This window comes from Pecten maximus, chromosome 7 (genome assembly GCF_902652985.1).
Source record: "Pecten maximus chromosome 7, xPecMax1.1, whole genome shotgun sequence".
NCBI lineage: Eukaryota > Metazoa > Mollusca > Bivalvia > Pectinida > Pectinidae > Pecten > Pecten maximus.
In genome coordinates this window covers 2,679,449-2,821,651 of record NC_047021.1, presented here as the reverse complement: position 1 = coordinate 2,821,651, position 142,203 = coordinate 2,679,449, and the positions used below count along the sequence as shown (strand labels likewise).

At 37.0% G+C, this 142,203-nt stretch overlaps 5 protein-coding genes across 7 annotated transcripts; all 5 read right to left on the bottom strand.

The window, feature by feature from the left end:
- Positions 1 to 303: 303 nt before the first annotated feature.
- LOC117331008 lies at positions 304 to 2,444 on the bottom strand. The gene is made up of 4 exons (XM_033889601.1): positions 1,922 to 2,444; positions 1,357 to 1,600; positions 929 to 1,025; positions 304 to 433 (listed from the first exon to the last, which is right to left on the bottom strand). Exons 2-4 carry the CDS (start codon positions 1,598 to 1,600, stop codon positions 304 to 306), a joined length of 471 nt encoding a protein of 156 aa, XP_033745492.1. The 5' UTR covers positions 1,922 to 2,444.
- Positions 2,445 to 4,298: 1,854 nt separating this feature from the next.
- LOC117330784 lies at positions 4,299 to 6,474 on the bottom strand. Its single transcript, XM_033889271.1, has 3 exons — positions 6,332 to 6,474; positions 5,421 to 5,501; positions 4,299 to 5,033 (listed from the first exon to the last, which is right to left on the bottom strand). The coding sequence occupies exons 1-3, from the start codon at positions 6,437 to 6,439 to the stop codon at positions 4,875 to 4,877; spliced, it is 348 nt and encodes a 115-aa protein (XP_033745162.1). The 5' UTR covers positions 6,440 to 6,474; the 3' UTR covers positions 4,299 to 4,874.
- Positions 6,475 to 30,714: 24,240 nt separating this feature from the next.
- Positions 30,715 to 81,054, bottom strand: LOC117331327. Of its 2 annotated transcripts, XM_033889999.1 has the most exons (7): positions 80,704 to 81,054; positions 45,678 to 46,010; positions 41,560 to 41,656; positions 40,958 to 41,135; positions 40,590 to 40,640; positions 33,345 to 33,547; positions 30,715 to 33,182 (listed from the first exon to the last, which is right to left on the bottom strand). In XM_033889999.1, the coding sequence occupies exons 2-7, from the start codon at positions 45,886 to 45,888 to the stop codon at positions 33,179 to 33,181; spliced, it is 744 nt and encodes a 247-aa protein (XP_033745890.1). In that variant the 5' UTR covers positions 45,889 to 46,010; positions 80,704 to 81,054; the 3' UTR covers positions 30,715 to 33,178. The 2 variants fall into 2 exon arrangements, with proteins under 2 accessions (XP_033745890.1, XP_033745889.1); XM_033889998.1 differs by having other exon boundaries at positions 30,715 to 33,547.
- Positions 81,055 to 116,165: 35,111 nt separating this feature from the next.
- Positions 116,166 to 117,605, bottom strand: LOC117331007 (potassium voltage-gated channel subfamily A member 1-like). Its single transcript, XM_033889600.1, has one exon. The coding sequence runs from the start codon at positions 117,603 to 117,605 to the stop codon at positions 116,166 to 116,168; it is 1,440 nt and encodes a 479-aa protein (XP_033745491.1).
- An 8,888-nt stretch (positions 117,606 to 126,493) lies between these two features.
- On the bottom strand, positions 126,494 to 137,818 carry LOC117331326. Of its 2 annotated transcripts, none has more exons than XR_004533468.1 (3): positions 137,577 to 137,818; positions 130,022 to 130,127; positions 126,494 to 127,978 (listed from the first exon to the last, which is right to left on the bottom strand). XR_004533468.1 is itself a non-coding variant. In XM_033889996.1 (3 exons), exons 1-3 carry the CDS (start codon positions 131,217 to 131,219, stop codon positions 127,731 to 127,733), a joined length of 414 nt encoding a protein of 137 aa, XP_033745887.1. In that variant the 5' UTR covers positions 131,220 to 131,566; the 3' UTR covers positions 126,494 to 127,730. The 2 variants fall into 2 exon arrangements, 1 of the variants encoding a protein (XP_033745887.1); XM_033889996.1 differs by lacking the exon at positions 137,577 to 137,818 and adding an exon at positions 131,160 to 131,566.
- Positions 137,819 to 142,203: the final 4,385 nt, after the last annotated feature.

Sequence of the window (142,203 nt, the reverse complement as noted above, 5' to 3'; positions counted from 1 at the left end):
CCACAGCGTAAACAATCAAATCGCAATATTTAGCTTTGCTAAAGATCTTTGTGTTTTGAGGATACTATATATGTTTATGGCATTGCTTTTATCCACTATACTGACATGGTGAATGTTCGCGGGATTGTGAGAGAATGCACTTTATCCAAAGGAGTAGGTCATGCTATTATTCCCCAAGGCTATCCTAAATACCTATAAAGGTAAACTTAATATCTGTTATTATGAAATCATCAAAGAATGCTATTTCAGTCTTCACCTTGGCTCATCAACGTTTAAGTTATAAACTCGACGCATAAAATGTGTTCATACCTTTCGAATTTTTCTGCAGACTTTTCCCTTCAACATGAAGTCACACCAGGTAAACACTGAGTACCATCTCCTATCAGAGTACTGGTATCTACCTCCAACAGCTACCATAGGTCCGGCACAGCAACTGTATCAAAAGACAAGGTACATCTAAATCGAGGTAATATGATATAAAACTGTTTTGTCAAACAGGCTGTTGATTCAACATTCGGTATAAGCTTGTGTGTATGAAGGTAGATCTGTATATGACATATAAAACCATTTCTTTAAAATGTTGTTTTTGCATTCAAGGTTCAAGATTTGGCTTTGGTTGTAAAACTAAATTTCAAGTATGCACGTCCCTTCTATATTTCAATATCTTATTGGGTCCTATATTTTTATTTTTACATTATGTGTTCTATTTGCCCATATGTCGTTAGTAAAATTGTAATATATTAGACGGTGTAGTACAATCAACAGCTTGAAGTCAGTCAAAACAATTAGGCCTTACTAGCGTTTGTCTTCAATTACAACAATTTGGCCTTACTCGCGTTTTTCTTTACAGTACGTTCTTGATACTTGGGAATAGCTGTTGAAATGTCGCTGTGTTAGACTATATCTAGGTTTATTTAAAATTGCTTACCCACATATATGACAGCATGCCAATAGACAGAAAACAACGATGGCAAGAGCTAGGCACCCACCGGACCCCATCACTCCATAAACAAACCAGGTCGACCCTGAAAACCAACAAATCATCATCGTTAAAGGTCAAAGTAAAGAACTTTTATGGTCAGAATTACACATAGTTGGTGAATATATACACAGAAATAGACTATACTGTAAAAATAGGGATATCTGTATACTGAACATACGTTTGTAAATATATAGTTTTATATTTGTGATATTTTACGTCATTATCCTGAGTAATAAAATACGTTGTATACCTAGATCTAATTGTGATAAATTATTTAAAATTTTGCGACTCTAAAAATCTTACAAATAAATTTATACAAATAAATCGAAGACATATTTGGGTTAACTTGGAGATTGGAATGGAACTTTTCTCACATTCTGGTGCTGTATCCCGAGTGGTGTTGGAGTCCGCATGATAATCCATGCCTGAGTTTGAGTAAGGTTCCAAGGAGACCAGGCAGATAGGATAATTAGTCATATTCCACACCCCGTTAGAACATTCTATAAAGGGGTTACCTTGCATAGAGTAACCTGCGTCACATGTGTAGTTTACAAACGTGGAAGTCGATGTTTGTATCGAGCCATAGGCAATTTTGGGAGCTGCCGAGCACGTGGTCATCTGTTGTAAAAAAAAAACCCCAAAAAACCCAAGATATTAAAACAGTTCAATACAAAATAAAAGTTAGACAAAGAAGAGTCAAGGTGAACTGATTTGTATCATATATAGGTGTTTCGCCCTGCTAGGACTATAGAGTAGTCAATAATTAGTATGAAAATCATAAAGGAAAATACTGAATCATTGCCCACTGGAAGAAAAATATTCTAACCTAACAATATATCTCAATGATTAAAACCACAATATCAAATTAATAACATAAATTCACTACTGGTTGTATAACTTCGATTGGAGTTATTGAAATAATAACCGTAAATGTCTTACCTTGAATTATATGTCACAGACCGTAGACTGATGGTTTGACCAGAAGTATCCTTTGTATAGAGATATATTTCCGTTGTAGACAAAACAATACCGTCCAATAGCACTGTTCTTATACGTGTTATTCCATTGTTAAAGCATTGTTAGCTGATTCCATGCAAATCAAGTGGTTTATATATGGTAAGAATATGGTTGTTCAGGATAAAATCAGTTTGTTTAGAAAAAATAGAAAGTAAAACCATCACTCGTTTATAAACGAAACATAATACCGTCTCATTATGCTAATGTTCTCCTAAAATACACAACTATAACCAACACGTATAAGCTCGGTTACAAACCGATATACTAAACACGGGGCGATATCTACTAATAAATCTCATTGTGGTTAATACAATCCACACTGTGGAGGCTATATCCAAATCAGGTGGTAATTTACAGACCGGACTGGCATTAATAATTCTGTTGTACAACTTTGACGAGGCATATTTACCTTCTGTCCTAATGTATCTCTGATATTTGTGGACTCTATATTGCTATATATATTTATGGAGGTTTATCTATATTGCTATATATATTTATGGAGGTTTATCTTTATTGCTATATATATTTATGGAGGTTTATCTTTATTGCTATATATATTTATGGAGGTTTATCTTTATTGCTATATATATTTATATTTTATGGAGGTTTATCTTTATTGCTATATATATTTATGGAGGTTTATCTTTATTGCTATACATATTTATGGAGGTTTATCTATATTGCTAAATATATTTGTGGAAGATTATCTTTGTTGCTATATCTATATTGCTGTATATATGTTGACATTATTGATTATTCGCCCGTTCTTTTCCCATCTTTGTGCCATTCCTGATGGTTTCACTCTTCAGTTAGCTAATTCTCTTGTATTGTTTTTTTTGTTAATGTCTGATTGTGAGATTTCCTCATTCTCTCTGATGTTATTTTCAAATGTCTGACTCCAAGCTTTCCATATTCTCTCTGGATTTATTTTAAATGTTTGATTCCGAGCTTTCCATATTCTCTGGTATTTTATAGAAACTGTAGATGCCTTCTGTCTTTGCTTGTTTTGTCTTATATATTAGTTATTTTGCTGTTTTCACTAAGCTCGCCAATTGAACTTTCGAATTTTTCACTGTGAACGCTAATATCTTGAATAAGATATTTACATAGATACCCTTGAAATAGTACGGGAAGAGAAGCATGCATTGTATTAACATAGACACCCTGGAAATAGAATGGGAAGGGTTAGTTTCGGAAGGTAATGTGTCTTCTTTTTCAACGAGGACACACATCATATCTCGATAAACACATACCTAGATCGCTTCTATCTTTATTAATGTTCTCTAAAAAGAGAAACAGGGCTGTGGCAACAAATTATCTCTCCTGTAGCAGAGATGGTACGAAGACCAGTTTTGATCTTTATGGGTAACAAGTGCAAACAATGATTTCGAAAGCTCACCGGCGGCAGCAATCACGCCATGCACTCATTTTTTATGCATGTATAAAATTTCATTTTGAAATTGTACGTCTCATAATATCACTTTTAGACATCTAATGGATGTATAAACCAAATAAGAAGGGTGTGAACTTACCAACTTTCCAAAATTGACCCTAACATCTTTAAAGTGGGTTTTGGTACCCCAAAATCTTTAAAGTGGGTTTTGGTGCCAAAACAATTCTACAAAATGGTAAAATGCACACAAATCACAATTTATTTCTACAGGATTTTGCCATAACATCACTCCTAGACCTCTAATGAATGTATATACCAAATTAGAAGGGTGTGAGGTATATACAATTGGACTTACAAGTTTTCCAAAAACTTACCCCAAAAACTTTAAAGTTGGGTGGGACGCCGACGCGGACGTCGGGGTACAGCATGAGCTCACGGTTACTCGTAACCAGTGAGCTAAAAATATATCCTTTGAATATTTGTATTTCTAAGTTAGTTTGTGATTATTTAAGAGTTACTACAACCAAACAGATTTTCGTTAAACTAACGTATGCTGTATTTCTCAAAATTACAACATTTAATCCTATACAAGTAACTTGTAGTTGTGGTCATTATCTAATATTAGTTAAAAAAGCTACAAATGATTAAAATAATGTCTGAATCAATATTCATAACTAGTGTATAGGCCTATGTAGTATTTGTTTTAGATGTACATTACTTCGCATGCGTTCTTCGAAGTGTAAGCCATTTTTATTTCTCTCCGAATATTTCATATATTGAGTGGTTTTCTTCAACGTCAGATTTCACACCATGCAACTTCATCATATTTTAACATTATAACTACCCAATGCTAATTAATGATATTTCAACATCATATTTTACCCCATCGCTACTTCATCCTATACATACCTAAATGCTACTTAATCATATTTTAACATTATTGTAAAACAATATTTTTAGTCATTACGTTATTTAGTCATTTACGTTTTAAGTCTTTTATATTCTCACCTTAAACATTGTAAAATTCTTTAAGAAATCGTAAATGTAGAAGCATTAGGTATTATGATCCAGTTAGAGTACGAAAATAAATGCTATATCCTGAATTGTCTATATTCGTCCACTTTAGGCGATCCGTCCGTACATTACCTAATTGTCTATTTTCGTCCACGTTAGGCGATCCGGTCCTTACATTATCTTGAATTGTCTATTTTCGTCCAATGTAGGAGATCCGTCCGTACATGACCTGAATGTGTTGCTATTACGTTAAACTAAAAACAGACAGAAGAACGACCATAAGGCGGTTGTAAATTGGGTTAACGTGACACACTAATTAATAGCTCAAGTCTTTGCCATTGCATCTAAGATGTCGTTATGCTCACAATTCATAAGCCCACAATTACAGTAGAAAATGAGATCAGATTATCCATTTTGAAATAAATATCGGCCGAGCCATCTCCCTTCTTCCTTACTGTTGATTTATGTTCAACGCACATGTGTGACCTTTTTTCCAGCGGTAGGCAGAGAAAACTGATCATCACCAACTCCCTTCTTCTTTACTGTAGATTTGGTTTTGTTCATTTTCTTTGTATTGTTGTTTATTTGTAGAAAACTTGTAAGTGCCATGGTCTGTGCTGTCCTCTTCTGTAACAGACCCGTAAGGGTGTATTTTGCTCATACTTTCTATAAAGACTTGAAAATTATTTTCATTAATGAATTATTAGTAAAATATGTTAACAGTAATTATCATAGACTGATTGAGGTCATTTCAAAAGGATGAAATAGAAAAACAAAATATATTAAAACTGGATAAATCAAAGCTGGCTTCAATTTAAAGCTCTTGTTAAGTGTTAGAAAGCAGAAACTTTTCTTTTAGCAATTCTTTTCACAAGGTATGATACTTTATTCGTAATTCAATTATTCGTAAATGTGGGAGCTGTCTTATTTAGAAAATGAACGTGTAAACGTATGGTTCGACAGTAAATGTCCGGACTGGTGCCGTATTACGTACTAATCTAGGTCTGTACGTACTGTTTTTATTGGTGCTTCCGGAGAGAATAAGTTCTGTTGTGGTTGTGATTTCCATACTTCATCATCGTCAATATCACCCCACTGTTCAAACAGAAATATCTTAAACTAACTTATTGGGCCTTTTTTGTGTACATTTTCTCTTAATTAGATCGTTACCGTACACGTTATAATTATATTCCCTTTCAAACTAATTTTTCACCACACTGATGCCTTCACTATCTATCTCTCGTAAGATGAAGGAAAAAACCAAACGTTTGTTAAATTATCAATTCGTTGAGGTATCTTGGTGAGCCGGAGTGTTGAAGCCATGTTTTGTACTGTTGCTATCGACCATCTGAATACCTCGGGAACGTTTTGTAAATATTCATACTTCCGAAAAATGAAATCACACCGACAATTTCATAGGTGGCGCGTTGATTAGCTGAGATCAAATGTCATGCTGAGATGACCTTCTACGGGACATCGTTATATATCTTATATTGAAGTATATCGTAGAGTATTAAGTCTAAATTCAATTAGATTGCTTTCACAGTAATATCAATTTGGAATTACACAGAACTACACTAATTAAGATTTGATTTCAATAGATTAATACTTTTTTTTATTCTCTTTCTATAGCATCTGAGCTAGACACTTGGTATATAGGTAGAACAGAAAAATCATTTTTAGAACATTGGTACATACATTATTGTATGTTTGCTCACTGGTAAAACTCTTAGACTGTCTGTTCTTATTTGCTGTCTATGTACTGTCATACGCTTTTTTTTTTATCTCGTGCCAGTCAGGTCAATGTAAAATTCAGAACAATGTTTATATATATATACCGTCCTTAAAAGACCATAGCAGTTGATATGACGTTAAAACCACAATGATTAGATATGCGTACAATAACCACTGATAGTAACACCTACCTTGGCCACCTTTCTGTTCACAGATTTATCGTATGTAAGTCGAGGCGCATCGACAACCGTAACGTCATTGTTTCCAAATGGATTGCCCGTTGATTCGACCAAAGCCATAAATTCTGTGGCCGAAGGACTCTCGGTATCCCCTTTCTGCTGCTAAAATAATTAAAAGTGTGAATTTATAAGCAGTAATTATTTTCTGTGTGATATTTAAGAAATTAACACATTCTTATATTGAAAGGTTGCACAGAAGCTTTTTAAATCTTTGATTACATCCAACGTCTATTCTTACTTGAATTAGGCTGTGACAACCTACCTTGTACTCCGATAAGGTTTCGGGCTTTCATCACATCAATCGTTAAAGCAATTATAAAACAGTTCTAACACATTTACAACCAACCTTTTCTTTTCTGCTCTTAGGTGGCTCTGTTTTCTTTTGTTTCTTCTTCTTCTTTGGTGTTATTCGTATGACCATCAATGGCTTCAAGACAGGTTCTTTCTTTTTCTTGTCCTTGTTATTATAATTCAAGGTAATATTTTAATGTGTTGTATTAGCATACAGTATAAACCAAATCATAATCATACATCATACTGTCATACAGTATAAACAAAATCATTATCATACATCATGCTGTCATACAGTATAAACAATAGCATTCTCATACATCATACTGTCATACAGTATAAATCATTACCATGCATCATACTGTCATACAGTATCAACAAAATCATTACCATGCATCATACTGTCATACAGTATAAACCAAATCATAACCATACATCTTACTGTCATACAGTATAAACAATACCATTACCATACATCTTACTGTCATACAGTATAAACCAAATCATTACCTTACATCATACTGTCATACAGTATAAACAATATCATTATCATACATCGTACTGTCATACAGTATAAACAATATCATTACCTTACATCATACTGTCATACAGTATAAACAATATCATAACCATACATCGTACTGTCATACAGTATAAACAAAATCATAATCATACATCATACTGTCATACAGTATAAACTAAATCATTACCTTACATCATACTGTCATACAGTATATACCAAATCATTATCATACATCATACTGTCATACAGTATAAACCAAATCATTATCATACATCATACTGTCATACAGTATAAACCGAATCATTATCATACATCATACTGTCATACAGTATAAACCAAATCATTATCATACATCATACTGTCATACAGTATAAACCGAATCATTATCATACATCATACTGTCATAAAGTATAAACCGAATCAATATCATACATCATACTGTCATACAGTATAAACCGAATCATTATCATACATCATACTGTCATACAGTATAAACCGAATCATTATCATACATCATACTGTCATAAAGTATAAACCAAATCATTATCATACATCATGCTGTCATACAGTATAAACCGAATCATTACCATACATCATACTGTCATACAGTATAAACCAAATCATTATCATACATCATACTGTCATACAGTATAAACCAAATCATTATCATACATCATACTGTCATACAGTATAAACCAAATCATTATCATACATCATACTGTCATACAGTATAAACCAAATCATTATCATACATCATACTGTCATACAGTATAAATCATTACCATACATCATACTGTCATACAGTATAAACAATATCATAACCATACATCATACTGTCATACAGTATAAACCAAATCATTATCATACATCATACTGTCATACAGTATAAACCAAATCATTATCATACATCATACTGTCATACAGTATAAACCAAACCATAACCATACATCATACTGTCATACAGTATAAACAATATCATTACCATGCATCATACTGTCATACAGTATAAACCAAATCATTATCATACATCATACTGTCATACAGTATAAACCAAATCATTATCATACATCATACTGTCGTACAGTATAAACAATATCATTACCTTACATCATACTATCATACAGTATAAACCAAATCATTATCATACATCATACTGTCATACAGTATAAACCAAACCATTATCATACATCATACTGTCATACAGTATAAACCAAATCATTATCATACATCAAACTGTCATACAGTATAAACTAAATCATTACCATGCATCATACTGTCATACAGTATAAACAATATCATTATCATACATCATACTGTCATACAGTATAAACCAAATCATTACTATACATCATACTGTCATACAGTATAAACAATATCATTATCATACATCATACTGTCATACAGTATAAACCAAACCATTATCATACATCGTACTGTCATACAGTATAAACCAAATCATTACCATACATCATACTGTCATACAGTATAAACCAAACCATTATCATACATCGTACTGTCATACAGTATAAATCATTACCATACTTTTAAAGTCTTGACACTAATCTAACGTTACATATAGTAGGAACGTGTATCTGTACGTAAAGTAAAATTGACTAGAAGCAGGGAATTCTAAAAAGGTGACTTGGGTAGGCTTTTTTGAAAACAGTGCCACCAAATCACTTACCTTTTTCGGCTGTGGATTTTGCTCCGTTTTAGGTTTAGGCCACAATGGCTCAGCTTTCATTTTCTGTTGATTTTAAAAATAAATATATAACTAACATTTTATTTCTGCAATGGATCATTGATATTGAATTTGAGATAAGTAATTTGACCATCTCCTTTTAAGAGTTATAATTGATTTCTTGAAGAATTTACTATTGGAGAACTATAATGCAACAAGTTTCTTTTCCGATGTCGAATGCTTCCTTAATATAATCGCAATGAAAAAAAAATTAAGAAAGAATGAAATCTGAATACCAGTTGTCAATGGTGAAGTTGTAACCTTGAAAAAATAGCTGCAGTTATAACGAAGTTACAGTTAAAATAATCACTCCAGATTTGTCTTACAGTGGTATTCACACATTTGGATATTTTCAGATATAACTTTTCGGACCCATTTTGGCGCCAGAACTGTCAGATATTGTAAAATTAGGGTCCATTTTGGAACAAGAACTGTCAGATATTGTAACGTATGACAATAGTACCTTACGTATGACACTAGTACCTTATGAATGATACTAGTAACTTACGTAAGACACAAGTAACGTATATATATATATATTTACGTATGACTCAACAAGTTATAATTAATGGTAATGTGATAATTTTCAATTGCATAAGCAAGCGATAAACCGTCTTAGAAGAAAGGCATAATCTTGCAACTGTATTTCATTTTATTTGGAAGAATGTAATTAAAAACAGTAGGACTAGTTTACATGATTATTCCAACACCATCAATTAACGAATTTCATGACAAAATACCTATTTCTTTCATGCTAACATCTACTTACATGTTAACATTGACTAGTAACTACTTTCATACTGACATCAACAAGTTACTACTTTCATGCTAACAACATCAACCAGTAACTTCTGACACGCAAATTACAATATTCTAAAGGTAAAATTGACTTAAACAGATTTTCGGGATAACATTGAATATTAACATATTTTACGCTATCGAGGACTACTTACTTCTTTCATTTGTACCGGTCCAGGGCTCCGTACCAAGTTTAACTTTGGAATTAAGTGAAGATATCACCTAACCTTACCACATCACCTATATGGATACGTGTTTCTCTATAGTAACGGTATTGTGGTATGTCATAGCGTGTCTCGCTGTACCTACTGGTCCCGATAGGGGCAACCTAACACAACTTACCCCCACACACATAAGTACAAACGTGACTGATGAAACAGATATTACCGTTTGTTTCTATTTAAATATTGTATCTTATATATCTACCCATATTAACACCACGGCACCTTATCACTAATTAGAGACTACCACCGACTCTCGTGCTATTTAAACCCTCTAAACCCTACAAATAAGGTCTACTAAGACTGGTACACACGTGACTATATCAGTGTACAGGTCTACTCAGACTGATACACACGTGACTGTCCTCGGTGTACAGGTCTACTCAGACTGATACACACGTGACTGTCCTCAGTGTACAGGTCTACTCAGACTGATACACACGTGACTGTCCTCAGTGTACAGGTCTACTCAGACTAATACACACGTGACTGTCCTCAGTGTACAGGTCTACTCAGACTGGTACACACGTGACTGTCCTCAGTGTACAGGTCTACTAAGACTGGTACACACGTGACTATATCAGTGTACAGGTCTACTCAGACTGATACACACGTGACTGTCCTCGGTGTACAGGTCTACTAAGACTGATACACACGTGACTGTCCTCAGTGTACAGGTCTACTCAGACTGATACACACGTGACTGTCCTCAGTGTACAGGTCTACTCAGACTGATACACACGTGACTGTCCTCGGTGTACAGGTCTACTCAGACTGGTACACACTTGACTGTATCAGTGTAGAGGTCTACTCAGACTGATACACACGTGACTGTCCTCGGTGTACAGGTCTACTCAGAACTGTTAGAACCATCAGTATCTCATTCTGACATGTTAACGACACCATTGCTTTAGATATCATCATACATAATGTTATTTAATGGTAACCTATATAGGGAAATAATATTGAATTTTAAAAACAAATAAACTTCTCATGTAATGTACCAAAATGTTTGCCCAGACATGCATTTCCACAAAATCATCAAGAATTTGCTGTAGATGCTGACAATTTTTTCCTGTAGTGTTACTTTGTTTTAAGATGTAGCAGAGAATAATGATAAGTCACATAAATGATCTAATCCCGAAAATAACCTTGTTGTAATGTTTACAACTTCTATAACACAAAACAGGGGCATTTATTTGACTGGATTTGGCTTCACGAACGGATCAACACTTATTTTGGTTTTGACTTTTAAATGCAAATGGTGGCTGTGAATAATATTACACAAATATGACATAAAGGGAGGCATTGCAATCAATAAAATGGTAAGAAGGATGTTATCAAAACAAATAGTTAAACGGTGGAGTTTGAGACATTTTGCAGAATTATGCATTTTTTACCCAAACTCGCTTTTTGAATTTTTTTTTACCATCTTGCCATTTTCATGAGTTTTTGATAGTGTCTATTTAGAGCATTTTTATGTTTGAAATGCCTATCTATACGCTATTTTTGTGATATTATTCACAACCGCCATTAGCATTTCTAGGTTAAAATAGTGTTTATACATATGTATATATATATAGAATAAAACTTGTAGATACTTTGTGTATCGATTAAATAGTTTAAAAATATAAATTCAACACGACAACTGTTGTGTTTAAATTCAACACGACAACCTTTGATGATGGCCGTTAGGCCTGAAAACGTTAGCGAAACACAACAGTTGTCGTGTTGAATTTATATTTCTAAACTATATATATATATATATATTATAAATGGTAAAATAAACGCTCCTTTTTCGTGCTATAGACTCTTGTGAGCAAAACTACATGGTTGGGCTAATGACGTCTCCCGAAGCATGCGTTTTTCGCATAGTCTGTTGGAATTTACAAACAGCTTAAAAATATCATGTCAGCAGCAAGGCTCATGGTTATTTCTGGTAAAATTGTACGACAGCAAATATTTAAAGACATTAAAATATCACAGATGTCACTAGATTTGCTATTTAGATGTTTCTTAACTCCGCCTGTCATACTGAATGAGTTTCTCGGTTACCTTCTGACAAATCCTCGGGAATGGAGGACAGCGTTTCCGTCTTCATGTAGTTAGTTTTTATTCCTGTTCCATTTTGTGTAACAGTTCGGCAGAGTACCCACCACTACAGGTAATATTGACATACCCAGACAGGCCAAACTTATCATTACAGGAGTATGTCACGGAGACCCAGACAGGCCAAACTTATCATTACAGGTAACAGTGACATACCCAGACAGGCCAAACTTATCATTACAGGTAATATTGACATACCCAGACAGGCCAAACTTATCATTACAGGAGTATGTCACGGAGACCCAGACAGGCCAAACTTATCATTACAGGTAACAGTGACATACCCAGACAGGCCAAACTTATCATTACAGGTAATATTGACATACCCAGACAGGCAAAACTTATCATTACAGGTAATATTGACATACCCAGACAGGCCAAACTTATCATTACAGGTAACAGTGACATACCCAGACAAGCCAAACTTATCATTACAGGTAACAGTGACATACCCAGACAGGCCAAACTTATCATTACAGGTAACAGTGACATACCCAGACAGGCCAAACTTATCATTACAGGTAACAGTGACATACCCAGACAGGCCAAACTTATCATTACAGGTAATATTGACATACCCAGACAGGCCAAACTCATCATTACAGGTAACAGTGACATACCCAGACAGGCCAAACTTATCATTACAGGTAATATTGACATACCCAGACAGGCCAAACTCATCATTACAGGTAACAGTGACATACCCAGACAGGCCAAACTTATCATTACAGGTAACAGTGACATACCCAGACAGGCCAAACTTATCATTACAGGTAACAGTGACATACCCAGACAGGCAAAACTTATCATTACAGGTAACAGTGACATACCCAGACAGGCCAAACTTATCATTACAGGTAACAGTGACATACCCAGACAGGCCAAACTCATCATTACAGGTAACAGTGACATACCCAGACAGGCCAAACTTATCATTACAGGTAATATTGACATACCCAGACAGGCTAAACTTATCATTACAGGTAATATTGACATACCCAGACAAGCCAAACTTATCATTACAGGTAACAGTGACATACCCAGACAGACCAAACTTATCATAACAGGAGTATGTCACGGAGACCCAGACAGGCCAAACTTATCATTACAGGTAATATTGACATACCCAGACAGGCCAAACTTATCATTACAGGTAACAGTGACATACCCAGACAGGCCAAACTTATCATTACAGGTAATATTGACATACCCAGACAGGCCAAACTCATCATTACAGGTAACAGTGACATACCCAGACAGGCCAAACTTATCATTACAGGTAACAGTGACATACCCAGACAGGCCAAACTTATCATTACAGGTAACAGTGACATACCCAGACAGGCCAAACTTATCATTACAGGTAACAGTGACATACCCAGACAGGCAAAACTTATCATTACAGGTAACAGTGACATACCCAGACAGGCCAAACTTATCATTACAGGTAACAGTGACATACCCAGACAGGCCAAACTCATCATTACAGGTAACAGTGACATACCCAGACAGGCCAAACTTATCATTACAGGTAACAGTGACATACCCAGACAGGCCAAACTTATCATTACAGGTAATATTGACATACCCAGACAAGCCAAACTTATCATTACAGGTAACAGTGACATACCCAGACAGACCAAACTTATCATTACAGGAGTATGTCACGGAGACCCAGACAGGCCAAACTTATCATTACAGGTAACAGTGACATACCCAGACAGGCCAAACTTATCATTACAGGTAACAGTGACATACCCAGACAAGCCAAACTTATCATTACAGGTAACAGTGACATACCCAGACAGGCCAAACTTATCATTACAGGTAACAGTGACATACCCAGACAGGCCAAACTCATCATTACAGGTAACAGTGACATACCCAGACAGGCCAAACTTATCATTACAGGTAACAGTGACATACCCAGACAGGCCAAACATATCATTACAGGTAATATTGACATACCCAGACAGGCCAAACTCATCATTACAGGAGTATGTCACGGAGACCCAGACAGGCCAAACTTATCACTACAGGTAACAGTGACATACCCAGACAGGCCAAACTTATCATTACAGGTAACAGTGACATACCCAGACAGGCAAAACTTATCATTACAGGTAACAGTGACATACCCAGACAGGCCAAACTTATCATTACAGGAGTATGTCACGGAGACCCAGACAGGCCAAACTTATCATTACAGGTAACAGTGACATACCCAGACAGGCCAAACTTATCATTACAGGTAACAGTGACATACCCAGACAAGCCAAACTTATCATTACAGGTAACAGTGACATACCCAGACAGGCCAAACTTATCATTACAGGTAACAGTGACATACCCAGACAGGCCAAACTTATCATTACAGGTAACAGTGACATACCCAGACAGGCCAAACTTATCATTACAGGTAATATTGACATACCCAGACAGGCCAAACTTATCATTACAGGTAACAGTGACATACCCAGACAGGCCAAACTTATCATTACAGGTAATATTGACATACCCAGACAGGCCAAACTCATCATTACAGGTAACAGTGACATACCCAGACAGGCCAAACTTATCATTACAGGTAACAGTGACATACCCAGACAGGCCAAACTAATCATTACAGGTAATATTGACATACCCAGACAGGCCAAACTTATCATTACAGGTAATATTGACATACCCAGACAGGCCAAACTCATCATTACAGGTAACAGTGACATACCAAGACAGGCTAAACTTATCATTACAGGTAATATTGACATACCCAGACAGGCCAAACTTATCATTACAGGTAATATTGACATACCCAGACAGGCCAAACTTATCATTACAGGTAACAGTGACATACCCAGACAAGCCAAACTCATCATTACAGGAGTATGTCACGGAGCTCGCCCTCAGGGAGGAGATGTGACCATTGGCAAAGCTTGGTTGGATAAGGACAAGACATGATGATGTGGAAACAGTACAGACTCTGATATCTGGATAATAAATACATATGTATACAGTTAACAACACACAGAAAAGCGGAAAAAGTAAAAGTAAAAGTAACAAAACGGAAAACAAAAACTCAATACCACTGTAAAAGTACAAAAACAGAAAAACGGAACTAAATAGCTGGGTAAATTCGTAAGTAATCAGAAAACCGGAACTAAATACCGGGTAAATTAGTAACGAAACAGAAAACCACAACTCAATACCGGGTAAATTATTAACAAATAAGAAAACTGGAATTAATTAACGAGGTCAATTATTAACAGAAACTGTAACTCAATAAATACACTGTAAAAGTAATAAAACAGAAAACCTAAACTAAGTACCATGTAAAAGTAATACAACAGTACATGATAAGCAAAATAGATTAAACGGATCCTGGGATTCGTTATTGTATTGTTATCAAAATCTATTATGGAAATCAAAATGTCATCGGATTAAGTTTGTAACCATTATTTTTAGAAATTATTTCTTTATTTAGCCTTATTAACAATTACGTTACCCAGCGGTTAGAGCCCGTTTAACTAGAATATCGGGGACTCATTTTCAGTGTAGGTTATACAAATACTTAACATGTTTAATGTGTTGTACAATGTTTACACATGTAACAATTTACATATGTCTGTCAATGAATTGCTACTTTATATACAAATACGAAATGCGGTCACCCTTTACTATGCGTCAGTTCGATACCATACCAAATGCCTCAAAAATGTTTCCCAATGTTCTTCGACTGAGTGCGGGTCGAAAAAACACTATCATAAGATAGAGGCACGCCCCATCTCTTCATCCTAGAGAAAAGAATGTTTAATGTTCCGGATTCATTTATGTTTCATATCAGCATTTACCAGAGTCTCATTTATATACAATAGGCTTCTGTCGATTACGTCAGATAAGCTGAGTGGTATTACACAAATTAAGGATAAGTTGGCTTTATTAATATATTCACATAGACATCATATTTTGAATAATAATAATAATTATTATTTTGTATTTTTCTCTCAGTACCCAGCGTACTTGCCTAATACACAAATCACGTTGTAAAGACACTAGTAATACGTACCTCGACTTGTTCATATCTTGTCATCCATAGCGTTCAGGTGACTGGTTCAATTGTGTTAATCCGTGAGGACAACACAGCTCTATACGAAATATGGAACATAAATGGAGGTATGGTATGAAATGAAGAAGTTTACCAGGACAGGAGGCAAGCCATCCCTATTGCTATAAAGGTAAGTGAGGGGTATATATATAGTTCATAGGTTCGGACACATGTTTATATACAGACGAGAGGAGGAAACATTTAAAGTTAACCAAAAATATATCACGTTCTCACGGACACATATAATCAATGTTAATGTTCAGATCAAAATGGACAGATGTACTTTTCTAAACGAATATACGTTTTCTCTGATGATAACATATGCAGTCGTCTCTTGTAGGAGCACGAGCGTTTCTCTGACTAAACCCTATACCATGAACTTTGTCTTTACTATTTACATAACCGACTACACCGAAACTGATTTACTATCTACTGATTTACTATCTACTGAAATACTATCTACTGAAATACTATCTACTGTAGTACTATCTAGTGAAATACTATCTACTGAAATACTATCTACTGTAGTACTATCTACTGAAATGCTATCTACTGAAATATTACCTACTGAAATACTATCTACTGAAGTACTATCTACTGAAATATTACCTACTGAAATATTACCTACTGAAATACTATCTACTGAAGTACTAACTACTGAAGTACTATCTACTGAAATATTACCTACTGAAATACTATCTACTGAAGTACTATCTACTGAAATATTACCTACTGAAACAATATATCTACTGAAATACTATCTACTGAAATACTATCTACTGAAATATTACCTACTGAAATACTATCTACTGAAGTACTATCTACTGAAATATTACCTACTGAAATACTATCTACTGAAGTACTATCTACTGAAATATTACCTACTGAAACAATATATCTACTGAAATAATATCTACTGAAATACTATCTACTGAAATATTACCTACTGATTTACTATCTACTGAAATACTATCTACTGAAATATTACCTACTGAAACAATATATCTACTGAAATATTACCTACTGAAATACTATCTACTGAAGTACTATCTACTGAAATATTACCTACTGAAATACTATCTACTGAAGTATTACCTACTGAAATACTATCTACTGAAATATAACCTACTGAAATACTATCTACTGAAGTATTACCTACTGAAATACTATCTACTGAAATATTACCTACTGAAATACTATCTACTGAAATATTACCTACTGAAATACTATCTACTGAAATACTATCTACTGAAATACTATCTACTGAAATATTACCTACTGAAACAATATATCTACTGAAATACTATCTACTGAAATACTATCTACTGATTTACTATCTACTGAAATACTATCTACTGAAATACTACTTACTGAAATACGATCTACTGAAATACTATCTACTGAAATAATATCTACTGAAATACTATCTACTGAAATACTATCTACTGAAATAATATCTACTGAAATACTATCTACTGAAATACTACTTACTGAAATACTACTTACTGAAATACGATCTACTGAAATACTATCTACTGAAATAATATCTACTGAAATAGTATCTACTGAAATATTATCTACTGAAATAATATCTACTGAAATATTACCTACTGAAATACTATCTACTGAGGTACTATCTACTGAAATATTACCTACTGAAACAATATATCTACTGAAATAATATCTACTGAAATACTATCTACTGAAATATTACCTACTGAAATACTATCTACTGAAATACTATCTACTGAAATACTACTTACTGAAATACTATCTACTGAAATACGATCTACTGAAATACTATCTACTGAAATAATATCTTCTGAAATACTATCTACTGAAATAATATCTACTGAAATACTATCTACTGAAATACTATCTACTGAAATACTACTTACTGAAATACTACTTACTGAAATACGATCTACTGAAATACTATCTACTGAAATAATATCTACTGAAATAATATCTACTGAAATATTATCTACTGAAATACTATCTACTGAAATATTACCTACTGAAACAATATATCTACTGAAATACTATCTACTGAAATACGATCTACTGAAATACTATCTACTGAAATACTACTTACTGAAATACTTTCTTCTGAAATACTATCTACTGAAGTACTTTCTACTGAAATACTATCTACTGAAATAATATCTACTGAAATACTATCTACTGAAATACTATCTACTGAAATATTACCTACTGAAACAATATATCTACTGAAATACTATCTACTGAAATATTACCTACTGATTTACTATCTACTGAAATACTATCTACTGAAATACTACTTACTGAAATACTATCTACTGAAATACGATCTACTGAAATACTATCTACTGAAATAATATCTACTGAAATACTATCTACTGAAATACTATCTACTGAAATAATATCTACTGAAATACTATCTACTGAAATACTACTTACTGAAATACTACTTACTGAAATACGATCTACTGAAATACTATCTACTGAAATAATATCTACTGAAGTAATATCTACTGAAATAGTATCTACTGAAATATTACCTACTGAAATAATATCTACTGAAATACTATCTACTGAAATATTACATACTGAAATACTATCTACTTAAATAATATCCACTTAAACAATATATCTACTGAAATACTATCTACTGAAATAATATCTACTGAAATACTATCTACTGAAATACTATCTACTGAAATACTATCTAATGAAATACTACTTACTGAAATACTATCTACTGAAATACTACTTACTGAAATACTACTTACTGAAATACGATCTACTGAAGTACTATCTACTGAAATAATACTTACTGAAATAATATCTACTGAAATACTATCTACTGAAATACGATCTACTGAAGTACTATCTACTGAAATATTATCTATTTAAGTACTATCTACTGTTGTACTATCTACTTAAATAGTATCTATTTAAGTACTATCTACTGTTGTACTATCTACTTAAATAGTATCTACTGAAATACTATCTATTGAAATATTATCTACTTAAATACTTTCTACTGAAGTACTATTTATTATAATAATGATCAATATAATTTAAATTGCAATTATTATTTGTTACTAATTTACATTGGTATGGAAGGGGTTTCATGATTTTACCCGGAATACTGTCTCTCAAGCTTTTGCGTTTTACAAAACGTTTGCTTATCAACATCAATACTTGTAAGACTACACTTTACCTCTCTTACAGTAACTAACACGCGAACAATCTATCTATTTTGAATTTTCAGTCGATGAAAAGATCTGAACTGGAATCCGCGTAGTGTAACTTACTTAATGAATCAAGTTTGATAATGACGACTTTGTGTGGCGATCCTCCGTCGATCCAGGGTGCGAGTGTGCACGCTATTAATGATACTGCTGTTGAGTACAAGTGTGCATGGGGAACTAAAATCCAGGGCTATGACGTAGTGCTCTGTGAATATGGAGAATGGAGTCAAGATTTCCCAGTTTGTATGATAAACTGGCGGACCCAGGCGCTGTCGGGAGAATTGAATTATACCAGCAGTTTCCATAGGCCTGAAGGTACTTATAGATTCCATGACTGTACTCACTTTAGGGAAAATCTTTAAACAGAGATTTAGTTATTGTTACAGTTAAAAGTAAATGACGAATCATGAATGAAGAACTGTACTGTACGTCCTAGGACTAGTCAGTAATGAATATAGTGCTGTACTGTACGTCCTAAGACTAGTCAGTAATGAATATAGTGCTGTACTGTACGTCCTAGGACTAGTCAGTTATGAATATAGTGCTGCACTGTACGTTCTAGGACTCTCGTTAGTAATGAATATATTACTGTACTGTACGTCCTAGGACTAGTAAGTAATGAATATAGTGCTGTACGTCCTAGGACTAGTCAGTAATGAATATAGTGCTGTACTCTACGTCCTAAGACTAGTCAGTAATGAAAATAGTACTGTACTGTACGTCCTAGGACTAGTCAGTATTGAATATAGTGTTGTACTGTACGTCCTAGGACTAGTCAGTAATGAAAATAGTACTGTACTGTACGTCCTAGGACTAGTCAGAAATGAAAATAGTACTGTACTGTACGTCCTAGGACTAGTCAGTATTGAATATAGTGTTGTACTGTACGTCCTAGGACTAATCAGTAATGAAAATAGTACTGTACTGTACGTCCTAGGACTAGTCAGTAATGAAAATAGTACTGTACTGTACGTCCTAGGACTAGTCAGTTATGAATATAGTACTGTACTGTACGTCCTAGGACTAGTCAGTAAGGAATATAGTGCTGTAATGTACGTCCTATGACTAGTCAGTAATGAATACAGTGCTGTACTGTGCGTCCTAGGACTAGTCAGTAATGAATATAGTGATGTACTGTACATCCTAGGACTCTCGTCAGTAATGTATATATTACTGTACTGTACGTCCTAGGACTAGTCAGTAATGAATATAGTACTGTACTGTACGTCCTAGGACTAGTCAGTAATGAATATAGTGCTGTACTGTACATCCTAGGACTAGTCAGTAATGAAAATAGTGCTGTACTGTACGTCCTAGGACTAGTCAGTATTGAATATAGTGTTGTACTGTACGTCCTAGGACTAGTCAGTATTGAAAATAGTACTGTACTGTACGTCCTAGGACTAGTCAGTATTGAATATAGTGTTGTACTGTACGTCCTAGGACTAGTCAGTAATGAAAATAGTACTGTACTGTACGTCCTAGGACTAGTCAGTAATGAAAATAGTACTGTACTGTACGTCCTAGGACTAGTCAGTATTGAATATAGTGTTGTACTGTACGTCCTAGGACTAGTCAGTAATGAAAATAGTACTGTACTGTACGTCCTAGGACTAGTCAGTAATGAAAATAGTACTGTACTGTACGTCCTAGGACTAGTCAGTTATGAATATAGTACTGTACTGTACGTCCTAGGACTAGTCAGTAAGGAATATAGTGCTGTAATGTACGTCCTATGACTAGTCAGTAATGAATACAGTACTGTACTGTACGTCCTAAGACTAGTCAGTAATGAATATAGTGCTGTACTGTACGTCCTAGGACTCTCGTCAGTAATGAATATAGTGCTGTACTGTACGTCCTAGGACTCTCGTCAGTAATGAATATAGTGCTGTATTGTACGTCCTAGGACTAGTCAGTAATGAATATATTACTGTACTGTACGTCCTAGGACTAGTTAGTAATGAATATAGTGTTGTACTGTACGTCCTAGGACTAGTCAGTAATGTATATATTACTTTACTTTACCTCCTAGGACTAGTCAGGAAGGAATATATTACAGTACTGTACGTCCTAGGACTAGTCAGTAAGGAATATATTACTGTACTGTACGTCCTAGGACTAGTCAGTAAGGAATATATTACTGTACTGTACGTCCTAGGACTAGTCAGTAATGAATATAGTGCTGTACTGTACGTCCTAGGACTAGTCAGTAAGGAATATATTACAGTACTGTACGTCCTAGGACTAGTCAGTAAGGAATATATTACTGTACTGTACGTCCTAGGACTCTCGTCAGTAAGGAATATAGTGTTGTACTGTACGTCCTAAGACTAGTCAGTAAGGAATATATTACTGTACTGTACGTCCTAGGACTCTCGTCAGTAAGGAATATAGTGCTGTACTGTACGTCCTAGGACTAGTCAGTAAGGAATATAGTGCTGTAGTGTACGACTGTTTTGTCCAGAGAGCAAAAACAAATATTGAAATATAGAAATGGGATAAATTGATTGTATAATTTATTTAAGGTCTGTTTTGTTTTATGGATATTAGAACATTTAATATTGGATATATTTCTGTATTCCAAACTGGTGTCAATACTAATTAAACATAAAATATGGTATGTAAAATACTGATTAGCTTCGGGAACAGCCCACCAACATAATATAAACACGGTGTTCATTACTGGATATCTAATTAACAGCTCGTCTATATGTTATTTCCAGTTCCCAACTGGCTGCTGACGGTCTGGGGAATATTTACCGGGGTTGTATTTTTATCCTTCACCGCCTGTTTCATCTTACTTTGCATACGACTTTGCTGGTAAGGTACTTATATATATGTCTATATGTCTCCAATTAAAGTTTCTTCATGTGTTTATAACATCTTCAATTAAAGTATAAATAAAAACAAATCTGTATGGCAAACTGACGAATTATCCAACGGTGCTGTTCTAAACAACATCGTGTTATGTATACATGTCTAGTTATGGGGATTTGGCCAAACACTTCGTATTCATCACGGCTAATGTACTCTTTCTATAAGTTTTGTACCGTCGAGGAAGTGTTACCAACATAAACATAAGTGTGTTTATAATGAAGACAGTTAATAACTATTAAGGGCTGTGTTTTATATTGATGACTATACACTACTATTTAGGGCTGTGTTTTATATTGATGACTATAAACTACTTTTTAGGGCTGTGTTTTACATTGAAGAATATCAATTATCATTTAGGTGATGTGCTTTACATAGAAGACTATACATTTTTATTAAGGTGCCGTTTTTTTACATTGAGGACTATACATTATTATTTAGGTGCTGTCGAGGGAAGGCTGTGGCGTTCGGAGGCACTTTTCGGTATTCACAGACCTGGGTGACAAGGAACTTATGCTATTGCTGCAAGTTTGAATACAAACCGGTATGTTATTCTAAATGTAAAATATATTGGATTCATATTAAGTTCACGTTCTAGGCTTATGTACCCATTTGATATCATAATGAGAAAGCTTGCCGCCATTCAACACTTTATACGACAATATTCACAATAATGCTACAAATATTTGGACTTCTTACTCATAGATCTGGTGATATTTATAACATACGTACATTACATGGAAAATCATGTTATGTGATAAATGTTGATACCAAATGTGTTTCATTGCAGGTTCCAAGTAGAAAGAAGATGATGCAAATGATGTTGGAGGAGAGGAAAAAGGAGAAAGAACCAGACACAGTGTCTTTGACTATAGAAGAAAAGGGGTTTAAAGCGGACCAAATAGAAATAGAGATACTCCAGGAACAAGAAAGAAAAGCTGCTGAAGCAGTTGTGAGACAAAATGAACTTGCCCAATTACAGAACGATACTGGTGAAAATGATCCGCCAAATCCTGAAACTACCGCTCCGACCGGCGGTTTGATATAGAGGAGGACAAGCTCATTATATCAGGGCAATGTAGTATTCATTACGTGTCTGTAAACATAGTAAAGTGTTCACATCCTCTATCGAACATCAATCTGAAAAATACACTTTATAATGTTAAACAAAGTGTTCACACCCTAATACTGATTAACACGTGCCTTTAAAACACAAACACCCAGTCCTATACCCATTAACCATTTCCCATTGTCCTGTACCCAATTAACACGTACACCCTGTCCTATACCCATCAACACGTACACCCTGTCCTATACCCATTAACACGTACATCCTGTCCTATACCCATCAACACGTACACCCTGTCCTATACCCATTAACACGTACACCCTGTCCTATACCCATTAACACGTACACCTTGTCCTAAACCCAGTAACACGTACACCCTGTCCTATACCAATCAACACGTACACCCTGTCCTATACCCATTAACACGTACACCTTGTCCTAAACCCAGTAACACGTACACCCTGTCCTGTACCCATTAACACGTACATCCTGTCCTATACCCATTAACACGTACACCCTGTCCTATACCAATTAACATGTACACTCTGTCCTATACCCATTAACACGTACACCCTGTCCTATACCCATTAACACGTACACTCTGTCCTATACCCATTAACACGTACACCTTGTCCTATACCCATTAACACGTACACCCTGTCTTATACCCATTAACACGTTCACCCTGTCCTATACCCATTAACACGTACATCCTGTCCTATACCCATTAGCACGTACACCCTGTCCTATACCCATTAACACGTACACTCTGTCCTATACCCATTAACACGTACACCCTGTCTTATACCCATTAACACGTACACTCTGTCCTATACCCATTAACACGTACATCCTGTCCTATACCCATTAGCACGTACACCCTGTCCTATACCCATTAACACGTACACACTGTCCTATACCCATTAACACGTACACCCTGTCATATACCCATCAACACGTACACCCTGTCCTATACCCATTAACACGTACACCCTGTCCTGTACCCATTAACACGTACATCCTGTCCTATACCAATCAACACGTACACCCTGTCCTATACCCATTAACACGTACACCCTGTCCTATACCCATTAACACGTACACCCTGTCCTATACCCATTAACACGTACACCCTGTCGTATACCCATCAACACGCACACCCTGTCCTATACCGATCAACACGTAGACCCTGTCCTATACCCATCAACACGTAGACCTTGTCCTATACCCATTAACACGTACATCCTGTCCTATACCCATTAACACGTACACCCTGTCCTATACCCATTAACACGTACATCCTGTCCTATACCCATTTACACGTACACCCTTTCATATACCCATTAACACGTACACCCTGTCCTATACCCGTTAACACGTACACCCTGTCCTATACCCATTAACACGTACACCCTGTCCTATACCCATTAACACGTACATCCTGTCCTATACCCATTAACACGTACACCCTGTCATATACCCATTAACACGTACACCCTGTCATATACCCATTAACACGTACATCCTGTCCTATACCCATTAACACGTACACCCTGTCATATACCCATTAACACGTACACCCTGTCTTATACCCGTTAACACGTACACCCTGTCCTATACCCGTTAACACGTACACCCTGTCCTATACCCATCAACACGCACACCCTGTCCTATACCGATCAACACGTACACCCTGTCCTATACCCATCAACACGTAGACCTTGTCCTATACCCATTAACACGTACATCCTGTCCTATACCCATTAACACGTACACCCTGTCCTATACCCATTAACACGTACATCCTGTCCTATACCCATTAACACGTACACCCTGTCATATACCCATTAACACGTACACCCTGTCCTATACCCGTTAACACGTACACCCTGTCCTATACCCATTAACACGTACACCCTGTCCTATACCCATTAACACGTACACCCTGTCCTATACCCATTAACACGTACATCCTGTCCTATACCCATTAACACGTACATCCTGTCCTATACCCATTAACACGTACACCCTGTCCTGTACCCATTAACACGTACACCCTGTCCTATACCAATTAACACGTACACCCTGTCCTATACTCATTAACACGTACACCCTGTCCTATACCCATTAACACGTATACCCTGTCATAAACCCATTAACACGTACACCCTGTCCTATACCAATTAACACGTACACCCTGTCCTATACTCATTAACACGTACACCCTGTCCTATACTCATTAATACGTACACCCTGTCCTATACCCATTTACACGTACATCCTGTCCTATAGCCATCAAAACGTTCATTCTGTCCTATACCCATTAACACGTACACCCTGTATATACAGTAATAGCACCAATAAATAAACTACCAATTAGCCATTGATAAGGATATCGTATATTTACACATATCATGTAAAACGGGAATACGTCATGTATATGTTGGTACCCTCGTGATTGGTTAACATGTCGTACATTGTAAACCATGCTTCAGAAATGATTACTGATACCATCTACCGATAATACAGACAACAATCTCGGAGATATTAACCTGATTTATATGTCTCCAGAAATCAGTCGTCATTAACATTTTTTTCACAACGCAGTCCCAGTATAGTAAGTTACAGATTCTTTGTATGACAATATATATCTTTACACATAACACATAGATACATTGTATGGTATAGTGATCTCGATATATCAACAGAGATATACATTGTATAATATATCATGTAATCGCCATTAGTAAACAGAAAGGTACATTGAATAATACATTATGCAATTACTATACTCTACAGAGAGATACATTACATGATATACAATGTAATCTCCTTAGTGAAAAGAGATATACAAGATATTATATCATGTAATCTCCTTTTTCAACAGAGGTATAAAGTATATGATACACCATGTATTCTCCCTATGTCAACAGACATACTTTGTATTATATACATCTGCTGTATATGCATTCTTCTTAGTCAACGGAACTTTACATATTTTGTAAAATTGCTGGAGTGTTTGCTTCATTTTCATTGGCCAATTTCCTGTTTTCCTCACAAGGCAGAATCACCTGAGGAAATTCCACAGGCATGGTGGACCTGTTCTTGCTATTTTTAGCACGAACATGTCTGCATCTTTTGCCTCCAATCACGCAACGTGTTACTTTGGACAACAGCAACTCAGAAAGCTGGAAACAAACGATGATTCGAAATCACTTTGTTTACAATATGACAGACGAAATACCCCAACAATGTTTCGCTACAATAAACGAAGAGGAATTGCAAGATTTTTTGAAGAAAAAAGACTTGTTGAACAAAACAAAGCTCTTCCGGCAATATTTAAGTGGAAAAGGTCAGTCTGCATGCCAACTTTGAAAGCTTTAGTCAACATGATTTGGACAGGAGCCTTGGGACTTATTTTTCATTTGTTTTAGTTGGCCATATTACAAAACAGTTATTAACTTTTGTTGAGGTGTAAACGAGATTATATGGACCTGGTAAAGATTTTGTTCAACTCGGCCTTCGGCTTCGATGAACAAACTCTTAAACAGGTCTGTATAGTCTCGTGTATACCTCTAGAAAAGTCAATAATTGTTTTATATAAAATCCATATGTCAACAGGGAGATACATTGTATAATAAAGTATGCAGTCTCCATATGTTAATAGAAATATACATTGTATAACATATTCTAAAGTCTCCATATGTCTATATATTGTATGTTGTTGGTCCAATGACCTTTATTGTTTGTTACCATACCATCATGTTAACTCACTGTGCAAAACTAAACTAAAGCTTTAAAGAAATGATATGGTACTGTAGTGTGAACAATAATTCCTACAGATAGGATACAGCTAGGGAAGTCAGGGGTCACCATTGGGTATAAACAAATATACCCTCCCGAATGGATCTATCACGTCATTCTGAATTGGTGCCTATTACATTTTAAATACATACAGCTGTAGATTTACAATAACACAAAACCTAAATTCTTTACAACTGGTGAGCTTTACTTTCGAATTACGAACGAAACAAAAGTTAAAGTATCAGTCTATCTTTTTTTTTAAATTAACCAATATTATCCTTTAGTGGTTTGCCCACCGATCTCGTTCGATCCTCATACCAGTAACTATTATTTTCGTGGATATTTTTGTTTCCAATTAAATGATAAAAGAAGAGAATTGTCTTCATCTAATGCATCAGATAAAATAATAAATATGGCGCGGACGTTCACATTATGTTATTCGTCTGAACATCATATTTTTTAGATAGTATGGTGAACAGTCGTGGCAGATGTACTGTTTTTATATCTATAATGTACCATAAAAGGGGGAAAGTTGAATTTTATTTTGTTTAATTTTTCAAGTTGTTAATAATTATTGTATTTTTGTATGATTGTTATTGATTTAAAATTACAATACATGATAATCTTGAAGTTCCGTTATTTTTGTGCAATACATATTCACCGTGTCTAAGCTCCACATTGGTTTCTCTAAACTGTGAATACGGGTTCGGAAGAACGTAGGTCAGCTAAGGAAAGGTGCTTCTTGTGCTCCAAATGCTGTCTTCGGTTATTTTTGATATAGTGCACGGACGGAATCGATATTTCAATGATCATTTATATCAATGAATGTGGTTGAATACTGCATGGTTATTTCAAACACCTCTGCATAGTTTGGCCAGTTGGAGCAAATGTTCACATTTCACTTAGAAAATCGCCTTTTCTCCTTTACAAAGCAATTTTCCCTATTGCTTTTTACGGCTTCAGAACAGAGACCCCCTGTGTACAGTTTAGAAACCCTGATGTGGAGCTTGGACATGGTGATATCTAAAACGGTCATAAGTTACACAATTCGTTCATGGTTAACACAAGCAATTGTGGGCGTGTTAATGATGGGTTTCCTTCTCGAAAACGATTTCCTTGTGGTGATAAACATGTTTAATGAAGATTCTTATATGAATGAATGCGTTTCATCGAAGTTATAAACGTTGGAACTCTGCTGATCGGCCTGCCTATTTATAGTAAGACATAGAAATGTTCAGTATCGCCTAGGTTTCTTAATGTAGTAATGACCAACCTAAATTTACATTGTGCGTACTTCTAGTAATACTATAACAACTACAGAATAGTATACGACACTCCTAGTGATACAGAGTTTTATGTATGACAACTACATAACAGTATACGACACTCCTAGTGATACAGAGTTTTATGATGACAACTACATAACAGTATACAACACGCCTAGTGATACAGAGTTTTATGATGACAACTACATAACAGTATACGACACTCCTAGTGATACAGAGTTTTATGATGACAACTACAGAACAGTATACGACACTCCTAGTGATACAGAGTTTTATGATACGACAACTACAGAACAGTATACAACACGCCTAGTGATACAGAGTTTTATGATGACAACTACAGAACAGTATACGACACTCCTAGTGATACAGAGTTTTATGATGACAACTACAGAACAGTATACGACACTCCTAGTGATACAGAGTTTTATGATACGACAACTACAGAACAGTGTACGACACTCCTAGTGATACAGAGTTTTATGATACGACAACTACAGAACAGTGTACGACACGCCTAGTGATACAGAGTTTTATGATGACAACTACAGAGTATATACGACACTCCTAGTGATACGGAGTTTTATGATATGACAACTACAGAGCAGTATGCCATGATAAAATCGTCATTAAGGTTTCTTATGGTTGTAAGACTTCCAAAAACAAATACGCGGCAATTTGTGTCAAATAAACAGTTCGTCCTTGACATGCCCTTTGTGGAAACTTGGTTAAAGGGTTAGTTGTCAGCACCAGGATGGGTTAATATCAGATTTACATTCAGATAATCGTATTGATGTTCTTAAAATAATTAGTTCCATCCTTTATAAACAATGGTTGAATGTTTATGAAGACAACATGCACTTATGTTAGATATAATGACCACGTGATATGCCCATGTAACATGCACTTATGTCAGATATAATGACCACGTGATATGCCCATGTAACATGCCGTTGATATGACTGACATTTGATACCGAACATTTATTAAGCTTGACTGACATTTAACTCCTGTAAAGTACAAAACGTCCACACAGTGTGTATAATGATACACAAACATGTAAAACATACCCCGTGTGTGGTCAGTCGTGAATGATATACTGCATGATAACACCGGGTAATGTTAATCTGATCAAATGTCATTCGATATGGTGGTTGTATTGTCCTGCTGATAATGATGTAATTCGAGGTGTATTAATAAACAATAGTTTGATTGAAATTCAAATCATGTCGGTACTTATCAAACCATGTCGGTACTTATCAAACCAGCATATAATGTTGTAACATGTTGGTATATAAACATTCCAAGTTGAAGTTTATATCATAACACGTGTCATTAAAACATAATTGAACTTTTGCTTACCATAAAAAGTCTCATCACATGATTATGGATGGTGGATTCCACCTTTAGAATAGTAATATAGGAACCTAGATACTGTAGGTAAGCCATGGTGCTGTGGAGGGTTCATGACATACGATTATGTCAAAGTTGTGAATCTAAATTCCCAAATACTAAGTTCGACAACAGTTAACTGCTGTGTTTTGTTTGAATAAAAGATAGAAAGATCGACAAAAGTCATACCCTATCGATTACGGTGCTTCTCATAGGTTCGACAATATACAATATGTATCAATGTCAGGAAGATCCATGTAATAAGCCAGATACAAAATAAAACCACAACCAATACATCTTTCTTTGTAACCGCTCATTTTAGAAAAAGACAGGGATATGGGAGGGAACTTTTGTGATAATATCCTCAACTGATGGGAGTGGTGTCCCTTTACTCAATGTCTATATATTTATAACGGCAACGCTGTACCTGAACAATATATACTATATACCAGATAACAATGGTCCTCTCTCGTCCACCCGCTGTCCACCTGTCGTCCACTCCCGTCCACCCTCCGTCCACTCCCGTCCACCCTCCGTCCATTCCCGTCCACCCTCCGTCCACCCTCCGTCGACTCCCGTCCACCCCCGTCCACCCTCCGTCCATTCCCGTCCACCCTCCGTCCACCCTCCGTCCACTCCCGCCCACCCTCCGTCCACCCTCCGTCCAACCTCCGCCCATTCCCGTCCACCCTCCGTCCATTCCCGTCCACCCTCCGTCCACCCTCCGTTCTCTCTCGTCCACCCGCTGTCCACCTGTCGTCCACTCCCGTCCACCCGCTGTCCACCTGTCGTCCACCCGCTGTCCACCTGCCGTCCACCCTCCGTCCACCTGTCGTCCACCCTCCGTCCACTCCCGTCCCCCAATCACAACAATAACCCAGAATCTATAAATACTGTTTATTAAATAGTGGTTCATCTTGGTGCTATTTGTAATCTTTCTCGTATATTGATATTAAAATGATAACTAAAACAACTGTATAATCAGGTTTATATCACAGAGTATTGTCTACACTCCTTATCAACAAGTTATCCTGTAAAATGTATAACATATAAATAACAAGGCATCATTATGATATATACTTAACATGTAAATGAAATTATAGGTAAACTAAAACTAAAGGTATTCGCTACACATTGCTGCTTTATTCCAATAAAATAGAAAATCACAGTGTATTGTTTACACTCCTCCTCAACAAATTGTTCTGTAAACTTTCGACATAAATAACAATGCGTTTTAATGACATATGTTTTACATGTAAATGAAACGTGATAATGAGTAAACGAAAGCTCCAATTATTAGCTACACATACTGGTAAACAGTATAACATATCTGTTGTATTTATTTTCACGGTTTGCCGTTACAGGACACTGTACACATATTCCCCACATATTGAATCACAGTAACGAATGTACACAACTTCTGTTCTGTTGATATAGGCATTCAATAAAAAGTACAACGTGAAGTCTTCAAATAAATAAATAAAATCTTTCTATCAAGATAATTCCTGCAGTAGGGTTTTAGCCTAAACAGAAACGCACTAGAAATGAAACGAATGTTGTCCTGTAAGGAACCGTCCGACAATAAAATATCAGCTAATAGACGAATGATAATTGGCTTCAATCCACAGTAATAATTAACGAAGGTCGTTACTGCTTTCGTTGCCTCGTTCACCCTCCACTGTGTGTCTTCAGGAAGACGTTTGATAACTAGGGCTAAGTATTTGTGACATGAGTACTGTCTACTCTACAGGGGTAAGAGTTAATGGAAATAAAGGCACAGATAAATAGACTAGGATAATTGTACATTAAAACATTATATTAAAATGTATCTCACCACATGTGATGAGAGACACATTGAGACGAAGTCCTAGAGGTTTTCTAAAGGCGGTTATAGGTAGGAAAATATTACGTTCAATTTACATAAATATTAAACATACCAAATACCTGTGTAAAACATATGGTAAAATCCCCTTCCTCCACTGATATACCAAAATATTCATATCAAGTATCGACAGCCCTGAAAACCCGGCTTCCTGAGGCGTCTACCCTAACGAGGTTCCGTTATGCATATAAAGCCTAACAATTTAGTAGTTTTACGATTGAAGAAAAATGTATGAAATAAAATGGTGGTGACCACATAAGACAAAAAATAGTATCATAGGTTATGTATCATATACACCATAATTAACATATGATAGCATGCGCTAACATGAAAACAAATAAATATGATAGTGGCAACGATTTATGAAATATAACAAATAAGAGGTCGCAATACTACGGTCACTATATAACATAACAATAGCTTCTATGTGTTTACGATGGTAAATATTTCTTCATAACAATTGACTAACGCCAAATTCAGATCGCTTCAGGGCGATTTTAGCTACCCTAGTGATTTCCTCAAATCAGATGTTTCCCATCACATTGTCACATTTATAGGAAGGGTTATACATCTATATTTGCTGTTATTAAAATAAGCATGTTCAGACAAATGACTACTCCGGTACACACCTGATTAGTAATTCAATTGATATGTGTTTCTTTTTGAGAAGTCTCCGAACAGTCGAAACATATCTACTGTAAGCAAGCCAAGTGATACCTACATCCTAGGTGTTAGGTGATAACGTAAAACAGCTTCAGATCAATATGACGTACTTTTAAAAAATAACTCAAATAATCGTCCTGTTAATTAGAAGTTTTTGATTGCAATTCCAAACTTCGAATCCGAAAATTGTCTCTGTTATATTATACCACTGTCGTATTGATATTTGCCCTATATAATCGAGATTTTATCAATATGCACATCCGAAAAAGACATTCAAACAAGCTCCCTTTTCATAAATTCATCAACAATGAGAATACAATATCTCAATACGCCACGATCTAGTGATAGTTTACCAAGCAAATGTCGAAAATCATGATAAAAGGTTTGCCAGCTAGATGTACAGGTCAATATATCAGTTCGATACTTTATCAAATAAATGTCCGAAATAAACTTAACTATACGGTGAAAGTATCAGTGTGTCCCGTGTTGTGACAGGTAAGTTAAATTGTAGTGTGGATTCTCACCACCAGGTACCAGTGTTGTGACCAACATTGTGCTGTAGACATTAGGGGTGTTCATTGTCTCGTTATTTGGTACTCGTTTTCGTGTTGTAGACGTTACGAGGAATTTCATTGTCTCGTTATTTGGTACTCGTGTTCGTATTGTAGACGTTACGAGGAATTTCATTGTCTCGTTATTTGGTACTCGTGTTCGTGTTGTGGAAGTTACGGGGAATTTCATTGTCTCGTTATTTGGTACTCGTGTTTGTGTTGTAGTCGTTACGAGGAATTTCATTGTCTCGTTATTTGGTACTCGTGTTTGTGTTGTAGTCGTTACGAGGAATTTCATTGTCTCGTTATTTGGTACTCGTGTTTGTGCTGTAGACGTTACGAGGAATTGCATTGTCTCGTTATTTGGTACTCGTGTTTATGTTGTAGACGTTACGGGGAATTTCATAGTCTCGTTATTTGGTACTCGTGTTAATGCTGCGGACGTTATGAGAATGAGGCATCCACTTCTTGACTTCCTTCGCTGGTTGGGTTCGCTTTTCCCTCAGCATCAGCTCCTGAATGGTCGTAACCTGGCCATTGACTAACGCAGGCGACTCGGTGGTACGGGAGGAATCCATCCCGCTATCTGGTGTAGAGTTCACCTCAGCCACTTGTGTCGTCTGGAATATATAATGGCATTTGTTTCTTAAATCATCTGATAGGGTAAAATGGATCTTTGTATTCAGGATATTTACATTCTTATAACCTTTGTTCTTCTTACAAAATATGCAACGTCTGTTGGACCGAAGTCCTCCAGGAAAGAGGAATGTTGTTTTACACACCACCTTTTTCATTCTTTTTTTTTGCTTGCTTTTAACGTCTATCAGAGTTAACACCCCTAAAGATATACCTTAACTATATACATACATGTATGTAAATATCTTTATATGTTAATCATGACGTTATCATTTGTTAGTCCTCGGATAAAATGTATATATCATGACGTTATAATATATTAGTCCTCGGATAAAATGTATATATCATGACGTTATAATATATTAGTCCTCGGATAAAATGTATATATCATGACGTCATCATATGTTAGTCCTCGGATTAAATGTATATAGCATGACGTCATCATATGTTAGTTCACGGATAAAATGTATATATCATGACGTTATAATATGTTAGTTCACGGATAAAATGTATATATCATGACGTTATCATATGTTGAGTTCTCGGATAAAATGTATATATTATGACGTCATCATATGTTAGTTCACGGATAAAATGTATATATCATGACGTTATCATATGTTAGTCCTCGGATAAAATGTATATATCATGACGTCATCATATGTTAGTTCTCGGATAAAATGTATATATCATGACGTCATCATATGTTAGTTCTCGGATAAAATGTATTTATCATGACGTCATCATATGTTAGTTCTCGGTTAAAGTGTATATATCATGACATTATAATATGTTAGTTCTCGGATAAAATGTATATATCATGACGTCATCATATGTAAGTTCTCGGATAAAATGTATATATCATGACGTTATCATATGTTGAGTTCTCGGATAAAATGTATATATCATGACGTTATATGTTAGTTCTCGGATAAAATGTATATATCATGACGTCATCATATGTTAGTTCTCGGAGAAAATGTATATATCATGGCGTTATCATATGTTGAGTTCTCGGATAAAATGTATATATCATGACGTCATCATATGTAAGTTCTCGGATAAAATGTATATATCATGACGTTATCACATGTAAGTCCTCGGATAAAATGTATATATCATGACGTCATCATATGTAAGTTCTCGGATAAAATGTATATATCATGTCGTTATCATATGTTGAGTTCTCGGATAAAATGTATATATCATGACGTTATAATATGTTAGTTCTCGGATAAAATGTATATATCATGACGTCATCATATGTAAGTTCTCGGATAAAATGTATATATCATGACGTTATCACATGTAAGTTCTCGGATAAAATGTATATATCATGACGTTATCATATGTTAGTTCACGGATAACACGTATATATCATGACGTCATCATATGTTAGTTCTCGGTAAAAGTTTACATATCATGGCTATTTAAAACAATTAGCGCTAGCGTTCGATATTGATGTGGAGAAAACAGAGAATATCCATATCTAAACGAAATTGTATTCCTGTCTCAAAATTGATAAACAGTTAAGGACAACCACGTTTACTGGAATATTGTGTGACCATTTCAATTTTCTGAAAGTTTTTGTACATTATTGGATAAAAGGAGAAGAAGCACATGTGATTATGGGGATTTTTGTTACTTTGAAGGAGATTTCCGTACATTTCTCGAGTTTTAATGAATTTATTTTCACTTTTAATGCTGTTTTTCATGAGTATCAAAAGCAGTATCTAGAGAATTTGTGAAATACCACTGTTGTATAAATTTTGAATTTCCATACATTGACATGGTTACAATAGACTCATTCAAGATGTTCATCCAAAAGTCCTTAGCAAAGGCAAAATGTGAACAAAAATATGCATATATATGTAAATATCATCATTCTGCTATACACTTTAAATAACCGATACATACCCTTAAATATAATTGAAATAACATAATGATATAAGTAATTCAAGGCAATATTAAAGTTAGATACCAGAAAAGGCCCAAAAGATATCTTCATGAGGAGAATGGAACGCTAATGCAGAGATTTTGTCTGTTTATTTTTTCATAAAATGTGAAAACGGATATCATGGAAATAACTACAATATTCACAACAAAAGTTAATACAAATATCGTCAGAGAATTGTCAGCCTCACACCATATGTAACATAATCATCACAGTCTCGTCAGGGGACTCTCAGCCTCACACCATATGTTACATAAATATCACAGTCTCGTCAGGGGACTGTCAGCCTTACGTCATATGTAACATAATCATCACAGTCTCGTCAGGGGACTCTCAGCCTCACACCATCTGTTACATAAATATCACAGTCTCGTCAGGGGACTGTCAGCCTCACGTCATATGTAACATAAACATCACAGTCTCGTCAGGGGACTGTCAGCCTTACATCATATGTAACATACACATTACAGTCTCGTCAGGGGACTGTCGGCCTCACACCATATGTAACATAAACATCACAGTCTCGTCAGGGGACTGTCAGCCTCACACCATATGTATCATAAACACAGTCTCGTCAGGGGACTGTCGGCCTCACACCATATGTAACATAAACATCACAGTCTCGTCAGGGGACTGTCAGCCTCACACCATATGTAACATAAACATCACAGTCTCGTCAGGGGACTGTCGGCCTCACACCATATGTAACATAAACATCACAGTCTCGTCAGGGGACTGTCAGCCTCAGACCATATGTTACATAAATATCACAGTCTCGTCAGGGGACTGTCAGCCTTACACCATATGTTACATAAATATCACAGTCTCGTCAGGGGGACTGTCAGCCTCACGTCATATGTAACATAAACATCACAGTCTCGTCAGGGGACTGTCAGCCTCAGACCATATGTTACATAAATATCACAGTCTCGTCAGGGGACTGTCAGCCTTACACCATATGTAACATAAACATCACAGTCTCATCAGGGAACTCTCAGCCTTACACCATATGTAACATAAACAACGCTGTCTCGTCAGGGGACTGTCAGCCTCGCGTCATATGTAACATAAACACAGTCTCGTCAGGGGACTGTCAGCCTCACACCATATGTTACAAAAACATTAAAGTCTCGTCAGGGGACTGTCAGCCTCACACCATATGTAACATAAACATCACGGTCTCGTCAGGGGACTGTCAGCCTTACACCATATGTAACATAAACATCACAGTCTCGTCAGGGGACTGTCAGCCTTACACCATATGTTACATAAACATCACAGTCTCGTCAGGGGACTGTCGGCCTCACGTCATATGTTACATAAACATTACAGTCTCGTCAGGGGACTGTCAGCCTTACATCATATGTAACATAAACATTACAGTCTCGTCAGGGGACTGTCAGCCTTACACCATATGTTACATAAACATCACAGTCTCGTGAGGGGACTGTCAGCCTCACATCATATGTTACATAAACATCACAGTCTCGTCAGGGGACTGTCAGCCTGACACCATATGTAACATAAACATTACAGTCTCGTCAGGGGACTGTCAGCCTGACACCATATGTTACATAAACATTACAGTCTCGTCAGGGGACTGTCAGCCTTACACCATATGTTACATAAACATCACAGTCTCGTGAGGGGACTGTCAGCCTCACATCATATGTTACATAAACATCACAGTCTCGTCAGGGGACTGTCAGCCTGACACCATATGTAACATAAACATTACAGTCTCGTCAGGGGACTGTCAGCCTGACACCATATGTAACATAAACATTACAGTCTCGTCAGGGGACTGTCAGCCTCAGTGTCCTATAGGAAGTAAGAACTAATACACTGTATATCAAACTGTAATGCAACTGCACACGCAATACATGGAATACCAAGGGAGATTACCCTTGTCAGAACCAATATAAACTACTTGGAAAATACAGGTATCTTAGTTTGTATAACCAAAATAATAATAAAATGACAGGGCCTATTTATTGATCTATATCTGTCATTTCCATTACAATTACACAAATATTAATGAACATTTGAAATTAGATAAATATTCATACCAAAATCACCCGGTTATTTGCACACAAAAAATTGTTCAAACCATGTTAATGCATTTTTGAAGACATATTTGAAATAATAAAAAGGTTCAATCTAAGGTCAGTTAGTAACTGTTAAACAAAGAAAGACAACTGTTAAAGCCATATTAGTGTAATTTTGAATATATGTAAAATGATTTAAATGTTGAATCTAAAATCACCTGGTTATTGGTTCACAGATAGACAACTGTTAAAGCCATATTAGTGTAGCTTTGAATATATTTAAAATAAAACAGATATTGAATCTAAAATCACCTGGTTGTTGGCACACAAAGATAGACAACTGTTCAAACCGTATCATTGGAACTCATCATTGTATCTTGAAATAGTACCGTTCCATTTGTATTATTCTAAAATAGTTTTTGTCCAGAACACTTTTTATTATTTAGCTTAATTAAAACTTTATTAAAGATTAAGGGAAATGCCAATGTTAACATTTCATTGACGTACTTAAAATATTCCATACTTAAGGGGCATCTAAACAGCAAATCCAGTCAAAACATTGATATTTTACAGGCCTATAAATCCCTATTATGGTGCAATGTCACAGTAGTAACATGATGAACGTTTAGTATGTATCATGGCAAACCGTGGGACTTGCTGTTGACATGTAATTTGTTAAGCTGTTTGTAAATTTCAACAAAACGTAAGAAAAATGCATGTTTCAGGGGGACATAATTAACTCATTTGTATCCCATATATTACACAAACTTGCCATGTCGTTTTTCTCACAGGTGTCTAAAGCACAAAATAGGAGCATTGGTTTGACCAGCTTTGACGTTATTATATGTATAAAAGCTGTTTTTATTTTGACCTTGAATTGCAAATGGCGGTCGTGAATGATATCACACAAATATGGCATATAAGGAGGTATTTAAGACATCAAAAATGCTCTTATTAGACAATATAAAGTATTCTTGATGTGGCAAGAAGACTGCTTTTATAAAAAAAAAAATTTCAACCGTTGAGTTTGGGGTAAAAAAAAGCCTATTTCTGAAAAAGGCTCCAAACTCACCAGTTTAACAAATTGACTTCAAAATGTTCATGTTACTATGATAAGATGTCTTAAAAGTACGATATAGGAGTATTGTTATTAACTGAAATGCCTCCTCTAAGCCATATTTATGTAATATTATTCTTAGCCGCCATTTGCATTTCAAGGTCAAAACAAAATGAGTGTTTATACGTACATACAGTAAAATCCGGTCAATCAAATGCTCCTACCCTGTGCTATAGACACATGTGAACATAACAGCATGGCTAATTTTCAGGTTTGATAATTTGCGTGACTTAGAATTATTCCATGCTACATCTTACCACAAAGTTACTCTATAGAAGAAACTGGTAGCATCTATAGCATATTACTGGTGATTGTAAGAAGCTACATGTCCAAACAAACATTTTGGTATATTACATCACATTTTTTGTGCAAATCTTTAGGTATTTATTCGTATTTGAAATTCAACACTATTCTGCTATATAGATGACCCTTAAACTATTCCATCTGTTAATATTTAAAAAAGCTAACACAACTACAAACATATATGAACATAGTATGAAAGGTTCACATTCCGGCTCGACATTGTAGAACAATGGGGTTAATGATTTGTCCACTTCTTTGTTACAAAATGTAATTGTTCCTGATAACTGCTTTCAGGGAAGGAACCCTATTTAGTGTATGCATTCCTTTGTTTGTTTGTTTGTTTTTTTCACTCTCTCAGGAAAATACTTAGTCTAAATATTGTAAACAAAAGGTTTGACATGGTTCAACAACTACATTACTTATTGTCTATTTTAAAACAATGGTCATTTGTATTGCTTTAATTCACGATTGAGTGTTCAACACCATTGGCACAGTGAGAAAATTAAAATATGATAAAATACCATTTCAAGAACGGTCTTTTCCAGAGAAAGTAACATTCTAAATGTGAAAAGTCATTATAATAGTACATATAAAACATTATCACACTCTTTCCTCAGTAGATTGAAGGAATAGCAACACTAAATGCCAAAATGAAAAGAGCATTTTCTGAGAAATTACATTTATAAATAATGTCCGGCCCGCAAAAATTGAAGACAAATATTTGAAACTGTCCACAAAAAATCTAGTCACACACTGGTTACTACACATCCAGTATTTCCGCTATAACTGATGGCATATGATATACATATACACATAAATCCGACAGTTGTAGTGTCCATGTTGTCCAGTTGTCAGTAGTGACGTGTCACGTGATGCATTTTGTTGCTGGCAACCTGATTAGTAAGAAAGAAGAAAACTGGTTGTGCATGGTTGTTATTGGACCATAGTACCACACACATCAAAACAAATAACGATCAAACGTGACAGGAAGTCTCGTAATGTGTAATGAAGACATGACTTCTACAACGTCATATCCGATGCATACAACGTCATATCCGGATGAGCGATTATCAACATATGATATATGGTTTTGCTGTTCAGGAAACATTAACCTGATATCATTCACAACAACACATAATCAATGATGAAAATGACTGAAAACAAATAGTAATACAATATATAGTTATATTGATAATATCAATACAATATATAGTTATATTGATAACAGTAATACAATCTAGTTATATTGATAATAGTTATACAATATAAAATCATATTGATATGACCATTGCACCTGCTAAATCACGTGTTCATCAGGACATCTCCATTTTAAACATCTTTATGGAATGCCTTATTAACATTTCAGGGTGCTTAGGTGACTTTCTTTCCATGTAAACAGTAGACAGAGAGAGTATAGAGATGTTATTCAGAGATATTGTCAATCTGTATTAGCTATACATCAGTAAGGTAAGTACATATAGGAGGAAACAGAGGATGTATTGGTAGGTGTGTATACTTCAGTATAGGAGTGAAGAATAAATGCCACAATATAATGCAAATTGTTCTCGTGTGAAGTTAACAAGTGCTTATATACATTAACTAACCTTGGGGTATCCTTTCTTCGGCTTGGCGTAGTTAAAGCCCGCTATTCGTACCTGTATAGATATGATCAAATTTATGATAACAAATGCAAAAAGAGGTAATAATACAGTGCATTGAGTGTACACCGCGATTGTCGTATATCAAAGCATATCCACCCGAAAAAGCACATTCACATTGGTATAGTAAACTTGAATACGGTGTCAACAGAAATAGAAATCAGTAATCACAATTTCTGGCTGTACATACCATGCAATTAACTTCTATTTGGATCCGTCTACTTTTTAACCTCTTTGTGCCTGTTTATCAATAGTATACACTCTCTATAATAAGCTATTAAATATTAATTATACATTTTGTTGTACTATCAAACCTGATCATTCCTGTTTCCATTGCGCATGTCCACCACACTAGAAGATCTACTATCATAGAAATCGTCCCCTCTCCTCCTCCGCCGCCGTCGTCGTTGGTTACAACAACAACAAGACGACTCATGTGCGTGCATTGGGTGTACAGCATTGGCTCCGGAACCCAGGGGCCCCGACACACACCTGATATTAGAAACAGCTTAAACGTAATTTAATCCAGTAGACATGAAAATATAGTATGTTCTGGGTTGAATATATGATGAGAAAGTCATAATGCTGATGTACAGTTATCCACATTAATTGATATGTAGAAAATTAACTTAAACCATAAATGACATCAGAGTGAAAACAATAATTTATATAAAATGTAGTTCATGTATGTATTAGCTGTTTTGCGCGAAATGTCAAATGTCCAGTATCTATTTACGCTTTAGTTTCTGTCTTATATAGTTTACGATATTTGTATATTTTAATACCTGTGTTCTAAGGAAGAAGTTTACGATATATGTACATCTTATTAATACTGGTGTTCTGGGAAAGTGTAGATATAGTACATAGTGCTGTAGCGGTATTTGTTGTTGTTATTTATTTATATGTGTTTACATACCCACACATATACATGCAACAGCAGATGATACAGGTCAATATCAGTAGAGCAGCCACACATGCCACAGCAGCCAGTACTCCCAGTAACCAATCCGGCACTGAGGAAACAAGTATCGGTAAATAATCTACCCCATATACACTGATAAAAACAATACTTTATATCCTCAATATTTCGCCAGCCTTAAATCACTGCCTATTAGATTTAGACGTGATAGATTTTATATTCTAGAGAAGTAATTAACTAATTTTTAGTTGTACTTTCAACTTCCATTGTCTCACCTCGATACAGTTTCATACCACATATATTTTCAATATTAACACGTGCTCCTGTACCATTGTGACATAGCAAAGAACTCGATGACGTAATAAAACGGAATCAAATAAAAGTCAAATTAACATTAGACAGCAGTTGGTTTTATCTGATACCAATACCAAAACTAAATTCAGTTAATGCCTTTCTGTGAAACATTTACTGTTTAGTTTCCATATACTGTACACGTCAATAATGGCTCAGCGTCTTTGCTTACATTTAAACTTTATTCAACTGAACTAAGCAATTTATGGCTGTAATATTATAGTGTCAATCATGTACACAATATGTACACAACGTGTACACAACATGTAAACAACGTGTACACAACATGTAAACAACATGAAAACAACATGTAAACAACATGTAAACAACGTGTACACAACATGTAAACAACGTGTACACAACATGTAAACAACATGTAAACAACATGTAAACAACATGTAAACATTATGTAAACATTATGTAAACATTATGTAAACAACATGTAAACAACATGTACACAACATGTAAACAACGTGTACACAACATGTAAACAATATGTACACAACATATAAACAACATGTACACAACACGTACACAACATGTACACAACATGTAAACAACGTGTACACAACATGTAAACAACATGTAAACATTATGTAAACAACGTGTACACAACATGTAAACAACATGTACACAACATGTAAACAACATGTAAACAACGTGTACACAACATGTAAACAACGTGTACACAACATGTACACAACATGTAAACAACGTGTACACAACGTGTACACAACATGTAAACAACGTGTAAACAACGTGTAAACAACATGTAAACAACATGTACACAACATGTAAACAACATGTACACAACATGTAAACAACATGTAAACAACGTGTACACAACATGTAAACAACGTGTACACAACATGTAAACAACGTGTAAACAACGTGTACACAACATGTAAACAACGCGTACACAACATGTACACAACATGTAAACAACGTGTACACAACATGTACACAACATGTACACAACATGTAAACAACGTGTAAACAACGTGTACACAACATGTAAACAACATGTAAACAACATGTACACAACATGTAAACAACATGTACACAACATGTAAACAACATGTAAACAGCGTGTACCCAACATGTACACAACATGTAAACATTATGTAAACAACATGTAAACAACATGTAAACAACGTGTACACAATGTGTACACAACATGTAACATGTACACAACATGTAAACAACGTATACACAACATGTAAACAACATGTTAACAACATGTACACAACAGGTAAACATTATGTACACAACATGTAAACAACATGTACAAAACATGTAAACAACATGTACACAACATGTACACAACATGTAAACAACATGTACACAACATGCAAACAACATATAAACAACATGTACACAACATGTACACAACATGTAAACAACATGTAAACAACATGTAAACAACATGTAGACAACATGTAAACAACGTGTACACAACATGTACACAACATGTAAACAACGTGTACACAACATGTAAACAACATGTAAACAACATGTAGACAACATGTAAACAACGTGTATACAACATGTACACAACATGTATACAACATGTACACAACAGGTAAACATTATGTACACAACATGTAAACAACGTGTACACAACATGTACACAACATGAAAAAAACATGTAAACAATATATAAACAATGTGTAATCAATATGTACACAACATGTAAACAACATGTACACAACATGTAAACAACATGTAAACAACATGTAAACCAACATGTAAACAACATGTAAACAACATGTAAACAACATGTAAACAACGTGTACACAACATGTAAACAACATGTACACAACATGTAAACAACGTGTACACAACATGTAAACAACATGTAAACAACATGTACACAACATGTACACAACATGTAAACAACATGTACACAACATGTAAACAACATGTAAACAACATGTAAACAACGTGTACACAACATGTAAACAACATGTACACAACATGTAAACAACATGTAAACAACGTGTACACAACATGTAAACAACATGTACACAACATGTACACAACATGTAAACAACATGTAAACAACTGGAAACAACATGTAAACAACATGTACACAACATGTAAACAACATGTACAAAACATGTACACAACATGTACACAACATGTAAACAACATGTAAACAACATGTACACAATGTGTAATCAATATGTACACAACATGTAGACAACATGTACATAACATGTAAACAACGTGTACACAACATGTAAACAACATGTACATAACATGTAAACAACATGTACATAACATGTAAACAACGTGCACACAACATGTAAACAACATGTACACAACATGTAAACAACATGTAAACAACGTGTACACAACATGTAAACAATATGTACACAACATGTAAACAACATGTAAACAACATGTAAACATGTACACAACGTGTAAACAACATGTACACAACATGTAACCATCATGTACACAACATGTAAACAACATGTAAACAATGTGTACACAACATGTACACAACATGTAAACAACATGTAAACAACATGTAAACATTATGTAAACAACATGTAAACAACATGTAACATGTACACAACATGTAAACATTATGTACACAACATGTAAACATTATGTAAACAACATGTACACAACATGTAAACAATATGTAAACAACATGTAAACAACGTGTACACAACATGTACACAACATGTAAACAACATGTAAACAACATGTAAACAACATGTACACAACATGTACACAACATGTAAACAACATGTACACAACATGTAAACAACATGTAAACAACATGTACACAACATGTACACAACATGTAACATGTACACAACATGTAAACAACGTGTACACAACATGTAAACAATATGTACACAACATGTAAACAACATGTAAACAACGTGTACACAACATGTAAACAATATGTAAACAACATGTAAACAACATGTACACAACATGTAAACAACATGTAAACAATATGTACACAACATGTACACAACATGTACACAACATGTACACAACATGTAAACAATATGTACACAACATGTACACAACATGTACACAACATGTACACAACGTGTACACAACATGTAAACAACATGTACACAACATGTACACAACATGTAAACAACGTGTACACAACATGTAAACAACATGTACACAACATGTACACAACATGTACACAACATGTAAACAACGTGTACACAACATGTAAACAATATGGAAACAACATATAAACAACATGTAAGCAACTTGTATCATTGGATTTGTGAATAAGAATAGCAATTCTGATAATAGCAGAAACAGAATTGTTCTTGTTTTGACAGTTTGGTTGCTATAGAAACGGTAGTCATATCATTATTTGGATATAAATTGAATATTATTATATAAATGACTAAATAATTATATAAATAATGGGATATTTTTGCCATATTATTAACTAAATCCGTTACAAGTTTTAATCCAACACATTTCCACACTTGATACAAAACTCCTTGTCGGGAATACGTTTTGACAGTAATGTGATTACACCACAGCCATACTAAACAGAGGGACGCTGTAGGTACCGACCATACAGTGTACAGATGAAATGTCATACAGCTAATTTCTATGAGTGTTATTGTTCCCGTGAACAAGTCCCGCCAGGTAAAAATTACTGTATTTACAAATCTATGAATTATACTTGTAATTTAGTTAGTTATCAATTTATGAAATGTACAATGTATAAATTTAGATAAAAAATGAAAATAAATCAAGGCACTCACTGTCTGAGCTATACACATTGACATTGGTATCGATGTCGTCTGCTTGTTGGAGATAAGTACATGTCGGTGCAGTTCCGGTCCAGGTGGTGCCAGAACAGACGATCTGGTTACCTCCGGACATGGAATACCCGGATATGCATGTGTAGGTTGCTATAGTGTCATTGTACGCGACAGTGGCGGCCGCCACGCTGGCTGGCACCCCGCACGCCATCACGGGAGGGCTTGTTATCCCAGTGGTTGTAGCTAAAGTGGTGGTTGTAGCTGAAGTTGCTGTTGCAGCTAAATTGGTTGTTGTAGCTGAAGTTGCTGTTGCAGCTAAATTGGTTGTTGTAGCTGAAAAAACATGGAAGATAAATTGTAAATATATTATTATTTATACATTCATAGTAGAAAATAATCATATCTACCTCTTTATCCTACTTTACCGTGTCAAATATCGAAAACCTTGTGTATTTGATAATTAAATAGGTGCTGCCATCCTGGTACCAACAGACAGTTTGTCAATATTTACGGACATTCCAAAACTGACCAATGCAATGTCCAAATGTTTCTTTTAGTGGTATGGCGTTAGTTTTTTTTTCTATTTCTAGGCTAGATAATGTGCTGTTGTGGGACGTCAGATGGAGGCAACTTCAAACTTTATCTATTGAATTATCTTTTCAAAAATATGGTGTACAGATAAAACAAATTATGAAACATTCAACGTACATATAAAGTGTATGATCCAGGAAACAAAATCGTAAGACTTTATTAAACAAAACTTTTTTCATAAACTTGGACAGATTACGAATTTGATATTAGTAATATTCATGAGCTCTGAAAACCAAGATGAATATTTAGCTGTGTATAATAATATTTTTTTTTAAATGATTTTCTTTAAATAGTCAAAAAAGGACATCGCAAGAAAAAATGAAATTCGTCACCTATTTCATGGGAATTACAGTATGGATATTTCTATTTTGATGTTCCACATTATTCCATATGCCAATTCTACTATAAATTTGTTCTGAACTATTCAAAATTTCAAAATCTTTTCCAAAATTGCTATCATCTTAATACATTCTATAACATACAGATTTCGAAGAATTAAAAACACCACTAGTCAAGTTTTTTGAAAAATTGATCGTGTAAAATCTGTTTGACAGCTAGATTAAGCAATAGTGGATTCAAATTGCCCTGGAACTGGGAATTTCAAATATTCCAAATATACATCAAAGCACACTCATTTAAAATATTTCGTATAAAATTCATATATAGGACAACATGAGTTAACATATTATACATCACAAAATTGAGATTGTTTTCTCTAGACAACAACATTCTTGATCAGTGTCTAATCATTCTAACTTCTATTTCTATCAAAAATCGGATGGTGCCTAGCTCCCTATAAACCCTATAGTTTACTGAATTATTTTAAATAAACCAGTATTAACTAACACAATTTTAAGTAACAGAAACAAGCATGAATATCAGATTTGTGCCATTATAAAAACTCACCAATGTTTTTATATACGTTATGTTTGATTACTGTACCGCCATGGTTTATATACGTTATGTTTGATTAATGTACTGCCATGTTTTATATACGTTATGTCTGATTACTGTACCGCCATGTTTTATATACGTTATGTCTGATTACTGTACCGCCATGTTTTATATACGTTATGTCTGATTACTGTACCGCCATGTTTTATATACGTTATGTCTGATTACTGTACCGCCATGTTTTATATACGTTATGTCTGATTACTGTACCGCCATGTTTTATATACGTTATGTCTGATTACTGTACCGCCATGTTTTATATACGTTATGTCTGATTACTGTACCGCCATGTTTTATATACGTTATGTTTGATTACTGTACCGCCATGTTTTATATACGTTATGTCTGATTACTGTACCGCCATGTTTTATATACGTTATGTCTGATTACCGTACCGCCATGTTTTATATACGTTATGTCTGATTACTGTACCGCCATGTTTTATATACGTTATATTTGATTACTGTACCGCCATGTTTTATATACGTTATGTCTGATTACTGTACCGCCATGTTTTATATACGTTATGTCTGATTACTGTACTGCCATGTTTTATATACGTTATGTTTGATTACTGTTCCGCCATGTTTTATATACGTTATGTTTGATTACTGTACCGCCATGTTCAATGGAAGAGATTCCTGCCTCGTTCCTATTCAGAACCATCATATCTACATACCCACAGGAAATTGTCCTGCCGTATAAGTGGTTATTTTGGTTATTTTGCAAGAGCATTTTTCACGATTTGCTTCCAAAACTTAAAAAAAAAAAAAAAAAAAAAAATATGTTTTTTATAACATTTGGCTCGAAACAATTTATAAGATCGCTGATAGATATTCAACTATAATTGATGATTACGACACTGGAGAGAGCAGACTCGGATTTATTTATAAAGTACAATAGATATCACTCCTATCAGATATACATTGTATTAATATCTATCGGAATTTTCGGCAATATTCAATGGCACCGGCCACAGCAATGTAACTCTCTAAGATGTGACAATTTATAGGGTTTTACAAAAGATATGTTGTCTCTGACAATGAATATAGAAATATAAAGATATATAACACAGGGACCAGGGACATAAACAAACTCAGATATACAGCTAGGATAAACAAAACGGTACAACACAGGTATTTTCTCTGACAGAAGGGAGTAAATAACCCGACAGACAAATATTGACTCGGTGTATATTGGACAAAACGTTGTGTACTGAATCCAGAAAGAAGCAAACTGGTAAATATTAACGAATCTGGTTAAATATCATACTCTGTATTAAACTAACACGGACATATAGACCAGCGACGGATAAAATAATCTATACTGACTGATATGACAATCAGCAATCAGAGCCCGTATGGGCGACCAAGGTAGTTATTGCTCCAGGTTTATCATGGTAACAGAGGTATAGCACGGTCAGAAATATACCACAGTTGTGCTTTCCTCGGTATATTTCTTTTAACTTCACGGGGACATAATTAATTCGTGTGGCAGGAAAATAGAATGCCTGTACAGGTCATGTTATGATGGTGCCTTCATCGAGCGTAGATTTCAAATGAACGATTCACTTGGTATTGACAGGTGTAATTTATTTATCTTGAGCATCAAATATCTCATTGAAAATGAATATTTCGACTTTAAAGAACAATTCTTGACCATGTCATACATAATTTTAGAGCATGGCATTATCTTACCTATTTAATTTACGGAAATGATAGTTGTTTCATCGTAATCTAACATTTTCTAATCATGTTTGTTTGATTTGTTTGTATTTTGTATGTGTTGTGTATTGAATGACTGTAGTAAAAATCCAGCTTTCGTTACAAACCATTTTTGTTTTAAATAAACGCCTTCTTTTACTATTGTTTTCAGAGGAAGCTTAACTAGCACTTTAACAAAGCAAGAATTACGCTGACTTATAACTTAAACCCAAAGATTCCGAGTTTCCACCTGGAACAGAACTCCATATCTTACTTTTACATGTAAATTGTAGCTAACGATATGTCCCGGTGGCAGCTGGGCAACAAAAAAATATATGATTTAAAACTCATTATACGCCGAATGTTTTGGAGTTGTGCAATAATTACAGACATACTCACGACAAGACTGACGCGCGGGCAGTAAAACTAATGATCCCTGGAATAGAGGGCTAGTAAACTTCTAATATATCAGAAATGTATAGAGACACTAATCATTGTAGGAACATTAAATGTTCTGGTTTATGTTAATACTATGAAAAAGGAGATTGAAGAAAAAAAGTTTATTAGGAAAACGGAAAAATCTGGCAAATTAAGAAATATAAAGAATAAAATCTAGCTATGGTAATAACTAGATATTGTAGTCCAGTTTGATTTTCTCTATTTTACCGGGGATGCTGTTCTCCCTAATGACGAGTCTGTAGTCACTGTTCGCTGGAATTTAGCTGAATTATCATTCCAATGACTTATGAGTACAGTACCCAGGAACAAAACAAATTCTTGCGGACGATTTCTGTATGCGGAAATGGCGCAAAGGTTCAGTAAACCAACAGAACTAGTAAAGACGGTGATGTTCTACCACAGCCAGTCAAATGGAGATGGCACGATGATCTATTAATTTTGTTCAGTACCTTTATTTCACAGATTACAGTTGGTTAAAAAACATATGTCAGCCATCTCCTTAAAACAGTATCACGAAACGAGTTACTGAAGATTTGCTTCATTTAGACAATTTAATTACGAGCTGAACAAATGATATATGTGGTTATTAATGTTTTTAATTGGGGCTACCCCTCCATTTTTTCCCAACATTGATGTCAATAACCACGTGGCATAATGCAAGTAAAATATCATGATAAAAAAGTAACATTTTTTTTCTCTAAAAAAACGAATGTTGGCTAGTTAAATTACTGACGTTCATTTTCAGATAAAGTCATTTAGCAGAATACACATTGATTGAGTCATAACTTACATGAATTTAAAGTTTTAAAACAAAATATATTCTTGTAAAATCCTTATTAGGCCTAGACCCAAATATTCTTCGAAAAATTATACATACCCATTGTTTTACCAAGATCAGAAAATGAATGATGTAAGAAGTAGTAGGAATACTCCGACGGGACTAGGCTAGGTATCCGGACGGACGGAGTGTTGTATAACCATGTAGATGTATCGTATCACAGAATCCTAACAGTATAACTTAACACGGATAACTCACGAGATTGGCTGAGCTGAGATGTATTGATTGAGTACATCCGCTCCATGATCTGATTTTAGTGTGGCTATTTTCCAGGTGACAGTAGGTACCTTGTTACTATTAGATCAGGGCGTACGATTATTTTTTATTTACAAAATATATGCAAATTCATGTGTATACATAGAGTGGATGTTGAAAAAAAGATTATTTTTGTGACTATTTCCATACAGTACACTTTGCATTTTATCATGATTGACGGAAACTTGAACATGTTTATGGGACAGAAAACTCTTTAAGGAGTCGGACAAGTTATTACAGAACTAACGACACTTAAAGGGACGATTAAGTGAAGTTTTTTTTCTCTTTTGTTTTTAGTTGATATTGTTTTTTTTCATAAAAATGAAGTTCGATGTTCCTTAAGATCAACTTATGCCACATTCCTGACAAAAGTAGCAATTTTCTTCGCACTAAAAACTGACTAACCCGGTTTTTCATTGCTGGCTCGATAATTTGCTCGACTTAACCTTTATCTAAAGTTCTTACTACCAACCTATATTTAGTCATGACTGCACTTGTATTGTTTACTCTAGAAGTGGAATTAATGGAATGTCGATTTTGAACAATTCCAAAGGGCTGCTAATCTTGCCAGTCATATCAGTTCATCTAATTCATCTTTAGTAGAAATTATAACATTAAGGAATAGAACAACATTAAAACGTTATGCCATTTTCAATTCATGACGTAACGTCAATGTCCATGTAATGACGTCAATATAGATATCGTATAGTGGCAGCCAATGAAAAAGATGCTTCAAGATATATTATACTAGTGTCATCCATTGGATAACAGGTCGATAATGTATTATTTATAACATGTTTCTACTGTTTCTCTGTATATTTTACTAGATTCCGTCACAGGTCGATAAAGTGATATAATTAATTCTAGAGAGTAGTAATAGTGAATTCCTCGGGGACGAGTAGTTGCTCACTCACCGCGGAGGATATACCAGACCTCTTTATCACAAATGTGTGACGTAGACCTGGTACAGTTACTATGTGTGACGTAGACCTGGTACAGTTACTATGTGTGACGTAGAACTGGTACAGTTACTATGTGTGACGTAGAACTGGTACAGTTACTATGTGTGACGTAGACCTGGTACAGTTACTATGTGTGACGTAGACCTGGTACAGTTACTATGTGTGACGTAGAACTGGTACAGTTACTATGTGTGACGTAGACCTGGTACAGTTACTATGGGTGACGTAGAACTGGTACAGTTACTATGTGTGACGTAGAACTGGTACAGTTACTATGTGTGACGTAGAACTGGTACAGTTACTATGTGTGACGTAGACCTGGTACAGTTACTATGGGTGACGTAGAACTGGTACAGTTACTATTACACAATACGTCAATACTGAGTATAGATATGGATAAAATTAACAACGATAATTTGGACTTGTATATACCACTAAATAACAACAACATCTCAAAGCGGTTTACAAATCATTATTCGTTGTTATCTGGCTTTAAGCTACCAGCCAATGTCCTCCTCAACTCCCTGGGGAGCAGACAGCTGGAGCTATCATTTCGGCGCTAACAGCTTACAAACGACATTTCTTGTACTGCCCTACCACGTCATCATTTATAGCTGAGTTGACTGGAACACAACAGAGTAAAGTATCTGGTTCAAGGATATATACAACACAGTGCTGTACCGAAACTCGAACTAACGATCCTTTGGTCACGTATTCCTGCGTCCTACCACAAGTCCACAGTGTCATCAAAGGTCGACGTAATTTATTTATCATTGGTTATTTTCCTTTCCTTTTTTCCACCTTAATCAATTATCACGCAAAATGCAATCATGCGAAATAATCGAGATTCCAGTATATATCGGAGACATAAACAAATCACATAACACAAGCCAAGCAGAATGAGATTTCACGCTATAAACGACTTAGTGATCCCCTAGGGTTCGATAAAGGATCATTAACTTATTATACGTGAGTTACGACATTTAGATAGGCTTGTGAGTGTATTTTACAAAGCATCTGTTTAGACCTCAAGTCGTGTTTTGCCAATGTTGTCGGTTATTACATACATCTAGGTTATCAACATGCTCTTTAGAATACAGGAGTAAACTCTAAAATCACAGGCAAATGCCATGTTACAGCTGAATATTTACATTTGCTCCGCATTTCCCCATTGACACAATGCTAAGAGGCAGTTGCCACCATACGCCTTTAACACCCAGTGCCTCAGGCTGTAACACCCAGTGGGTCATGTGACATTAAAAAAGGCGGGATTGTTTTGTGTTGGTTTAGTTTTTTTCCAAAGTTGACGAAAATGGTAAGACAATGTAAAAATAAGTATTGAACAGTGGTTTTAATGTTGTTATAGTCGATATGGCAGCAAGATGTATGGTGGGCAAATGTAGCATGGAAACCCGTATCGACTATAACAACATTAAAACCACTGTTCATTGCTTAAATAACGTCAACATCATAGATGTCAGTAATAACGTCAACATCATAGATGTCAGTAATAACGTCAACATCATAGATGTCAGTAATAACGTCACCATCATAGATGTCAGTAATAACGTCAACATCATAGATGTCAGTAATAACGTCAACATCATAGATGTCAGTAATAACGTCAACATCATAGATGTCAGTAATAACGTCAACATCAGAGATGTCAGTAATAACGTCAACATCATAGATGTCAGTAATAACTTCAGATTAAGTTGTAAAGAAGAAATCAACGACATTCTGCCTTTCTTGGAAACTCTACTAGTAAAGAAAGGTGACAGTACTGGAAAAGCATTGGTATATAGGGAAAAGACTAACACAGACCAACACAGACCAACACAGAAAAACACAGACAAACACAGACCAACACAGACAAACACAGACAAACACAGACCAACAGAGACCAACAGAGACAAGCACAGACAAACACAGACCAACACAGACAAACACAACAACACAGACCAACACAGACCAGGCAACACAGACCAACACAGACAAACACAGACAAACACAGACCAACACAGACCAACACAGACCAACACAGACAAACACAGACCAACACAGACCAACACAGACCAAACACAGACAAACACAGACAAACACAGACCAACCAACACAGACCAACCAACACAGACAAACACAGACCAACACAGACAGAAACAGACCAAACACAGACCAACACAGACAAACACAGACCAACACAGACCAACACAGACAAACACAGACCAACACAGACAAACACAGACAAACACAGACCAACACAGACCAACACAGACAAACACAGACCAACACAGACAAACACAGACAAACACAGACCAACACAGACAAACACAGACAAACAAACACAGACCAACACAAACAAACACAGACAAACACAGACAAACACCTCAACTCCGATTCTCACCATCCTTTATATCAGAAACTATGTGTACTGCATTGCTTAACAGATGTGAGACTTAAGTCTCAGAACAGCAGGACAGGCCACAATAGCAGAACCACATAGCTAGGGCAATGAAAAAAGTGAATATCGAGAATGGTTCTAAAACAGGTTCAAAAACAGTGTCAAAAGAAAGGGGGAAAACTGAAGGCAAAATGGTCAGCCTGTATATCAAAGGTTACTCCGAAATCAATCCAGAGTATACATATGTACACCGTGGACATGACATAACTACAGCCATAAAAACCACACAGGACACTCCATCCTAGTACACCCAAAGGATACAACACCCAACGACAAAAAAATATCTCAGAATGCGTCTACAAAATCTGATGCAAAAAGACGGGAGGACTTTTTGTGGTCCGCCTTGATGAACACCGGAAAGATGTGGAATCCAAGTCAGGAATGAAATTTACCCAATCCGAAAAAACCAGTCGGAGTCCCAGAACAATAAATCCGCTGGTATAGACCGCGCCACACAGAAAACTATGATTGACTGGGAAAACTCCAAAGTATTGGACTGGGAGAGCAATGTGTTGAAGCCATATGGATACGCAACAGTGACCCAATACTAAATCGAGGTGAGGGGTTCGAAGACTCGTGCACATATAATATCAATTTCATGTTCCTACTATTGCGGATAAAAATGTAAATGGATATGTAGATAGATAGAAATAAAATAGAAAATGGTTGCTACTTTAGATAGATATGGGGATAGACGGAAATGTTTTCCAGGGTGTTCATTTTAATTTGAGAACATGGCAGTACCTCTGGATTTGACTTCGATCTACATCGCTGGTGTCGTCAACAAAAGGACACCTGATCTCATTTACCTTGTCCTGTTTCCAGAGTCATCGTGTAAATCAGGTATTATTATATTATACAGTACTCTCGCCTACTATTGGGGTTCTTCTTTTTTTAAATATATTTTACCGATTTATTATATTCTACTTCCCTTTTTTTGTTAGGGGAGGGATTGGAGTTACACATACTTCCCAAATTAAACATTTGCATCGTTTTAATCCCTAAGTTATAATCCATCGCCGTTGTCCCTTAGCGAACAACGACAATATAGAATTCGTCGGTGTAAATATCTAAAGGTTTATTTAGCCCTGAATGCCAAAAATGATTATGTTGCAAAACAATACGAAAGGGCATTTGACATTCAGACGGTCAAAAGGTTTAACGGCATTACGTGAGCACATTTTAATTTGATAGTATTGTTTGTATGTTCCTTGTTAAATGTTCTATGTCTCCTCTGTGATGTACTTGTACAACTTTGTCTGACAAAGCTGTTAATTACCTCGAAAATGTCACAAGTGACTTTGTGTTGTCACTATACCGTCATGGATTCAAACTTGTGTTCTAGTCCAGTGTCGGACCACACCGTCGTTATGAGTTCAGGAGAAAAATGAAAACTTCGCTAATGTGACATAACTTGTTAAATGTTAAATTATCGAAAACCATCATTGACAACGAAGACATGTTGTAATCGTTCTCTAATTATTAAACATGTGGTAGAACATAACAGCTTAATTTTCATTTACTGTTTGTATTTAATAATTTATATGTGCTATGGATAGTGTAATTAAAATCAGTTTATGTAACAGTATTATTAAAATCAGTTTATGTAACAGTATTATTAAAATCAGTTTATGTAACAGTATTATTAAAATCAGTTTATGTAACAGTGTTATTAAAATCAGTTTATGTAACAGTATTATTAAAATCAGTTTATGTAACAGTATTATTAAAATCAGTTTATGTAACAGTATTATTAAAATCAGTTTATGTAACAGTGTATTCAAGGAAGTTTATTAACATAAAACACCACAGATCAGCATACTACAATGTACATAAAATCAGCAGAGGGGGCGAATCGTGTTTCAATCACGTTTAAATGATAAGCATTTAACAAGATTTTACAAAAATATATGAATTGTCGGGAATAGTAATGAATGTATTGTAAAAATCAAAAAACAAAAACAAACAAAAAGTGAAAATCTGATACTGGACCCACAAACAAACAAAAACAAACAAAATTTGAAGAAAAGCAAAAGCGTAAATTATAATATTCACATACCTGCTGTCTTGTTAAGCTACTAATCCTGTTAAGCGACCTTTTGTACAGTAACATTAAACAATGAAAACTGTTTATGACCTGTTCAGTGATCTGCCACTTATCCCTGACGAGTTTACACACTACGGAATGGTCAGTAAACACTTGTCCATATCGATGGCCACAAGTTAGGTAATTAAACAAAACAGCCACTTAAACTGTTCGTATCCTTGTAATCGGGGTATCTGGTACGCGTGTCCGACGTAGAATGGAAGGGGTCACTGATCATTATAGAAGTTACCTATACCTGTCTGAGCATTATAGGAGTTACCTATACCTGTCTACAATATTCAACAGCACCAATAAATCAGTCTTCAGCACCATTGTGTACACTCCATATATATATATGTGTGTGTGTCACATGTCACATGGTATTTGGTCGATACAGAAAGACTTTCGATCAGTCGGTTAAAGTCTCCTGTTTATAAGGAGATAATGTGTATAATGTACCATAAAATATGCCACAAAATTCATTCAAACATCAGTCTTAAAAAATATCTAAAATTCGAAAACCAAATGTCACACATAGCGACAGTATGATAGATTTGTACTCTATCACCGAATGACATTCCGGGTGACGGAACCGCTTTACAATTTCAAAAATTAGACATTACCTATTAAATTTACTATTTTATATAACACAATTACAGTAATTGGTTGTGGTCAAGTTTACAGTAATTGAATTACTGATGTTTAAATCCCACCAATACGATGAACGCAATGACCGATTACTGGCTCTCACATGGTGATTAGTGTTTTTACAATTCACGATATTTAAATTAATTGACTTTAAATTGAATTTACATAAACACAATCGGTTGGTCAGTCGGTCAGCTCCTAGAAACGTGTTGTTAACGTCACAATTACGCTACAAAACCACGGTGGGAAATTGTAAGTGAAATGGAATTTTCATAATGACCATTGGTCGTTGTTTAGGTCACGGTATTTGTCGAACTAAAATGAAGCTGGGGTTTCCTAATACATTTGTACGTAATCATTTCAACCTACAGTATGAAAATGTTATGGACATATCTTTTCCAGCGGGAATCTAGATTGACTAACATCCTTTCCTTTATTTTACAAAAGATCGATATGTGATCAATGATACCAGAAGCTCCTCGCACGTCTACCTTCACACTATCATACATTTGAGGAAGTTGATAATTTCTAAAAACTGGTATCTCCTCCCTTCATATTACCATTTGAATCACTATGTTCCTGATAGGTGGTGCTATGAATATCGGTAAGATATCGGAAGTATGCAATCATGAATATTTCATTTAAACAGGCCTTGTATACTCACCCTGATTACACTCAGTATTTGATTTAATGTTCATAAGATTGGGGGGTAATAAGTAAATACAGCGAGTTATAGAAACAGGTGCCCTGTTCTACTGTTCCTTATAGCGTAGCCGTCCCTTTAAACGTCTGATGTCAATTATTACGTACAACACACCAATAAATAGTTTGGTAACTGTCTATAATATGTAAATCATCACTGTTTCTTTAGACCAGATGGTGACTCCTCGGAGTAAACCAACCCGTCCTCTGTGTATAACTGTCAGACACGTAAAGGTTTATTCCGATACCATATCTAACTTGTTAGATTTACAGCCAGTCACATTCAATCAATTCTAATCTGCACCAGTAAATGTGCATGCAGTTGTTTTTAATTCTGAATTTGCTATCGTGAACATTAAATAAAACACTGTACACGATAAAGATGTTAAGTCATTGGTATATATAATGAACACTTGATTTATGAATGCGAACTTACTGGTATCGTATTACTAGTACTTGTTCAAAGATCGTCATCAATATATTGGTATTTCGTATTTACTGGTGATTGAATTACGCGATGTTAAATCTCAAAAGAAAGTGAGTATTTTACCTGATGGCAGAAAAATAGAACGATCAGGTTTCTGTTTACACGTTGTATTTCTGAATGTGAACTTGTATTAATTTTATTAACAGGGGTGTTAGGCAAACATACACCTCTCGAGTAAATAAGTTTAAGTATTGAATTAAACCATTTTCACCAGACCTCTGATTAATGTCTGGATCATATAACATACTTATGGGACCCATGATGGATTAACTCTGGTCGTTTATTGATATAATTTACATTGAAGGAATTCTTCATGTTATAATTAAATGACAAATTTGATAATATTGGCATAAAACTAAATAGTTGAAGTGTTAGGAAAATCCAATATGTAAAGAAAAACCCAAAATTCTTACTCGAAATCGAAAGGATGAAATAACAACGTATATAGGTTGATAAGGAGACCGCCAAAATGGGAGACCAGGCGATCAGATTGATCAAGCTCAAACTCAGGTGAAACAGCGTTCTGGAAATGAGAACGGGGCGGTGATAACAGGTATACCAACTAACGTCTAATCTCAAACCGGGGTGGGGACAACAGGTATACCAACGAACGTCTTATCTCACACCGGGGTGGGGACAACAGGTATACCAACGAACGTCTAATCTCAAACCGGGGTGGGGACAACAGGTATACCAACGGACGTCTAATCTCAAACCGGGGTGGGGACAACAGGTATACCAACGAACGTCTAATCTCAAACCGGGGTGGGGACAACAGGTATACCAACAAACGTCTAATGTCAAACCAGGGTGGGGACAACAGGTATACCAACGAACGTCTAATCTCAAACTGGGGTGGGGACAACAGGTATACCAACGAACGTCTAATCTCAAACCGGGGTGGGGACAACAGGTATACCAACGAACGTCTAATGTCAAACCGGGGTGGGGACAACAGGTATACCAACGAACGTCTAATGTCAAATCGGGGTGGGTGGGGACAACAGGTATACCAACCAACGTCTAATGTCAAATCGGGGTGGGGTGGGGACAACAGGTATACCAACGGACGTCTAATCTCAAACCGGGGTGGGGACAACAGGTATACCAACGAACGTCTAATCTCAAACCGGGGTGGGGACAACAGGTATACCAACAAGTTCTAATCTCAAACCGGGGTGGGGACAACAGGTATACCAACAAACGTCTAATCTCAAACCGGGGTGGGGACAACAGGTATACCAACAAACGTCTAATCACAAACCGGGGTGGGGACAACAGGTATACCAACAAGTTCTAATCTCAAACCGGGTGGGGACAACAGGTATACCAACTAACGTCTAATCCCAAACCGGGGTGGGGACAACAGGTATACCAACAAACGTCTAATCTCATACCGGGGTGGGGACAACAGGTATACCAACGAACGTCTAATCCCAAACCGGGGTGGGGACAACAGGTATACCAACGAACGTCTAATGTCAAACCGGGGTGGGGACAACAGGTATACCAACGAATGTCTAATCTCAAACTGGGGTGGAGACAACAGGTATACCAACGAACGTCTAATCTCAAACTGGGGTGGAGACAACAGGTATACCAACGAACGTCTAATCTCAAACCGTACAAGGAAACATATCATTTTACCATTGTCCTTTTTGTCTTGCGTATCTCAAAACCTTTTGTCTTCTCACATTTAGTTAATATCTTTATGGACACTGCGGGCGTAGAAATAAGTGTGATCTTGCCTAACCATGTTGTACGCAACGCAATGACCGATTCCTCTATACCTAGAGTGATCTCCCTTATGATTAGCCACTTTCGTTGTCATGGTTTGGAATCTTTGTATCTGGATTTCTCCGGGATAGCTAGATACGTCACTTTAGAATGTAGTATTAACAGAGCTAGTTTTGTGAGTTCGATTCCTGTTATGGTTGGATCTCGTATCGTTATCACTGTCTCAATCTCGATATGTCATTTCTGTAGAGTTTAGAGTTCTGTGATCTGGTTGTAACTATCAATGCTTATGTTGATGTTTCAATGTGTAAAGGTTCCGACAATTGACAGCTAAGTGGTGAAATCCGTGGACTAGTTCATCTCAGTAATGATATTTAATTATCAAACAGCACTTCTAAACGTGCCATTTTAACATCTCGACATAACTATCGAACCACATTAACATCAATAGAACAAGTTGTTCGTCAGGATACACACCTGGAAACATCGTCAAGTATGTAACCATCAGGTAGGTAAATAAGTAATTACAAACTACCTGGCCTCGCTCTCAGTAGGCCTATATGTATCAGGTGTGAAGTGTGTCAGCCGACCTCTTACAGATATCTAATACTGGTAACAGTAGTACCAGGTGTGACATCCGACCTCTTACAGATATCTAATACTGGTGACAGTAGTACCAGGTGTGACATCCGACCTCTTACAGATATCTAATACTGGTGACAGTAGTACCAGGTGTGACATCCGACCTCTTACAGATATCTAATACAGGTAACAGTAGTACCAGGTGTGACATCCGACCTCTTACAGATATCTAATACTGGTAACAGTAGTACCAGGTGTGACATCCGACCTCTTACAGTATCTGGTACCAGATATATTTAAGGTCCATGCTTGGTTAGCTTACCAGATAAGAACTTTTTTTATTGTGGACAGGAAATTAATAGTTTAGTTAATACAATATAGACATAATAAATTTCATCAATTTCAATCAAATTAATAATTCATGAATTCACGTACAAGTATTGCGTGAATCTTTGCCTTTTTTTGACAAAGTTAATCCCACTTTTCCTGTAATTGAAGTTTAGAGTATAATTATATGGACAGAACAATATACTTTGTGTTAGATATGATAACAATGACAATATGAAACCGTAATAATCATGATATAGAAATGAATTTAAAAATGTGTTATCGGTAATCCCGAATCATAAACCTGCTGAATAAGTTATTCTATTGCCACAGGAATTCACACAAAGTACTGTATAACACTACTCAACATCATACTCAACAGCTTAAACGGGCAAAAAAACACGAAAATTGATTTGGGAAATTTAATTGATTTAGATTAAATATGTAACGAGAATGGAAGGAGGGAACAGCTCTTATCGCGGACATGCTTGGTCCCATTCCTAAAATGTTTCATAACCTGGTATTATTGTGTTTACATGTTTACACTAAACATTCTGCAGTCACGAGTACATGCGCGTTCGTGACAAAACATGTTTACACTTACTTATCACATAGAAAGTTCTTCAAAATGTCACAGTCAATTAAACGGGCTACACTGCGACACCATATCTGTATGTTAAACATGTTCTTTTAACGTTCTACAATTAGTTCTCAATGAATATCAATATACACTATATCTCCCATTAATTTAATTTGAAGTAAAATATATAGTGAAAATTTGATTTGATTCCGCAAAATCATCGATAACATACAATTTAAAATTATGTTAAATATTAAAGTATAAAGTAATCGCATGCATCTACAATTTAAACAAATATTTCCACGAACGATATGACGCAGGTTCTACTTTAATGTTTGTAAATAGTTCTAACTTGATGAGTAATTTCATATTACTTGTTTACGACTTAAGATCAGATAAGGTATCAGGAGTGTTTATAAATATTAAAAGTCTATGAATGATACGAATTCTAAATTCGATACTTCTTTCTTACATCATATTAAATACGTATATTTTCATGCATGGTTATTCTCCACACGTACAAAACATTGCTACATACTGTGTATCTCGTTTCTGTTTTATCAAAGCAGTAACAGTAACCTTTCCATATCCCTCAGTTTCATCTTTTACATATATTGATGACGTATAAATCCTCCCCACATCTACAGTAAACCTGTGTACGTGTCTTTTACTTCCACGTGTCATCATGATATAGGTGAAGTACATCATTAACATATCCGACGGCGTTATATGGACTGGATATTCATATTTTTGCTAAAGTCAAATATATCATCTTTTATCTTTGTGTTTAGATATATAATTAACAAACCTGTGAGACATGACAGACTCTGGTTTTAAAATGAATATCAATATGTCTCCATGATCAATATTAGAAATATGTTGAGATGTTCAAGAAAATCTGTTTTTGTCTATACCATGGTCTGAGTGTAATTGATATGAACAAAGAGTGGTTGTTTGACAGTTTGATTACGTAATAAAATGTCGGGGTCCAATGTAAATATGTTTTGAGTATAAAATAAACGTTTATTTATTGCATAATCTATTTTATTATAGACGCCACAGCATTACGAAGGCCAAGCAATATGTAAAAGATCAGAAGACGTCCTGGCACCACAAGTGGCGCCCATGACAAATACACACATTGTCACCCCTGCAGACGTTAAGAACAAAACTATTTGATTTCCTTTCGATATGAAGTCGGGCGTGCTCGATGCTTGTTGATATACCCTATGTCACCATCTCATTTAGAGTACGTGTCTTAATTTGTATGTGAGCTAGATTTCTATGGCAGGTGTCGCCGTGACCTAGATTTCTTTGACATGTGTCACCATGACCTAGATTTCTATCGGATGTCGCCGTGACCTAGATTTCTATCGGGTGTCGCCGTGACCTAGATTTCTATCGGGTGTCGCTGTCCCCTAGATTCCTATCGGGTGTCGCCGTGACCTAGATTCCTATCGGGTGTCCTCGATGAAACTGAAGACGCATACCTTTCCGGAATACTAATTGATTTTCTAATTGTAATGTAACCAGGGGTCCGCGTTTATGTTTGTAATCTGTAAATATTGTCCTGCGTTTTATCCATTTTGAGTTTTAATAACGGGTTCGTCTCGATGACTGTATTCCGAGATTATGTCTGATGAACCGCGTCATGCCACCAGAAGAGTAATCATATCCACGAGACATAAAATAACGTCATGTTCTAAATAGTGTAATCATATCCACGAGACATAACATAACGTCATGTTCTAAATAGAATCATCATATCCACGAGACATAAAATAACATCATATCCTAAGTAAAATCATCATATCCACGAGACATATAATATGGTCATGTCCTAAATAAAATCATCATATCCACGAGACATAAAATAACATCATGTCCTAGGTAAAATCATCATATCCACGAGACATAAAATATGGTCATGTCCTAAATAAAATCATCATATCCACGAGACATAAAATAACATCATGTCCTAAGTAAAATCATCATATCCACGAGACATAAAATATGGTCATGTCCTAAATAAAATCATCATATCCACGAGACATAAAATAACATCATGTCCTAAGTAAAATCATCATATCCACGAGACATAAAATAATGTCATGTCCTTAGTAAAATAATCATATCCACGAGACATAAAAGACATAAAATAACGTCATGTTCTAAGTAGAATCAGCATATCCACGAGACATGAAATAACGTTATGTGATAAGTAAAATCATCATATCCACTAGACATAAGATAACGTCATGTCCTTAGTAGAATCATCATATCCACGAGACATACAATAACGTCATGTCCTTAGTAAAATCATCATATCCACGAGACATGAAATAACGTTATGTGATAAGTAAAATCATCATATCCACTAGACATAAAATAACGTCATGTCCTTAGTAGAATCATCATATCCACGAGACATACAATAACGTCATGTCCTTAGTAAAATCATCAGATCCACGAGACATAAAATCACGTCATGTCCTTAGTAAAATCATCATATCCACGAGACATAAAATAACGTCACGTCCTTAGTAAAATCATCATATCCACGAGACATAAAATAACGTCACGTCCTTAGTAAAATCATCATATCCATGAGACATAAAATCACGTCATGTCCTTAGTAAAATCATCATATCCACGAGACATAAAATAACGTCATGTCATTAGTAAAATCATCATATCCACGAGACATAAAATAACGTCATGTCCTTAGTAAAATCATCAGATCCACGAGACATAAAATCACGTCATGTCCTTAGTAAAATCATCATATCCACGAGACATAAAATAACGTCACGTCCTTAGTAAAATCATCATATCCACGAGACATAAAATAACGTCACGTCCTTAGTAAAATCATCATATCCATGAGACATAAAATCACGTCATGTCCTTAGTAAAATCATCATATCCACGAGACATAAAATAACGTCACGTCCTTAGTAAAATCATCATATCCATGAGACATAAAATCACGTCATGTCCTTAGTAAAATCATCATATCCACGAGACATAAAATAACGTCATGTCCTTAGTAAAATCATCATATCCACGAGACATACAATAACGTCACGTCCTTAGCAAAATCATCATATCCACGACACATAAGAATCATCATATCCACGAGCGTCCCTCTCTATTTTCTGTCGATATAGTTACATTATTTTGTTTTATATTTTTTTGCGTGAATCAGTTTGGTATATTTCATGTATTCATTAAACGTGAGCTTTTCCTACAATCGTTGACTATCCATTACAGACAAAGAACCAATAGCCAAAATTACGGCATGTTAGTATTGATATATACTGATCAATATTTAAAATAGTCAATCCCAATATACTTTTGTGTTGAACGTGCTTTAATAAAACATGTTTTACACACTAAGACGAACGAATCTATAAATTTACATAAAAGGTTGTAGTTCATTCGATAAGATGATACAATATATACAGAAATAAGTAGTCCATGGTATCTATTCCAGCTTCCTCTGTGTAACAGGCACATTTTCTGCTGTTATTGATAAAACGGGATAAAAGATATGGTAACTTCGTCAGTGACTTTCTATTCTACAAACACAATGGTAACAGTCACTGTGTTTCAACAAACTAATATAACTTATAGATTACACAGTTTCAAGTTAAAATATATCTTGATATACAGGAGAAGCTACCCCCGTAGAGTAAGAAATTGTATTGAACTCGCAAAGGTTTTTTTTTTCATTATCATACGATATCCTAGTTGTATAGGTAAGTGGTATATAAGAAGTGTTTGATATATACGGAACTTTGTATATAGTGTTAACTATATTTGCTAAGTAAATTACATAATCCATACATACCTAGCTAACGTCGTGATGATTCAGATATTTACCCAATATAAGTTCCGTGAACAAACATTTTAAATTCAAATAAATTACTGAACTTTTTTATATTTGATAAATTGATATTTATTAGACAAGTACAATGTATATATCATGTACATGCATATAAATATATATCTATTACACCTGAAGAGCTTGCTCTCAAAGCATGTTGAAAGAGCTAGTGTGAATTTCTGGTTTGTGTTTTTTTTTATTATTATTACTATATATCTATGTATATATATATATATCAGTTCATAAGAAAGGATTCACAAATACACACATCTATAATGTACACGGGATTAAGAGAGTTGACCTTTGACGGTTACAACATCACGGTTATCACATGCATTCCCCAAATATGGCGTATAAAGCAGGGACTGGCATAAATAATGTTTAAATGATTGCAAAAGAAGGCATACAAATGATTAACACATCTGATAAAGTGAAATGTTATAGAATGAAGTTATTGATATCGTGCCAAATTAACCTAGACTTAATTAACAGGTAAAATATACCAGGGGTTTGATACTGTGGCGCCCCTCCTAGATATATCAATGATATGATACAGTGATGTAACAGTAGACGTTTGATACTGTGGCGCCCCTCCTAGATATATCAATGATATGATACAGTGATGTAACAGTAGACGTTTGATACTGTGGCGCCCCTCCTAGATATATCAATGAGATGATACAGTGATGTAACAGTAGACGTTTGATACTGTGGCGCCCCTCCTAGATATATCAATGATACGATACAGTGATGTAACAGTAGACGTTTGATACTATGGCGCCCCTCCTAGATATATCAATGATACGATACAGTGATGTAACAGTAGACGTTTGATACTGTGGCGCCCCTCCTAGATATATCAATGATACGATACAGTGATGTAACAGTAGACGTTTGATACTGTGGCGCCCCTCCTAGATATATCACTGAGATGATACCGTGATGTAACAGTAGACGTTTGATACTGTGGCGCCCCTCCTAGATATATCAATGATACGATACATTGATGTAACAGTAGACGTTTGATACTATGGCGCCCCTCCTAGATATATCAATGATACGATACATTGATGTAACAGTAGACGTTTGATACTGTGGCGCCCCTCCTAGATATATCACTGAGATGATACCGTGATGTAACAGTAGACGTTTGATACTGTGGCGCCCCTCCTAGATATATCAATGAGATTATACAGTGATGTAACAGTAGACGTTTGATACTGTGGCGCCCCTCCTAGATATATCAATGATACGATACATTGATGTAACAGTAGACGTTTGATACTGTGGCGCCCCTCCTAGATATATCAATGATACGATACATTGATGTAACAGTAGACGTTTGATACTGTGGCGCCCCTCCTAGATATATCAATGAGATGATACAGTGATGTAACAGTAGACGTTTGATACTGTGGCGCCCCTCCTAGATATATCAATGAGATGATACAGTGATGTAACAGTAGACGTTTGATACTGTGGCGCCCCTCCTAGATATATCAATGAGATGATACAGTGATGTAACAGTAGACGTTTGATACTGTGGCGCCCCTCCTAGATATATCAATGAGATTATACAGTGATGTAACAGTAGACGTTTGATACTGTGGCGCCCCTCCTAGATATATCAATGAGATGATACAGTGATGTAACAGTAGACGTTTGATACTGTGGCGCCCCTCCTAGATATATCAATGAGATGATACAGTGATGTAACAGTAGACGTTTGATACTGTGGCGCCCCTCCTAGATATATCAATGATACGATACATTGATGTAACAGTAGACGTTTGATACTGTGGCGCCCCTCCTAGATATATCAATGATACGATACATTGATGTAACAGTAGACGTTTGATACTGTGGCGCCCCTCCTAGATATATCAATGAGATGATACAGTGATGTAACAGTAGACGTTTGATACTGTGGCGCCCCTCCTAGATATATCAATGAGATTATACAGTGATGTAACAGTAGACGTTTGATACTGTGGCGCCCCTCCTAGATATATCAATGATACGATACATTGATGTAACAGTAGACGTTTGATACTGTGGCGCCCCTCCTAGATATATCACTGAGATGATACCGTGATGTAACAGTAGACGTTTGATACTGTGGCGCCCCTCCTAGATATATCAATGAGATGATACAGTGATGTAACAGTAGACGTTTGATACTATGGCGCCCCTCCTAGATATATCAATGATACGATACAGTGATGTAACAGTAGACGTTTGATACTGTGGCGCCCCTCCTAGATATATCAATGAGATGATACAGTGATGTAACAGTAGACGTTTGATACTGTGGCGCCCCTCCTAGATATATCACTGAGATGATACAGTGATGTAACAGTAGACGTTTGATACTGTGGCGCCCCTCCTAGATATATCAATGATACGATACAGTGATGTAACAGTAGACGTTTGATACTGTGGCGCCCCTCCTAGATATATCAATCATACGATACAGTGATGTAACAGTAGACGTTTTGTACTGTGGCGCCCCTCCTAGATATATCACTGAGATGATACAGTGATGTAACAGTAGACGTTTGATACTGTGGCGCCCCTCCTAGATATATCAATGATACGATACAGTGATGTAACAGTAGACGTTTGATACTGTGGCGCCCCTCCTAGATATATCAATCATACGATACAGTGATGTAACAGTAGACGTTTGATACTGTGGCGCCCCTCCTAGATATATCAATGAGACGATACAGTGATGTAACAGTAGACGTTTGATACTGTGGCGCCCCTCCTAGATATATCAATGAGATGATACAGTGATGTAATAGTAGACGTTTGATACTGTGGCGCCCCTCCTAGATATATCACTGAGATGAAACAGTGATGTAACAGTAGACGTTTGATACTGTGGCGCCCCTCCTAGATATATCAATGAGATGATACAGTGATGTAACAGTAGACGTTTAATACTGTGGCGCCCCTCCTAGATATATCAATGAGATGATACAGTAATGTAACAGTAGACGTTTGATACTATGGCGCCCCTCCTAGATATATCAATGAGATGATACAGTGATGTAACAGTAGACGTTTGATACTGTGGCGCCCCTCCTAGATATATCAATGAGATGATACAGTAATGTAACAGTAGACGTTTGATACTGTGGCGCCCCTCCTAGATATATCACTGAGATGATACAGTAATGTAACAGTAGACGTTTGATACTGTGGCGCCCCTCCTAGATATATCAATGAGATGATACAGTGATGTAACAGTAGACGTTTGATACTATGGCGCCCCTCCTAGATATATCAATGAGATGATACAGTGATGTAACAGTAGACGTTTGATACTGTGGCGCCCCTCCTAGATATATCAATGAGATGATACAGTGATGTAACAGTAGACGTTTGATACTGTGGCGCCCCTCCTAGATATATCACTGAGATGATACAGTGATGTAACAGTAGACGTTTAATACTGTGGCGCCCCTCCTAGATATATCAATGAGATGATACAGTAATGTAACAGTAGACGTTTGATACTATGGCGCCCCTCCTAGATATATCAATGAGATGATACAGTGATGTAACAGTAGACGTTTGATACTGTGGCGCCCCTCCTAGATATATCAATGAGATGATACAGTAATGTAACAGTAGACGTTTGATACTGTGGCGCCCCTCCTAGATATATCACTGAGATGATACAGTGATGTAACAGTAGACGTTTGATACTGTGGCGCCCCTCCTAGATATATCACTGAGATGATACAGTAATGTAACAGTAGACGTTTGATACTGTGGCGCCCCTCCTAGATATATCACTGAGATGATACAGTAATGTAACAGTAGACGTTTGATACTGTGGCGCCCCTCCTAGATATATCAATGAGATGATACAGTGATGTAACAGTAGACGTTTGATACTGTGGCGCCCCTCCTAGATATATCAATGATACGATACAGTGATGTAACAGTAGACGTTTGATACTGTGGCGCCCCTCCTAGATATATCAATGAGATGATACAGTGATGTAACAGTAGACGTTTGGTACTGTGGCGCCCCTCCTAGATATATCAATGAGATGATACAGTGATGTAACAGTAGACGTTTGATACTGTGGCGCCCCTCCTAGATATATCAATGATACAGTGATGTAACAGTAGACGTTTGGTACTGTGGCGCCCCTCCTAGATATATATCAATGATACGATACAGTGATGTAACAGTAGACGTTTGATACTGTGGCGCCCCTCCTAGATATATCAATGATACAGTGATGTAACAGTAGACGTTTGATACTGTGGCGCCCCTCCTAGATATATCAATGATACGATACAGTGATGTAACAGTAGACGTTTGATACTGTGGCGCCCCTCCTAGATATATCAATGAGATGATACAGTGATGTAACAGTAGACGTTTGGTACTGTGGCGCCCCTCCTAGATATATCAATGAGATGATACAGTGATGTAACAGTAGACGTTTGGTACTGTGGCGCCCCTCCTAGACATATCAATGATACGATACAGTGATGTAACAGTAGACGTTTGGTACTGTGGCGCCCCTCCTAGATATATCAATGATACGATACAGTGATGTAACAGTAGACGTTTGGTACTGTGGCGCCCCTCCTAGATATATCAATGAGATGATACAGTGATGTAACAGTAGACGTTTGGTACTGTGGCGCCCCTCCTAGATATATCAATGAGATGATACAGTGATGTAACAGTAGACGTTTGGTACTGTGGCGCCCCTCCTAGATATATCACTGAGATGATACAGTGATGTAACAGTAGACGTTTGATACTGTGGCGCCCCTCCTAGATATATCAATGAGATGATACAGTGATGTAACAGTAGACGTTTGGTACTGTGGCGCCCCTCCTAGATATATCACTGAGATGATACCGTGATGTAACAGTAGACGTTTGATACTGTGGCGCCCCTCCTAGATATATCACTGAGATGATACAGTGATGTAACAGTAGACGTTTGATACTGTGGCGCCCCTCCTAGATATATCAATGATACGATACAGTGATGTAACAGTAGACGTTTGTACTGTGGCGCCCCTCCTAGATATATCAATGAGATGGTACGCGCCCCTCCTAGATATATCAATGAGATGGTACAGTGATGTAGAAGTAGACGTTTGGTGTACATGTTGTTACGTTATAATACTTTACCACGGATAAACAGGTTAGTAAATAGGTAAGTAAATGTGATAGATAGGTAAGTAAATGTTATAGATAGGTAAGTAAATGTTATAGATAGGTAAGTAAATGTTATAGATAGGTAAGTAAATGTAATAGATAGGTAAGTAAATGTTATAGATAGGTAAGTAAATGTTATAGCTCGGTACGTCAATGTGCTCGCTCGGTCCGTCCTGTCCTCGCTCGGTCCGTCACTGTTCTCGCTCGGTCCGTCCCTGTTCTCGCTCGGTCCGTCCATGTTCTCGCTCGGTCCGTCCCTGTTCTCGCTCGGTCCGTCCTGTCCTCGCTCAGGTCCGTCCCTGTTCTCGCTCGGTCCGTCCCTGTTCTCGCTCGGTCCGTCCACTGTTCTCGCTCGGTCCGTCCCTGTTCTCGCTCGGTCCGTCCCTGTCCTCGCTCGGTCCGTCCCTGTGCTCGCTCGGTCCGTCCCTGTCCTCGCTCGGTCCGTCCCTGTTCTCGCTCGGTCCGTCCCCGGTCCGGGCCTGTGCTCGCTCGGTCCGTCCCTGTTCTCGCTCGGTCCGTCCCTGTTCTCGCTCGGTCCGTCCCTGTTCTCGCTCGGTCCGTCCCTGTTCTCGCTCGGTCGTCCCTGTGCTCGCTCGGTCCGTCCCTGTTCTCGCTCGGTCCGTCCCTGTTCTCGCTCGGTCCGTCCCTGTTCTCGCTCGGTCCGTCCCTGTCCTCGCTCGGTCCGTCCCTGTGCTCGCTCGGTCCGTCCCTGTCCTCGCTCGGTCCGTCCCTGTCCTCGCTCGGTCCGTCCCTGTCCTCGCTCGGTCCGTCCCTGTGCTCGCTCGGTCCGTCCCTGTTCTCGCTCGGTCCGTCCCTGTCCTCGCTCGGTCCGTCCCTGTGCTCGCTCGGTCCGTCCCTGTTCTCGCTCGGTCCGTCCCTGTTCTCGCTCGGTCCGTCCCTGTTCTCGCTCGGTCCGTCCCTGTTCTCGCTCGGTCCGTCCCTGTTCTCGCTCGGTCCGTCCCTGTCCTCGCTCGGTCCGTCCCTGTGCTCGCTCGGTCCGTCCCTGTCCTCGCTCGGTCCGTCCCTGTCCTCGCTCGGTCCGTCCCTGTCCTCGCTCGGTCCGTCCCTGTCCTCGCTCGGTCCGTCCCTGTGCTCGCTCGGTCCGTCCCTGTTCTCGCTCGGTCCGTCCCTGTCCTCGCTCGGTCCGTCCCTGTGCTCGCTCGGTCCGTCCCTGTTCTCGCTCGGTCCGTCCCTGTTCTCGCTCGGTCCGTCCCTGTTCTCGCTCGGTCCGTCCCTGTCCTCGCTCGGTCCGTCCCTGTTCTCGCTCGGTCCGTCCCTGTTCTCGCTCGGTCCGTCCCTGTCCTCGCTCGGTCCGTCCCTGTGCTCGCTCGGTCCGTCCCTGTGCTCGCTCGGTCCGTCCCTGTCCTCGCTCGGTCCGTCCCTGTTCTCGCTCGGTCCGTCCCTGTCCTCGCTCGGTCCGTCCCTGTCCTCGCTCGGTCCGTCCCTGTCCTCGCTCGGTCCGTCCCTGTGCTCGCTCGGTCCGTCCCTGTTCTCGCTCGGTCCGTCCCTGTCCTCGCTCGGTCCGTCCCTGTGCTCGCTCGGTCCGTCCCTGTTCTCGCTCGGTCCGTCCCTGTTCTCGCTCGGTCCGTCCCTGTCCTCGCTCGGTCCGTCCCTGTTCTCGCTCGGTCCGTCCCTGTTCTCGCTCGGTCCGTCCCTGTCCTCGCTCGGTCCGTCCCTGTGCTCGCTCGGTCCGTCCCTGTGCTCGCTCGGTCCGTCCCTGTCCTCGCTCGGTCCGTCCCTGTTCTCGCTCGGTCCGTCCCTGTTCTCGCTCGGTCCGTCCCTGTCCTCGCTCGGTCCGTCCCCCGGTCCGGGCCTGTGCTCGCTCGGTCCGTCCCTGTGCTCGCTCGGTCCGTCCCTGTGCTCGCTCGGTCCGTCCCTGTCCTCGCTCGGTCCGTCCCTGTCCTCGCTCGGTCCGTCCCTGTTCTCGCTCGGTCCGTCCCTGTTCTCGCTCGGTCCGTCCCTGTTCTCGCTCGGTCCGTCCCTGTCCTCGCTCGGTCCGTCCCTGTTCTCGCTCGGTCCGTCCCTGTCCTCGCTCGGTCCGTCCCTGTGCTCGCTCGGTCCGTCCCTGTGCTCGCTCGGTCCGTCCCTGTCCTCGCTCGGTCCGTCCCTGTCCTCGCTCGGTCCGTCCCTGTCCTCGCTCGGTCCGTCCCTGTTCTCGCTCGGTCCGTCCCTGTGCTCGCTCGGTCCGTCCCTGTCCTCGCTCGGTCCGTCCCTGTTCTCGCTCGGTCCGTCCCTGTTCTCGCTCGGTCCGTCCCTGTTCTCGCTCGGTCCGTCCCTGTCCTCGCTCGGTCCGTCCCTGTTCTCGCTCGGTCCGTCCCTGTCCTCGCTCGGTCCGTCCCTGTGCTCGCTCGGTCCGTCCCTGTGCTCGCTCGGTCCGTCCCTGTCCTCGCTCGGTCCGTCCCTGTCCTCGCTCGGTCCGTCCCCCGGTCCGGGCCTGTGCTCGCTCGGTCCGTCCCTGTGCTCGCTCGGTCCGTCCCTGTTCTCGCTCGGTCCGTCCCTGTTCTCGCTCGGTCCGTCCCTGTCCTCGCTCGGTCCGTCCCTGTGCTCGCTCGGTCCGTCCCTGTGCTCGCTCGGTCCGTCCCTGTTCTCGCTCGGTCCGTCCCTGTTCTCGCTCGGTCCGTCCCTGTTCTCGCTCGGTCCGTCCCTGTTCTCGCTCGGTCCGTCCCTGTGCTCGCTCGGTCCGTCCCTGTTCTCGCTCGGTCCGTCCCTGTCCTCGCTCGGTCCGTCCCTGTGCTCGCTCGGTCCGTCCCTGTTCTCGCTCGGTCCGTCCCTGTTCTCGCTCGGTCCGTCCCCCGGTCCGGGCCTGTGCTCGCTCGGTCCGTCCCTGTTCTCGCTCGGTCCGTCCCTGTTCTCGCTCGGTCCGTCCCTGTTCTCGCTCGGTCCGTCCCTGTTCTCGCTCGGTCCGTCCCTGTTCTCGCTCGGTGAGCGGTTCAGACATCATTATATCATCCTTAGTGAGCGGTTCAGACATCATTATCTTATCCTTAGTGAGCGGTTCAGACATCATTCTATTATCCTTAGTGAGCGGTTCAGACAACATTAAATTATCCTTAGTGAGTGGTTCAGACATCATTATATTATCCTTAGTGAGCGGTTCAGACATCATTATATTATCCTTAGTGAGCGGTTCAGACAGCATTATATTATCCTTAGTGAGCGGTTCAGACATCATTATATTATCATTAGTGAGCGGTTCAGACATCATTATATTATCCTTAGTGAGCGGTTCAGACATCATTATATTATCCTTAGTGAGCGGTTCAGACATCATTATATTATCCTTAGTGAGCGGTTCAGACATCATTATATTATCCTTAGTGAGCGGTTCAGACATCATTATATCATCCTTAGTGAGCGGTTCAGACATCATTATATTATCCTTAGTGAGCGGTTCAGACATCATTATATTATCCTTAGTGAGCGGTTCAGACATCATTATATTATCCTTAGTGAGCGGTTCAGACATCATTATATTATCCTTAGTGAGCGGTTCAGACATCATTATATTATCCTTAGTGAGCGGTTCAGACAGCATTATATTATCCTTAGTGAGCGGTTCAGACATCATTATATTATCCTTAGTGAGCGATTCAGACAGCATTATATTATCCTTAGTGAGCGGTTCAGACATCATTATATTATCCTTAGTGAGCGGTTCAGACATCATTATATTATCCTTAGTGAGCGGTTCAGACAGCATTATATTATCCTTAGTGAGCGGTTCAGACATCATTATATTATCCTTAGTGAGCGGTTCAGACATCATTATATTATCCTTAGTGAGCGGTTCAGACATCATTATATTATCCTTAGTGAACGGTTCAGACACCATTATATCATCCTTAGTGAGCGGTTCAGACATCATTATATCATCCTTAGTGAGCGGTTCAGACATCATAATATTGTCCTTAGTGAGCGGTTCAGACAACATTATATTATCCTTAGTGAGCGGTTCAGACATCATTATCTTATCCTTAGTGAGCGGTTCAGACATCATAATATTGTCCTTAGTGAGCGGTTCAGACAACATTATATTATCCTTAGTGAGCGGTTCAGACATCATTATATCATCCTTAGTGAGCGGTTCAGACATCATTATATTATCCTTAGTGAGCGGTTCAGACATCATAATATTGTCCTTAGTGAGCGGTTCAGACAACATTATATTATCCTTAGTGAGCGGTTCAGACATCATAATATTGTCCTTAGTGAGCGGTTCAGACAACATTATATTATCCTTAGTGAGCGGTTCAGACATCATTATATTATCCTTAGTGAGCGGTTCAGACATCATTATATCATCCTTAGTGAGCGGTTCAGACATCATTATATTATCCTTAGTGAGCGGTTCAGACATCATTATATTATCCTTAGAAAACGTTGGTGCCTAGGTCAATGTTATTGTTAGACCTTAGTATTGATATAGCTTTATATATTTGTATATAATTGGATCTGTGTTGAAAAAGAGAAATACATGTATTCTAATATATTGCCTTTCGGATATAGCAGTGAAACTCAATACAAATCATATTTACTGGCGGTACCCTTACCTATTAGGAGTTAGTTTGTTTAAGTAAAACAGGGTCTTCCATATTACCATACAACTGTTTGCCGTTTATTTCCGCCTTAATATTACATTTCAAAACAAATTTTGGTTCCAACTTGTCACAAGGTTCCGCCCATATAGCAAATGATAGATGTTTATGTTTAGTTAATTCCTACGATAAGTCTTTATCAAATAACAGGCCCAGCGGTTTCTTTCATTTACGGATGCGAATGTTTTATTTGTAATGAAATGGAATTATGTACTTTTGATCGGTAGCCTACTTAGGGTTAGTACTGACTACAGTACGTAGTAGGTAAATATTGTGCCATAAGGTATACCTGTATAATAATTGATTTCCCAAATTACGCAGAAGTCGGACTTACCTTTTCAAAATAACTTTAGTATTCTACATTTTAACGAATAATTCACTGGACGATCTGTACAAGTACAGAAGGGGCCTATAAATGTTATAAAAAGGGTAATTAGATTTGCATGAAATTTCATTATCAATCATAATAACTTTGAGTAATTGAATTCCCGATCTTAAGGTCAAACATCCTCATTGCATCATAGATACGCAGATAAAGTAAGATATCAAATTGGATTCTGACGCCAATGATTGCTGATATTTAATGGTGTGACATTAGCAAACACCGTTTTACAGATAGGTAAGGAATATATCACCTTTATAAAAATGTAATCTATCGTAAAAAGAATAAATCCCGGAAATTTTATAATTTATTTCTCTTTATATCAAGAATATCCATCTAACGGTAATGACGTGATAGCATGCATGTCAAATAAAGGTATTCTAAATGGCCGTTAATGGGCGACGCATCACTGACAGCTCCAATATGGTAAATACTGATTTATTACGTCCAGCGGTCAAACAGCCATACAACACATTCTGGTCTGTTTTTAAATGAGATTAATTGCAATCGATTTATTGTATCGAGAAGGCAATAGAAACACTCTATTGCAAGAATTATCGTCGTTTATGCGTTTGTTGGCTGGGGTATTAAACCTTAACCGATTATCAACATATTAAACTCATTGTACACACATAGCTAAGCAAAATTCTTCACTAATAGCCTTCTCTCAAAGGTGTCGGAAGTCTCATTAGATTTTTTTTTTCAAATCGTCAACAGCAGATACTGGGGAGACAAATAGGAATCAAAACAAAGGACAACATGAATCGAGAAGTCACCAAAGTAAAACGAATGACAACAAAGGGAACTGACTAGACAAAAAAACAACAAACAAAAACAACAAAAAGAGGAAAGACATCGATTTACACAAAATAAACATCTCTAAGCTCGCTAGATTCCTAAATCCACGTTGCTCTGTCTAACGCAACTTATTGAATCGTTTTACAAGTAATGCTATGTACCATATCAGTCAAATACTGATGTTTTAGTTACAAGGTACGCAGGAATGGAAATAAACATTTAAAGTGTTCCAGAATACAATAAATCAGAAATGAAGTAAGGAAATCAACATTTAATGTGTTCTAGAATAGAATACACACAGAAATGAAGTAAGGAAATCAACATTTAATGTGTTCTAGAATAAAATATATACAGAAATGAAGTAAAGAAATCAATATTTAATGTGTTCTAGAATATAATATATACAGAATGAAGTAAGGAAGTCAACATTTAAAGTGTTCCAGAATATAATATATACAGAAATGAAGTAAGGAAATCAACATTTAAAGTGTTCTAGAATATAATATATACAGAAATGAAGTAAGGAAATCAACATTTAATGTGTTCTGGAATATAATATATACAGAAATGAAGTAAGGAAATCAACATTTAACGTGTTCTAGAATACAATATATACAGAAATGAAGTAAAGAAATCAATATTTAAATTGTTCCAGAATATAATATATACCGAATGAAGTAAGGAATTCAACATTTAAGGTGTTCCAGAATATAATATATACAGAATGAAGTAAGGAAAGCAACATTTAATGTGTTCTAGAATATAATACACATTGTATATACAGAAATGAAGTAAGGAAATCAACATTTAAGTGTTACATAATACAATATATACAGAAATGAAGTAAGGAATTCAACATTTAAAGTGTTACATAATACAATATATACAGAAATGAAGTAAAGAAATCAATATTTAAAGTGTTCCAAAATATAATATATACAGAAATGAAGTAAGGACGTTCTGAAGTGTCATTTGAACCTTCCTTGTATATACACTAGTGAATTCAGAACGGTAAAAGAAGCAGCATCGAGTGATAACATTATTTAATTAGGCTCTCGACCGGTATATGTGAAAATAATATGAAAATCAACTTGCGAAATTATCTTAAACATTTAAATAAAAAAAAAATGAAGGATAGTGCGGCAAAAGTATATTTAGCGCTGGAAATTCATAACTATCCTTAGGTCAAACTTGCTTGATCTATTTAATGATTGATTTTAGGTTAGGCAGTTTTAGGGAGATTTAAATACACAATGATAATTGGAAAATAAAAGTATGCAAATGTACCACTGCAATACAATGAATTTACGATAAAACAAGAAAGCGAGCATGCCAAGAATAATATTTATATCATATGAAGCAATTTAAAGCAAAGAATATACGTCTGTCGGACTGGAAGAGTAAGAGACAGATACGTAGATATTCAATGTTCTATGCGTATTGATTTTCAAGCTTCTAGCGTGAATTCGGAACATTCATCTGCTTTATTTGCTTTGATTCAAATGTTAAGATAACTAAATATGTATCGATGTTATCAAAGTCTGAATGTGAATACATCAGTAGAGTTAACGTGATTAACTAGTCATATTTCTCCGGCTGCTGATATTTTTCATTCCATCCGCGTTTTAAATAAATTTGATAATCATGAGCTCAGATACCAATTATAGTGCTAATGAAGTGGTTTCATCTTGAATACTAAATCATTTTGGTATGTTTAAACTAACCTGAAACGGTTTTTTCACAAACATTTTTCAGTGCCTTCCCCCTCCCCCACCCCAACTTTCTCTGATAACACGGTGCCCTTATTGTGGAGCTAGGAAATAGAACTCCCGTGACGTAATTTAGGTCGTCATTAACGGGAAGTACTTAAGTCAAGAAGGTGCGTTGTATGTTTTAAACTCAAAGCATGCCTAATAATGATTACGTATGTCGAAGTACAAACCAGTTCTTTGTGTGTAGAGAGAACCTTCTAGATGTCACTTTATGATATAATTGGGTCACTGGAGAGAATGATTCGACTTCTCATTGTGTCATCTTCTTCAAAAAGGGGAGGTAATAGAATAATTTGCTTCCTAGTATATTTGGCGTCTCTCCCTTGAGTTACTTTTGACATACATGTTTAGGGGACCAGGTGAGTACTACGTCATACGTTATTATTTCAGGATGTAGTACATCGGAGTGACCCTTGAGATACCCCTCAAACAGTGGTCAACCCCTTCACAAAGACCTTACCATCAGTAATACATATTAACAATAGCATCACTTTAAATTAAATGAACAACATTGCCTGTTATCATCAATTAATAAATGATAGCCACAACATAAAAATCGTTTTACGCGTACCACTGGCAGACTTTTGTCGGGAAGTTTAATGTTTTACAATAAATGAATTACGCAAGTTGATGCGTTCGCTAACTGTAATGTAATAAGATATCAATATACAGACTAATGGCCACTCAGATAGAGTGTTAATCATAAAACGTGGCGTGTCAATACTATTCAACATGTATAATGACTTTGTCCTGCTGTTTATAATAACGTCATTTAAATCAGATTAATTATAAAGACTTCTACATACACCAGACACCACTACACAACGGAAATAATCGAAAATATCACCACTACTTCTGGCGAGTAATCGAGACCATTGATGACGTTGTTTATAAAACAACCAACAGACAATTATAAAATGTTGAAGATAATAATTGGCCGCGATTTCTATCAGCATAGAGAGGAGTTTTAATCCACTAAGAATTTCAGCCAAGCAAAAGCAACTTATCAAAATATATTAAAATGATAGATTCACTTTTACTCATGTCAAACGATTATCTTATTCAAATGACTTAATGTAATTAATTAACTCACTATGTAAACATAAGAAGATAGGACAAAAGATATCGTATCGATTGACAAGTAAAGATACGTCAGATAAGTATACGATTAATATAGTCCTTACTGGAGAGACGCCTCCCCTTCCCGAACTCGAAGTCCTCATAATTTTGTACCAATGTTTTCTACGTAAATCCATATCTTATCTTAATTCATGTTGTATTGTGAGTTTGAATTACGGTTTCGTTCACCCGTCAATGTACTATCATTGTTATTGTCGGATAAAAGCTAACAAACAAAAACCATTCAAACACAAAGGTAATACAATTATATACTAGCCGATATTATAACCAAAATCTAGATCCTCATAAAGACATTTCGAAAATGTACCAGGGCAATGTGAGCCTGTGTTAAGGTAGATGAGCTTCATTTCTTTGAATTACCAAACCACAATTAACGTTCCGAGATAACTTTGTGCAACAAAATACCCTTCACCTTCTACATGAATCACTGAAATTCGTATGACATAAGAGAGAACTCGTTATAATTGGAGATCTAATTAAATATGATTTGTAAGTTTTTTTTAGAAATCAGGAAAACTTAAAAAATTCAAGATCAGGAAATCGAAAAGCATCAGAGATTACTGAAATAAAAACGAAACAGTAGATCTAGCTAGCTAGCAATCGATACAACAAGGGCAACACATGAACACAATAATCTATATGTACATGAAAATAAAATCTATATGTACATATTGACCCTTAAAATATACCAGGAGAATTAGACCAGGGGTTCCGGGAGAGTAAGCGTCTTCTGCTTCATTGAGAATATATCCATAAAAATGAGAGTAAGAGAGTCACTTTGCACTTAAACAAGCATCGAGCACATCTGACTTCATGTCGCACAAGAAAATAAGAATATTTCACATCAGGATGTCGACCATTAACTTCCATGTGGTCTTCTTCATCCCACATTTATGACTATTTGTCTTGGTAATATAGTCGACATCAATTACGGAAATAGCGATGAGGGTAACAAGCTTTTCACATATATAGCCTGGAAGTATGTCACTTGATCAAAATATATGGCTAGATGATGAAGTCTGTAGTGTTCTTGATTTCAATTTCGGGAGGTAAACACGATCGACGCTGTCAAAACATTTCCTGTTATTTAACGACTACACGTCGCCAGACACCCTAAAAGTCACGTTGAAGGACTGGAAATATTTTATAATATCCCTGTAGTAAGCTTTTCCTCAAATAAGGTCTCAAACGAAAACAATAAACAGTTTGCCTGTTCACTCCCCATTTTTATGTCATATTTAGGAACAAATACTACCAACGAACTCAAAAATACGTCAACTAGTAAACCAATCATAAGCCAGATTCCATGGTCATTATATTTCATCTTTAATCATTCAGAATAGTTTACGTCTATACAGTGTGTACGTAAGAGACTTTCGTGAAGCTGCGAAAATAACAGTTCCTTCAAACGACAAGAACGATAATGTTCCTTCACTTTGGTACCGAGTATCATCATACAAACGAAATTATAACTCCATAACACGAGGGTACAGTATAGATTTATAACCTTTCCTGTCCCCTTAGTTGTGCGAATGCTTGTTTCTGCTTGTCAACTACTATCTATGCTCACATGACATTATTGTGTCTTGAAGGATTTATCCTACATAATATTCCTATTTGTCTATTCTGCATTCATTCATTCACTTCATTTTTCTGATGTTTAATGTGTCATTCATCAAGATATCTGTAAATTAGAAAATTCGAGTTTTTACATATTACCAATGAAAGTAATTTGTTTTCCTATTAACGTCGATTGGGTTGTTTCAAATTGTAATACCTCAAGTAAACGAAGAAAAAAACAATTGGGACGCTCTAAGGAGGAATGAGATATACCTAACAATTAAATGTTATTGATGAATTAGTTTTTATACATACCTTATTAATAATGCTGCGTTGATTTCCCGAAAGGTTCTCCACGTTTGTGACGTATGTCCCAGGTTGCCTGTGCCGTGTTGCCCGTGTGTAGACAGATGTTATAAGGTAGACACTGGTACCGCCTGTTGGTGACGTTTATTGATCACCTTATAGGTATGTCAAAGGCAATATACAGGTAAATGGGACACTATTAACGTTCAAGTTGGTAAAGTCCGGTAATAGTATTAAAATATCCAAAGCCGAACAAATATTGTTTCACAGAAAAAAAATAGATTTTCACATAAATAATAATCTAGTTATCACTTGTAAGCAGCCGATCCTGAAGGTATGTCATACCTATACGATAGTTTATGTGACTACACACCCGGTCATACTGAGTAGGAACCGGTATTTATATCACTTTAATGCAGTTATATATCATCATATGCATGCTATTGAATTTGTTGTGCTAGTTTGTTATCTGATTGTTCAGCCGAACGTGTTTAACCATTCCTAGGACTTCACACACCCCTCGTAGTCCTAGTGCTCCAAAGTTTAATGAATTTTCTACAATATATTTATAGTGTTTAATGTGCTTGTATAGCTTATCAGAGGAAATGTATTATATCTTACGACCAGTACACCCTCAGTGAAGTGTTGGGGAAATGTATTATATCTTAAGACCAGTTCACCCTCAGTGAAGTGATGGGGAAATGTATTATATCTTACGACCAGTACACCCTCAGTGAAGTGATGGGGAAATGTATCGTATTTAACGACCAGTACACCCTCAGTGAAGTGTTGGGGAAATGTATTATATCTTACGACCAGTTCACCCTCAGTGAAGTGATGGGGAAATGTACCATATCTTACGACCAGTTCACCCTCAGTGAAGTGATGGGGAAATGTATTATATCTTACGACCAGTACACCCTCAGTGAAGTGATGGGGAAATGTACCATATCTAACGACCAGTTCACCCTCAGTGAAGTGATGGGGAAATGTATTATATCTTACGACCAGTACACCCTCAGTGAAGTGATGGGGAAATGTATTATATCTTACGACCAGTACACCCTCAGTGAAGGGATGGGGAAATGTATTATATCTTACGACCAGTACACCCTCAGTGAAGTGATGGGGAAATGTATTATATCTTACGACCAGTACACCCTCTGTGAAGTGATGGGGAAATGTATTATATCTTACGACCAGTACACCCTCAGTGAAGTGATGGGGAAATGTATTATATCTTACGACCAGTACACCCTCTGTGAAGTGATGGGGAAATGTATTATATCTTACGACCAGTACACCTTCAGTGAAGTGATGGGGAAATGTATTATATCTTACGACCAGTACACCCTCAGTGAAGTGATGGGGAAATGTATTATATCTTACGACCAGTACACCCTCTGTGAAGTGATGGGGAAATGTATTATATCTTACGACCAGTACACCCTCAGTGAAGTGATGGGGAAATGTATTATATCTTACGACCAGTACACCCTCAGTGAAGTGATGGGGAAATGTATTATATCTTACGACCAGTACACCCTCAGTGAAGTTATGGGGAAATGTATTATATCTTACGACCAGTACACCCTCAGTGAAGTGATGGGGAAATGTATTATATCTTACGACCAGTTCACCCTCAGTGAAGTGATGGGGAAATGTATTATATCTTACGACCAGTTCACCCTCAGTGAAGTGATGGGGAAATGTATTATATCTTACGACCAGTACACCCTCAGTGAAGTGATGGGGAAATGTATTATATCTTACGACCAGTACACCCTCAGTGAAGTGATGGGGAAATGTATTATATCTTACGACCAGTACACCCTCAGTGAAGTTATGGGGAAATGTATTATATCTTACGACCAGTTCACCCTCAGTGAAGTGATGGGGAAATGTATTATATCTTACGACCAGTACACCCTCAGTGAAGTGATGGGGAAATGTATTATATCTTACGACCAGTTCACCCTCAGTGAAGTGATGGGGAAATGTATTATATCTTACGACCAGTACACCCTCAGTGAAGTTATGGGGAAATGTATTATATCTTACGACCAGTACACCCTCAGTGAAGTTATGGGGAAATGTATTATATCTTACGACCAGTTCACCCTCAGTGAAGTGATGGGGAAATGTATCGTATCTAACGACCAGTTCACCCACATATAATATTTACATTTTGGTGGCAAAGCCACGTTATAAACAAAGTACATGTAAAAAGATTTGCAGTCTATGTGAGCATAATTGACACCCAAAACGTGACATCAATCCATGCCGCGCATGAATATATTCACCCGTCGAAACTACTTGTAACTAACGTAAACAATCATGGCTCTATGAAAAAAGCCTAGAACTACGTCGTTTTTTTATGTTAATTTAAAAGTATCAAAAAGAAATTTTATACAATATTGTTACACAAATAATCAAAAGAATTGAACAGACTGTTTTTTTCGTATTATTTCAATGCACTTTTTTGTTTGCCAATCTGCACGCGACAAATGAATTTTGAAAAAATAGGATGTTCCATTTGTCGAACCCCATTGACGAAGTCGCTGAATATTGGCATTTTTTATACTCAATTTTGATTTTCAAAAAAAAAAAAAAAAAAAATGTCGAGAATGTAATTATAAGCATTAAACTGTCTTTTTGGGTGTCTATGGTCGAAATAGATGCCAGAGCTTTGCAAACAAACGTGTCATATTTTGCTAGCGCACAATATGACGTTTGTCTGCATCTATATCGACCATAGACACCAAAAAAAGACCAGTTCAATCCTTATATGACCTATTTTATAACTCTTAGATTGTCTCTGAGACAAAGTCTTATCCAATTAATCTAAGTCTGATCAATTTCATAAATTCGTGAGATCAAATTTTCCATGCCTTTAAATGTAAACTATTGTTAAAATATAGTTAGTGATTTAAATACATTTTGCTTATTTTACGCTTAATTTTCAGTCTTACATAGATTATTCAAATTTCACTTCTTTTTCTTCTGTTTTTTTTTACTCACTTCGGGGCAAATAAAAATCACATTCAAACATTAAGTTGATAAAACATGCGTGAAACATCCAGTTGTAGTGAGTGTAGTATCAAAATGTCTACTCCATGAGCGAGTATTGTCCGGCTTTATTTGTCAAACGACTATTATACAATTCAAATCGTGAGCCATATAAATTATGAGTACTGTGTCGTGTTGTTCGACAATAAAACCTGCCTAAGTGTATGAATACATCAACCGCTTGACTTCCGATAAATGTTAATCCAACCATCCTCATAACCGACGCTTATCACATACAGGGGATGTTTACCCTCAGAGAAAAGGTGGATTTAGTGCACGTACATGGTGCAGTAGTCAGACTTTATTAGCTTTAATTTTACTTTTATCATCGTGAACAAATATTTCTGTACGAATGACGTGACTGGGACAATGAATATCTTAGTACGAATCTGTAATTGATCGAATGATACCACCGATAATGATCACCATTCAATTTGAGAATATCGTGATCGTAAATAGGCAGATATATCTTAATCAGTAGAACTGTAGACTTAGAGCACCATATAAATATATTACTTATTGAAATTTAAAAAAGTGTAAAATATTAATATTGGCGATAAATTACCCAATGGTATTTTTTCTCTGAAAACGTTTATCATTTTCATATTCCCATATGAAATATAGATGCTTATTAATGAATGTTTCCTTTCAAGAAAAGCATATATATATATTTGATCGAGTTAGTATTATAAAGTTTATATATACCCGTATTTGACCTAATAAGGGCACAGGGCGCGGGCAATTGACAGTGGGGGCGTCCTTATTAAGATTAGTTATTCTGAAGTTTTATGAAACAGTCTTTACCTTATAGCAGAATACCAAGGCTGTGGAAACGGTAAAATATTACGTCATAAAAATATTCCAGATGAAGATATCTATTCATTATCATATATTAAGCTTAAACATCACTTGAATATTCCCGTAAACTTGTAAATCATGCCAGCTGATCTTTAGACCAGAGAACGTGTGTTCCACCATTTATGTTCAAATGGAACTCTTTTGTGTTCTATTTATAGACACAGGTGATTTCCCAGATCATATCAAACATCGTTTTCTTTGGCCTAATAATTGATTTACAATGTCTTTTACAAGCTTTCTGTTCTGAACAAAAGTTATTTATCAACAAGAATGAAGTCTTTAAGTTTATCTTCAAATAAAGATGGTAAACTATTATTTGTATGTGTTTAGTTTCGGGTGCTCTTTGCACTGACATGTCATTTGTAGGAATAGACAAAATGTGGCGAAAACTTGTGTCCCAGTTACTTAACTTGCTGAAGAAAATTGAACCCATAATTGTAACAAAATATTTCAAATGAATTATTACTTTTGAACACCATTTTGACACTCAGTTAAAGATTTCTTTCCTTGAAAAAAAGTAGGGGCGCCCTTATTAGGTCAAATACGGTAAATACAAAATAACTGAACTGCACATAGAGGAAATAGTGTATGTTATGAATCGTCAGGCATGCCTCGATGACGACCAGAGCTGATGAACTTTCTATGTTTATTGCACCAGGAATGCAATCAAGCTGGATAAAGAGATTAGAAAATACCACAACGTTATTGAATTGATACGTCACAAAACATCCATCCACACGTATATATTGATCGTTATCGGACGGACGACCAATCGATGTTAATGCCCCGGAGTTGACAGGCCCCTCTCAGTTCCTCGATATTACCGTTATGTGTTTATTAATGTTCCGTCACTGTTAGTAATGCATGAACAGGTCACGGAATAAAGTTCTTTCAAAAGAATATAATTTATGCAATCCGTTAAGTTTGTCAGTATGAGTAAATAACGATGTTTTTGTAAAACCTTAAAATGTTATAAATGATTCTTTAAATATGTCCGTCTTAAATAGATTTCGTGTTCATTGGGTAGAAAAGTTATATGCTTTATTTCACTAGTAAACATGTCATAAAAAAGATGTTTTCGTGGCGATAGTGTCAGGTGGCCACATATTAAATATCAGGGTTTTAAACCTACATTATATCTCCATTCTATTATTTCAATGATCACGACATCTGACCGACTAAAGAACCTTATCCCGAGTATCCTAACGCTAAAAAGGAACCTTTACGATCCTATGGGCTTTACTGATTTTACTGCTTGGAATAAGTTCGGTGTGCCAGCGTAACCACTTTGATACAGGATTTAGGCTGTGTATTTGGGGTACTGGTTTTAGGCTGTGTATTTTGGGTACAGGTTTTAGGCTGTGTATTTTGGGTACAGGTTTTAGGCTGTGTATTTGGGGTACAGGATTTAGGTTGTGTATTTTGGGTACTGGCTTTAGGCTGTGTATTTGGGGTACAGGAATTAGGCTGTGTATTTGGGGTACAGGTTTAGGCTGTGTATTTGGGGTACAGGTTTTAGGCTGTGTATTTGGGGTACAGGATTTAGGCTGTGTATTTGGGGTACAGGTTTTAGGCTGTGTATTTTGGGTACAGGTTTTAGGCTGTGTATTTGGGGTACAGGTTTTAGGTTGTGTATTTGGGTACAGGTTTTAGGCTGTGTATTTTGGGTACAGGTTTTAGGCTGTGTATTTTTGGTACAGGCTTTAGGTTGTGTATTTTGGGTACAGGTTTTAGGTTGTGTATTTTTGGTACAGGTTTTAGGTTGTGTATTTTGGGTACAGGTTTTAGGCTGTGTATTTGGGGTACAGGTTTTAGGCTGTGTATTTGGGGTACTGGTTTTAGGCTGTGTATTTGGGGTACAGGTTTTAGGCTGTGTATTTGGGGTACAGGATTTAGGTTGTGTATTTTGGGTACAGGTTTTAGGCTGTGTATTTGGGGTACAGGTTTTAGGCTGTGTATTTGGGGTACAGGTTTTAGGCTGTGTATTTTTGGTACAGGTTTTAGGCTGTGTATTTTTGGTACAGGTTTTAGGCTGTGTATTTGGGGTACAGGTTTTAGGCTGTGTATTTTGGGTACTGGTTTTAGGCTGTGTATTTGGGGTACAGGTTTTAGGCTGTGTATTTGGGGTACAGGTTTTAGGCTGTGTATTTGGGGTACAGGTTTTAGGCTGTGTATTTGGGGTACAGGTTTTAGGCTGTGTATTTGGGGTACTGGTTTTAGGCTGTGTATTTGGGGTACAGGTTTTAGGCTGTGTATTTGGGGTACTGGTTTTAGGCTGTGTATTTGGGGTACAGGTTTTAGGCTGTGTATTTGGGGTACAGGTTTTAGGCTGTGTATTTTGGGTACAGGGTTTAGGCTGTGTATTTTGGGTACAAGTTTTAGGCTGTGTATTTTGGGTACAGGTATTTGGGGTACAGGTTTTAGGCTGTGTATTTTTGGTACAGGTTTTAGGCTGTGTATTTTTGGTACAGATTTTAGGCTGTGTATTTTTGATATAAGTTTTAGGCTGTGTATCTTGGGCCGGTTTTATTCTGTGAAGACTATTTGGCTAAGAATTGTTTTCTATATCTATTTTACTTTGTATTGGTATACACTTTCCTGCTCCACTATAGTTCATATCCAAAGATAAGTATTGAATTACTCCTTGTATTTCAAAGACCAGCCAAACGTTTAGAAATGAATGAATACTCATATCTTAAAATATATGTGTTTCGGGAAATTGTGTTTTCTGGTTTAACAAATGAAGTCCTGAATAAACACTTGAAGGTCTCAAAGTATTAAAATACAGCTAACACCCAATACCTTTAAATCATAATCACTCATCATTAATCTCGAGTTGTGTATATTTGAAAGAGCGACATGAAGACTGTCATTGGCTGTCGATATTCAAACACATAAACAAAAACGTATCTGTTAGATATCGTATTAGACAGCTCGTTAAGGATTCACTCGGATATTGTGTGTGTGTTAAATCAATTACCGAAACCTTCAACAAGTTACAGAAGTCAGGGTACCTATTGTCCCGTTTGTCTCTCGGTGGTCACCTCTCACATTGGCATTGTGAATTGTACGACAGACAAAGAAACACGTTTATTGATAATACTGATATGATGTCTTTATACCGATGAACAGAGCCAGACTAGGATAACATAAGTTTACGTATTGAAGCTCAGTTGTAGTCAGGATATAAGGATATATGCTGGTCTAACTGGATAGTTTTAAAACGATTTCCCCTTATAGAGTTTGCGTGTTCCTTAGATAGCTTTGTTTTCATTCTGTAACCCATGTGTTTGTCAGTCATATCCTTTTTATGGTTTAAGATAACAATGGTTTTAGTGACGTATTTACGACAATTCTATATTTAATTCCACTATATTGTATTATATCAGTAATAACGAATGTCGTCCAGTGTAAGTTTGGGGTGACGTAACTATTTACGACAATTCTATATTTAATTCCACTATATTGTATTATATCAGTAATAACGGATGTCGTCCAGTGTAATTTTGGGGTGACGTAACTATTTACGACAATTCTATATTTGATTCCACTATATTGTATTATATCAGTAATAACGGATGTCGTCCAGTGTAATTTTGGGGTGACGTCAATAGAACGACACCATTATGTGATAAAGTGCAGCAGAGATTAAAGTAGTATTATTTCTGGAGAATAACTTGTCTGCTAAAAATATCTTCAGTTTAAGTTATGACAAATGAGTGCCATTTTATTCAATCATTCACCTCGTAACTGTTTACTTTCGAAGATGACAAACAAACTACATTGTAGTTCCTACAGTAAATTTAATGTCTATAGTGTGGGTCTTAATAAGCTGTTCCGTTCAAGATTGTGATTAACATCTTTCACAAATTTTGCAATTAGATTTGGACCCATCATGTATTATATCACCGTTTCCCTGCTGTGTGGCTTATGTACAAAACTCAAATCCATTTTATTATTACCGCTCCTCCAATGCAAAAAAATATTGAAGATAATCTTAATTTTACTCAATACGTGTACCCTTGAAATGCTCAAAGGAGATCAAACACAATAGGCCATTGTATCACTGATTTTGATGTACCACATGCTATATTACACCTTTATTTCTGCCTTATTACTGGTGTGTCGTAGCGGTTTACGACTCTCATTCACAATTTACTAAAAACACGAATTCACGACGTCAAATTATAACAAAACATGAAGTCACTATAATACATAACATCACAATAACATCACGACATACTTAACAACACAATACATAACAATACAATACATAACGTCACTACAATACATAACGTCATTACAATAAATAACGTCACTACAATACATAACGTCAATACATACATAACGTCACTACATACATAACGTCATTACATACATAATGTCACTACAATGCATAACGCCACTACACTACATAACGTCAATACATACATAACGTCACTACAATACATAGCGTTACTACAATACATAACGTCACTACAATACATAACGCCACTACATACATAACGTCATTACAATAAATAACGTCACTACAATACACAACGTCAATACATACATAACGTCACTACATACATAACGTCATTACATACATAATGTCACTACAATGCATAACGTCACTACAATACATAACGTCAATACATACATAACGTCACTACATACATAACGTTACTACAATACATAACGTCACTACAATACATAACGTCACTACATACATAACGTCACTACATACATAACGTCACTGCAATGCATAACGTCACTACAATGCATAACGTCACTACATACATAACGTCATTACATACATAACGTCACTACATACATAACGTCATTACATACATAATGTCACTACAATGCATAACGTCACTACAATACATAACGTCAATACATACATAACGTCACTACATACATAACGTTACTACAATACATAACGTCACTACAATACATAACGTCACTACATACATAACGTCACTACATACATAACGTCACTGCAATGCATAACGTCACTACAATGCATAACGTCACTACATACATAACGTCATTACATACATAATGTCACTACAATGCATAACGTCACTACAATACATAACGTCACTACAATACATAACGTCACTACAATACATAACATCACTACAATACATAACGTCACTACAATATATATTATTATACCTCAGACTTGTATCACAGCTTCTGATTAGTGAAAACCATGTCACGTGGTTAAAAACATTCGTTATGTCAACCACAAATTTCCAAATAATTCATTATTTACTTGCTGTCGCTTTCGAAACATCATGTCACCCTCTGAATATCATAATGTCACCCTCTCGTGAGCCCTCCAAAATCGTTATGTCACCCTCTCGTGAGCCCCAACTCGGAACTCTCTTCCGTAACGTCTTCAAAAGTAGTCGAATCAGAGGAGTTCCGAGTATTCTGCTTGACAACAACAATGGCTGCCGGCGGACGCTATCTTCTGCCACCAGAGGAGGAAATGGCGAAATTATTGTAAGAAAAGATTCTAAAAACACCAAAAGGGTCATCAATGGGGCCGTGGATTCCTTTAGACATTTCCTATCTGCAACAGGTAGACCAAAGGATTTTGAAAACTTCGACGTCCATACATTGAACGTTCGACTGGGAGAATTTTATGCCGGGGTCCAGAAAGACGATGGGGTACCTCTTAAACGATCTTCGTTGAACAGTCTAAAATATGGTTTGAAGAAATACATATTAAACTTATTGATACCAAAATTCATTCACTTACGTTTTTTCGGTATAATAAAACAATTACTGCCCTTGTTCCGGGTTGATATGAATATTTGCCCATCCTTGAGGTGTCATGTCACCCTCGGGCTACGCCCTCGGGTGACATGACATCTCTCGGGTGGTCAAATATTCATGTCAACCCGGAACAAGGGCAATAATTGTATAACTTTAATACATACATAACGTCACTACAATACACAACGTCACTACAACACATAACGTCACTACAGTACATAACGTCACTACAAAACATAACGTCATTACAGTACATAAAGTCACTACAATACATAACGTCACTACAATACATAACGTCACTACAATACATAACGTCACTATATACATAACGTCACTACAATACATAACGTCACTACAATACATAACGTCACTACAATACATAACGTCACTATATACATAACGTCACTACAATACATAACGTCACTATATACATAACGTCACTACAATACATAACGTCACTACAAATATAATGTCACTACAGTACATAACGTCACTATATACATAACGTCACTACAATACATAACGTCACTACAATACATAACGTCACTACAATACATAACGTCACTATATACATAACGTTACTACAATACATAACGTCACTACATACATAACGTTACTACAGTACATAACGTTACTACATACATAACGTCACTACATACATAACGTCACTACATACATAACGTCACTACATACATAACGTCACTACATACATAACGTCACTACAATACATAACGTCAATACAATGCATAGCGTCACTACATACATAACGTCACTACATACATAACGTTACTACATACATAACATTACTACATACATAACATCACTACAATACATAACATCACTACAATACATAACATCACTACAATACATAACGTTACTACATGCATAACGTCACTACAATACATAACGTCACTACAGTAGATAACGTCACTACAATACATAACGTCACTACAATACATAACGTCACTATATACATAACGTCACTACAATACATAACGTCACTATATACATAACGTCACTACAATACATAACGTCACTACAAATATAATGTCACTACAGTACATAACGTCACTATATACATAACGTCACTACAATACATAACGTCACTACAATACATAACGTCACTACAATACATAACGTCACTATATACATAACGTTACTACAATACATAACGTCACTACATACATAACGTTACTACAGTACATAACGTTACTACATACATAACGTCACTACATACATAACGTCACTACATACATAACGTCACTACATACATAACGTCACTACATACATAACGTCACTACAATACATAACGTCAATACAATGCATAGCGTCACTACATACATAACGTCACTACATACATAACGTTACTACATACATAACATTACTACATACATAACATCACTACAATACATAACATCACTACAATACATAACATCACTACAATACATAACGTTACTACATGCATAACGTCACTACAATACATAACGTCACTACAGTAGATAACGTCACTACAATACATAACGTCACTCCAATACATAACGTCACTACAATACATAACGTTACTACAATACATAATGTCACTACAATACATAACGTCACTACAATACATAACGTCACTCCAATACATAACGTCACTACAGTACATAACGTTACTACAATACATAACGTTACTACAATACATAATGTCACTACAATACATAACGTTACTACATACATAACGTCACTACAATACATAACGTTACTACATACATAACGTCACTACAATACATAACGTTACTACAATACATAACGTCACTACAATACATAACGTTACTACAATACATAACGTCACTACAATACATAACGTTACTACAATACATAACGTCACTACAGTACATAACGTTACTACAATACATAACGTTACTACAATACATAATGTCACTACAATACATAACGTTACTACATACATAACGTCACTACAATACATAACGTTACTACATACATAACGTCACTACAATACATAACGTTACTACATACATAACGTCACTACAATACATAGCGTCACTATATACATAACGTCACTACAATACATAACGTCACTACATACATAACGTCACTACAATACATAACGTCACTACAATACATAACGTCACTACAATACATAACGTCACTACAGTACATAACGTCACTACATACATAACGTCACTACAATACATAACGTCACTACATACATAACGTCACTACAATACATAACGTCACTACAGTACATATCGTCACTACATACATAACATCACTACAATACATAACATTACTACATACATAACGTCACTACAATACATAACGTCACTACAATACATAACGTCACTACAGTACATAACGTTACTACATACATAACTTTACTACATACATAACTTTACTACATACATAACGTCACTACATACATAACATCACTACAATACATAACATTACTACATACATAACGTCACTACAATACATAACGTCATTACAGTACATAACGTCACTACAGTACATATCGTCACTACATACATAACATCACTACAATACATAACGTCACTCCAATACACAACGTCACTACAATACACAACGTCACTACAATACATAACGTTACTACAATACATAACGTTACTACAATACATAACGTCACATACATAACGTCACTACAATATATAACATTACTACATACATAACGTCACTACAATACATAACGTCACTACATACATAACGTCAATACAATACATAACGTCACTACAGTTACCAAATGGTAGTATACAGTCGATATGAATACAATTTGGGTGACAGATAAATAGAATGTCGCCCGTTAGGGCGACATGAAATATTTTTCTGTCACCCAAATTGTATTCATATCGACTGTATACTACCATTTGGTAACAGTTCAATGCTTATATTTACATTCATAAAGATTTTTTATTTACTGTAGGTTAAGACGCGTTTAAATTTGCCGCTTACCCTATCACTGACGTCATCAAGTTCAAATACCGGAACAGCGAAATTTCCAGAAGAAATGATATAGTCCCTCTACTCATGACGTTATTAATAGCAAACACATAAAGTGGTTTTTGCACAAATTTGGCTTTATTTTATATTTCATATACGTGTGTAGGTATCGTCAAATTGTTCATAATTACATAATTTCTGATTGTTTAAAATCGAAACCGTTTTTATGCGCAATGGTGTACGATTAACATTTAGAAGTGATGCGGCGTTGAACGGGCATTGCACAGGACAGACTCGATTCCTCGGAAACACTTATGTTTCTGGTATTGACTGGATTTACGTTATTTTCAGAAGAATAACAGCTCTTAATTCTTAATGAAAGTTGTCTTGATAGTAGGTGAAAACGATTCCAAGGATATTTCGTTCGAAACAGATTCCAGTCTAACCGGTCACATCAGTGTCGCTAACTTAGCAGACGATTTTCAACTTCACAGGGGCTCGATTTTGTAAGGTAGGCCTTTGTTATCAGTGAATAATCACAAAACTAAAATCCAGTAGGCATATACATACACAACCGGAAACTATGTCGATACTCCCGATTTTTTTTACAAGATTTTTTTTTTATAAATACTTGACTTTTAATGTTGTCGTGTCTTTCATTACTGAAAAATTGGAAACGAGCCCCCGTGAGTGTGACGACATTGACAATTTGATAATTTCGTATAGATCAAGAATGGCGCTTATAGTAATTTCGTGTTGACTACATTTTTAGTATTATAAAATTATACTCTCATAACTTGTGACATTGCTTTATTTTTTGTTGTGGCTTCTGTTAATAAATGCTAGCATTCGAAAGCTCTCTAGGCCGAAAGTAACTGGCGGCCATTGTTAAACCTACAACACTTGGAGCTGTAATATTCCTCCACTGACCGAATCACTGTAAATTGTAGTATACAGTCTCATGAATACAATTTGGTTTACTAACGACATATATACAAATGCAACACAGAATGTAAATATATACATAATGTCACTACACTACATAACGTCACTACATACATAACGTAACTATAATACATAACGTCGTCACATACATAACGTCATTACATACATAATGTCACTACAATACATAACGTCACTACATACATAACGTAACTATAATACATAACGTCACCACATACATAACGTCATTACATACATAATGTCACTACAATACATAACGTCACTACATACATAACGTAACTATAATACATAACGTCACCACATACATAACGTCATTACATACATAATGTCACTACAATACATTACGTCACTACAGTACATAACGTCACTACAATACATAGCGTTACTACACACATAACGTCACTACAATACGTAACGTCACTACAATACGTAACGTCACTATATACATAACGTCACTACATACATAACGTCACTACATACATAACGTTACTACAATACATAACGTCACTACAATACATAACGTTACTACAATACATAACGTTACTACAATACATAATGTCACTACAATACATAACGTTACTACATACATAACGTCACTACAATACATAACGTTACTACATACATAACGTCACTACAATACATAACGTTACTACATACATAACGTCACTACAATACATAGCGTCACTATATACATAACGTCACTACAATACATAACGTCACTACATACATAACGTCACTACAATACATAACGTCACTACAATACATAACGTCACTACAATACATAACGTCACTACAGTACATAACGTCACTACATACATAACGCCACTACAATACATAACGTCACTACATACATAACGTCACTACAATACATAACGTCACTACAGTACATATCGTCACTACATACATAACATCACTACAATACATAACATTACTACATACATAACGTCACTACAATACATAACGTCAAACTACAATACATAACGTCACTACAGTACATAACGTTACTACATACATAACTTTACTACATACATAACTTTACTACATACATAACGTCACTACATACATAACATCACTACAATACATAACATTACTACATACATAACGTCACTACAATACATAACGTCATTACAGTACATAACGTCACTACAGTACATATCGTCACTACATACATAACATCACTACAATACATAACGTCACTCCAATACACAACGTCACTACAATACACAACGTCACTACAATACATAACGTTACTACAATACATAACGTTACTACAATACATAACGTCACATACATAACGTCACTACAATATATAACATTACTACATACATAACGTCACTACAATACATAACGTCACTACATACATAACGTCAATACAATACATAACGTCACTACAGTTACCAAATGGTAGTATACAGTCGATATGAATACAATTTGGGTGACAGATAAATAGAATGTCGCCCGTTAGGGCGACATGAAATATTTTTCTGTCACCCAAATTGTATTCATATCGACTGTATACTACCATTTGGTAACAGTTCAATGCTTATATTTACATTCATAAAGATTTTTTATTTACTGTAGGTTAAGACGCGTTTAAATTTGCCGCTTACCCTATCACTGACGTCATCAAGTTCAAATACCGGAACAGCGAAATTTCCAGAAGAAATGATATAGTCCCTCTACTCATGACGTTATTAATAGCAAACACATAAAGTGGTTTTTGCACAAATTTGGCTTTATTTTATATTTCATATACGTGTGTAGGTATCGTCAAATTGTTCATAATTACATAATTTCTGATTGTTTAAAATCGAAACCGTTTTTATGCGCAATGATGTACGATTAACATTTAGAAGTGATGCGGCGTTGAACGGGCATTGCACAGGACAGACTCGATTCCTCGGAAACACTTATGTTTCTGGTATTGACTGGATTTACGTTATTTTCAGAAGAATAACAGCTCTTAATTCTTAATGAAAGTTGTCTTGATAGTAGGTGAAAACGATTCCAAGGATATTTCGTTCGAAACAGATTCCAGTCTAACCGGTCACATCAGTGTCGCTAACTTAGCAGACGATTTTCAACTTCACAGGGGCTCGATTTTGTAAGGTAGGCCTTTGTTATCAGTGAATAATCACAAAACTAAAATCCAGTAGGCATATACATACACAACCGGAAACTATGTCGATACTCCCGATTTTTTTTACAAGATTTTTTTTTTATAAATACTTGACTTTTAATGTTGTCGTGTCTTTCATTACTGAAAAATTGGAAACGAGCCCCTGTGAGTGTGACGACATTGACAATTTGATAATTTCGTATAGATCAAGAATGGCGCTTATAGTAATTTCGTGTTGACTACATTTTTAGTATTATAAAATTATACTCTCATAACTTGTGACATTGCTTTATTTTTTGTTGTGGCTTCTGTTAATAAATGCTAGCATTCGAAAGCTCTCTAGGCCGAAAGTAACTGACGGCCATTGTTAAACCTACAACACTTGGAGCTGTAATATTCCTCCACTGACCGAATCACTGTAAATTGTAGTATACAGTCTCATGAATACAATTTGGTTTACTAACGACATATATACAAATGCAACACAGAATGTAAATATATACATAATGTCACTACACTACATAACGTCACTACATACATAACGTAACTATAATACATAACGTCGTCACATACATAACGTCATTACATACATAATGTCACTACAATACATAACGTCACTACATACATAACGTAACTATAATACATAACGTCACCACATACATAACGTCATTACATACATAATGTCACTACAATACATAACGTCACTACATACATAACGTAACTATAATACATAACGTCACCACATACATAACGTAATTACATACATAATGTCACTACAATACATTACGTCACTACAGTACATAACGTCACTACAATACATAGCGTTACTACACACATAACGTCACTACAATACGTAACGTCACTACAATACGTAACGTCACTATATACATAACGTCACTACATACATAACGTCACTACATACATAACGTCACTACATACATAACGTCACTACATACATAACGTCGCTGCAATACATAACGTCACTACAATACATAGCGTTACTACACACATAACGTCACTACAGTACATAACGTCACTACATACATAATGTCACTACACAATAACATCACTACAATACACAACGTCACTACAATGCATAACGTCACTACAGTACATGTCACTACAGTGCATAACGTCACTACAATACTTAACGTCACTACATAATTACGTCACTACATACATAACGTCACTACAGTACATAACGTCACTACAATACATAATGTCACTACAAAACATAACGTCATTACAGAACGTAACGTCACTACAGTACATAACGTCACTACATACATAACGTCATTACATACATAACGTCACTACAATACATAGCGTTACTACACATATAACGTCACTACAGTACATAACGTCACTACAATGCATAACGTCACTACAGTACATGTCACTACAGTGCATAACGTCACTACAATACTTAACGTCACTACATAATTACGTCACTACATACATAACGTTACTACAGTACATAACGTCACTACAATACATAACGTCACTACAATACATAACGTCACTACATACATAACGTCACTACAATACATAACGTCACTACAATACATAACGTCACCACCTTATTACGTCACTACATACATAACGTCACTACAGTACATAACGTCACTACATACATAACGTCACTACAATACGTAACGTCACTACAGTACATAACGTCACTACAATACATAACGTCACTACAGTAGATAACGTCACTATAATACGTAACGTCACTACAATACGTAACGTCACTACAGTACATAACGTCACTACAATACATAACGTCACTACAGTATATAACGTCACAACAGTACATAACGTCACTTTATACATAACGTCACTACAATACATAACGTCACTACAGTACATATCGTCACTACAATACATAACGTCACTACAATACATAACGTCGCTACAATACATAACGTCACTACAATACACAACGTCACTACAAAACAACGTCATTACAGTACGTAACGTCACTACAGTACATATCGTCACTACAATACATATCGTCACTACATACATAACGTCACTACACTACATAACGTCACTACAATACATAACGTCACTACAATACACAACGTCACTACAAAACATAACGTCATTACAGTACGTAACGTCACTACAGTACATATCGTCACTACAATACATATCGTCACTACAATACACAACGTCACTACAAAACATAACGTCATTACAGTACGTAACGTCACTACAGTACATAACGTCACTACAATACATAAGGTCACTACAATACACAACGTCACTACAATACATAACGTCACTACAATACATAACATCACTACAATACATAACGTCACTACAATATATAACATTACTACATACATAACGTCACTACAATACATAACGTCACTATATTACATTACGTCACTACAGTACATGTCACTACTTTGCATAATACATATTGGTAAACATCAAGCAACTTCGCTCACATTCATGAGCACTAATTACCAAGCAAAAACGTGATTTGATATCACAACGTAATCGCATTAATCACAATATTCTCTGATGATACCCGGTTACTTATGATCTATTGTGATTTTCTAACTATGGCGCTGTATAATAAAATCACTTCAATATTGTTATTATCATAATAAAGAATAGATATCACTTGAAGGTTCACAGCAGGGACATGTTTACAAATTAATGGAAACGGTGTGTATTTAGGAAACAATATTGTTTACCATCTTCGTAAGTAAACAGTAGAGTTAAATGGCTGAATAAAATGGCTCCCACTGTTCATCATTGACACAAGCTTATGTTATTTGCCAGACATAACTCAAGATCATCTCAATTGTAGATTCTTTTTCATTGTGTTGATATTTCATATTGCGGTTTTTTAAAAGTCTGGGTTAGGCGACTTGGTTTATCAGTAATAATTAAATAATACTTAAAAGTGGAACCCAATATACACCTACGTCATGGTGACATTTTGTTATCTTAAAGCCACATACTCCCAATTAAATGTTAAAAAGGTTGCTGCGTGGCTGATCTTCTCGTCCTTTGAATCTCGCAGCGTCATCACTAACCTGGCCTTTGTTACCTTAAACTCCTCCACCAGCGATGACAGTGGGAGTTGCAGTGGTGATGTCCGACTATAGAGTCCAGTGCTGGAGAAACTGGGCGGTACTCCAAGCCACCTCCACAGATAGCTGCTGATGGTTCTTTCCAGTCCTTCCACTATTGTCAGAGGGACCTCGTATAGCATCAAGGGCCACATGAGTCTCGTCAACAGTCTATGCTGGAAGAGCCATGTCTTGAACTTTCCTGGCAGGCCCGACTTGTCGATCTTCTTCATCCACTCAATTACCTCCTTCTGCATGCTGCTGATATTGCTCGTATCTTTCAGCGACTCATCAAACCATTTCCCTGGGTACATGATTGAGTTGTCTTCAATTAATGGAATCTTTCTTCCTTGCACCTTCAGTTTGACCTGTTGTGTTAGTCGTCCCTTCCTCATTATCATACATCTCGAATTCCTTCCCTTGAATTTCATTCCTGCCCATGAGATAACCTCCTCTAATGCAGACCATCTTGCTTGGACATGTGTGGTGGTAGTCACGGTAACATAAAACCTCGATTCGACTGTTGGGAGAGTTCTGATTCTGTCCTGGGTCCCTTGGTGTCCCGTCCTGTAGCCTTGATGATTACATTCATCCCCATGACAAACAGAATGACTGATATGGTACATCCTGTCACTATTTCTAACTCCATGTTTTTTCCAGCATGTTGTATCCTCATAAACAGTAAAACGCACCTGGGTTCCGCTGAAGTAGCTTCGTACTATTCCCCGAATATGTTCTGGGATAAAGTAGTTTTGTAGAGCTTCCTCCATTAGCTGATGTGGTATTGATCCATATCCATTAGCCAGGTCTAGCTACATTACTGTCAGATTCCCTCGGATGGACTTGGTCTCTCTAATAAGTTGGCTCCACACAACCTGAGAAGCCTGGAATCCCTCCTTTCTGTACCGATGTATCGATGTATCCATTGGTCGTCATGTACGATGTCATCCTGTTTGCCAACACCGCACCTCACCGAACTCTCGCCTTCTACGCTCAACACGAAAATTTTCTGAACTGCCCGATGTCTTTTGAGTCCCTTTCCTTTGAAACAAAGCATCTCATGCCTTTTGCCATGAATGGTATCTTTCCCTTCTTCCATACTTTCCAGAGTAACTGCCACAGTCTCCCCAGCAGCCGTAGGCACTTCTTGTACAATTTACACAGAATTCCACTTGGGCCAGGAGCTGGTCCAGTTTTTGACTTCATAATAACACCTTGGATCCCCTTCCATGTTGGTTCCTTGATGTCAAGTGGAAACTCTTTAGGCTCCTCTGCTTCTATCCGTGGACAGTCTCCAAGTGGGTATCCATATCTTTACCGCTGTGCGCTTCCTTTAGATGTTGCTCAATATCTGCTATCGAACTGTTCAAACCGCCTGATCTTTTAGCAGAGCCTTTGTAAACAAATACGGGTCCTTGGTAAAGGACTCCTTCTTCCTTGCTCTGTCCTCCCTGGCCTTCTTTACCTGCTCTGCTTTCCTGAGCCTTACCAGGTTCTCACTGATATCCTCTCGCAGCTGATGCAATCATATCCTCTCGACTTCACGTGCTTTCCTATGCTGTCGTGTGACAACTTTCAGTTCTCGTCTGAGTCGTTGTATGGTATCATGTCTTCTGTTTAGGATAATTCTGTTCATATAACTCCTCTGCTTTCCCTCAACCCCACATCTTCCCTTGCATTGCCCCTATCTATCTGTTTAAGCTTCCAATTAAACCCGACTATAGGATGGTATCTAAGTCAGCATCTAAGTTTCTCCCAGATTTATTGTTGTTCATCTTTGGCCACTTTGTCCTACACCTTGTGCTAGTTGTGTTGGATGTATCATGGTTACTAGGGTCTTTGTTACAACAAGCTTTACTTTGTGGCAGATTGTTCCTCCGTACAAATGACAAACATTCAGTCCTCAGCTTTACATAACACTCATGTTAGTTAGGTACATGTACCTAAGATAGTGTAAGGAATAATTAAAAGTCAATAGCATCGTCTGAAGACCGTGATTATGTAGTTTATAGAAAACATACCTGAAATCTTGTAAACACGAGGTCAGGTAAACATCTCAGCCTAGAATATTGTTATTATTATCGATTAATTAAACACATGCTAATGTAGACATTTCTAAAGCCTGTATCATCTTATCAAATGAATGTGTCTGTCAATAATCACTGTCAATCTTCATTTACATAAAGTTCAAATTATACATGTAACGTAACGTTAATAACATTTAGGATAGAAATCATAACATCCTTTGGTAAGTGTTTGAGTCAACCATGAATATATAATAGGTGATACAATAAACCATTTTAAAGGTCTGTGGTTCCTTTTAAAAGTATTGTGTATCAAATGTATCAAAACGGGGATAGTGCCAATAAACGTATACAGAAACTTGTGTCTCACAAGGTCGACATGTGGTCGGGTAAGTGCAGGGGGATTAGTCATTTCATGGAAAGTATGGATGTATGTAAGGGGAGAGTGTGACGGAGTAAGTTACGGCAGAATAAAGTGTACGTTGTTACGGGGTGGGGTGTGGCTGGTCAGACTAAAGTGTATGTTGTTACGGGGAGGGGTGTGGCTGGTCAGAATCAAGTGTATGTTGTTACGGGGAGGCGTGTGGCTGGTCAGACTAAAGTGTATGGTGTTACGGGGTGGGGGTGTGGCTGGTCAGACTAAAGTGTGTGTTGTTACGGGGAGGGGTGTGGCTGGTCAGAATAAAGTGTATGCTGTTACGGGGAGGGTTGTGGCTGGTCAGACTAAAGTGTATGCTGTTACGGGGAGGGGTGTGGCTGGTCAGAATAAAGTATGTGTTGTTACGGGGAGGGGTGTGGCTGGTCAGACTAAAGTGTATGTTGTTACGGGGAGGAGTGTGGCTGGTCAGAATAAAGTGTATGGTGTTACGGGGAGGGGTGTGGCTGGTCAGACTAAAGTGTATGTTGTTACGGGGAGGGGTGTGGCTGGTCAGAATTAAGTGTATTGTGTTACGGGGAGGGGTGTGGCTGGTCAGAATAAAGTGTATGCTGTTACGGGGAGGGGTGTGGCTAGTCAGACTAAAGTGTATGTTGTGACGGGGAGGGGTGTGGCAGGTCAGACTAAAGTGTATGTTGTTACGGGGAGGGGTGTGGCTGGTCAGACTAAAGTGTATGTTGTTACGGGGAGGAGTGTGGCTGGTCAGACTAAAGTGTGTGGTGTTACGGGGAGGTGTGAGGCTGGTCAGACTAAAGTGTATGTTGTTACGGGGAGGGGTGAGGCTGGTCAGACTAAAGTGTATGTTGTTACGGGGAGGGGTGTGGCTGGTCAGACTAAAGTGTATGGTGTTACGGGGAGGGGTGTGGCAGGTCAGACTAAAGTGTGTGTTGTTACGGGGAGGGGTGTGGCTGGTCAGACTAAAGTGTGTGTTGTTACGGGGAGGGGTGTGGCTAGTCAGACTAAAGTGTATGTTGTTACGGGGAGGGGTGAAGCTGGTCAGACTAAAGTGTATGTTGTTACGGGGAGGGGTGTGGCTAGTCAGACTAAAGTGTATGTTGTTACGGGGAGGGGTGAAGCTGGTCAGACTAAAGTGTATGTTGTTACGGGGAGGGGTGTGGCTAGTCAGAATTAAGTGTATTGTGTTACGGGGAGGGGTGTGGCTGGTCAAAATAAAGTGTGTGTTGTTACGGGGAGGGGTGTGGCTAGTCAGACTAAAGTGTATGTTGTTACGGGGAGGGGTGTAGCTGGTCAGACTAAAGTGTATGGGGTTACGGGGGGGGGTGTGGCTGGTCAGACTAAAGTGTATGTTGTTACGGGGAGGGGTGTGGCTAGTCAGACTAAAGTGTATGTTGTTACGGGGGAGGGTGGAAGCTGGTCAGACTAAAGTGTATGTTGTTACGGGAGGGGTGTGGCTAGTCAGACTAAAGTGTGTGTTGTTACGGGGAGGGGGTGGTGCGTCAGACTAAAGTGTATGTTGTTACGGGGAGGGTGTGGCTGGTCGACTAAAGTGTATGTTGTTACGGGGAGGGTGTGGCTAGTCAGACTAAAGTGTATGTTGTTACGGGGAGGGTGTGCTGGTCAGTAATAAAGTGTATGTTTGTTACGGGAGGGGTGTGGCTGTCAGGACAAAGTGGTATGTTTTTTACGGGGAGGGGTGAAGCTGGTCAGACTAAAGTGTATGTTGTTACGGGGAGGGGTGTGGCTAGTCAGACTAAAGTGTATGTTGTTACGGGGAGGGGTGAAGCTGGTCAGACTAAAGTGTATGTTGTTACGGGGAGGGGTGTGGCTGGTCAGACTAAATTGTATGCTGTTACGGGGAGGGGTGTGGCTGGTCAGACTAAATTGTATGCTGTTACGGGGAGGGGTGTGGCTGGTCAGACTAAAGTGTATGGTGTTACGGGGAGGGGGTGTGGCTGGTCAGAATAAAGTGTATGCTGTTACGGGGAGGGGTGTGGCTGGTCAGAATAAAGTGTATGTTGTTACGGGGAGTGGTGTGGCTGGTCAGACTAAAGTGTATGTTGTTACGGGGAGGGGTGTGGCTGGTCAGAATAAAGTGTATGCTGTTACGGGGAGGGGTGTGGCCGGGTAGGTTTGACCTTACTAACAAAATATCAAAGGCTACATGTTTTATGAAGGGTTGTGTGTCTTCATTAGTTGATGTCATTTCTGTTTAATTGATATTTCTTTTTATTGACATTTTTATTTTGGGATTCGAATAACGAATCCGTTGTGATTTGAATAACGAATTTACTGCCAAAAGCGTATTTGGGGATCAGTTCTTGATGTTTAATTGATTCATGTTATCACAAATGACGAAAATAGTAATTTGCGGGTATTTAATGATAGAATTACTTGGTAATTCAATAAACAATAATAGGATTGAAATTCAAATCCTTTATGAAGTTATCGATGTGAATACATTACAAAGATGATACACTCCATGAAATTATCGATGTGAATACATTACAAAGATGATATCTTCATTAAGTTTTCGATGTGAATACATTACAAAGATGATACCCTTCATTAAGTTATCGATGTGAATACATTACAAAGATGATACCCATTCATTAAGTTATCGATGTGAATACATTGCAAAGATGATACCCTTCATTAAGTTATCGATGTGAATACATTACAAAGATGATACTCTTCATTAAGTTATCGATATGAATACATTACAAAGATGATACTCTTCATTAAGTTATCGATATGAATACATTACAAAGATGATACCCTTTATGAAGTTATCGATGTGAATACATTACAAAGATGATACCCTTCATTAAGTTATCGATGTGAATACATTACAAAGATGATAACCGTTCATTAAGTTATCGATGAGAATACATTACAAAGATGATACCCTTTATGAAGTTATCGATGTGAATACATTACAAAGATGATACCCTCTATGAAGTTATCGATGTGAATACATTACGTAGATGATACCCTCCATGAAGTTATCGATGTGAATACATTACAAAGATGATAACCGTTCATTAAGTTATCGATGTGAATACATTACAAAGATGATACCCTCCATTAAGTTATCGATGTGAATACATTACAAAGATGATACCCTTCATTAAGTTATCGATGTGAATACATTACAAAGATGATACCCTTCATTAAGTTATCGATGTGAATACATTACAAAGATGATACACTTTATTAAGTTATCGATGTGAATACATTACAAAGATGATACCCTCCATGAAGTTATCGATGTGAATACATTACAAAGATGATACCCTCCATGAAGTTATCGATGTGAATACATTACAAAGATGATACCCTTCATTAAGTTATCGATGTGAATACATTACAAAGATGATACTCTTCATTAAGTTATCGATGTGAATACATTACAAAGAAGAAACCCTCCATGAAGTTATCGATGTGAATACATTACAAAGATGATAACCATTCATTAAGTTATCGAAGTGAATACATTACAAAGATGATAACCATTCATTAAGTTATCGATGTGAATACATTACATAGATGATAACCATTCATTAAGTTATCGATGTGAATACATTACAAAGATGATATCTTTCATTAAGTTATCGATGTGAATACATTACAAAGATGATAACCATTCATTAAGTTATCGATGTGAATACATTACAAAAATGATACTCTTCATTAAGTTATCGATATGAATACATTACAAAGATGATACCCGCCATTAAGTTATCGATATGAATACATTACAAAGATGATAACCATTCATTAAGTTATCGATGTGAATACATTACAAAGATGATACCCTTCATTAAGTTATCGATGTGAATACATTACAAAGATGATACTCTTCATTAAGTTATCGATGTGAATACATTACAAAGAAGAAACCCTCAATAAAGTTATCGATGTGAATACATTACAAAGATGATACACTTCATTAAGTTATCGATGTGAATACATTACAAAGATGATAACCGTTCATTAAGTTATCGATGTGAATACATTACAAAGATGATACTCTTCATTAAGTTATCGATGTGAATACATTACAAAGATGATACCCTTCATTAAGTTATGGATGTGAATACATTACAAAGATGAAACCCATTCATTAAGTTATAGATGTGAATACATTACAAAGATGGTACACTTCATTAAGTTATCGATGTGAATACATTACAAAGATGATACCCTCCATAAAGTTATCGATGTGAATACATTACAAAGATGATATCTTTCATTAAGTTATCGATGTGAATACATTACAAAGATGATACACTTTATTAAGTTATGGATGTGAATACATTACATAGATGATAACCATTCATTAAGTTATCGATGTGAATACATTACATAGATGATAACCATTCATTAAGTTATCGATGTGAATACATTACAAAGATGATACCCTTCATGAAGTTATCGATGTGAATACATTACAAAGATGATACCCTTCATGAAGTTATCGATGTGAATACATTACAAAGATGATAACCATTCATTAAGTTATGGATGTGAATACATTACAAAGATGATAACCATTCATTAAGTTATCGATGTGAATACATTACAAAGATGATAACCATTCATGAAGTTATCGATGTGAATACATTACAAAGATGATACCCTTCATTAAGTTATCGATGTGAATACATTACAAAGATGATACCCTTCATTAATTTATCGATGTGAATACATCACAAAGATGATAACACTTCATTAAGTTATCGATGTAAATACATTACAAAGATGATATCCTCCATTAATTTATCGATGTGAATACATTACATAGATGATACTCTTCATTAAGTTATCGATGTGAATACATTACAAAGATGATACCCTCCATTAAGTTATCGATGTGAATACATTACAAAGATGATAACCATTTATTAAGTTATCGATGTGAATACATTACAAAGATGATACCCTTCATTAAGTTATCGATGTGAATACATTACAAAGAAGATACCCTGCATGAAGTTATCGATGTGAATACATTACAAAGATGATACCCTCCATGAAGTTATCGATGTGAATACATTACAAAGATGATACTCTTCATTAAGTTATCGATATGAATACATTACAAAGATGATACCCTCCATGAGGTTGTTAGTATATATCTGAGTTCCATGGGTGACCTAGTCGATAGTCGACACACTGTGGCTGGTATGTTGGGACTTTTCTAATTGATAATCTGGAGTATGTGATGGTGGTAGTTATAATCCCATTATAAATACCCCGTTGATAACACGATATGATAACAGGCAGTACAGATGGGTGATAAACATGGTCAACGTTCCATTCTAAGAGCAACACAACCCTAAACCATCAAGCCGATATTGACCATACCAGTAGCGCGGGGCTGTCATACTTCCGGCACAAATCCTATTTAACTGATAATAAGCGTAGATATTAACTCAGCATGACGTCACACGAGATACAGAGGTTAACATTGCGGACACACCTATAATTGACAATGGGTAGTATTAAATACTAAAAATATTTAACTGATATACTAAACTGGTATGCTAAACTGGTATACTAAACTGGTATACTAAACTGATATACTAAACTGGTATACTAAACTGATATACTAAACTGGTACACTAAACTGGTATACTAAACTGATATACTAAACTGATATACTAAACTGGTATACTAAACTGATATACTAAACTGGTATACTAAACTGGTATACTTAACTGGTATACTAAACTGATATACTAAACTGTATACTAAACTGATATACTAAACTGGTTTCTACCACAATACCCCGTGTTATTCAACTCTCAGACCATCAGTTAATCATTACAGCTGTTGATTAACAATCTGTTTATACCACACGTGGTATAAACTCTGTACGCATTTCGATTGGCTAACACGGTGAACTTTGACCCAAGCTGCAATTGTTATTGACGTCATCAATAATCTAATGACGTCACAACATCGGGTCCCGGACGTCACCGGTACACTTTATTTGCATACGCGAAATTATACTTGGCCACGTTTCCCTTTGATTCAAGCCGATATTATTGTGGTAGAAACAGGTCACACGACTCGAAATTGTTGGATATGGAATTTATTTCACACGAGTAAGTTATTTTTTAAAAGTTGCAAAAAACACTCGCTAAAGCTCGTGTTTTTTGTAACTTTTAAAAAATAACTTACTCGTGTGAAATAAATTCCATATCCAACAACCACTCGTTGTGTAACCTCTATTTCTACCACAATACGCCATGTTAATCAACTCTCAGACCATCAGTTAATCATTACAGCTGTTGATTAACAATCTGTTTATACCACACGTGGTATAAACTCTGTACGCATTTTGATTGGCTAACACGGTAAACTTTGACCCAAGCTGCAATTGTTATTGACGTCATCAATAATCTAATGACGTCACATCACCGGGTCCCGGACGTCACCGGTACACTTTATTTGCATACGCGAAATTATACTTGGCCACGTTTCCCTTTGATTCAAGCCGATATTATTGTGGTAGAAACAGGTCACACGACTCGAAATTGTTGGATATGGAATTTATTTCCCACTCGTAAGTTATTTTTTAAAAGTTGCAAAAAACACTCGCTAAAGCTCGTGTCTTTTGTAACTTTTAAAAAATAACTTACTCGTGTGAAATAAATTCTATATCCAACAACCACTCGTTGTGTAACCTCTATATACTAAACTGGTATACTAAACTGGTATACTAAACTGATATACTAAACTGGTATACTAAACCTTACTGAACTGGTATACTAAACTAATATACTTAACTGGTGAACTAAACTGATATACTAAACTGGTATACTAAACTGGTATACTAAATAGATATACTAAACTGATATACTAAACTAATATACTAATTAAACTGATATACTAAACTGATATACTAAACTAATATACTAAACTGATATACTAAACTGGTATACTAAACAGGTATACTAAACTGGTATACTAAATCTATATCAAAACTGATATCGATTTCTCTGTGCTATACTGTACCCTTAAAATTTTCCTTATCAATTTGATATCAATGTGTAAGGCGAATCAGTTTACAAATGATGGGGGCACACAAAAGCTAAGGTCCTATTACGACCGTGTCTACAGATGATGGAGCCCAAAAACTTTTAATATCCTATGACGACGGGAAAATGTGTGTGTTCGCCGATATATTGGTTAGATTTGTACATCGTACACTGGGAAAACTTGTGTGTTTACCGATATATTGGTTAGAGTTGTACACTGTACACTGGGAAAACTTGTGTGTTTACCGATATATTGGTTAGAGTTGTACACCGTAAACTGGGAAAACTTGTGTGTCTACCGATATATTGGTTAGAGTTCCACACCGTAAACTGGGGGAACTTGTGTGTTTACCGATATATTGGTAATAGTTGTACATTGTACACTGGGAAAACTTGTGTGTTTACCGATATATTGGTAATAGTTGTACATTGTACACTGTGAAAACTTGTGTGTTTACCGATATATTGGTTAGAGTTGTACACCGTACACTGGGAAAACTTGTGTGTTTACCGATATATTGGTTAGAGTTGTACATCGTAAACTGGGAAAACTTGTGTGTTTACCGATATATTGGTTAGAGTTGTACATCGTAAACTGGGAAAACTTGTGTGTTTACCGATATATTGGTTAGAGTTCTACACTGCACACTGGGAAAACTTGTGTGTTTACCGATATATTGGTTAGAGTTGTACACCGTACACTGGGAAAACTTGTGTGTTTACCGATATATTGGTTAGAGTTGTACACTGTACAGTGGGAAAACTTGTGTGTTTACCGATATATTGGTTAGAGTTGTACACCGTACACTGGGGAAACTTGTGTGTTTACCGGTATATTGGTTAGATTTGTACACCGTACACTGAGAAAACTTGTGTGTTTACCGATATATTGGTTAGAGTTGTACACCGTACACTGGGAAAACTTGTGTGTTTACCGATATATTGGTTAGAGTTGTACACCGTACACTGGGAAAACTTGTGTGTTTACCGATATATTGGTTAGAGTTGTACACCGTACACTGAGAAAACTTGTGTGTTTACCGATATATTGGTTAGAGTTCTACACCGTACACTGGGAAAACTTGTATGTTTACCGATATATTGGTTAGAGTTGTACACCGTACACTGGGAAAACTTGTGTGTTTACCGATATATTGGTTAGAGTTCTACACCGTACACTGGGAAAACTTGTGTGTTTACCGATATATTGGTTAGAGTTCTACACCGTACACTGGGAAAACTTGTGTGTTTACCGATATATTGGTTAGAGTTGTACACCGTAAACTGGGAAAACTTGTGTGTCTACCGATATATTGGTTAGAGTTCTACACCTTACACTGGGAAAACTTGTGTGTTTACCGATATATTGGTCAGAGTTGTACACTGTACACTGGGAAAACTTGTGTGTTTACCGATATATTGGTTAGAGTTGTACACCGTACACTGGGGGAACTTGTGTGTTTACCGATATATTGGTTAGAGTTGTACACCGTAAACTGGGAAAACTTGTGTGTTTACCGATATATTGGTTAGAGTTGTACACCGTACACTGGGAACACTTGTGTGTCTACCGATATATTGGTTAGAGTTGTACACCGTACACTGGGGGAACTTGTGTGTTTACCGATATATTGGTTAGAGTTGTACACCGTAAACTGGGAAAACTTGTGTGTTTACCGATATATTGGTTAGAGTTGTACACCGTACACTGGGAAAACTTGTGTGTTTACCGATATATTGGTTAGAGTTGTACACCGTACACTGGGAAAACTTGTGTGTTTACCGATATATTGGTTAGAGTTGTACACCGTACACTGGGAAAACTTGTGTGTTTACCGATATATTGGTTAGAGTTGTACACCGTAAACTGGGAAAACTTGTGTGTTTACCGATATATTGGTTAGAGTTGTACACTGTACACTGGGAAAACTTGTGTGTTTACCGATATATTGGTTAGAGTTGTACACCGTAAACTGGGAAAACTTGTGTGTTTACCGATATATTGGTTAGAGTTGTACACCGTACACTGGGGGAACTTGTGTGTTTACCGATATATTGGTTAGAGTTGTACACTGTACACTGGGAAAACTTGTGTGTTTACCGATATATTGGTTAGAGTTGTACACCGTAAACTGGGAAAACTTGTGTGTTTACCGATATATTGGTTAGAGTTGTACACTGTACACTGGGAAAACTTGTGTGTTTACCGATATATTGGTTAGAGTTGTACACTGTACACTGGGAAAACTTGTGTGTTTACCGATATATTGGTTAGAGTTGTACACTGTACACTGGGAAAACTTGTGTGTTTACCGATATATTGGTTAGAGTTGTACACCGTACTCTGGGAAAACTTGTGTGTTTACCGATATATTGGTTAGAGTTGTACACTGTACACTGGGAAAACTTGTGTGTTTACCGATATATTGGTTAGAGTTGTACACCGTAAACTGGGAAAACTTGTGTGTCTACCGATATATTGGTTAGAGTTGTACACCTTACACTGGGAAAACTTGTGTGTTTACCGATATATTGGTTAGAGTTGTACACCGTAAACTGGGAAAACTTGTGTGTTTACCGATATATTGGTTAGAGTTGTACACTGTACACTGGGAAAACTTGTGTGTTTACCGATATATTGGTTAGAGTTCTACACCGTACTCTGGGAAAACTTGTGTGTTTACCGATATATTGGTCAGAGTTGTACACTGTACACTGGGAAAACTTGTGTGTTTACCGATATATTGGTTAGAGTTCTACACCGTACTCTGGGAAAACTTGTGTGTTTACCGATATATTGGTCAGAGTTGTACACTGTACACTGGGAAAACTTGTGTGTTTACCGATATATTGGTTAGAGTTGTACACTGTACACTGGGAAAACTTGTGTGTTTACCGATATATTGGTTAGAGTTGTACACCGTACACTGGGAAAACTTGTGTGTTTACCGATATATTGGTTAGAGTTGTACACCGTACACTGGGAAAACTTGTGTGTTTACCGATATATTGGTTAGAGTTGTACACTGTACACTGGGAAAACTTGTGTGTTTACCGATATATTGGTTAGAGTTGTACACCGTACACTGGGAAAACTTGTGTGTTTACCGATATATTGGTTAAAGTTGTACACCGTACACTGGGAAAACTTGTGTGTTTACCGATATATTGGTTAGAGTTGTTCACCGTAAACTGGGAAAACTTGTGTGTTTACCGATATATTGGTTAGATTTGTAGACCGTACACTGGGAAAACTTGTGTGTTTACCGATATATTGGTTAGAGTTGAACACCGTACACTGGGAAAACTTGTGTGTTTACCGATATATTGATTAAAGTTGTACACCGTACACTGGGAAAACTTGTGTGTTTACCGATATATTGGTTAGATTTGTACACCGTAAACTGGGAAAACTTGTGTGTTTACCGATATATTGGTTAGAGTTGTTCACCGTAAACTGGGAAAACTTGTGTGTTTACCGATATATTGGTTAGAGTTCTACACCGTACACTGGGAAAACTTGTGTGTTTACCGATATATTGGTTAGAGTTGTAGACCGTACACTGGGAAAACTTGTGTGTTTACCGATATATTGGTTAGATTTGTACACCGTACACTGGGGGAACTTGTGTGTTTACGGATATATTGGTTAGAGTTCTACACCGTAAACTGGGAAAACTTGTGTGTTTACCGATATATTGGTTAGAGTTCTACACCGTACACTGGGAAAACTTGTGTGTTTACCGATATATTGGTTAGATTTGTACACCGTACACTGGGAAAACTTGTGTGTATATCGATATATTGGTTAGAGTTCATCTGTCAGTAGGTGAAGTTTGATAAACGGTTACAATATGGATGTATATATTTATAAGTACTGCATAAGTTGTTTGTACGGTACGAGTGTATGTTTAACACTCAAAAATGTCATTGGACAGTGCGTTTTCATCAGTTTTTAACGGCGGACGTCAAACCCTGGGATGTCTGAGAGCTGTATATTGCATTGGCTATCTGATCAAAAGTTTGAAAGTCCATTTTAAAACAGTTAATCACAATGCCAAATATTCTCATGAGTATCAGTTTAAGAGCGGAATGCACGTGCTGATCCGCATATTGATCACTCGTGTTTTAGTAACCGTTAACAATCAGCATCGTAAGGGAGATAACTCGTAGTTATTGTCATCCTATATTTTCACATAAATTACGTTAATCTACGGCTGTGTGAAGTTAGCTCAACATACGACATACGACATACGACATTCAAAACTTCATATCTTGTGTTTTTACCAGCCAACGAGGTAACTTTTGAATGTTCAGCGGCTGAACATACGACATACGACATTCAGATTTTGAATGTTCAGCCGCTGAACATACGACATTCAGATTTTGAATGTTCAGCCGCTGAACATACGACATACGACATTCATATCTTAAATGTTCAGCCGCTGAACATACGACATACGACATTCAAAACTTCATATCTTGTGTTTTTACCAGCCAACGATGTAATTTTTTAATGTTCAGCGGCTGAACATACGACATACGACATTCAGATTTTGAATGTTCAGCCGCTGAACATACGACATACGACATTCAGATTTTGATTTTGAATGTTCAGCGGCTCGACATACGACATTCAAATTTTGAATGTTCAGCCGCTGAACATACGACATACGACATTCAGATTTTGAATGTTCAGCCGCTGAACATACGACATACGACATTCAGATTTTGATTTTGAATGTTCAGCGGCTGAACATTCAAAATCTGAATGTCGTATGTCGTATGTTCAGCGGCTGAACATTCAAAATTTGAATGTCGTATGTCGTATGTCGAGCCGCTGAACATTCAAAATCAAAATCTGAATGTCGTATGTCGTATGTTCAGCGGCTGAACATTCAAAATCTGAATGTCGTATGTCGTATGTTCAGCCGCTGAACATTCAAAAGTTACCTCGTTGGCTGGTAAAAACACAAGATATGAAGTTTTGAATGTCGTATATCGTATGTCGTATGTTGAGCTAACTTCACACAGCCTTAATCTACATGTACTTCATAGGACAGAGGTATGACTATCGGTATATCCTATAAGTAGGACTACTGTTATATTATATTAGGTATGCCTTTAGAGTTACTTGTTTCACATTGCGTGTTTTAAGCCATGTGCTTTATTTTGATTGTAAACTCCTACCTCGGCGGACCCGTTTATTATCAGTAATGTTACGTCACAGTTTAGACCAAAGGCGATTATATTGTCTAGCGCCTAACACCTAAGCGGCTACTTATTTCGTGCAAGTGCTGTACAAATTGTATATCAGACTAATATTGAAGTCATCTATGACATATATCAGACAAGTATTGTAGTCATCTATAACATATCGGACAAGTATTGATGTCATCTATAGCATATACGGGACAAGTATTGTAGTCATCTATAACATATATCAGACAAGTATTGTAGTCATCTATAACATATATCAGACAAGTATTGTAGTCATCTAAAACATATCAGACAAGTATTGAAGTCATCTATAAAATATATATCAGACAAGTATTGTAGTCATCTATAACATATATCACACAAGTATTGTAGTCATCTATAACATGTATCGGACAAGTATTGTAGTCATCTATAACATATATCAGACAAGTATTGTAGTCATCTATAACATATATCAGACAAGTATTGTAGTCATCTATAACATATATCACACAAGTATTGTAGTCATCTATAACATATCAGACAAGTATTGATGTCATCTATAACATATATCAGACAAGTATTGTAGTCGTCTATAACATATATCGGACAAGTATTGTAGTCATCTATAACATATATCGGACAAGTATTGATGTCATCTATAACATATATCAGACAAGTATTGTAGTCGTCTATAACATTTATCAGACAAGTATTGATGTCATCTATAACATATATCGGACAAGTATTGTAGTCATCTATAACATATATCGGACAAGTATTGTAGTCATCTATAACATATATCGGACAAGTATTGTAGTCATCTATAACATATATCGGACAAGTATTGTAGTCATCTATAACATATATCAGACAAGTATTGTAGTCATCTATAACATATCAGACAAGTATTGAAGTCATCTATAACATATATCGGACAAGTATTGTAGTCATCTATAACATATATCAGACAAGTATTGAAGTCATCTATAACATATATCGGACAAGTATTGTAGTCATCTATAACATATATCAGACAAGTAATGAAGTCATCTATAACATATATCGGACAAGTATTGTAGTCATCTTTAACATATATCAGACAAGTATTGATGTCATCTATAACATATATCAGACAAGTAATGAAGTCATCTATAACATATATCGGACAAGTATTGTAGTCATCTTTAACATATCACACAAGTATTGTAGTCATCTATAACATATCAGACAAGTATTGTAGTCATCTATAACATATATCGGACAAGTATTGATGTCATCTATAACATATATCGGACAAGTATTGATGTCATCTATAACATTTATCGGACAAGTATTGATGTCATCTATAACATATATCGGACAAGTATTGATGTCATCTATAACATTTATCGGACAAGTATTGATGTCATCTATAACATTTATCAGACAAGTATTGATGTCATCTATAACATATCGGACAAGTATTGTAGTCATCTATAACATATAGCATTTTCTTTTACTTTTGAATAATGATTCTAATGGAACATACAAAGGACTTAGTTTAACTTTTTACTTAAATGCCAAAACGCACCGCATACAATATATATTTTTATCACGAAGATAGGAAGGGGATAATTATATGGTCGATTACGCTTCGTAACAAAACATATAAACAGGAACTTAACACTGAAAAAATCCATCAATTTATTCATTACGACAAACGAGCAATTTAAAATTGAGATGTCTCTATTGATCAAATTAGAAACATCTTATTAAAATGAGAGATGTCTGTATATAAAATAGATTCTATATTCAAAATTTAGATAAATATCATAAATACGAATATTTCTCTTTCAAATACAGATATCTGTATGTTGACAATAAATGAAGATATCTCTAATTTAGATACTGATACTTATATATGAATTAAATGGGTAAAAACACAAACGATTACAAGAACAGTTTTTGGGTTGATTGTCCTTCTTTTCGCACGTTTCCTCAATACAGGGGAAGTCTTCCTGTGCGCGCGCTGTAGATGTTGTTAAAGTTTGACACGACGATTGGAACAGGAAGGGCAATTGTTAATATACCACCTAGAACGGTGAAAGTACCAACAATCTTCCCGGCTATCCCTTGCGGAAACATGTCTCCGTATCCAACTGTCGTCATGGAGACGATTGACCACCAGAACGTTTGCGGTATACTTTTAAAATGGCTGTTCTCTACTAGTCGTTCGCTGTAAAACATCGCCGTGGAGAATATTATCACCCCAAGGGCCAAAAACAAGACGAACAGTCCGAGTTCCTGGACACTGTTTCTGATAGTGAGGGCGAGGGCCTGCAGACCCGGGGAATGTTTGCCAAGTTTAAGTACTCTCATAACACGTAATACCCTGACAAGGACCAGCGCATCGCTTGCTGTGGAGTCAATACATACTCCGAATAAAAAATACGTACCGACGAACACCAGGTGGGGCATGACTGACGTCAAATCTACCCAATTAAGGACACTCATGATGAAGGACCGTTTTGAGGGACACGAGATAAACCGTATCACCAGTTCCAATATAAACCAGGCTACACACACACTCTCCAGGACGAAAAAGTGGTTTCCAAAGTTGATTGTTACTGCAGGCATTTTGAGTTGTTCTGATGAATTGTTTTCTGTAGAATTGAAATACGTATACACACAGGCGTCGACGCTATAGTTTGGCACGGTCTCAATGCAGAAAACACCAATAGACAGACAAATGAAGCAAACTGAGAGAATGGCCACCAATCTGGCTGCGAAGGAACTACGGGGCTGTTCGAACAACTGCCATATAACTTTCAATGTTGTGTTTTCCGGCATAGGACACTCCTTCTCCAGAATGAAGCCCTCTATCTCTTGGTAGTCGTCTACCAGTTCCTTATCGAACCCAAAGAATTTTAACTCCTCGATAAACACGTCCACCGGAACCTCGTACGGACATTTTAGACGTCCTCCGCTTTGATAGAAGTACAAGATAGCTTGGAAGCTTGGTCGGTGTCTGTCAAAGAAATACTCGTTGTGCTTTACATCCCAATAACGTTCTCGAAGAAACGGGTTTCCCAGGAGAGTATTTGGAAGCCTGTTGAGAGTTTTTAACTGAGTTTCAAACTTAAGACCACTGACGTTGATGAAGACCCGTTGGCAGCACTCATTCACACAGCAGTGTCCTCCTCCGTCACTAGGGTTAGAGGAGACACCGGACGACAGTTCCAGACCTTCATCATCACTTACCGACGTATCATGGCCATCCACAGTGACGTAATCGTTGTTCGATATGACCTCAAAACCAAGCAATGACGAAGGTCTGGACGAAAACTCTGCTGGGGAGGATCTTAGTTTGGCTACTTCATTGTTATACTGTCCGCCAAGAAACCGCCGTCCGATTGTCGGAGTGTTTACGAATTGCATTTTGCTACAGTTCTTCCCCGATGTTGTTCTCTTAATCAGTGTTTTAAAACACCCTTCAGAGTCCTCGCCTACAGAGGAACTGTGTGATTATGAAGACGGTACGACGTTAAAAGTGTGACATGCAGTAAGAAATTACTGGCGATTCAGATCGGACTAGGAAAATGAATGTAGATTATTAGTGTACACAATGGGGCCCTGTAATGATCGGTCATTGTTACGAGAGTGTGGTGTGGCCAGTTTCGTGCTGGTGACAATCAGCGCTTTAAGCCTTAAGTCATTACGTAACTCCTACAGAGCTTGTTTACCTCTCTACGTAATATCTAAGGTGTACAACTACACATGATAGTCCGGACGTAATATCTAACATGTACAACTACACATGATAGTCCGGACGTAATATCTAACATGTACGACATCTAACGTGTACAACTACACAGGATAGTCCGGACGTAATATCTAACATGTACAACTACAAAGGATCGTCCGGACGTAATATCTAACGTGTACAACTACACAGGATAGTCCGGACGTAATATCTAACATGTACAACTACACAGGATAGTCCGGACGTAATATCTAACATGTACAACTACACAGGATAGTCCGGACGTAATATCTAACATGTACGACATCTAACGTGTACAACTACACAGGATAGTCCGGACGTAATATATAACGTGTACAACTACACAGGATAGTCCGGACGTAATATCTAACATGTAAAACTACACAGGATAGTCCGGACGTAATATATAACGTGTATAACTACACAGGATAGTCCGGACGTAATATCTAACATGTACAACTACACAGGATAGTCCGGACGTAATATCTAACGTGTACAACTACACAGGATAGTCCGGACGTAATATCTAACATGTACAACTACACAGGATAGTCCGGACGTAATATCTAACATGTACAACTACACAGGAAACTCTTACAGGAGGAAGCACTGTCCTATCTCATCCTACACCAGGGATATGTACATTGTTTCATTAAGGTCAAAATGGAGACATGCAGAGATACTAACAGCGAGAAAGCTTCGTCTTTAAACGTTCTTTAGAACAATTGATCATCCATTCATTTATAATAGATAAAGGGTGTGTTCTTTCTTGATCTAGCTTCGGAATCCAAGGGTTCTGTTGTCAATGTAATGATAATATATACCCGCCCTAGGAATATACAATCAAAACTAAGATTACACTAACTTCAGATAATTCCGTAAACAATTTTATCCGTAGAAACAAAAATCTTAGGTTAGAAACCTTCCTTAAATTCTGTTACGTTTTCCTATGTAAGTTAAGGTCGTACCTAATCTTGTTAATCCTTTGACAAAAGGACTCGCGCAGGAACAAGGCGATATAATTAGCAGGCTTTGGCTGTCCGTCTTTGTAATCAATAGAAAAATATTACCAATGCGCCATTGTCAGCTCTTTGTATGAAATTAACGGCAACTCGGAGCATTCGCTTTTGTCATGATATAGTAAAGACCATTACCATATGAATATTTGTAAATTTATAAGGATATCTTAGTGGGCGGTCGCGTTAGAACATCAGTAAAGGGAGATAACTTTTACACTCGCGGCAAATCATCTTAATAAAATGTCAGTCATGATGGTGTTGATTTCCCATAACCACAGGAACGGTCCGTTATATGTATAAGTGTCATTATAGTATATTTTATTAATATGTTTATATATATATATATATTGACCGTGGGCTGGAAATTCGTCCTCCGTGTAGTCATTGATATAAATGTAATCCTATAGTATATAATGTGGAATTTTAATTAATGTATATGCCAATTTTAATATATATGTCAAAAATTCGTTGTTTATATTATATCAAATTATAGTTACAATTTGAGAAAATCCTTAACAGAGGGACGCATAGGGTAAAATGTGGTGATTATTATTAATATATAGTTCTATCACTGTAACATGGTCCTGTCTCGGTATATTTGGTCCTCTCTAAGTATATTTGGTCCTATCTCGGTATATTTGGTCTATCTCGGTATATTTGGTCTATCTCGGTATATTTGGTTCTATCTCGGTATATTTGGTCCTGTCTCGGTATATTTGGTCCTATATTGGTATATTTGGTCTATCTCGGTATATTTGGTCTATCTCGGTATATTTGGTCATGTCTCGGTATATTTGGTCCTATCTCGGTATATTTGGTCTATCTCGGTATATTTGGTCCTATCTCGGTATATTTGGTCTATCTCGGTATATTTGGTCTATCTCGGTATATTTGGTCCTGTCTCGGTATATTTGGTCTATCTCGGTATATTTGGTCCTGTCTCGGTATATTTGGTCCTATCTCGGTATATTTGGTCCTGTCTCGGTATATTTGGTCTATCTCGGTATATTTGGTCCTATCTCGGTATATTTGGTCTATCTCGGTATATTTGGTCTATCTCGGTATATTTGGTCTATCTCGGTATATTTGGTCCTGTCTCGGTATATTTGGTCCTGTCTCGGTATATTTGGTCTATCTCGGTATATTTGGTTCTATCTCGGTATATTTGGTCCTATCTCGGTATATTTGGTCTATCTTTGTATATTTGGTTCTATCTCGGTATATTTGGTCCTATCTCGGTATATTTGGTCTATCTCGGTATATTTGGTTCTATCTCGGTATATTTGGTCCTGTCTCGGTATATTTGGTCTATCTCGGTATATTTGGTCCTGTCTCGGTATATTTGGTTCTATCTCGGTATATTTGGTCTATCTCGGTATATTTGGTTCTATCTCTCGGTATATTTGGTCTATCTCGGTATATTTGGTTCTATCTCGGTATATTTGGTCCTATCTCGGTATATTTGGTCTATCTCGGTATATTTGGTCCTATCTCGGTATATTTGGTCTATCTCGGTATATATGGTCTATCTCAGTATATTTCGTGCTATCTCGATGTATTTGGTCTATCTCGGTATATTTGGTCTATCTCGGTATATTTGGTCTATCTCGATGTATTTGGTCTATCTCGGTATATTTGGTCCTCTCTAAGTATATTTGGTCTATCTCGGTATATTTGGTCTATCTCGGTATATTTGGTCTATCTCGGTATATTTGGTCCTATCTCGGTATATTTGGTCCTGTCGCGGTATATTTTGCCTGTCTCGGTATATTTGGTCTATCTCGGTATATTTGGTATATCTCGGTATATTTGGTCCTATCTCGGTATATTTGGTCCTATCTTGGTATTTTTGGTCTATCTCGGTATATTTGGTCTATCTCGGTATATTCGTCCTATCTTGGTATATTTGATCCTGTCTCGGTATATTTGGTCTAACTCGGTATATTTGGTCCTATCTTGGTATATTTGGTCCTGTCTCGGTATATTTGGTCTATCGCGGTATATTTGGTCCTGTTTCAGTATATTTGGTCTATCTCGATATATTTGGTCTATCTCGGTATATTTGGTATATCTCGATATATTTGGTCTATCTCGGTATATTTGGTCCTGTTTCGGTATATTTGGTCCTGTCTCGGTATATTTGGTCTATCTCGGTATGTTTGGTCCTGTCTCGGTTTATTTGGTCTATCTCGGTATATTTGGTCCTATCTTGGTATATTTGGTCCTATTTCGGTATATTTGATACTATCTCGGTATATTTGGTCCTATCTCGGTATATTTGGTCTATTTCGGTATATTTGGTCAGTCTTGGTATATTTGGTCTATCTCGGTATACTTGGTCCTGTTTCAGTATATTTGGTCCTGTTTCGGTATATTTGGTCCTGTTTCGGTATATTTGGTCCTTTCTCGGTATATTTGGTCCTGTTTCGGTATATTTGGTCCTGTCTCGGTATATTTGGTCCTGTCTCGGTATATTTGGTCCTGTCTCGGTATATTTGGTATATCACGGTATAATTGGTATATCTCGATATATTTCGTGCTATCTCGGTATATTTGGTCCTGTTGCGGTATATTTTGCCTGTCTCGGTATATTTGGTCCTGTCTCGGTATATTTGGTATATCACGGTATAATTGGTATATCTCGATATATTTCGTGCTATCTCGGTATATTTGGTCCTGTTGCGGTATATTTTGCCTGTCTCGGTATATTTGGTTCTATCTCGGTATATTCGGCCTATCTCGGTATATTTGGTCCTGTCTCGGTATATTTGGTCCTGTCTCGGTATATTTGGTCTATCTCGGTATATTTGGTCCTATCTCGGTATATTTGGTCTATCTCGGTATATTTGGTCTATCTCGGTATATTTGGTCTATCTCGGTATATTTGGTCTATCTCGGTATATTTGGTCCTGTCTCGGTATATTTGGTTCTGTCTCGGTATATTTGGTCCTGTCTCGGTATATTTGGTCTATCTCGGTATATTTGGTTCTATCTCGGTATATTTGGTCCTATCTCGGTATATTTGGTCTATCTCGGTATATTTGGTTCTATCTCGGTATATTTGGTCCTATCTCGGTATATTTGGTCTATCTCGGTATATTTGGTTCTATCTCGGTATATTTGGTCCTGTCTCGGTATATTTGGTCTATCTCGGTATATTTGGTCCTGTCTCGGTATATTTGGTTCTATCTCGGTATATTTGGTCTATCTCGGTATATTTGGTTCTATCTCGGTATATTTGGTTCTATCTCGGTATATTTGGTCTATCTCGGTATATTTGGTTCTATCTCGGTATATTTGGTCCTATCTCGGTATATTTGGTCTATCTCGGTATATATGGTCTATCTCAGTATATTTCGTGCTATCTCGATGTATTTGGTCTATCTCGGTATATTTGGTCTATCTCGATGTATTTGGTCTATCTCGGTATATTTGGTCCTCTCTAGGTAGATTTGGTCTATCTCGGTATATTTGGTCTATTTCGGTATATTTGGTCTATCTCGGTATATTTGGTCCTATCTCGGTATATTTGGTCCTGTCGCGGTATATTTTGCCTGTCTCGGTATATTTGGTCTATCTCGGTATATTTGGTCTATCTCGGTATATTTGGTCCTTTCTCGGTATATTTGGTCCTATCTTGGTATATTTGGTCTATCTCGGTATATTCGTCCTATCTTGGTATATTTGATCCTGTCTCGGTATATTTGGTCTAACTCGGTATATTTGGTCCTATCTTGGTATATTTGGTCCTGTCTCGGTATATTTGGTCTATCGCGGTATATTTGGTCCTGTTTCAGTATATTTGGTCTATCTCGATATATTTGGTCTATCTCGGTATATTTGGTTTATCTCGATATATTTGGTCTATCTCGGTATATTTGGTCCTATTTCGGTATATTTGGTCCTGTCTCGGTATATTTGGTCTATCTCGGTATATTTGGTCCTGTCTCTGTTTATTTGGTCTATCTCGGTATATTTGGTCCTATCTTGGTATATTTGGTCCTATTTCGGTATATTTGATACTATCTCGGTATATTTGGTCCTATCTCGGTATATTTGGTCTATTTCGGTATATTTGGTCAGTCTTGGTATATTTGGTCTATCTCGGTATACTTGGTCCTGTTTCAGTATATTTGGTCCTGTTTCGGTATATTTGGTCCTGTTTCGGTATATTTGGTCCTTTCTCGGTATATTTGGTCCTGTTTCGGTATATTTGGTCTATTTCGGTATATTTGGTCAGTCTTGGTATATTTGGTCTATCTCGGTATACTTGGTCCTGTTTCAGTATATTTGGTCCTGTTTCGGTATATTTGGTCCTGTTTCGGTATATTTGGTCCTTTCTCGGTATATTTGGTCCTGTTTCGGTATATTTGGTCCTGTCTCGGTATATTTGGTCCTGTCTCGGTATATTTGGTCCTGTCTCGGTATATTTGGTATATCACGGTATAATTGGTATATCTCGATATATTTCGTGCTATCTCGGTATATTTGGTCCTGTTGCGGTATATTTTGCCTGTCTCGGTATATTTGGTCCTGTCTCGGTATATTTGGTATATCACGGTATAATTGGTATATCTCGATATATTTCGTGCTATCTCGGTATATTTGGTCCTGTTGCGGTATATTTTGCCTGTCTCGGTATATTTGGTTCTATCTCGGTATATTCGGCCTATCTCGGTATATTTGGTCCTGTCTCGGTATATTTGGTCCTGTCTCGGTATATTTGGTCTATCTCGGTATATTTGGTCCTATCTCGGTATATTTGGTCTATCTCGGTATATTTGGTCTATCTCGGTATATTTGGTCTATCTCGGTATATTTGGTCTATCTCGGTATATTTGGTCCTGTCTCGGTATATTTGGTTCTGTCTCGGTATATTTGGTCCTGTCTCGGTATATTTGGTCTATCTCGGTATATTTGGTTCTATCTCGGTATATTTGGTCCTATCTCGGTATATTTGGTCTATCTCGGTATATTTGGTTCTATCTCGGTATATTTGGTCCTATCTCGGTATATTTGGTCTATCTCGGTATATTTGGTTCTATCTCGGTATATTTGGTCCTGTCTCGGTATATTTGGTCTATCTCGGTATATTTGGTCCTGTCTCGGTATATTTGGTTCTATCTCGGTATATTTGGTCTATCTCGGTATATTTGGTTCTATCTCGGTATATTTGGTTCTATCTCGGTATATTTGGTCTATCTCGGTATATTTGGTTCTATCTCGGTATATTTGGTCCTATCTCGGTATATTTGGTCTATCTCGGTATATATGGTCTATCTCAGTATATTTCGTGCGATCTCGATGTATTTGGTCTATCTCGGTATATTTGGTCTATCTCGATGTATTTGGTCTATCTCGGTATATTTGGTCCTCTCTAGGTAGATTTGGTCTATCTCGGTATATTTGGTCTATTTCGGTATATTTGGTCTATCTCGGTATATTTGGTCCTATCTCGGTATATTTGGTCCTGTCGCGGTATATTTTGCCTGTCTCGGTATATTTGGTCTATCTCGGTATATTTGGTCTATCTCGGTATATTTGGTCCTATCTCGGTATATTTGGTCCTATCTTGGTATATTTGGTCTATCTCGGTATATTCGTCCTATCTTGGTATATTTGATCCTGTCTCGGTATATTTGGTCTAACTCGGTATATTTGGTCCTATCTTGGTATATTTGGTCCTGTCTCGGTATATTTGGTCTATCGCGGTATATTTGGTCCTGTTTCAGTATATTTGGTCTATCTCGATATATTTGGTCTATCTCGGTATATTTGGTTTATCTCGATATATTTGGTCTATCTCGGTATATTTGGTCCTGTCTCGGTATATTTGGTCCTGTTTCGGTATATTTGGTCCTGTCTCGGTATATTTGGTCTATCTCGGTATATTTGGTCCTGTCTCTGTTTATTTGGTCTATCTCGGTATATTTGGTCCTATCTTGGTATATTTGGTCCTATTTCGGTATATTTGATACTATCTCGGTATATTTGGTCCTATCTCGGTATATTTGGTCTATTTCGGTATATTTGGTCAGTCTTGGTATATTTGGTCTATCTCGGTATACTTGGTCCTGTTTCAGTATATTTGGTCCTGTTTCGGTATATTTGGTCCTGTTTCGGTATATTTGGTCCTTTCTCGGTATATTTGGTCCTGTTTCGGTATATTTGGTCCTGTCTCGGTATATTTGGTCCTGTCTCGGTATATTTGGTCTATCTCGGTATATTTCGTGCTATCTCGGTATATTTGGTCCTGTCTCGGTATATTTGGTCTATCTCGGTATATTTGGTCCTGTCTCGGTATATTTGGTCCTGTCTCGGTATATTTGGTATATCACGGTATAATTGGTATATCTCGATATATTTCGTGCTATCTCGGTATATTTGGTCCTGTCGCGGTATATTTTGCCTGTCTCGGTATATTTGGTTCTATCTCGGTATATTCGGCCTATCTCGGTATATTTGGTCTATCTCGGTATATTTGGTCCTGTCTCGGTATATTTGGTCCTGTCTCGGTATATTTGGTCCTGTCTCGGTATATTTGGTCTATCACGGTATAATTGGTATATCTCGATATATTTGGTCTATCTCGGTATATTTGGTCCTGTCTCGATATATTTGGTCTATCTCGGTATATTTGGTCTATCTCGGTATATTTGGTCTATCTCGGTATATTTGGTCAGTCTCGGTATATTTGGTCCTGTCTCGATATATTTGGTCCTATCTTGGTATATTTGGTCCTATCTTGGTATATTTGGTCCTATTTCGGTATAGTTGATGCTATCTCGGTATAATTGGTCATATCTCGGTATATTTGGTCCTGTCTCGGTATAATTGGTCTTATCTTGGTATATTTGGTCCTATCTCGGTATATTTGGTGCTAACCATGTAGACACTGGTGATGATCTAATGGTCACGGTAGTATTTATAGTTGTACTAGGGTCGACCTTCACCTTCCTCAACAGGTCTCTATTGTTTCCCTTTTCCATTAGTCATAAAATCGAATCTTCTTTGTAACCAGCATTTCAATTGACTTGCAGCATATGTCATGGGTCTCAAAACGTAAATGATGACACCGCCCTTTGTAACTTCACTTCTAGTTGGCTGACACAGTGGCGTAATTATTTCTAGGAGAACAGAGTCCATCCAAACATATGACAGGAATCGTGTACAGCAGATTAAACTATAAGGATTAACTTCAATTTAATTATAATGTAATTGAGCCAGAAAACGACAAAGGGAGTTTACCTTCATCATCAACCGTTTAGAGGCTTATTATAGTCTTGCAGAATGGTGGGATTTTCAGCTTGGCCCCATATCTGAATTTATTCAAGTCATGATGCCCTACCTATCTGCAAAATTTCATGTTTTTACTACAAAACCCACAATTCTACTGATATATGCACCATTCCGTCGGACTATTAAGAGTCTCCTCCGACTTTTTATGGCTCAATAACGAAATGGATATTAGAGTTAATCCTTAATTATCAATGAAAAAAAAATGAAAAAAATGATTGTGTTCAGTTTGAGATAACATTTTTATTTTTTTTTATAGAAAAAAAATTGTATAAAAAACTATTTGGCAATGTCTTTTGCACAATACATTTTAAACTGTACAATATACACTGTACAATGTATTATGATTATCAATGAAAATCATTTGGTCTGGAAAAAATATCATATTCCACCGACATAAAGTATCCCCATTGACTTCCGGAGTTTTACATGATAAACACGATCTGTTTTCTAATTAATAGTTTGACGTGGTTACCAGTCGTAAGGTGAAATATTTGGGACGTGCTTCAAAACACAATCCAGATATACAGGCTTCAAAATATCATACAGATAAAGTTTGGGATAGGATTGAAAATATTCTTTAGATAATATTTGCAGTACGATATTTCTTTTAATTTGCTCTATACATGTATATGTGTGCTCGGAGACTTAAGTGGAAATTTATATACAATATTTTTCTGATAGGGCCGACTCTATTGATGGTATATCTTTACAAGGTTTTAACAAGATAAGTTCATTTTAGCCAGAGGAACAACTGGAATATGATTTATCTCCGATGTCAGATAAATAACCTTGAGGATATTCGTTAATATACAAACAAAAACAATAAAATATAAACAAGAGATATATCCTATATGGCAAGCAAAGTAGAGTCATGCTGATCAAAATCCAATTTTATAAGGTATATTATATAATGCATAACATATTTTATATAATTTGATTTAACAACTAGAGCCACCTTCTTTCAACAGACAACAGAAGACTTCGCTCGCCGTAATCACGGGTATTAGAGGGACCCAGTAGGTATTCCTTGTGGTAAGTATCACTGGGCCGTAATCACGGGTATTAGAGGGACCCAGTAGGCATTCCTTGTGGTAAGTATCACTGGGCCGTAATCACGGGTATTAGAGGGACCCAGTAGGCATTCCTTGTGGTAAGTATCACTGGGCCGTAATCACGGGTATTAGAGGGACCCAGTAGGTATTCCTTGTGGTAAGTATCACTGGGCCGTAATCACGGGTATTAGAGGGACCCAGTAGGCATTCATTGTGGTAAGTATCACTGGGCCGTAATCACGGGTATTAGAGGGACCCAGTAAGTATTCCTTGTGGTAAGTATCACTGATTTAGGAAAGAGTGCATAGTACCTTGATAGGCAAGAATGTCTATATGAATAAATTAATCAATTATATGTTAAAAACTAAAACTGGAAATAATTTCAATTTTCTACAGTTTCAGAGAAGTACTACGTTTGCGGTGGTTCTCGGAAGGGTACAGAATAAAGATGATTTTTCAAGTCCACATGATCTGTAGTCTGTAGGAGCCTGGACGTTATAGTGTCCCAATCATCCTGAGATAGAGGTTCGTACTGGGTGTCGTCCGTCCTACACGATAGAATACAGGTCCCTATCAGTAGTATAGACATGGTAAGTGCCATGAGTACAGCTGCCAAGGCCAAGCTTCTTCTCTCCACACTCAGAAGTAAGGAGTTCTCTGTAGGGAGAATAACACTTTATATGATAAAACAGCTGTCGAATATTCATATATATACATTTTAATTTGTGAAGTCGACGACCAAAGCATGTTGTTTCCCAACGTACGTACATCTCTCGACAAGTCTATACACCGTAGCTAAAGACTCCCTCCGAACTCTTTGGCACATCAACACCCTACTCCTGAAACCCCTCCTTCCCTCTCCACTGTGGGCACGTCCCTACCTTCTCTCCGAACCCTTCCTTCCCTCTCCACTGTGGGTACGTCCCTACCTTCTCTCCGAACCCTTCCTTCCCTCTCCACTGTGGGTACGTCCCTACCTTCTCTCCGAACCCTTCTTTCCCTCTCCACTGTGGGTACAACCCCACATCCACTCCGAACCCTTCCTTCCCTCTCCACTGTGGGTACGTCCCCACATCCACTCCGAACCCTTCCTTCCCTCTCCACTTTGGGTACATCCCAACCTCTCCCGAACGCTTCACTTCCTCTCAACTGTGGGTACTTCCCCATCTCCTCCCCGAAGCCCTCCTTTCCCTCTACAGTTTGGACACATCACTATATCGTATCCCCGAATCCTTCCTTCCCTTTCCACTTTGGGCAGGTCACCACATCCTATCCGAAGCCATTCACTGCTTCTGTTTAGAAACATCACTATCCCATCCCCGAAGCCTTCCTTCCCTCTCGCTTTTGTAACATCACTATCCCATCCCCGAAGCCTTCCTTCCCTCTCGCTTTGTAACATCACTATCCCATCCCCGAAGCATTCATTCCCTCTCGCTTTTGTGACATCACTATCCCATCCCCGAAGCATTCCTTCCCTCTCCACTTTGAACACAACACTATCCCATCCCCTAAGTTTTCCTTCCCTCTCCACTTTGAACACAACACTATCCCATCCCCGAGACCTTCCTTCCTCTCACTTTTGTGACATCACTATCCCATCCCCGAGGCCTTCCTTCCTCTCACTTTGGTGACATCACTATCCCATCCCCGAAGCATTCCTTCCCTATCCACTTTGAACACAACACTATCCCATCCCTGAAGCCTTCCTTCCCTCTCGCTTTTGTGACATCACTATCCGATCCCCGAAACCTTCCTTCCTCTCACTTTTGTGACATCACTATCCGATCCCCGAAACCTTCCTTCCCTCTCCCTTTTGTGACATCACTATCCGATCCCCGAAACCTTCCTTCCCTCTCCCTTTTGTGACATCACTATCCGATCCCCGAAACCTTCCTTCCCTCTCCACTTTAAACATTTCACTATCCCATCCCCGAAGCATTCCTTCCCTCTCCATTTTGAACACAACACTATCCCATCCCCTAAGTTTTCCTTCCCTCTCCACTTTGAACACAACACTATCCCATCCCCGAGACCTTCCTTCCTCTCACTTTTGTGACATCACTATCCCATCCCCGAGGCCTTCCTTCCTCTCACTTTGGTGACATCACTATCCCATCCCCGAAGCATTCCTTCCCTCTCCACTTTGAACACAACACTATCCCCTCCCCTCAGTTTTCCTTCCCTCTCCACTTTGAACACAACACTATCCCATCCCTGAAGCCTTCCTTCCCTCTCGCTTTTGTGACATCACTATCCGATCCCCGAAACCTTCCTTCCTCTCACTTTTGTGACATCACTATCCGATCCCCGAAACCTTCCTTCCTCTCACTTTTTTGACATCACTATCCGATCCCCGAAACCTTCCTTCCCTCTCCACTTTAAACATTTCACTATCCCATCCCCAAAGCAGTCCTTCCCTCTCGCTTTTGTGGCATCACTATCCCACGAATTCCTTATCTACTTCCTCCATTTTTCGACACATCCCGGAACCCCCTAACCTCTGTGTTTCTTTCTCCCTTTGGACATGTTTTCCACTAAAGCTATCATGCTTAAACCACGTATTTGTTTTGTAGTCATAGATTTTAGCCACTGTCTCATTTGCCTGGAAGGAACTGCTGACTATCAAGTTCAAACAGGAAAAAGCATTTGAGTTGAAGGACAGGCGTAATGAAACAGTATAATGTGTATAACTTAACTCACCAAACGAATGGAGTCTCTGTTTCCATTCTGCCTCCAGTGACGAAACGTCCGGGACCAGGGATGTCTCATTTTTGTCCCCTACCGGGCAGCAAGTAGGTGGCGGTACCTATCGTTAATAAATAAAACAACAAGTAGGTGGCGGTACCTATCGTTAATAAACAAAACAACAAGTAGGTGGCGATACCTATCGTTAATAAACAAAACAACAAGTAGGTGGCGGTACCTATCGTTAACAAACAAAACAACAAGTAGGTGGCGATACCTATCGTTAATAAACAAAACAACAAGTAGGTGGCGGTACCTATCGTTAATAAACAAAACAACAAGTAGGTGGCGGTACCTATCGTTAATAAACAAAACAAAAATTAAGTAGGTGGCGGTACCTATCGTTAATAAACAAAACAATAAAGTTTTTTGATAATATCTTAAACCACGTGTTTCTTGCATGTGTATATGTTTGTCCCGATCAAAACTGTTGCGACTTGAATTAATTACCATTGCGCCGAGAACAAACGTAAATGGCCTTCAGTCAAACAGCAAACTAACGGTTTTATTGAACACTACACGCTAATGTGTTATATAAACTTTAACTTGTTATAAAAGTATCTAAATTCAAATCAAGCTAGTGTGTCAACAGTGTTATTGTGTAGTACCTGTGAAATGAGATATAAAAACTATAGATCTCGACATCTGTTGTCTGGCGTGACACATTGATACGGATGCTGTATCAGCATCGGTGACTCACATCAACACACCTATACGTCTACAAAAATATAGACTCGCGTTTTACATAACTGGTTTGTAAGAGGATAAAGGTAATTGTCTCCATAGGTACACTGTATATTGATCTAGGATAATGATATATATATAATGTTAGAATATACTTTACAAGATTTTTAGGTTACATTCATCCTTGGTCCCTGATGAAAAACATACTAAATATAGTTCCTTACACTTCACAGCCAACGGACTCAATTTTTATCTGGGATGGTACGAGAATAGCGATGTCCGCAGTGAAATAAGGTGTAAAATTTGCGGAAATACCTTGAATTCAATTGAGCGAAGACACTCCCACACACACCCCTATATATAGCTAATTTTACCCCCTCATTTCCACACTATATCCCTCTGTACTTACAGCCGCGAACTCCGCGATAGAGATCGCCAACATGTACCTCGCCGTCCGGAGACTGACCATGACCAAACAAAGTGTACCAAAGTGGATGGACAGTATTTCCAACAGCAACAATTATTTGAAATCAACAAATAATTTCAGAATTTATGATGAGTTTCCAAGAACATATAAAATTCATATGTTCGTATGCATAATGATATATCTGATAACTTTCCAAGTTGGGATATGTTCTCTGACGTCACAAGAGGTATCCACGTTTAAACACCTGTTTTATCAATTCCTGTAATTAAGACCTATATTGTTCTCATTGTGTTGGCCTTCTGTCTAAAAACGTCCGACTTTGTTGATTTAGTGTAATAAAACGATTCTGACCAATCTGTTCCGTTTTTCTAACGTTTTGTTACACATATTCCGTTCCTTTTTTTTTAACGTTTTGTTCCACATATTCCGTTCCGTTTGTCGAACGTTTTGTTACACATATTCCGTTCCATTTTCCAACGTTTTGGTACACACAGTTCGCTCCGTTTTTCTAATATTTTTTGTTAACAGTTAAAATGTTTAAAGAGTGCTCGGTATGCCGTATAATTACGGTGCTGTGTTGACCATTGGCTGTAGGAGATTCTGTCGGACGTCCGCTGTGTGGTATCAGAGATCGGATACGTACTGAACACTCCGTTATCAATGTGAAACATGGGAAGATGACAGCTGGTATCCTAGTACATCTGTCCTATTGTTATATCTGTACATGTATACTCATTGTGACGTCACTGTCACAGGTGGGATGGCTACAACAGGTACTTTGTGGGCAGTTACATGCAGTAATGCACGCACCTTACAGTCGTCACAATTTAATCGGATCGCAGACCTTTAGTATATCCTTATATATCTGGTATAGCAATGGTGTCGTGTTCTTATTTACGTACTGTATCACATGTACTTATATATATATATATAACATACATGTAGTTACACAGGATATATCGCTATCCTGTATATATAATATACATGTAGTTACACAGGATATATCGCTATCCAGTATATAACATACATGTAGTTACACAGGATATATCGCTATCCTGTATATAATATACATGTAGTTACACCGGATATATCGCTATCCTGTATATAATATACATGTAGTTACACCGGATATATCGCTATCCTGTATATAATATACATGTAGTTACACAGGATATATCGCTATCCTGTATATATAACATACATGTAGTTACACAGGATATATAGCTATCCTGTATATATAACATACATGTAGTTACACAGGAGATATCGCTATCCTGTATATATAATATACATGTAGTTACACAGGATATATCGCTATCCTGTATATATAACATACATGTAGTTACACAGGATATATAGCTATCCTGTATATATAACATACATGTAGTTACACAGGAGATATCGCTATCCTGTATATATAATATAAATGTAGTTACACAGGATATATCGCTATCCTGTATATAATATACATGTAGTTACACAGGATATATCGCTATCCTGTATATAACATACATGTAGTTACACAGGATATATCGCTATCCTGTATATATAACATACATGTAGTTACACAGGATATATCGCTATCCTGTATATATAATATACATGTAGTTACACAGGATATATAGCTATCCTGTATATATAACATACATGTAGTTACACAGGATATATAGCTATCCTGTATATATAACATACATGTAGTTACACAGGATATATCGCTATACTGTATATAACATACATGTAGTTACACAGGATATATAGCTATCCTGTATATATAACATACATGTAGTTACACAGGATATATAGCTATCCTGTATATATAACATACATGTAGTTACACAGGATATATCGCTATCCTGTATATATAACATACATGTAGTTACACAGGATATATAGCTATAACATACATGTAGTTACACAGGATATATAGCTATCCTGTATATATAACATACATGTAGTTACACAGGATATATAGCTATCCTGTATATATAATATACATGTAGTTACAAAGGATATATCGCTATCCTGTATATATAACATACATGTAGTTACACAGGATATATAGCTATCCTGTATATAATATACATGTAGTTACACAGGATATATCGCTATCCTGTATATATAACATACATGTAGTTACACAGGATATATAGCTATAACATACATGTAGTTACACAGGATATATAGCTATCCTGTATATATAACATACATGTAGTTACACAGGATATATAGCTATCCTGTATATATAACATACATGTAGTTACAAAGGAGATATCGCTATCCTGTATATATAATATACATGTAGTTACACAGGATATATAGCTATCCTGTATATATAACATACATGTAGTTACAAAGGAGATATCGCTATCCTGTATATATAATATACATGTAGTTACACAGGATATATCGCTATCCGGTACAAAGGAGATATCGCTATCGTGTATATATAACATACATGTAGTTACAAAGGAGATATCGCTATCCTGTATATATAATATACATGTAGTTACACAGGATATATCGCTATCCTGTATATATAACATACATGTAGTTACAAAGGATATATCGCTATCGTGTATATATAATATACATGTAGTTACAAAGGAGATATCGCTATCCTGTATATATAACATACATGTAGTTACAAAGGAGATATCGCTATCCTGTATATATAACATACATGTAGTTACACAGGAGATATCGCTATCCTGTATATATAACATACATGTAGTTACAAAGGAGATATCGCTATCCTGTATATATAACATACATGTAGTTACAAAGGAGATATCGCTATCCTGTATATATAATATACATGTAGTTACACAGGATATATCGCTATCCTGTATATAATATACATGTAGTTACACAGGATATATCGCTATACTGTATATAACATACATGTAGTTACAAAGGAGATATCGCTATCCTGTATATATAACATACATGTAGTTACACAGGATATATCGCTATACTGTATATAACATACATGTAGTTACAAAGGATATATCGCTATCCTGTATATATAATATACATGTAGTTACACAGGATATATCGCTATCCTGTATATAACATACATGTAGTTACAAAGGAGATATCGCTATCCTGTATATATAACATACATGTAGTTACAAAGGAGATATCGCTATCCTGTATATATAACATACATGTAGTTACACAGGATATATAGCTATCCTGTATATATAACATACATGTAGTTACACAGGATATATCGCTATCCTGTATATAACATACATGTAGTTACAAAGGAGATATCGCTATCCTGTATATATAACATACATGTAGTTACAAAGGAGATATCGCTATCCTGTATATATAACATACATGTAGTTACAAAGGAGATATCGCTATCCTGTATATATAATATACATGTAGTTACACAGGATATATCGCTATCCTGTATATAATATACATGTAGTTACACAGGATATATCGCTATACTGTATATAACATACATGTAGTTACACAGGATATATCGCTATCCTGTATATATAACATACATGTAGTTACAAAGGAGATATCGCTATCCTGTATATATAACATACATGTAGTTACAAAGGAGATATCGCTATCCTGTATATATAACATACATGTAGTTACAAAGGAGATATCGCTATCCTGTACATATAATATACATGTAGTTACACAGGATATATCGCTATCCTGTATATAATATACATGTAGTTACACAGGATATATCGCTATACTGTATATAACATACATGTAGTTACAAAGGAGATATCGCTATCCTGTATATATAACATACATGTAGTTACACAGGAGATATCGCTATCCTGTATATATAACATACATGTAGTTACAAAGGAGATATCGCTATCCTGTATATAATATACATGTAGTTACACAGGATATATCGCTATCCTGTATATAACATACATGTAGTTACACAGGATATATCGCTATCCTGTATATATAACATACATGTAGTTACACAGGATATATCGCTATCCTGTATATATAATATACATGTAGTTACACAGGATATATCGCTATCCTGTATATAACATACATGTAGTTACACCGGATATATCGCTATCCTGTATATATAACATACATGTAGTTACAAAGGATATATCGCTATACTGTATATAATATATATGTAGTTACACAGGATATATCGCTATCCTGTATATAACATACATGTAGTTACACAGGATATATAGCTATCCTGTATATATAACATACATGTAGTTACACAGGATATATCGCTATCCTATATATAACATACATGTAGTTACACAGGATATATCGCTATCCTGTATATATAACATACATGTAGTTACACAGGATATATCGCTATCCTGTATATATAACATACATGTAGTTACACAGGATATATCGCTATCCTGTATATAACATACATGTAGTTACACAGGATATATCGCTATCCTGTATATAACATACATGTAGTTACACAGGATATATCGCTATCCTGTATATAACATACATGTAGTTACACAGGATATATCGCTATCCTGTATATAATATACATGTAGTTACAAAGGAGATATCGCTATCCTGTATATAACATACATGTAGTTACACAGGATATATCGCTATCCTGTATATATAACATACATGTAGTTACACAGGATATATAGCTATCCTGTATATATAATATACATGTAGTTACACAGGATATATCGCTATCCTGTATATGATATACATGTAGTTACACAGGATATATCGCTATCCTGTATATATAACATACATGTAGTTACACAGGATATATAGCTATCCTGTATATAATATACATGTAGTTACACAGGATATATCGCTATCCTGTATATATAATATACATGTAGTTACACAGGATATATAGCTATCCTGTATATATAATATACATGTAGTTACACAGGATATATCGCTATCCTGTATATAATATACATGTAGTTACACAGGATATATCGCTATCCTGTATATATAACATACATGTAGTTACACAGGATATATAGCTATCCTGTATATAATATACATGTAGTTACACAGGATATATCGCTAAAAGATTATCGCTACCAACGTCTTCATCTTTATGCTTGTCGATGCTGAAGGTCATATGAAGTTATATAAATGTCATGTGAAGGTATGTAAATGTCATGTGATGGTCTGTTATTGTCATGTGATGGTCTGTTATTGTCATGTGATGGTCTGTTATTGTCATGTGATGGTCTGTTATTGTCGTGCGATTATTATGTGATTATAATTGTGTAATAAACATTGTACAGTTGGTGTACAGTGACAACAGATATAAATCCTACAGTGTACAGGAAGTTCGTATAATTAGCTTATTCGTAATCTACACGAAGTCTCCTCGATATCCTTCACTTAACGAAATTCCTTAAATAAAACATTTCCGTATGAAAGCGTTACATAATTTTAGGGAAGTTTATGACTAAGAACATATTATTATGTTAATGGGATATTATACAATCATAAAATATCATCTCCCGAGAAACCGAGACCTGAGGTTCATGGCAATAGGTTTATTTTTTTCCTGACGAGGTCGTGTCCTCTTAGTTGAGGATCGGTAAGGAACAAGGAGGCTGTTAGAGTTTACTTTATTCTGGATAGCAACCTCCCATTGGTAAGTACAAATCGCGTCAGGATCGAGAAAAGAATAATCCTCTCACTGAGGCGGATAACTAGATAAAAATATACATGTACTGTCTCTGAGAGAGGCGACTAATGTGTACTAATGTTTCCTACTGTGGATATCTGCTTATCCGTTACATTTCCGTAGAGTCGCCGTATACAGCCTCCAGAGGATCTCGAGTAGCAGTGATTTCCTTATACAGAAGTTATTTCCTTATTTATTTTACGGAAGTCTACTTACTGGTATATAATAATGAGAGAAAAAAATGAGCTCTGTGCTAAATATACATTCATATATGTATATGAGATGACAATTCATGTTCTATACAGGTATACAGTATAGCTAGTATCGTCGTAAACAGGTTAAACCCACCCTTCCCATTGATCACGCCACCCGACCTAAATACCGAGCGTTATGTCCCAGTTCTCAACACACATTCTAAACTTGATGTTTACAAGCTCCAGCCTGTAGTAACAACATCAATATATAGTAGTTCTCAACTAATATATAATTTACACTACAGCAATAAGGATCAGCCCCAGATTTTATGAGTATGTATGGAACCATTGCGAAATACCATCGGACCATGTTGTATATGACTTGGGTAACATGGGGTTACATTATAGGTTCCTGTAACACAAATGTTGATACTTTGTCAGGTTATACCCCGATCGTGGAATATAATCAGTATATCTATACTACTACAATGTACCATGATCAACCTGGACGATGTAAACAAACACGTGTATCGAAGTAAAACTTACCGGGTGAAGATACACGACGTTCCATGGACAAACGGCCGCCGTTCCCGGGCAGTGAATATCCCTGAGTGGCCATCAGGATCCCGATGGAAACTTTTTACTGAATTTTAGTTAAGTAATCTTCATATTTCAGTGTGTCCGGTCTCCGAAGTGAAACTAGAGCGTGACCGATCACCAACCGTGTCCGATCAGTGGTGCCAGTAGGATAACACCGGTGTCGCCTTAACTACCCCAAACACACACGTACAATGGCTATATATAATCTCTCTCTCTATATATATACACCTGTCCCCCGGTACGTACTGGCCGACGATTCCCTGGCCGACACCTGGATAGAACGATGCCATGCAGCATCGGATACACAGTAAAGTGAAATATAACAATAAAAATAATAAATACAAATATATCAATATCAATTCAGTTATTTATACGTGTTTTATTATTGATTGTTGACTTATGAGAGGATAAGCATATCCGGAAAATAATGAAACAGGACAATCCGGATTGAGAGTGCGATTTTCTTATAATTTAATTTTGTATGAAACACGCATTTTCATTGGCTGAAAAAATTTTGTTATGCCTCCATAACAAAATTTTTGACGTTGCGAAATGTAACGTCATTTTTGATTGGCTGATGACGTTGCGTAATAATTTATCACAGAAAAGAGTTCGCCAAAGAAAGTGAAATATCTTGGGTGTGTATAAGACGAAATTAAATTATAAGAATTAACATTAATTATTTTTTCTGTTATACAGTCATAACATAAAAAAACTGGAGTGTACTCTCTTCATAAACCGCTTCGCGGTTTATTTAGAGTACACTCCAGTTTATTCTGTTATGACTGTATAACAGGAAAAATAATTGATGCTAATCCTTAAATAATTATGTCTTGTATCTGACGCCGTGAATGCAAAAGTCACATAGTATAATACTTTAGTGATTCGGTGCCGAAGAGTGACAACGCGCCGTGCGAGGTACTTTGGTCGCATTGAGAGGGTACTTTTGTTGCAGAGCGCACTGTCGCGTAAATTACCCCGCAAATGCGACAAGGTGACATATTTTTATGTCGCTCTGTCACGTAATTTTGTCACATTGTTCAGTGTCCTTATTTCGCGCGACGCAATGTCGCTCTTCGCATGGCGCATTATCGCGCGCTCTTCGCTTGGCGGGGGCGCCACTGCGACAATACTACATGTTTAAATTAGTCATCATAGACGTCCAATGATCATAATCCATCATGGACATTTATATCCAAGAGAACGAATTGTTAGGTTACGGACGATCTGTTTGTTGTAAAGTCTTGTTATGTTTGTACGATACCGTGTACGTAAATAGTGTTGTTTATGGTAATCAGCTTAGAACATATCATACTTTTAAATATGATTCACAGACATGTCATTATGTCAAAATGTATGTCAAAAACATAAACGGTAAGTTTTATTCTGTGTAATGCAGGAGTGGTTATCTCCCTTTAGTCATTAATATTCTGTGTAAGGAGTGGTTATCTCCCTTTAGTCATTAAGAGGTAGGCACACACCACAGGGGCAAGTGACCCCCCCTGCAACAACGTATGTGTAAATATTGTAATATGTATATTACATTTTATAGGACTAATTTCATGTTGTGTTTTGTAAAGAGTTTGAAGATGAAGAAGTTTATATTCATTAAGAATTTGTCGAGAGTTTCAGTCAGTCTTAGCTATATTCAGTTGTATTCTATGTAGAGAATGTAATGAACTAGACAAATTTTATATGTGATGTGTTCAAAGTTACCTAGAGTAGAAAGCCTATGTTTGAGTTGCTTCCATTAGATTAGAAGTTAACTTATAATAAACCGTTTAAGGTTAACGGCCTACATTCGTAGTCAACGTAAATTATAGTCAGTATATGTTGCACACGGTCCGTGGGACCAGTGGTCAGTGCCTAGATTTAGAGTTATAATTAGAAATGACGTTATAGGGGTTTAGAGACGCCCATATTTCAGGTTAAAGGTCAGGATTGGTCAATTGACCACATTAACTCTCAGGGGATATAAAAAGACTTGGGGGTTTTGCATACGCAGAAATAATTACACCACTGTATCAGCCAATTAGAAACGACGTTACAAAGGGCGGTGTCATTATTTAATTGAAAAACTTCGCCGTAGCCGGTCCCAAGCCCGCGTTGAGAAAGGAGGAGGGGATCACCAACTGACAACATCTAACAGTCACCCTGGACTAAAGTTCTAACCTAGAGTCGCGAGTAGAGGTTGTAACCTAAATCGAGACTTTAAACCAGCAACATCAACATCAACAGCATACGCAGTTCTCCAGTAGTTTTTAGACCAAACGGACCTGAGTGCCGTTCGGATGTAAATATGTAGCTTTAGATTTGTTTAAATGTGTGTGAACAGTTAAGTGTGAATGCGCCGGCGATAGTGTGGAAGATGGATGAAACTTCATTGGATTATATTGTACCTTCGGGGTTTTCATATGGATTAATAAATATCAGTAAACTTTATATCCTGTGTTGAATTATGTTTATCGCACCACAACCGTCCCAAAAGAACTTCCACGTCCCGTGTTTATGGAGAGCGGATACCTTGCTACATAATTGTACTTCAGTTTAATGGTTGATATCTGTGATTCTCATGAAGTCTGAAGTTTTATTATGCGTGTTTTATGAGCACAGTATCGTCTCTAATAAGCAATTTTTGGCTGGGCATGTTTTTTTTAACTCCTATACACTTCTGTAAGAAAATTGTGATTTCATTTAAACATTTGTAAGTGATGCTTGACACCTAAATAAAACAATTAAACTTGAACTTGTATTAAAAGTAACTAATCGTGGACTTTACCTTAAACTGCTGTCTGATACATTTACGCCACGTGATTTGAAATGTGATGTGTGGTGAGACTCGATGGAAACGTTATACGGTCACAACCATGACATACCTGTGAATGAAACGCGTACGAGGATCGGCATTTTCAGAATTCTAAGTAAATGTATATAAGTGTATCTAAGGCTTCCCCAGTCCTCACTGTGATAACATTGACAGCGTCACTTCCCCAGTCCTCACTCTGATAACATTGACAGTGTCACTTCCCCAGTCCTCACTCTGATAACACTGACAGTGTCACTTCCCCAGTCCTCACTCTGATAACATTGACAGTGTCACTTCCCCAGTCCTCACCCTGATAACATTGACAGTGTCACTTCCCCAGTCCTCACCCTGATAACATTGACAGTGTCACTTCCCCAGTCCTCACTCTGATAACATAGACAGTGTCACTTCCCCAGTCCCCACTGTGATAACATTGACAGTGTCACTTCCCCAGTCCTCACTCTGATAACATTGACAGTGTCACTTCCCCAGTCCTCACTCTGATAACATAAACAGTGTCACTTCCCCAGTCCTCACCCTGATAACATAGACAGTGTCAATTCCCCAGTCCTCACTCTGATAACATAGACAGTGTCACTTCCCCAGTCCTCACTCTGATAACATAGACAGTGTCACTTCCCCAGTCCTCACTCTGATAACATAGACAGTGTCACTTCCCCAGTCCTCACTCTGATAACACTGACAGTGTCACTTCCCCAGTCCTCACTCTGATAACATTGACAGTGTCACTTCCCCAGTCCTCACTCTGATAACATTGACAGTGTCACTTCCCCAGTCCTCACCCTGATAACATTGATACCGTCACTTCCCCAGTCCTCACTCTGATAACATTGACAGTGTCACTTCCCCAGTCCTCACTCTGATAACATTGACACCGTCACTTCCCCAGTCCTCACTCTGATAACATTGACAGTGTCACTTCCCCAGTCCTCACTCTGATAACATAGACAGTGTCACTTCCCCAGTCCTCACCCTGATAACATTGACAGTGTCACTTCCCCAGTCCTCACTCTGATAACATTGACAGTGTCACTTCCCCAGTCCTCACTCTGATAACATTGACAGTGTCACTTCCCCAGTCCCTACCCTGATAACATTGACAGTGTCACTTTCCCAGTCCTCACTCTGATAACATAGACAACAGTGTCACTTCCCCAGTCCTCACTCTGATAACATAGACAGTGTCACTTCCCCAGTCCTCATCCTGATAACATTGACAGTGTCACTTCCCCAGTCCTCACCCTGATAACATTGACAGTGTCACTTCCCCAGTCCTCATCCTGATAACATTGACAGTGTCACTTCCCCAGTCCTCACCCTGATAACATTGACAGTGTCACTTCCCCAGTCCTCACTCTGATAACATTGACAGTGTCACTTCCCCAGTCCTCACCCTGATAACATTGACAGTGTCACTTCCCCAGTCCTCACCCTGATAACATAGACAGTGTCACTTCCCCAGTCCTCACTCTGATAACACTGACAGTGTCACTTCCCCAGTCCTCACCCTTATAATATAGACAGTGTCACTTCCCCAGTCCTCACTCTGATAACATAGACAGTGTCACTTCCCCAGTCCTCACTCTGATAACATTGACAGTGTCACTTCCCCAGTCCTCACTCTGATAACATTGACAGTGTCACTTCCCCAGTCCTCACTCTGATAACATTGACAGCGTCACTTCCCCAGTCCCTACCCTGATAACATTGACAGTGTCACTTCCCCAGTCCTCACTCTGATAACAT

What these genes read in the sequence shown, in the direction of transcription:
- LOC117331008 (XM_033889601.1), bottom strand. Translation starts at nt 1,600, where the DNA reads ATGACCACGTGCTCGGCAGCTCCCAAAATTGCCTATGGCTCGATACAA. An exon ending in TCGGGATACAGCACCAGAAT is followed by an intron (nt 1,026 to 1,356) that starts GTGAGAAAAGTT and finishes GTTGGTTTTCAG; the next exon opens with GGTCGACCTGGTTTGTTTAT. An exon ending in GCATGCTGTCATATATGTGG is followed by an intron (nt 434 to 928) that starts GTAAGCAATTTT and finishes CTTTTGATACAG; the next exon opens with TTGCTGTGCCGGACCTATGG.
- LOC117330784 (XM_033889271.1), bottom strand. Translation starts at nt 6,439, where the DNA reads ATGGCTTTGGTCGAATCAACGGGCAATCCATTTGGAAACAATGACGTT. An exon ending in TGAACAGAAAGGTGGCCAAG is followed by an intron (nt 5,502 to 6,331) that starts GTAGGTGTTACT and finishes CTGTTTGAACAG; the next exon opens with TGGGGTGATATTGACGATGA. An exon ending in CGGAAGCACCAATAAAAACA is followed by an intron (nt 5,034 to 5,420) that starts GTACGTACAGAC and finishes GGTCTGTTACAG; the next exon opens with AAGAGGACAGCACAGACCAT.
- LOC117331327 (XM_033889998.1), bottom strand. Translation starts at nt 45,888, where the DNA reads ATGGCGTGCGGGGTGCCAGCCAGCGTGGCGGCCGCCACTGTCGCGTAC. An exon ending in CAATGTGTATAGCTCAGACA is followed by an intron (nt 41,657 to 45,677) that starts GTGAGTGCCTTG and finishes TTGTTTCCTCAG; the next exon opens with TGCCGGATTGGTTACTGGGA. An exon ending in ATGGAAACAGGAATGATCAG is followed by an intron (nt 40,641 to 40,957) that starts GTTTGATAGTAC and finishes ATATCTATACAG; the next exon opens with GTACGAATAGCGGGCTTTAA.
- LOC117331007 (XM_033889600.1), bottom strand. Translation starts at nt 117,605, where the DNA reads ATGCAATTCGTAAACACTCCGACAATCGGACGGCGGTTTCTTGGCGGA.
- LOC117331326 (XM_033889996.1), bottom strand. Translation starts at nt 131,219, where the DNA reads ATGGTCAGTCTCCGGACGGCGAGGTACATGTTGGCGATCTCTATCGCG. An exon ending in CTATCGCGGAGTTCGCGGCT is followed by an intron (nt 130,128 to 131,159) that starts GTAAGTACAGAG and finishes TATTAACGATAG; the next exon opens with GTACCGCCACCTACTTGCTG. An exon ending in ACAGAGACTCCATTCGTTTG is followed by an intron (nt 127,979 to 130,021) that starts GTGAGTTAAGTT and finishes TTCTCCCTACAG; the next exon opens with AGAACTCCTTACTTCTGAGT.